General features: G+C 41.8%; 3 protein-coding genes, 1 long non-coding RNA gene and 1 pseudogene across 6 annotated transcripts; 3 read left to right on the top strand and 2 right to left on the bottom strand.

Moving 5' to 3' along the window:
• The first annotated feature begins 4,376 nt into the window (after window positions 1-4,376).
• LOC142141140 (thiol S-methyltransferase TMT1B-like) lies at window positions 4,377-12,508 on the top strand. Its single transcript, XM_075199294.1, has 3 exons — window positions 4,377-5,306; window positions 7,557-7,796; window positions 12,316-12,508. The coding sequence occupies exons 1-2, from the start codon at window positions 4,803-4,805 to the stop codon at window positions 7,791-7,793; spliced, it is 741 nt and encodes a 246-aa protein (XP_075055395.1). The 5' UTR covers window positions 4,377-4,802; the 3' UTR covers window positions 7,794-7,796; window positions 12,316-12,508.
• A 5,149-nt stretch (window positions 12,509-17,657) lies between these two features.
• LOC142141138 (uncharacterized) lies at window positions 17,658-28,875 on the bottom strand. Of its 3 annotated transcripts, none has more exons than XR_012688619.1 (3): window positions 28,769-28,875; window positions 23,877-23,940; window positions 17,658-20,708 (listed from the first exon to the last, which is right to left on the bottom strand). It is a non-coding gene; the product is annotated as an uncharacterized LOC142141138 (long non-coding RNA). The 3 variants fall into 3 exon arrangements; XR_012688618.1 differs by lacking the exon at window positions 28,769-28,875 and adding an exon at window positions 28,047-28,221; XR_012688620.1 differs by lacking the exon at window positions 28,769-28,875 and adding an exon at window positions 27,738-27,783.
• Window positions 28,681-72,243, top strand: TMPRSS12 (transmembrane serine protease 12). The gene is made up of 5 exons (XM_075199291.1): window positions 28,681-28,899; window positions 45,820-46,015; window positions 58,844-59,109; window positions 61,503-61,645; window positions 71,912-72,243. The coding sequence occupies exons 1-5, from the start codon at window positions 28,830-28,832 to the stop codon at window positions 72,191-72,193; spliced, it is 957 nt and encodes a 318-aa protein (XP_075055392.1). The 5' UTR covers window positions 28,681-28,829; the 3' UTR covers window positions 72,194-72,243.
• An 82-nt stretch (window positions 72,244-72,325) lies between these two features.
• Window positions 72,326-114,965, bottom strand: ATF1 (activating transcription factor 1). Its single transcript, XM_075199292.1, has 8 exons — window positions 114,671-114,965; window positions 102,781-102,885; window positions 96,604-96,729; window positions 96,369-96,469; window positions 93,444-93,574; window positions 93,067-93,249; window positions 92,791-92,950; window positions 72,326-73,807 (listed from the first exon to the last, which is right to left on the bottom strand). The coding sequence occupies exons 2-8, from the start codon at window positions 102,877-102,879 to the stop codon at window positions 73,663-73,665; spliced, it is 945 nt and encodes a 314-aa protein (XP_075055393.1). The 5' UTR covers window positions 102,880-102,885; window positions 114,671-114,965; the 3' UTR covers window positions 72,326-73,662.
• On the top strand, window positions 101,760-101,849 carry LOC142142036 (U2 spliceosomal RNA; annotated as a pseudogene).
• Window positions 114,966-122,408: the final 7,443 nt, after the last annotated feature.

Below are 122,408 nucleotides of genomic sequence, written 5' to 3'. Positions count from 1 at the left end.
TTGGTGCAGGGGTGTCCGAATGCAGGCTCAGAACAGGCTCCACGGGTTAAAGTTCTATCCAGCGTACACCAACGGGAGGTGTGACCAGTACCCTAACTCCCCTAAAACTTGTCCAGGATCCAAATGGACCACCTTGCGTTGGTTGCATCCCAATTAGTGCAGACGTGTCCTCCCACAGACCTGGTTTGTTGGACAGGTGACACTCCATCCTGGTCTTTATAGCGTTCTCTTCAGGTGCTCTGTTTGAGTAGTCTCACTGCAGACACACCCTGCCAGCTGCTTTTAGCTCTGGGAAAAGATACCTATAAACCATTTCAAATATGAAAGTTAAATCACACTCTATACTAATATTTTATCACGCATATGTCCTCCACCTGTATATCTTTAAACTAGGTACTCTGCTGTACAAATGTGTAACCCTATCTGCATCCTTGCCATGCAGTCTGTCAGGTGAATACCTTATTCCTCTCTTAAAGACCTGTGGAAAACCACTCCCTTTGTCACATATCCCTCCCCCTAGTTACTAAGTAGGGTGGAGTGCAATTTTACATTTCATCTGCATTTTAGTGCAAAATCCCTGGTCTATGTTCTACTGTAAACTCAGGTTGCAGTGCGAAGAACTTGTATGTTACCTTGGCATTCTGCATCCATAGCAATGGTGCATGATCTGTTATTAATGAGAATTATCTGCCTAAAAGATAATAGCGCAGAACTTCTGTGGTCCATTTTATGGCAAGTTATTCCCTCTCCACAGTTGCATGTTTTGTTCCCTCGGAACTACCTTTCAACTCAGATAGAGGACAGAACTTTGTATTCCATTCTTCTCCAGTGACAGGACTACAGTAAGCCGACACCAGAAGCACCAGTTTAGAGGAAGAACCTCCGGGTAAAGTCAGGTGCTTGCAGTACTGGGAGGAACAAAAAGTTAAGAGAAGATCTGACCAATCAGCCTCTGCAGACTCAGACCAAGCTAACCGGTCTGGACAACTTTTTCGCTACTAGAGTTGTTCCATAAGTGGAGAAGCTCCAATAGCGAAATGACTTATAAATCGCCTGTAGTAACCCACTAGGCATAGGAAGGATCTTAACTGTGATTTCTTTTCCGGTCTTGGCCAGTTTTTGGCTGCTTCCACCTTCTCTAGTTGGGGTTTTACTTGCTTTTGTCTGACAATGTACCCCAAATATTTGGCTTCTCTCATAGCTATGGCACACTTTTCTGGATTAGCTGTCAAGTATGCGGACCTCATTGAAGCTAAGACCGCCCTGACTTTGGCTAGATGTGACTTCCAGTCTGGGTATAAATCACTATGTCATCCAAGTAAGTGGCTGCATAAGCTGTATGGGGCTTGTAGCAATTTATTCATGGTCCTTTGGTAGAACCTTATACTGCGGTGGAAAATTTGGTCTTTAACTTGGCTGAGGAAGTTAGGGGAATTTGCCAATACCCCTTTGTTAAGTCAAGATTAGTCAAATAGTTACTACCAATTACATTTTCTCCCAGTTCGTCCACCCATGCATAGGGTAGGCATCGAACTGGGATACATTGTTTAACCACCTAAAGTCATTACAGAACCAAATACTCCAATTGGGTTTTAGGACAAGCACAACACACAACTCACTAGTGGATTCCTCAATCATGTCCAACTGGACCATAGCCTCAATCTCCTTACTCACCATAGCCAGTCTGGCTCAGAAAGGCAGTACCACTTCTGCTTCACCACAACTCTCGGCAGAGGGACAATGTTGTGTTCAATTAAAGTAGTGCCTCCAGTAATGGGAGAGAAGGCATCACTATTCCGGTGTATCATTTCCTTGGTCTTCTGTTTTTGCCTAACAGATAAAGCTGGCTCTATGGGAACTTCAATCATTTTAATTACTGTACTCACTAACCAGAGGGGTTGGGTACCTTATGCTGAAGCTGAAAATGCAAACATGGAATAGCCTGACATCATGAGACCGAAGGTGTCATGCACGACAGCATGGTAATAGTGAAAGCTTGAAAAGAAGACTTCAAACAGTTCAGACGAATGCACATTCCGGCAGCCTACAATGACATCAGATTCAAGCTTCCCACTCCCATTCGTGCTGTGAAGCTGCTAATTTAAGGAGACAGTGGCTGTACAATGTTCTAGACTTTCTAAAGAACATTGTACAGCTGGCGCCTCCTTTAAATGGCAGCTTAACAGCAAAAATGATAGTGGCCTTGCTGCTCCTACACTTCTTTCAACAGATCTTACAAAAAGGACTAAACACTCTTGAGGACTTGAGATACCACACGGATGGCAAACAACAAATATGGGATTAGAGTTTCCCAATCTTTTTTCTCTTGTGCCACAGTTTTAATGTGCGGTAAAAACGCTCCATCAAGCCATCCGTTTGTGGATGGTACACAGAGGTGTAAAGAGGAGACTCTGCCCGGCATCCTGATGTCCTCGAAGTGTTCAGTAAACCATTTGCAATTGAGGGCACAGTATCGTTCTTTCTTTTAATTTTGAAGAAGTTTCTTATTTAAGTTTCCTGGACAAAACCATGTTACAATGTAAGGGGTGAAAATTAATTTTCTGTTTTGCACATAAGTCAAATACTGACTGTTTTTTTCATGTAGCACACAAATATCAACTTTAAATTTCAGTGTACAAATAAGCTATCGAGTATTTGTTTGCTACATGAAAAAACAGTCAGTATTTAACTTATGTGCAAAACAGAAAACTAATTTTCACCCCTTACATAGTAGGTTTCCCAGCAGAACATTACTATCTCCGCCAGCTTGCCTTCTTCCCATAGTGCATCCCCTGGTAAATGACGTGCACACACCCAGCCATCCACATGAATTAAAAGAAAACCTGATTCATCAGACCAGGCCACCTTCTTCCATTGTTCTATGGTCCAATTGCAGTGCTGACGCGCCCATTATAGACGCTTTTGGTGGTGGACATGGATCAGCATGAGTACTATGAGACCTATCATAGCCAGCATTAACTTTTTTATCAATGTGTGCTATAATAGCTCTTCTGTGGGATTGGACCGGACGAGTTAGACTTCGCTCCCCACGCTCATCAATGAGCCTTGAGCGCCTATGACTCTGTTGCCAGTTCACCTGTTGTTCTTCCTTGGACCATTTTTGGTAGGTACTAACTACTACATACCAGGAACAACCCACAAGACCTGCTCTGACCCAGTTGTCTAGCCATCACAATTTGGATCTTGTCAAAGTCACTCAGATCCTTATGCTTGCCCAATTTTCCTGCTTCCAAGACAACATCTTCAAGAACTGACTGTTCACTTGCTGCCTAATATATCCCACCCCTTGACAGGTGCCATTGTAACGAGATAATCAATGTTATTCACTTCACTTGTCAGCAATTGTAATGTCGTGGCTGATTGGTGTATCAGTACCATCAGTATTCCCTGTTGTAGCGAATGTTTACACATGTGGAGATAGGATTTAAATAGGATTGGTAGAAGTGTATTTTATGAGAACATTTAGAAATTCCTTTGGACTTTTATTTTATTTTTATGTATTTATTTATTTTAGAATCATATAGTCTGTGTTGTTTTGGAAGTGCTTTGCCCACTCCTTCCTTTTATTAGATTTTTTTACATTTTCACAGTTAAATGTGACTATGATAGGTTGGTGTGCAGACAGTATCTTGCGCCATTCACAGTGTAACACCATTTTTTCTTAATTAATTAACTTAGACCAACTATAAGATAGGTCATACTTGCCTACTTTGAAGGATCACTGAAAAGGGGTATGGTGGGAGGGCGGATGGGGGCGAGGCATGGCAAATTACATAAATTTGGCCCCGTCCTGCATCAAAATTTGTATTTTGTTGCGGGAGGTGGGGCCAAAATTACATGATTTTCCACGAATCGTATCATTAAGGCCTGTCGGGGACTTGGCTGCAATCCCGGGGGTCCGGGAGACATACCTGGAATTCGGAAGTTTCCTGGACAGTCTGAGAGAGTAGGCATGTATGAGATAGGTGGGAAGTTTTGGTAGGAAAGCATTTTGCAACAAATAAAGAATTGTTGTAAGTTCAGCACATGTAACTGAATTTCTTTCAATGCAACAACTTTACCTACACAATTATCTTATTTTATACCACCGTATTACTTTGTTACATATATTTTAATTATCATCAGTGAGTAGTTCATTATTAAACAACTATTCTGCTATTGGAAGCTTGGAAAAAAAGAAAACACTGGAAAAAATAAAAAGCTTGTGAAAAAGCACTTGCAAATATTTGCACTGCACCTTTAAGAGCAGGAGTTTCTCTTGTTAGAAAGAGGGGGAGGGCGGGTTATGGCCTTCCTATCTGTGGATTTTTAGCAGCAAGATAAATTGTCTGGTAATGATTCATTACTACATTTCCCAAGCATGTATGTCTGCTGATAGGCTGTTTTATAATAAAATGAAGTATGTAATGCTAGAATCTGCAGAATAATTTGAATTCGGGCCTTAGAAACTGAATGTTATTACCTCCTACAGGAAAGAGTATATAGTTTGCTTCTTTGTGTTGAATTTACTTGACCAAAACAAAAGTAAATGTATTAGACTTCTTAATTACTTACCACATTATGCACATAGCTATTAAACATGTTATGTGCAATAAGATAAAGCTCAATGTTACAACTTGTGTGAGGGCGTTAGTACTTTCTGTCAGGTTTATGCTGTCTGGCCGAGCTGTAACAGAAGGACAACCCACACACTAAACACTCCTTCCCCCCCCTTTGCTCACTGAGCTGCTCCTTACTTCCAAGCTGACAGAGTTGCTTACAGTAATTACATGCTACAGTGAATGAAAATGGCTCTGCACATACTATTCTTCCAGATATGTGTCGGTATCATAGCATTGCCAATACACATCCTCGCTTTGCTGGGTCTGTGGGACCCAATAGCCAAGAAGGCATTCCCTTACCTCCTGGATAGAATTACTAGGACCTTCAACAAATACATGAAAGACCACAAGAAAGAACTTTTCAGCAACATGAGTGATTTTAAAGGCCCCTCTGGAGAGCTAAAAGTCCTGGAGCTTGGCTGTGGCACAGGTGCAAATTTCCAGTTTTATCCTTCAGGATGCAAAGTCACTTGTGTAGATCCAAACCCGAACTTCAAGAGCTTTTTGAGTAAGAGCCTGGCTGAGAGTGATCATGTGCATTTTGAAGAATTCTTGATTGCCCCAGGGGAGAACATGCCTCAAGTAGCAAGTGGTTCCATGGATGTGGTAGTCTGCACTCTGGTCCTGTGCTCGGTTAACAATATTGAAAAGATCCTGGCAGAAATCTATCGAGTGCTGAAGCCTGTGAGTTCAAACACCCATGTAAAGTGCTTTTAAACATGTATACTATATGTGAAAGGTGCCTACATTTTCACAGCAGTCATTGTTGTTGATGATGTAGCAGAGGACTGGTGTTTTAGCGGTACATCCATGACGTTAGTTACCTTACAGACTGAGGGCCCAGGTGAGAATTCTGTGGGTGGAACGTGGCTCACTTTAGACAAAATTGTTTTTATTATTTATGTTGTATATTAATAACTTACTAGTGACCTATTAGAAACATTGGGCTCAATTATTTTCATTTAATTTTATAAATGGCATGAAGTGGGGGTTGGGATAATGAAAGTCTATCGCATTGGGTAGGTTGGTACAGAAAAAGGGACAAAAATGTCAATCTGGGCCTGCTAGTATTAATGATCTTATGTTGCTTCCCCAGAGTGATTCTCTTGTAGAAGACCACGCCTCCTGCGCGGTTGTCATCGCAGGGGACATGCCATAGGAGCGAACGTTTGCTCCGCCACAGTTGGCAAATATATAATTGGGACTTTTTCAAAATATTAAAATACAAGTAATTGGCTTATTAGTTGAAAAATTCAATCGGTTTGCAAATTGAATTTATTAATTTATCAAAAAGCAATGTTGGGAGCTTTCAGTACTTTTTTAACTTGTTGGCGACTAATGGAATAGTGGGAATGCAGTTTGTTCGCATTTATACATGGTGCAAAAAAAATAAAGAGGTTGTATGCTGTAGTTTCGATGCTGTAGTTTTAATCCATTAATATACATTTTTCTATTTATATAGTTAAATGTGATCCTGATAAATGCATGTTTTTCTAGATGTGTTTGTATTTTTGTTATTGTTAAAACATGACATGCATTGGTGTGGATGAGCTATAAAGTACCTTGTCCACCTTTGGACAAATCCTGGTACTAAAATACATGACCTCTAATTTTATATTCATTCAATGGAGGTCCTCCCCCTCACAATACCTCCATTACCACTGATACCTGGCAGAGTTGAGAGCAATGATTTCGCTATTTTTGAAATGTGTTGGCAGATTTTTGTTTTGATAAGCAAACATTTCAGGAGAGACTACTGATTAAATATATTTTCAAAAGACAAGTACATGTATGGGACTGCATAGCATTGCACACTATACCTTATAAATAACCGCTATTTTATACACAGCAAATGACCACCATCATCACCAGACATATATTGTACAGATAACCGTAATGCATTGCAGAGGAATACTCTAAATTTCAAGCGACATATTGCAGATAAATACCCATACTGCAAGCTATAACTTGCACAGATACCTGTCAATTGCAAGTTATATGATGCAGACACCACCCAATTATCATAGATATGTTGCACAGATAGCATCCAATACCAGGCATATATTGCGGAGATATAACCCCTAAATGCCAGTTGCACTGATTACCTACTCTAGTAATTTACCACTTAATTGGACGTCTACTGATTCTCCCGGTACCTTCCCCTTGTTCTCTGTGTCATTTGAGGCTATGTCCTGAATAATCCCTGTACCAACAGGAAAGCGTCAGGAGGAAGTACCGCTGTCAGGTTCATGCAGGCCCATCAGTGCTTATTGCGGTATGGATGACTGTGGTGCAGTGACAGTCTTCCCTGTCACCAGACAGTGACCAGTGTACAGAACCTATGGATCTGTGTGTGTGGGCCCAATCAATGCTGTGCAGTCACAGAACTTAAAGAGAACATTGGTTAAGCGCCGTCAAAACTAGGAGTGATGTTCAGACTCCTTTCAGTAAGTAGATTGGAAATGCAGCTCCTGAATAAACAGGAGAAGGAATTGCAAGACCCCCAGCTGCCCACATAACTTAAGTGGGCAGAGGTCTCTCCTCTCCCACCTATCAAAGCTGCTGAACTTGCAGCTGCATTCCACCAAACGTTTTGGGAAGCAGAAAAAGTGGGGTGTGGACATTTCTCTGAATAGCAGCGGTGACCAACAGTGGGCTCAGGAAGCTTATCTTGACACTGAGTGATATTGTGTGCACTTCCAACTAGAACTAAGGTCACTGTGCAACGGAAGTAACAATCCTTGAAATAGCAGTTTTAATGACTGAAGATGAATTGCTTCTTTAAAGTGAAACCATTACTTTAACACTGTAAAGATGGCCGATTTGTGTGCATTTAACAAAGTAAATAAATAATACTTACCTTATTTTTGTAGAAAACAATAATGATTCTTAATACTGCTCCTGTTTTCTGACGTTTCAAATGTTCCATTGCAGGGGGGAGTGTACTATTTCTTGGAGCACGTTACTGCAGATCCTTCCTCGTGGAATTATTTTTTCCAGATAATTTTGGATCCAACTTGGAAACACATAGGGGATGGATGTCAACTTACAAAAGAAACATGGAAATATTTGGAAAAATCTAAATTTTCGGAAGTGAAGCTTAGACACATCATAGCTCCATTTAAATGGAGCCCAGTTAAACCCCACATCATTGGGTATGCTTTAAAATAAGTGGTACGTAAATCAGATTTACCAATTATTCATGGGACAAAAAAAATCTGGCTAAGATCAAAAAAAAAATTTCAATTTGTGAGCAGTAATGAATGTTTACGTTAGTATGCATGATATATATAAAAGAATAATACACTTTATTTAAAGATGCCATATAATAGACTTACCACACTTTAGTAGCCATTTGGTGTGGGTCCCTCCACTGGGGTCCCTTTCGCCTGCACAGTGGGACCCCTTAATAAATCTGGCAGGAAGTGGAACTTTTACAAGTTATTACCAAGCTGTGGGGATGATATGCTGCCGCCCGCTCTGCAGGTTGGGCATACCTTGTGAATGCTTAGTTTCATCAGGGGGTCCCACAGCAACGGGGGAGGCCACCCACAAAACGACTACTTTAGAGGGGTAAATACATTTTATGAAATTGCTAGAAGTGCAATTGTTCTTTTAGCAAATCTACACGTGTGTTATGAATTCAAGCAGAGAGAAATGGAAGCTTTGAATTTATGAGCAGTTTACTGCAACCAGCTTTATGAAACTAACCACTGTTAGACTGTTGCTAACTGACACAGTAAGAAGCTGAAATGATCAGTGATCCTTAAATATGAATAGATTCAATCTGAAAAGCATACTTGCCTACTCTACCACATTGTCCAGAAGACTCTTGAATCTACACCCCCCCCTGCAATTTCCACTTCAATCTCACCTCCAGGCAGAGCTGGATTAAGGCTTCGGGGGGCCCGGGGCACTTAAGACAGGGGGGCCCCTAAGATCTAAAATTAAGGGCATAGTGACACATCCTGCATTACATCACCTACAGCCCACAGTATGACACTTACAGCTCTCCCAGAGGGCTCGCTTAGGTTGTCTGCATAAGATAAATCATTGCTTCCACAAACTAAAATACTGTACATTAAAACAATCATCAAAACACCACATTAAAATGGGTATTGACACCACACATTAAAACTAGCAATGATATCACACATTAAAAATACCATTGATAACGTACACTAAAACTAGCAATGATACCGCACGCTAAAACTAGCAATGATACCGCAAATTAAAATACCATTGATAATGCATCATTGGGCATGGCCAGGCCACCCTCCTACAGACAAAAAACCTGCATTGTTGTGTACACCATTGAACAGTCACCAAAAATTGGGATTGTCCCACTAGAATAACAATATTTCACAGACTTTGCTGCTCTCTCCTACCTGTTCTTCTCACTTTCTCCACCTGTGCTGCAGGTTTCTTTAGTTGCTGCTTGTCTGGATCCTGGAATGTTAGGGGCCCTATTTGGAAAAAAAAATGGGTACATTTAGAAAATTACAGCCACCCCCAGCATTAAATCAGTACCACCCATGATTAATGATTAGGCCTTCCTCCAGCCCCAACATTAAAATAATAGTATTCACATTTAATAAATAAACCTATTTCGCTCCCTACAAACAGCCCCAGCAATAAATTAATAGTATTTACATCTCAGAAATATACCTATTTCCCGAAACTGTCACTACCATTAAATAATTCATAGGCACATTTAATAAAGGGACCTCATTCTTCCCAAACTCACCCCCACATTCAGTAGCGCCCAAACCACCCCATCTTAAATTAATTGTCCCCACTATTGTGCCTCTCTCCCCCCCCCCTTTTTCCTCATGCTGTGTCTCTCCCTCTTTTTCCTTACTGTGCCTCTCTTCTCCCCCTTTTTTCCTTACTGTGCCTCTCTTCTCCCCCTTTTTTCCTTACTGTGCCTCTCTTCTCCCCCTTTTTCCTTACTGTGCCTCTCTTCTCCCCCTTTTTTCCTTACTGTGCCTCTCTTCTCCCCCTTTTTTTCTTACTGTGCCTCTCTTCTCCCCCTTTTTCCTCCATACTGTGCCTCTCTTCTCCCCCTTTTTTCCTTACTGTGCCTCTCTTCTCCCCCTTTTTTCCTTACTGTGCCTCTCTTCTCCTCCTTTTTTCCTTACTGTGCCTCTCTTCTCCCCCTTTTTCCTCCACTGTGCCTCTCTTCTCCCCCTTTTTTCCTTACTGTGCCTCTCTTCTCTCCCTTTTTCCTCCATACTGTGCCTCTCTTCTCCCCCTTTTTCCTTACTGTGCCTCTCTTCTCACCCTTTTTCCTCCATACTGTGCCTCTCTTCTCCCCCTTTTTTCCTTACTGTGCCTCTCTTCTCCCCCTTTTTCCTCCATACTGTGCCTCTCTTCTCCCTTTTTTTCCTTACTGTGCCTCTCTTCTCCCCCTTTTTCCTCCATACCGTGCCTTTCTTCTCCCCCTTTTTTTTTTTACTTACCTTTCTTTTAGCTTCTTTCTTCTCTTCTGTCTTCTTGTTTATTTTCTGGTCCTCTCCGCGCTGCTCCTCACTGAATGACAGGTGTGACTTGATGACGTCACGCCTGTCATGCAGTGTTAACAGTGCAGAGAGGGAGGGGGAGGGACGCCAGCGCCGCGGTGAGGTGAGTATCTTTTTTTTTTTTTTTTCTTTCTTTTACTATCCTGCTCCCCCCACCAACGAAGGGAGCCCCGAACACGCCAGCCCGCAACCCCCCCCCGCCGCCACCGGGAAGGGGGGGGGGGCGCCATTGAAAAAAAAAAAGAGTATAAAAAAAAAAAAATCAGAGGTTAGGAGCGCGGCGGCGGGGGGCCCTCGGAGAGAGGGGGGCCCGGGGCACGTGCCCCCCCCCTTAATCCGGCTATGCCTCCAGGGTCTTCATTTCTTTTAATGCAAAATAGACCTCTGTAGAGAAATGCAAATTCAAGTGATTAAGACAAATTAAAATTCAACAAGCAATGTAAAAATAAAATAAGAAAAGTATAAATACACAGGGATAAGGGCTAGGATACACAATTTACACTGGGACTGATCACGTGTATCTTCTCATATTTATGTTTTGGAAGAGAGTGCAAAACAGTCCCACGGGAGCCAACTATTATTTATTTATAAAGTATTTTATCAGGAAGAAATACATGGAGTCATCTAATTTTCAAGTATGTCCAGGGGAGGGCTGGCAAATTTTAGCCCGGGGGGGCAAGACTTGACTAAGCAGCCTATTAGGAACATTTTAAAGGAAATAAAATGCAGGTGGCCCAGTGACGTAGCCGAAGGTAGCCCACTATGAGACCGGCCCAGGGGGCAGATGCCCCCTGCCCCCCAGCCTGCCTCTATGACCTGGATACATTATATACAATTGTGAACTGATTATAAACAACATTATAGCCACAATCATGCTTATAGAACCAAGTGGTAGAAGTTCTGAATTATCTTAGACAGGTTGCAGATATAAGTGATTCGCAGGGCCTGATTTAGGGTTCAGTCCGACCTAGGCTAATATGCTTGTAGTGCCCCCTCGCCTTCCATGCCAGGCCCATACACTGTAGGTAAAAACAAACTCATCCTTAATTTAAAATCTGGCTTCCTTCACTCCACACCAATGTTTATGTTCCCGTGAGTTCGCAACTCCGCTCCACTTGGCTTTTCAAAAGGGTCACTGTAATTTTTGTCACCCATTTTATTTTTATTAAAAGAGATCTGTATAGCAGAACGGAGGCATGAACGAGCGCTACTGAGGGTGAAAATGTGAAGGGGGAGGGAGCTGTCACACCTGCATCTGCCACCATCTTTGTCTCTCCTAGTCACTTATCCTCAACACCTGCCCAAGGATGAATCATTGTCTGTAGTCTTTGCTATGGGAATATGTCAAGATCAGAACCTTACTACATTTTTTTTTTCATGTTTTATTTTTCTTTTGGACAACAACTATTCTGTTATATGTTAAAATTAATTTCAGATTATACCTCTTCCTGTCACACTTTTGCATCCCCCAACAGTTTTGCACCGTAGGCTGCAGCCTAGTCAGCCTATTTGATAATCAGGCCCTGGTGACTCAGGTAGGTTGGAATGGGGGATCTGTTGAAGGCAGAGCAGCTAGATACCTTACTGAATTTTAAAACCATTAGCAGGCTGTATGTAGATCTTAGATACATAGTGTGCTGTAAATTGCACAGGTAAGAAATCTGTTCAGGTATTTGGTTAATTTGTCCAGAAAGCTACATCTGGGGGTAAATGTATCAAGCTGTGAGTTTCCAGCGGGTTTGAAAAGAGGTGTTGCCTATAGCAACAAATTAGATTCTCGTTATCATTTATTTAGTATATTCTACAAAATAATAGCTAGAATCTGATTACCTTAGGCAACATCTCCACTTTTCAAAACTGCCAAAAACTTGCAGCTTTATACATTTACCCCCTGGACTCTAGAGACAACTAACCTAGATCTCATAAGATAGTTGCACACCAAAACTAAATGGTAGATTGAGTTGTAAAGTGAGTTTCAGGGGCTGTGCAACAAATTCCAACCCCATAGACTACAATAGGCATTGGCACCATAGGTATTAGCAATACACTCTCCGGCTATAGGAGACAGGATTGTTTATGCAAACTAAATGGAGGGTTGGGATGAAGTTATAAACTCATGAGAGTGATCGAGAAAGTAGTTATTGTGCTGTTTTCTACAATTTGTTCTTTAGGTTTTATGAATTAACAGTAATATTTGGAGAACAATAAGAAAATGAAAGCTGCAATATGAAAAGTAATATACACCGAAAAGCTTCCATCATTTTGAAAATTACAGAAAATATTCAAAACGCTAAGCTTGATTCCTTAAATTTTATCTGTATGTACTATATTTACTACTCCTAATAAAGAATGTGTTTATTAACAAAAAAACACCTTTGTATATTGTTCATTGAGTGAGAAGTGAAGTCTTTTTCAGAACAAAAAATATGGGGGGATTCAATTAGCACGAGGTTCCTGTGCAATGTGTTCCTGCACAGAAATACCGAAATTACTTTACAGGAACTACTGCTCATTTCTATGAGGTGCACGCAGAAATGAGTGATGTATCCTACCTGAAACATCCATATAAAACATATGCTTAATGTGTGGTACATTATATCCAAGATTGATATGCATGTGGCACAGAGATTTTCCCACTCATTTCAATTAGGTATTATAATTGCAATCAAATAAATCATCATCACCATTTATTTATATAGCACCATTTATTCCACTCACTCACATCAGTCCCTGTCCCATTGGGGCTTACAATCTAAATTCCTTAACACACACACACATACTAGGGTCAATTTGTTAGCAGCCAATTAACCTACTAGTATGTTTTTGGAGTGTGGGAGAAAACCGGAGCACCCGGAGGAAACCCACGCAAACACGGGGAGAACATACAAACTCCTCACAGATAAGGCCAGTCGAGAATGGAACTTGTGACCCCAGTGCTGTAAGGCAGAAGTGCTAACCACTGAGCCACCATGTTGCAGAAAATTACAGAAAATTATGTTAATGAGTCTCTAAGATTCCTGCCCATTATAAAAATATAGTAAAGTAAATGAACACACATATGCATATTTCAAATAAAGATGAATTAATTAATACCTTCGTTCACAACTTTATTACACTACCATAATCCAATGAGAATTCTTGCATTTTTTAATCCAATTGCATTACTGCATCTTTAAATCCAGTGGTAAATATCATTCATCTGTAATCCAAAAGGGCAAGCCAAACCAGGTCCAAAAGGGAAATTCCTTACTTTGTAATCCAAAAGCTCAGTTTGGCACCCTGCCGCAGAATGAGAGTGAACTTAATTCACTTAATCAGTACTCCCCTTAACAGCTCAGCCAATCATATTCTTGTTGCAATGTGACTGACTGATGGTACGTAAAGTCTTGGGGACTCCCTGCATAGATCTCACATCAATAGAGGTTAATTGAATCTATTGATGTGTGTGTGTGTGTGTAACAATTACAAGTGTTGTATAGTTCCATAAACTTCATTGTATTACTATATTTGTTATTGTTTTTATTTTAACTTACATCTGTATATTTCTAATCCATATCCTCATTGTGATTATATTAGTCGAATTTATGTTATCCTGTTTTACTGCTTGCTATGGACGTTTTAAGCTGTCACCAGTTTTAATTTGTCTAAAGACTATGGGGTAAATGTTTCAAATGGCGGTTTTGTTAAACCACCAATTTGAGAGGTTTTTCAAGGTGGGATTTAAACCGCCCATTGTACTAAAGGCAAAACTGTCCAAAAACTTTCAACAATCCCTTCCCCATTTTTTTAACCTTGACTGCATACAAACCGTTGAATGCATGAAACCGTGGTTTCACAACCCACCAGCAACACAGCCTAAACAAAAGATGTGGTTGTGAGAGGTGGAATTGTTCAAACAGCAGGGTATCTTGCAATTCATAACATAAGAGGAGGCACCATTGACTTAAGAATTACACTGGTCTACAAAAATAAACTTTTTTTCTTTAATAAGAACTAAATAAACTGAATCTAAATATATTTTTGTGCTGAATTCAAGTACACATTCAGATTTTTTCCATCAGACAGGTCTTTTTTTGTGACATACGATTAATGTTTTATAAAATTAGTACTTGCATAAGTCTAAATGATAAATATACACCTCATTCTGGCTGACCTAAAAAGTTGTAGATGATGATTTTCAGCCATATTTTGCCTTTGGGATGTCTCTCTTCATGGCCCAGCAATAGTCAGCCAGGATACTGGAGCTCCATTTGACTTGGTGTCTCTATTCCATTGTAGAAATCTGTTGATTGGAATGCTTGCCATGCTCTTCACTAACAGTCCCAAGATTTTCTGGGAAGAAGTCTAGGTGGGAGTCCAAGAAGGGAAGCTTTAAAGAGATGTTGCATCCCATAGCTTTGTATGAATTCACTAGATCACTCACTATATCACAATAGTTTTCTGCTTTATGATTTCCAAGAAAACAAGAACAGATATTATTGAATGACAACCAGGCGGCTTTTTCAGGTGGATTTAACAGTTCCTGAAACTTTTCATCATTCATTACTGATCTTACTTGTGGCTCTATAAAAATTCCTTTTTTCAGTTTTGCATCACTTACTTTTGGAAATTTATATTTTAAATGCATAAATGTAGCAGAGTTTTTATCAATTGCCTTTACAAATTGTTTCATCAGTCCTAGTTTAATATGCAGTGTAGGTAAATACACTTTTTCAGGATCCACTAAAGGGGTACTTAACACATTTTTCTGCCCAGAAATAAGAGATTCATGGTTGATTGATTAATGTTGCTAGATTCATGTTTAGGCCATTGTAGTGATTCTTCCTATCCCTGCTGTCCCATTCGCACAAGAAGCCGCAGAATTTAGTGTACCCAAGTTGCAAACCAAGCAATAAAGCAATGACCTTCAAATCACCACAGGTATACCAGTTGTATTTTTCATACTGGATTTTTTTCTAACAGAAAAGTCGTATTTTCATATTTCTCTTTCATATCAGCGGCATGCGCTTCAGGTATTGATGGGAGTTTATTGCCATTATGCAGAAGCACAGCTTTCAAACTAGCTTTTGATGAGTCTATAACCAATCACCACTTATCGGACCAGTGTTGATGTCCAAGAGACTTCATATATTGTTTGTATGCCTTGTCTGTCTGTGTGTATGACAGGCCATAAAGAACACTAAAATATGACAAAAGGAAAGTAACTGCCCCAAACACACTAAGTCTGATGGAAAAAGTTTAATTAAATATTTGAATTCAGAATTTAAAACTGCTCTAGAGTCACTATTCAGTTTTCATGAGAGTCACTATTCAGTTTTCTTCTCATGTTGACCAGTGTTATTTTAGCAATCCTTATTATAGATTATTAAAACAAAATTAGTTATAATAAACTTATGGGTTCAATTTTTATTGTTTGATAATAATTGCCCCCATTAACAATCAAATATTAATGCCCCTTAATATAATTATATATTCATATTGCCCCTTAATATCACGAACAACAAAATTTGCCCCATAAGTTAATTATAAATTAATTTTGGCCCCATAACCGTTAAATAATTCATAAGTCAATGGCGCCTCCTCTTACATTATGAACAAGATAGCTCAAACAGCATGTTTGAGCTAACCAGCCCATCAGAAGCAGGTATTATAATAAGCTGTCTCTTCTTTGGTGGTGGTGTATTCAAGCACTAAACCGCCAGGAATTGATGTCAATGGGTGGCAGATTATACGGCACAAACCACTGTTTGATAATTACCCCTAATTGTGTTTAAACACTGTATTGTAACATGTACACAACAATCATGCTTTTAAAAAAGATAATTTGGAACTAGAAAGGGTTCAGAGAAGGGCGACAAAATTGATAAAGGGTATGGAGTCATTAAGTTATGAGGAAAGGTTAGCCAGTTTAGGCATGTTTACTTTAGAAAAGAGGCGTCTAAGGGGAGATATGATTACTATGTACAAATACATTAGGGGTCAATACAGAGAGCTTTCATGGGAACTTTTTACCCCAAGGACCATACACAGGACACGTGGTCACCCCCTAAGGTTAGAGGAGAGGAAATTTCACAACCAGCAAAGGAAGGGGTTCTTTACAGTAAGGGCAGTCAAAATATGGAATTCACTGCCAGGGAAGGTTGTGATTGCAGATTCAATAGATATGTTTAAGAAAGGGTTAGACAAATTTTTAGCGGAAAGGTGTATCCAGGGATACGACCGTTAATTAAAATGAAGGATGGTAGTGGATATAGGGTAAAAATAGGACTGCAATATTGAGTCTGGGGGGATTTTCACAATTGAAATTCACAATTGAAACAGATTGGCGGTTGCTTACTCTGGATCAATTTCAAATATAAGTGCAGGATCGCAGGAGATCCAAAATAGGTTGAACTTGATGGACTGGTGTCTTTTTTCAACCTCATCAACTATGTTAATTACACACCCCATTCCTCAATCATTTAATTAAGTACCTATATCAAACCGCTCCCCTACACACATTCCAAAGATACAATTTCCCTTGAGGGAGTCAGACATAACAATGAAATGGGTAAGGATAACACACTGAAGGTATTTTGCTGACAGGCAGCCGCCTTTTTGGTCATCACAGGCTTCTGTGGTAACTAAGCTGAACATCGCTGTTTCTCTCACAATATGCTCCACACACCCATTACCTAAAGCCAGGAACCCACCAACCACCGACTCTCCCACCAATGACACATCTACTTATCTATTAAATTTTACTTGTATGTGACTTTGATTTATTACTATGTAAATAAAATTGTTACCTAACACAAACATTTATTTCTTACTAGTATGTATGGCTCACAGGCTGCCTGCACTTCTACTCCACGCACGGAGGGCAAACACCTATAAAAAACTGAATATTTATTTAATTTTTTTTATTATTACTACTGGGTCCTTATTTATTCATTTTAATTTATTACACTATTTATCCCACATTGAAAACTGTAATTTACCCATTGCTGAATGTATTATTACAAATTATTTATAAAGCGTTGACATATTATTCAGTGCTGTACATGGAGACACTCGTGACAGAGATTACACACAAAAACATGAAACAGAACGTAATGAAATGACCTGGCCAAGTGAGCTTACAATCTAAGAGGTGTTAAAAACATTTGATACATAGGTAGTGGAATAACAATTGTACTGCTGGTGGGCGGAATGTGTGTTGCTATTGTAAGACCGCAGCAATATCAGCAGTCAATAATAAAGCAGCTATTGGCATTTCTGTGCAGCTAGCGGTGGTGTGGTACGGTTATAATAAGAGCCTCAATGACAAACTAGTCATTATAGAAATCTTAAAAATGTATAGATCCTTTCAACAGCTATACTACCTTTTGAACTCTCAGCTATTGTTACAGACAAAATATTCTTACCCCAAAAATTCGGCCAAACAACTGTTGTTCTTATTGGCAGAACCTTTGTAAAAGGGTGCTTGTAAAAGGTGTCAGCAGTATTGGATATGGAGGTTAATCCACAGACATTTGAACTTAACCAAGGTGTTGGTTTATTAAAGAACTTGTAACAGCAGTAGCAATGCAGATACTCACAGGGTTAATGGCCGTGCAGCAGAGGCTGGTTATACGAGTCTTATGCAGGTTGTTACAGTTCTGGTATATACTGCACGTCCATGCAGTATCTTTATGGACAGGCTGTTTATATAATAGAGCCTTAGGTCGCTTGTATATGTGACGAGCATACACAGACACGCAGCCACTATTACGGTGTCTTCACCACACATAGAATGGTGCAAAACCCGAACTTCTGGGCCACGCATGCACTGTAGCACCATGTGGATGGCCACTTACTGCTCCACTTCCTCTCCCACTAGACCACCGGGAAACACAGGAGACAGAGTGTACCGCTCCATGCTAACACCCCAGTCACCTAGTGATGTCACTTTATCAAAACATTTCTAAATAAAGTCTTCCCTGTAACCAGAAAACATGGGTTAACAAACAAAACAAGCTATCAGTGAAATATAGCAACATTAATTAATCAATCAAGTATATTTCAGTCTGCTTTTTAACAGGAACACATTTAGCAAGTGTAATGTCAGTTCCTTAGTTAACATATCAGCAGCATTATCCCCGCTTGCTATATAACTCACACTGATAGACCTTTTTTTCCACTAACTTACGTATGAAGTGATTTCTAATGGCAATGTGTTTGGACTGTCCATAGTGGTTTGTACTGGAAGACAAATCGATTGCCCCTCGGTTATTACACTCAATGTTGATGCACAGAGTCTCCTTTACCCATAAAGCTCCTTTTGCAGTTTCTGTGAGTGCCATGTACTCCGCCTCAGTGGTGGATAGGGCATCAGTAGGTTGCTTTCTGCTTGCCCAGCTAACAGTTGCGCCTGCCAAGACAAACAGGCATCCCGTGTAGGAATTACGGTCATCCTCATCTGATCCCCAATCGGCATCACAGAAAGTCTCGAGAGTTGAATTTTTGGACTTTGTAAATCCCAACTTTAAGGAACTCGCACCTTTTAGGAATTTTAGAATTCTTTTGACTGCGATCCAGTGTTGTTTCCCAGGGTTGACTGCAAATTGACAGCATGTGTGATGTCGGGGCGAGTTCCAATAATTGAATACATTAAGCTTCCAACAACACTTTGGTAAGGGACAGGTTTCATCTCCTCTAGCTCTTCGCTGCTTGTTGGTGACATTGCTTTTGTCATTTTTAAGTTTTTATCAATGGGAGTGCTCACTGGCTTTGCATCAAGCATTCCATATTTGGTAAGTATTGCCTCAATGTATGTCTGCTGATCAACTGTAACAGTTCCAGTTCTCAGATTTTGCACAATCCTCATGTCTAACAATTTATTTGCAGTAGTGTTGGATATGGATGTTAAGTCACACATAGTTTTAAACTTAACGAAAGTGTTGGTTTATTGAAGTAACAGCAGTAGCAATGCAGGTACTCACAGGGTTAATGGCTGTGCAGCAGAGGATGGTTATACAACAGTCTTATGCAGGTTGTTAAAGTTCTGGTATACTGCACATCCTGCAGTATCTTTCTGGACAGGCTGTTTATATAATATAGCCTCAGGTCACATGAATATGTGGTGAGCATATGTGTAGACTCGCGGAAAAACATTTGCGGTTTTTCCGCGATTTTATATACATCTATTGTTATTTTTAGTTTATATATTGGGTTTTTTTCCACCGCCTACTATGACATCGGAGTGAGGGCGTAAGTGACGTCATAGTTGGGCAGAAGTAAACAGACCGGCATGTGGAGCTTTCTGTTTTACCGCGAGTCTACTCATACTAATGCCTTCTAGGGATTGGCTGTTTGAACTATTTAACTAAGGACTTCTCACGGTGTTACGTTTACCCTTTTGATAAAGTCAGTTTGACGAAACGCGTCAAGGGATTACATGCAATTCCAGGTCATCTCAGCCTACTGTGGAGTTTGCTTTCCTGGCCAGTGAGCTTCCTCCCGTGGTCATCTGTTTGAGAGACTTGGATCTTAGATAAGCCATCTATTTATGTACGGGCATTATTTTGCTTTATACTGGAATATCTCTAATAAATGTTTTATACATAAGGTTATTTGTTTGAGAAGTACCTGACAGTTACAAATGTATTGCACTATGATACTCCTTATTTTCTTCGAGTTTCAGCATGAAATTAATCTGATTAGCTGCTTATTAATCATCTCTGAGTTGGAACTGGAACTCTGTTGACTTTCCCACCAGATAAGCTCTATAATTTTTATAATTTGGCACGCGGTCATTCACATAAATAATTAATATATATTTTCAATTGATGGTATCACACTATGTTTGGCGTTTCCTTTTAATTCTGTGTTAATTATAGGTTATACATCTACAATTAGATGCTATTGAAATTAAGCAGCCTACTGTATATGATTCTTATTAATATTATTAAGCATGTATGTTCACTTTATTGGTCTCACTAAGCGCTGTTTGTCTATTCAGTTTGTTTATAACAACAGATTCTTGTTTGATGCACTCATAAATATATCTAGGTTTCCCAAAGTTTCCTTCTATACTTCTCACACTATTCTATACATTTATATGTGTCCAATACTTTTTTTTACTTAAATCTATTCTATGTAAGGATAGGACATCATTCAGAATTTTGTGTAGCATTCCAAGGTTTCCTTCCTATTATTTCACTTGAACGCTTATTTTTTTTTCACTTCCCTACCAGCTTCATTGATGTCTATGGTCTATTGATTGCCATAACCTCCATTCATTTCTATAGTCCATTCATTATATTGGTATTTCTGCAAAATGTAAAATCTCCATTAGAAATGAATGGGCTATAGAAATGAATGAAGGCCATAGAAATCAATTAGAAAAATACAGCACAACGCTGGTGAAACCACTTATGTAAACTCCTAGGGTCTGAGTCATCAAGGCATGTATACTGAGCGCGACGTGCGACACCTGAATTCAACAAGTGGATATGAAGATACGTGCGCTGATGAATTTGGGTGTAAGTCTGCTCAGCTCTGCTATACCACATAGGTATTGGAAGCAGGATACGTCCAAAACCTGTATGTGGAAAATAAATGTGCAAATGAACGAACAGAAAAAACAAATAAAATTCAATCAATGTCACCTTTTAATAATATAGGACCTGATTAATTAACGAAAGTTAAGAAAAAAAGTAAGTTTTATTACTCAAGTTTTTGGGAAAAAAACATGTTACAATGCAAGGGGTGCAAGTTAGTTTATTATTTTGCACATAAGGAATACTGGCTGTTCTTTCATGCAGCACACAAATACTTGATAGCTTATTTGTACACTGAAATTTAAAGTTGATCTAGAACATACCTTACCCCAAATATAAATCTGCCATCACATTTTAAATTTACCTCCCTCTCCAATGCAACATGGTTTTGCCTTACTTACTTTTGCTTAACTTTCCTTAAAGAATCAGGCCCATAGGCAATAATAAAAACCAGTAAAAAAAGGGTTTATTTTTATATATTTTTTTTATCCATGAAATACATTTATTAGGATGTTCTTAATGTCTACTGAACATAAATTACATTTTTACAGTTGCTCCTGATTGCAAACACGTTTTGGTATATAAACTATTTCAACTACATGGAAGCACTTTCCTTGACTGTTTGGGCTCGTACAAAAGGTTGTTTTTCTGCCAAAAGAAAGATCGTGGCTGTTTGGCTTTATTGTGAAATTCTAAGAATGCAGCGAGCGGTGAGTTAATTAGCTGCTGCTGGCGGCTAGGTAAACCGATATACATATGCTGGCAACCTAGGTAATTTGTGCGATTAGTGAGAGTCACAGGGATCTGCGGGTGAGAGCCGTAGCTCTCCGTTGACAACACGGTCCCTGACAACAGATAAGAAGGTCTCCTAAGTTATATTATTGACTGAATCACTTACCTAAAGTGGGACATAAGATAGTATTTGAACCAGAGGCTTAACATCTTGCTCATAAATATCTCTAAATAGCCTTATTTTGTTAATATTGGAATCCTTAATCAAACTTGATTTATTTGGTAATTTGCCGGATTTAGACATTTACTATTCATTGTGCAGTTACTAAATTACTAATCCGGGGTGTGCAACTCTGGATCAAAACCAATGGAGTTTTTATATATGTTTCTGTGTTTTTATGATGTTTTATGGCTATTAAATTAAGATTATTTGCCTTATATGAAAGTAATAAAATGTGATGTGGTAATAATTATTATTTGGTTGGTTGATCTTTAACATAGGATAGAAAATAAGCATCTATTTTTCTTTGTAATGTTATAGCAAGTATACGCGACCATCATCACTAGTAATCAGGACCTAGACTAGCAATGTAGCTGGAGCAAGAGATATGGCAAAGAAACAAGTACTTTGAGATGCCCAAAGCTTGAATCAGAGGCTGCTGCGTGTGCTTGAGTTTGACACGCCCTTACTGTACACTGACTATGGCGAACACCCCTTGCATCTGCCCCCCGGATGGTCCCATAGTGGGCTACCAAGGGTAAGAGTAAAATTGTATGATTATTGATTTAATATCTATCATGTGCTAAGATTTAGAAAATAATATGTTATAGCCTTAAAAGAAATTAGCAGATATTTTACTCGGAATGAGAAGAAAAAACAGATTGAAGCCTTGAACCAATGTTACAACAAGATGTTCTCGGAGAACATGAACAAGCCTAGGACGCACAGCTGAACGTAACGTTCTATGTAAAGTAACAAGACTGATGGCAGAATGCCTGAGAAGATAAAAACATAAATAAGAAAGATGCAGAGTACGCATAATTAGCTTGTTGTTGTTTTTAATAATTTACTGTCTTATGATTGGTTGTTAAGCTTCTATACCTCTAATAATTTACTGTCTTATGATTGTATGTTAAGCTTCTATACCCCTAATATTCTACTCTGTACAAAAAGTCTGAAGTAAGCTCTGGTTGAAACAGAATCAGAATTACTCAGCATTATTTCATTATGTTTGGTGTTTTTCTGTTTACCAGTCGACTGCAAATCAAGGAAGACCTGACTGACATTCAAGGTGATTGATAGAAGTATCGGTGAACTCCAACCGTTGTGTCACTGGACCATCTGCATTTTTTAACCTTTAAAATATTCCTAAAAGGCTGCCGAGTCTTGTATAGTCCCCCAGGCTAAAATTTGCCAGCTCTCCCTTGCGCGAGGCGCCAATGAAAATTAACTTGTATGAAATGTTCATAGTTTAAATAATATTAACTTATATATAGAGATTTGTGAGCATGTTATCACATATCCCAGCATAGAGAACAATGTGACACTATGCAGTAAATACACAGAATAATAGCCATGTTTGGCTCAAGAATATGGTTTTTCCCTTCATTTTGGTTTGGTAGTAGACCCTGCTCTATCAGCTGCAAAGCCACCAGGTTTTAGCCCTGGCCCACTTACACCACTACTCAATTGTTTGACTATTTATAGGAAGATTGTGTTAAAAAAATGTAATGTAAATTGTTTCACCAATGTTTCTCTTGAGTCATGTATTTGGTGTACATAATTCTGTAGGAAACCATCCTCAAATAATATCCTCAAATAAGTCAAATAAGTGGATTCTATTTAAAGGAAAATCACATTCCTGCTTTCACTTACCATCCACTTAAAACTGATGTTAAAACTTGTAATTTTAGGACTGGTTTCCTGCATGCAAGTTATGTGTGGCCACAAGATTAATGATATTAAACAATAAAAAGCTCCTGTGGTTAGTACATTTTCTCCAAAAGTGGTACTGTAATATGCATATATACAGGATTTATAAACATGTCTGGTATACTTAAGTTGTCTCCAGGGCCGGACTGGGACTAAATATCAGCCCTGGCATTTAAAACACACAGGCCCACCTGCTGTGGGCTCCATGCGCGATATTGTTGCACCGTGAAATGGCGTTGCTGGTGCAGTCCAACATGTTAAGCAGCAGCACAAACTTGTGTATCACACTTTGTCTTCTGCCCACCCTGATCAATTCCCTTGTTGTGCAAATCAGTTTTCTTGAATTACAAAAGCATACTGTTCCGACTGTGTGTGAAAACATAAAACGACTACAGAAAACCCAGGGATTGATTAAGGGTTTCGGTCACCGTAGACAAATACACCCTACCACCGCCCCCCAATGTATAGAAATACTCCTAAATATAAATATTCCGAAACATTCTCCAGCATTCAAATTTAGATTGATTGCGCCATTCTCTCTTACCTGTTCTTGCTCTTCTCTCTTGCTGCTTTGGTGTCTTCCCGCTGGCTTCTGGAAATTTGGAGCCCTGTATTGAAAATGAAAACATTTTACTATCTTGCAAAATTTTAACAAACCCTGAATGAATAGGCTCTTTAATTTAAAAAAATAACCACTCCATCATGGACAGATAACACTACCCCATTGTACAGGCATATATAAGTAATATCTGAACATTTGTGGTCAATAAAATAATTACCTCTACCAGCCCCATCTCACTGGTATTTAATATTCTAGTGATAGTTGAGACCAGAGAGCAGCTATGTAACTGCCACACAAAAAAGATATCATGCCCCCCAAAGCTACTCTATATTTTAAATACCACGTAAGACATTTCATTAACCCTGTAGGCATTTTCAGCCCCTCTTCCCCCCCCCCACCTACAGACATTTTCAGCACCTCTTTCACCCCCTGCACACATTTTTAGCCCCTCTCCCCCCCCCTGCAGACATTTTCAGCCCCTCTTCCCCTCCCCCTGCAGACATTTTCAGCCCCTCCCCCCCTGCAGACATTTTCAGCCCCTCTCCCCTCCCCCTGCAGACATTTTCAGCCCCTCTCCCCTCCCCCTGCAGACATTTTGAGCCCATCTCCCCTCCCCCTGCACACATTTTCAGCCCCTTTCCCCGTCCTGCACACATTTTCAGCCCCTCTTACCCCCCTGCAGACATTTTCAACCCCTCTTTCCCCCCTGCAGACATTTTCAGCCCCTGTCCTCCCACCCCTGCAGACATTTTCAGCCCCTCTCTTCCCACCCCTGCAGACATTTTCAGCCCCTCTCCTCCCACCCCTGCAGACATTTTCAGCCCCTCTCCTCCCACCCCTGCAGACATTTTCAGCCCCTCTCCCCTCCCCCTGTAGACATTTTCAGCCCCTCTCCCCCCCCCTGTAGACATTTTCAGCCCCTCTCCCCTCCCCCTGCACACATTTTCAGCCCCTCACCCCCACTGCAGACATTTTCAGCCCATCTTCCTCCCCCTGCACACATTTTTGGGTCCTCTCCCCCCCTACACACATTTTTGGGTCCTTTCCCCCACACCTGCACACATTGTCAGGTCCTCTTTCCCCCCCCCCCCTGCACACATTGTCGGGTCCTCTTCCCCCCCCCCTGCACACATTGTCGGGTCCTCTTCTCCCCCCCCCCGCACACATTGTCGGGTCCTCTTCTCCTCCCCCCTCTCTGCACACATTATCGGGTCCTCTTCTCCCCCACCCTCCCCTGTACACATTGTCGGGTACTCTTTCTCTCCCCCCCAGCACCATTTTCCCTGAGAAAATATAAAATACATTTACCATAAGCAGCCTCCGGGAATCCACTGTGCGCCCACTACAGCCAGTCCTACGCGGCCGCGCGATGTGATGACGTCACATCGCGCGGCCGCGTAGGACTGGCTGTAGAGGGCGCACAGTGGATTCCCGGAGGCTGCTTATGGTAAGTGTATTTTTTTATGACAGCGCGGGAGCTGGGCCAGCCCACTGTGCCGTCATGACGTGTGTTGTCATGACGGCTCCACCGGGGCAAAAAAACATAATTTAAAATAATTAAGTGGGGGATCGCAGGGAGCCGGACCGGCCCACACTGCCATCGGCCCTTCTGGCATTTGCCAGAAGTGCCAGTCCGGCCCTGGTTGTCTCCATGGGTCTTCTACACAAACTTTGTTACACATGTAAATCAACAGAGATTATGGTTAAAAAGAGGTCACAGCTTTACTTAAATTTGCAAAATTTGTATGGTGCCAACATAACCAACTGCAGATCCCACCCCACAACCACATGAAGTTGAGGTTGGTACCACTACACTGTCTCCAACAAATAAAGATGGGGGAGGAACCTCTATGCCCACCCTCCTACACTTGGCCCTGCATGTCCTCACTTGTACCCTCCCTGGTGTTGTCCAGGACCACCGATAGGGTTTGTATCACATGGCTTTGCCACATCATGAAGGAGAGTGTCTCACTGCTGGCACCTACCAGTAGGTCTTTGGAATGTGGGTGGAAAACTATTTAGGAAAAGGAAGCTGGGTGGTTCCTGCTGCACATATGCAGTGGCCCATATGTGATTCACATGACACTCAGACACAAGTCACACACATCCCTGTCTTACGGAATTACGAGGCAAATATGCAGTGATGGGACATGATAATGTCACGGAGATGCAGCCCAGGCAGCCATTATTCTTCACAGTATCTGGTAAGTGAAAATGCAGTTTAACTTTATTTGTGAGGGAGGGGCCTGTGATGCATCGAGGCCAAACTTCCGGTTGGCGGCTATGAACAGGTGTGACACATTTTAGCTTTTGTTTTGAATTTCAGATACAAACAGAATAAGCAACTAGGCACTCATCAACTACCTTTCAAAAGGAAAATTAGATAGGAAAAAAATGTACTTGTTAATTATACAGGCACCACTTGAAACATAGACTCAACCAATCTATCATTTGATTGTCAAAAGGAAGTGGTGAGCGAATGCTGCTGAATGACACAAACATTGGCTTCCTATAATCCTCCTGCTAACCAAATTCCCCAGTCAGGGGAGAGGTGGCAAATTTTAGCCCGGGGGGAGGCAAGACTCGACTCAACAGCCGATTTTAAAGGTAAAAAAATGCAGATGCCCCTCTGCCCAGCCTGCCCCCAACCCCACTTCCTGCTCTTGAACATCATGAAAGAGATGGGCATTGTGTGGGTAAATGGAGATTGAGGGAGACCACGGGGAACTGGAGGGATACTGGAGAAGAACAGTGGAGGAGCTCATCCTCCTTTCAAATGGTGCCACCCATAATCAAGATAATCTAATGACAGGAGGGCAGAGTCCATATATAATCAAGTACCAAATCAACTTCAATATGTTCATTAATTTACCAATCTTTACATTTAACAATAAGGCCACAGAGTAGTGCTACAGAGGCCCCTGTATTATTGTGGAGTCTGAGGGACAAGCAAAGTGACATACTTATCTTTCGAATAAATAAAAGAATTTCTATAGCACAAGAGTAACTTTTCTGCGGTGTGTGCTTCACAAAATTTGGTAGGTGAGACCTGTTAAGCAGCATTTCCTTCCGGTTCATTCACTGCTAAACTGAACAACCGTGTTATTTACAGGAGTGTGGGGAGATAAAGGCAGCAGATTCATCCCCCCAGTCAGGTACAGCCTATATTACGTGAGAGGCTCCCTGCACTGTGTACTGTAGTCTAATAGCCAGGGTTACATATGTACCTAGCAGCAGTGGCGCTCATTGGAACAAGGACCAGTAACGTACATTACGTGAGAGGCTCCCCGCACTGGGTACTATAGGCTAATAGCCAGGGTTACATATGTACCTAGCAGCAGTGGCGCTCACTGGAACAAGGACCACTAACGTACATTACGTGAGAGGCTCCCCGCACTGTGTACTGTAGGCTAATAGCCAGGGTTACATATGTACCTAGCAGCAGTGGCGCTCATTGGAACAAGGACCAGTAACGTACATTACGTGAGAGGCTCCCCGCACTGTGTACTGTAGGCTAATAGCCAGGGTTACATATGTACCTAGCAGCAGTGGCGCTCACTGGAACAAGGACCACTAACGTACATTACGTGAGAGGCTCCCCGCACTGTGTACTGTAGGCTAATAGCCAGGGTTACATATGTACCTAGCAGCAGTGGCGCTCATTGGAACAAGGACCAGTAACGTACATTACGTGAGAGGCTCCCCGCACTGTGTACTGTAGGCTAATAGCCAGGGTTACCTATGTACCTAGCAGCAGCGGCGCTCATTGGAACGAGGACCAGTAACGTACATTACGTGGGAGGCTCCCCGCACTGGGTACTGTAGGCTAATAGCCAGGGTTACCTGGTACCTAGCGGCAGTGGCGCTCACTGGAACGCGGACCAGTAACGTACATTACGTGAGAGGCTCCCCGCACTGTGTACTGTAGGCTAATAGCCAGGGTTACCTGGTACCTAGCGGCAGTGGCGCTCACTGGAACGTGGACCAGTAACGTACATTACGTGAGAGGCTCCCCGCACTGTGTACTATAGGCTAATAGCCAGGGTTACCTGGTACCTAGCGGCAGTGGCGCTCACCGGAACAAGGACCAGTAACGTACATTACGTGAGAGGCTCCCCGCACTGGGTACTGTAGGCTAATAGCCAGGGTTACCTGGTACCTAGCGGCAGCGGCGCTCACTGGAACGCGGACCAGTAACGTACATTACGTGAGAGGCTCCCCGCACTGTGTACTATAGGCTAATAGCCAGGGTTACCTGGTACCTAGCGGCAGTGGCGCTCACCGGAACAAGGACCAGTAACGTACATTACGTGAGAGGCTCCCCGCACTGGGTACTGTAGGCTAATAGCCAGGGTTACCTGGTACCTAGCGGCAGCGGCGCTCACTGGAACGCGGACCAGTAACGTACATTACGTGGGAGGCTCCCCGCACTGGGTACTGTAGGCTAATAGCCAGGGTTACCTGGTACCTAGCGGCAGCGGCGCTCACTGGAACGCGGACCAGTAACGTACATTACGTGGGAGGCTCCCCGCACTGTGTACTGTAGGCTAATAGCCAGGGTTACCTGGTACCTAGCGGCAGTGGCGCTCACCGGAACAAGGACCAGTAACGTACATTACGTGAGAGGCTCCCCGCACTGGGTACTGTAGGCTAATAGCCAGGGTTACCTGGTACCTAGCGGCAGCGGCGCTCACTGGAACGCGGACCAGTAACGTACATTACGTGGGAGGCTCCCCGCACTGTGTACTGTAGGCTAATAGCCAGGGTTACCTATGTACCTAGCAGCAGCGGCGCTCACTGGAACGCGGACCAGTAACGTACATTACGTGGGAGGCTCCCCGCACTGGGTACTGTAGGCTAATAGCCAGGGTTACCTGGTACCTAGCGGCAGTGGCGCTCACTGGAACGCGGACCAGTAACGTTCACAGGCAGGAAATGGACGCCGCACTGAGCGGGGCGCTGTTCCTGTGGTGGGTGGAGATGGTACTGCCCGTTAGGATGGAAGGTAGGAGGAGAATGGACTATCGCGAAATCATAAGAAATGACATAATCCTGTATATTGTTATAGTTTTGGACAATGTGTGGCTCTCCAGCACTTGTTACGTACCCAGCGTGCTGGGACTTGTAGTCCCATAACGACTGGCACGTTGGCCTGACTGTGCATGGTGGAGTGACAAGGGTTAATCTCCATGGACGGAATTTGTTGGGACGTTTTGCTTTCGGTTAGACTGAATAATTGCTCTGCTGAGTAACGTGAGGTGTAATATTTATTATTTTAAAAGTAAATCGAGCTGTGGCTATATGTGATTGGAGAGTTGTGCATATGTTTACAGTTTCATTGATAATATTGATGGGGTTATAATTAGGCATAAAGTTACAGGTCTATTTGATAATAAACGAAACATATAAAAGTTAAAAAAAATGTGTAAACATGCAATTGTAGCCCCTTAAACATTTTAGTAAACCACACATATGTGGTACATAAATAAATGGGAGAAACTGTGGACTGCATTATAATATTTCTTTCTAGGTGTGCCAGCCCATAACCCTTCTGCTGCCAACAGTCCATGCAAATATACACCTCAAAAGACAACACATTTATTTGCCTTTTCACCTGGAAATGTTTTTTTTTTGTTTTATACTCTTAAGATCAGATCAGGCTTTATTTTGGTACCATGGTCAAATCTTTTTCATTTATGGATATTGTATGTGGGGGAAAAAATTAAATAAAAAATGTGCTGGTTCATGATTCAAATATATTATTTTTCCCAAGGTATAGACTGGTGAAACTCGGAATGAATTTGATGCCCATCACTGTGCCAATTCTCTTTCAATCATAATTGATTGAAAATAAATAATTGAGAGATATAATAAATTGAATTGAGCTCCAATAAATTCTCACTGTCCCTCTGCACCTACACATCACAGAACAAATGTTTATATTAGACTAGAATGACATCATGTTTGTATGACATGAACTCCCATGTCATATGTAAACAATGCCTTACATCACAGGTAAAAAAAAAAAAATAGGTGTCAGTCCATTTGGTCTGCTTAATAAAGCTGAGAAAATGGGGAGTGTTAAAGTATGTGAGACATAAGAGAGACCTTGTGAACTTGCAGGTTGTGATCAACATATAGGGGCATATTCAATTGGTTTTTTTCCGCGCCGCGGAAAAACTATTACCGTTAATACGGTAATAGTTAGCTGGATTTTAGCTCGCGGCTCAGGGAGCTGCGAGCTGAAATCCAGTGAGAAAATTACTGTATTAACGGTTTTTCCGTGCACGATTGCCGTAATAATGGTAATCGTGCGCGGACCGCGAGATATTCGGCGTTTCCGCCGAGAATTGAATATGCCCCATAAAGACACATTGGTATTCGAGTTCCTGCTGGACATCAGATGAATCCTATATTAAGCAGTCTTTCCCATAGAGTGCTATATACTAACAGGTACTCAGATGCCTACAGGACTTAGGCTTAGGCTAGTAGGGATTTATCTTGAGTGCCAGGTAGCAAAGGGGTATGGAGACATAGGGGGGAATTCAATTGGCTGCATTACGGGTAAAAGTAACGTGGCCTGTGCATTATTACCGTTATTACGGTAATGATGCTATTTATTTCCGTTATTACGGTAATGATGCGCTTTATTACCGTTATTACGGTAATGATGCGCTTTATTACGGTAGTTTCAACGCCGACTTTTTGCGAGCAAAAAGCTCGGTAATGGTTTTAACGCCGCTCAAATTTGGGGGGAATTGAATTCTCCCCTAAGAGTACACAGACGGACTGTGGAACAGAGTAAATGACAAAAGAACCAATAGATCAGCCAATAGTCAGGTCAGGCAGTGATCAGGGAGATCCAAAAGTCAAGCCAGACAGGGCAGGCAGGGAGGTCCGGTAACAAAGCTAAAGGTTGAGACAGACAACAGACAGTGACTTCCAGAGACTAGGTGAAAGGTCAGGAAACAGGAGAGCAAATATAGAACTGGAGGCAAGAATAGCAGGCTTCATGAATACTCACAGCAAAATCTATAACCGGCAGGGAGGCACTACACTCCCTGCTGTTTAAAGTAATGGTAGTTAATCAGAGTGCTCCATTAGGAGAGAGCCCCACATAGCCTATTGCTGCAATTGCATAAGGTATTTAATTTGTCATATGTTATGTTTATGTAATAAACTTTATTAGAACTATTGATTTTTTAACTTAGGCATTTTAGAGGATACCTAATTTAACTTTTTGATCTTTTTTCCTTTTTTTCCTTTAGAGCTGCTTTTTTATTCTTTGATAGTTGGGATTTTATCCCAGCTAAAGTATTAAAGCACCCTTTCTGTGAACAGATTGGCTCTTTTATAATCTGTTATTTATTCTGCAGCTCAACTCATATACATTTTTTCCTGTGTCTCAAGTGTTTCTCCTCTTTTGACTGTATATTATGTACATGATGTAGTTCAGAATGCTAGTCTTAACCTATAAATCCCTCAGCTATGAAGCTATGCACCTCCCAACATATAATATTAAGCTATTTTAAATGGAAACATTGAATTGCTGAGTTGAATTAAAAATATATATATTGCTGTAATGAAGCTTCTATCAATTTTTCGTAACTGATCTTTAAGGGGTTATTAAGACAAGTTTAAGAGGTATATTTACTAAACTGAAGGTTTGAAAAAGTGGAGATGTTGCCTATAGCAACCAATCAAATTGTAGCTGTCATTTTGTAGAATACTAAATAAATGATAGCAACCAATCAGATTCTAGTTATCATTTATTTAGTACATTCTAGAAAATGACAGCTAGAATTTGATTGGTTGCTATAGGCAACATCTCCACTTTTTCAAACCCGCAGTTTAGTAAATATACCCCTAAGTATTAGATATATCACTGGGAGCTGGTCTTCTTTAACTGATACGCAAGGGGTAGTTGCTTATCAGGCATCAGCCAATTACCTCTCTGGTGATAAGGTACTTTATTCCCATTTGTTCCTAACTTGTACCACTTATTTGTCGTGAAAACGGGTATTCAATTATACACTGATGAAGCATAGATCCTTAAGGCAGTGGTTCCCAAACTTTTGCAGTTTGCGGCACCCTTAGAGTCTCCAAATTTTTTCAAGGCACCCCTCCAAAATAATTATTGAGCAGTCCTGTTTTAGAAGTAGTTGGGTCAAAAAAAATGTAATAAGTATTTAGGTCAGGACAGAAATACTTATTTAGTTGTATGCAAAAATGCCCCCTCTGCATCCAGACACTCTGTCCTCAGGCACTGTGCCCCCTCTGCATCCAGACACACTGCCCTCTCTGCATCCAGACACACTGCCCCCTCTGCATCTAGACACACTGCCCCCATTGCATCCAGACACACTGCCCTCTGTCACGCTGTCCCCCCTCCTCTGCCCTCTCTCACGCTGTCCCCCCTCCTCTGCCCTCTCTCACGATGTCCCCCCTCCTCTGCCCTCTCTCACGATGTCCCCCCTCCTCTGCCCTCTCTCACGATGTGTCCCCCCCTCCTCTGCACTGTCGCGCTGTCACACTCCTCTGCCTGCCCCACTGTCACACTCCTCTACCCCTCTGTCTGCCCCGCTGTCACACTCCTCTGCCCCTCTGTCTGCCCCGCTGTCACACTCCTCTGCCCCTCTGTCTGCCCGCTGTCACACTCCTCTGCCCCTCTGTCTGCCCGCTGTCTGCCCCGCTGTCACACTCCTCTGCCCCGCTGTCTGCCCCGCTGTCACACTCCTCTGCCCCGCTGTCTGCCCTGCTGTCACACTCCTCTGCCCCTCTGTCTGCCCCGCTGTCACACTCCTCTGCCCCTCTGTCTGCCCCACAGTCTGCCCCGCTGACACACTCCTCTGCCCCTCTGTCTGCCCCGCTGTCACACTCCCTCTCACTTCTCTGCCCCGCTGTCACACTCCCTCTCACTCCTCTGCCCCGCTGTCTGCCCTGCTGTCTGCCCCGCTGTCACACTCCCTCTCACTCCACTGCCGCGAGCCAGCCATAGAAAAAAACAAAGAGCACATAAACTTACCAATCCGCGCAGCGCCGGGACCCAGCAGCCTCCTCTCTCCCACAGCTGTCACTGAATATCGACGTCAGTGACAGCTGCGGGAGAGAGGAGTCTGCTGGGTCCCGGCGCCGCGCGGATTGGTAAGTTTATGTGCTCTTTGTTTTTTTCTATCGCTGGCTCGCGGCACCCCAGTGGTGCCGCGGCGCACACTTTGGGAACTGCCACCTTAAGGCCTTGTTTTTGTGAAACCGTTAACAAAAAAGTTCAAGTGATAGAAACATAAATTGTACAGCACTTGCAATTTTTGAAGTTCTGTTGTAAGCTGCGGTAACCTGTTCCTCTTTTCTTTTAAATAATATGTAAATTGTCAAAATGTGCGAATCTTTTAGAAAACTATAGAAGCACAATGACATATTTTTCTTTGTCCAATCATTATCTTACTTTAGATTCAAAATCTAACTTGCAAAGCAAAACATCACTGGCGTAAATATCGCACCTCTAATGATTTCCTCACATACACTGCTCTGGACACTTCTAAACAAACATACACTATATGGACAAAAGTATTTGGCCACACCTGTTAATTATTGCATTCAGGTGTTTCAATCAGACTCGTTGCCAGAGGTGTATAAAATCAAGCACCTAACCATGTAGTCTCCATGTGCAAACATTTGTGATACAAAATGAGTCGTTCTGAAGAGCTCAGTGACTTCAAGGGTGGTACTGTGATAGAATGCCACCTTTGCATTAAGACAGTGTGCGAAATTTCATCCCTGCTGGATATTGCACGGACAACTGTAAGTATTATTAGAAAGTGGAAGCGATTAGGAATATCGTGAACAGAGAGAACTTACCGTTATTTCTAAGGGTTAACCCATCACATAATTTTGGGGAATAAGGCCTAAATCATAACTGCAGTGTAAATATGGTATATCAAATGAATCCATTGATAAGTTGAGCTACTAAAGTGTAAAATGTGAAGCCAGAGAGTTTGTGTGTGTGTGTATACGGTGGCTCTGCACATCCCAGTGTTAGAAGATAGCAGTGTCACCTGTGGCAGCTTCATAGGCCCCTGTGGTGAGCTCTATCCTGGCCTGGGATGGAGTTTTAACACCTGAATAGACTTTTAGGAACCGCTCAGCATGGTGTCTGGCTCAAAGAGACCATGTGCTGACTTGGCAATAGTATATAGACAAGAATAATTCAGTTTTAAAATATGCCACTTAAAATCAATAAAAGTAGTGATCAACCACAAATTCCTTAATAGCATGATGAAGGGCAGCTCATATGTCAAATTAAGAATTCTGCCACACAGAAAGGTTGAGGAAATGCTAATACACTGAATATAGGCCTGTTTGGTATCAAATGATGGACAAATTCATAGGGATTTATTAATAATAAAATTGGGTCTGGGTGACGCTCCACAGAAAAGATAGGTCACATAGTAGAATTGGGTAGTAAATCAGACAACATGCAAATGGTGATTAAAAAAAGTGTCACAGACCACAACCCCCAGGAGGTAGGGACAGGTATGGAAGTGTCTTTAAAAATCTGAGACCAGTTACCACAAATTGTCAGTCTTTTGGGAAAATCAATCCACATTGATAAGCTGTCCATCTTCCTAGCCAATTTCCCATGGCACAGATTATGCAACTCATGTAAGTTATACTCTGAATGTAACCCCTTTTATTTTAAACTGGTTTGCTTGTGTATGTTATGTCAATAGTTTTTTTTTTTTATATATTTGAATGCCCTGTACCTTTTGTATGTTAAATCTATAAATTTAATAAGTGGCCTCCTTGATACTCTAATGAATCCATTAGCCTGTTAAGAAGAATATAGCTCCACCAAGTTAACTCTTTGAATGCCGGTGTGTGATTTGTTGAAACATTTGACTAACAAGCCTAGTGAGTGCTTGCATTTACATCTGTGTAACAGTCTGGGGGTGTGAAGAGTTAACCCTTTGTTTGCTGGTGTGAGCATTGCTAGCCTGTGGGTAGCCAGAAGCCTTGTGTGGAACAGTATATTGGGGTCCTATTGCCCGTATTCAATAGGTGGTGGAAAACCTGAAGTGTGTGGAGGGTGTGATAGTGAAGTGTGGGGGCGATTCAGTAGGTCTATAAACTGTGTGATAGTGTTATGGCCACCAGTGCAGCATAAACACCTAGAACAGGTAGACGAGGTCTTCACCTTTAGCAGCCGCCTTTCCCGTAGAGACTGGTTGTGCTCACAGGTACTCAGATGCCCCCAGGTCTTATGCTCAGAGTAGTATGTGTTTATGCTTACACGGTAGCGCACAGGTATAGGAGGCTGCACACAGAGTAGTGACAGGCCAGATGTCAGCGGACTGGGCTGGGCACCAGAGGATATGTCAGGTATAGGCAGAAAGGTCAAGCTCACAGGCACAGGTTCAGGATCCAGGGACAGGCGTAAGATCAGGGTCACTAGCAGAGGTTCAGAATCCAGGTTCAGGCAATAGATCAGGGTCAGAAGCACAGGTTCAGAATCCAGGAACAGGCAAAGGTCATACACGGGTAATCAATCTCAGGTTAAACATCAAACACAGGAACAAATAGCAGGCAGCAGTACTGGAACAGAACGCTATAACCGGCAGTGAGACTCAGACCTGACTGCCTTAAATAGTACTAAGAGCCAATCAGGACAGAGGAGGACAGGGCTGACAATCAGCATCAGGAGGCAGCTAAATAATTACTAGCTAGAACTAGCATAGGTAATAACAAAAACCAATTACCTGTTTATGAAAACCTGCATGTTCCTGGAACTGAATCCTTGCTTATATATTTTGCTGGAATAAAGACATTTGAATTATACTTCCGTGGCTGTTTGCTGAGTTTACTAGGAATCATAACATGATGAACTGCCTTACAATCTAGGCCTGCTGATTGCACGCCCTCTGTTTAGTCCTGGGATTCCTAGTATTTTTGTATTTGAACCAGGACAATATAACCAGCCCACAAAACAGCTTTGGAGTCAGGTGAAAGTTTTGTTTTATTCTGGGACCTTTTTCTGCAATCAAGTTTTCATTTGTGTTTGCAACATGACTGTTTCACCAGTTTTGGAATTGCCACTGCTACAAACTTTACAGATGGACATTATATTGCTATGTTCCCAGCTGGCTAAATTTTCCACTTTGCTTTTGGACCCGCTCAGGAGACTGTCAGATTCTGTCTCACCTAATTCAGAAGCTGCTGATCTGTGTAAATCCACCTTCTCCGCTGATGAACCTGTGCAAACAGCACCTCTTAAAAATACTTCTACAAATTTGCTGTTTTCTATGAACTATGGGGTAACAAATTCCCAGTACACAGGTGGTCCACACCCCCATCTGACCGAAGAGGAACGGCGGCGCAGGATAACATACAAGTTGTGTCTCTACTGTGCCAGCAATGCACATTTCTTGCAGGACTGTCCTGTCCGTAGACCACGTCAGCTTACTGAACCATCTCCTGTTATTTCCTCTCCGCATTCCAAAATTATTTATACTCCACCATTTCTGTTCTCTGGGAAGAGACCCAATCTGCCAGCTCCAGCCGCCTGTGACGAGGTGCCAGCCTCTCTCTCCTGTGCCGAGGTGCCAGCCTCTGTCTCCAGCTCTGAGGTCACATCATCTGCCTCTAGCTCTGAGGTCACATCATCTGCCTCCAGCTCTGAGGTCACATCATCTGCCTCCAGCCCTGAGGTCACATCATCTGCCTCCAGCTCTGAGGTCACATCATCTGCCTCCAGCTCTGAGGTCACATCATCTGCCTCCAGCTCTGAGGTCACATCATCTGCCTCCAGCTCTGAGGTCACATCATCTGCCTCCAGCTTGGAGCCTGCTGCCACTGTGTCCGGTCCTGAGTCTCCTGCCACTGTGTCCGGTCCTGAGTCTCCTGCCACTGTGTCCGGTCCTGAGTCTCCTGCCACTGTGTCCGGTCCTGAGTCTCCTGCCACTGTGTCCGGTCCTGAGTCTCCTGACACTGTGTCCGGTCCTGAGTCCGCTGTGTCCGGTCCTGAGTCCGCTGCCTCTACTCCCGAGTCTTCAGCCGCTGCCTCTACTCCCGAGTCTTCAGCCGCTGCCTCTACTCCCGAGTCTTCAGCCGCTGCCTCTACTCCCGAGTCTTCAGCCGCTGCCTCTACTCCCGAGTCTTCAGCCGCTGCCTCTACTCCCGAGTCTTCAGCACCAGAGGGGGCGCTGCCCTTACAGTCTGCTCCAGCTCTGAGGTCACATCATCTGCCTCCAGCTTGGAGCCTGCTGCCACTGTGTCCGGTCCTGAGTCTCCTGCCACTGTGTCCGGTCCTGAGTCTCCTGCCACTGTGTCCGGTCCTGAGTCTCCTGCCACTGTGTCCGGTCCTGAGTCTCCTGCCACTGTGTCCGGTCCTGAGTCTCCTGCCACTGTGTGTCCGGTCCTGAGTCTCCTGCCACTGTGTGTCCGGTCCTGAGTCTCCTGCCACTGTGTGTCCGGTCCTGAGTCTCCTGCCACTGTGTGTCCGGTCCTGAGTCTCCTGCCACTGTGTCCGGTCCTGAGTCTCCTGCCACTGTGTCCGGTCCTGAGTCTCCTGCCACTGTGTCCGGTCCTGAGTCCGCTGTGTCCGGTCCTGAGTCCGCTGCCTCTACTCCCGAGTCTTCAGCCGCTGCCACTACTCCCGAGTCTTCAGCCGCTGCCTCTACTCCCGAGTCTTCAGCAGCTGCCTCTACTCCCGAGTCTTCAGCCGCTGCCTCTACTCCCGAGTCTTCAGCCGCTGCCTCTACTCCCGAGTCTACAGCACCAGAGGGGGCGCTGCCCTTACAGTCCGCTCCAGAGGGGGCGCTGCCCTTACAGTCCGCTCCAGAGGGGGCGCTGCCCTTACAGTCCGCTCCAGAGGGGGCGTTGCCTTTACAGTCCGCTCCAGAGGGGGCGCTGCCCTTACAGTCCGCTCCAGAGGGGGCGCTGCCCTTACAGTCCGCTCCAGAGGGGGCGCTGTTCATGCGGTTCAGCCCGGGTTGCCTGTCCATGCGCTTCAGCCCGAGTTGCCTGTCCATGCGCTTCAGCCCGAGTTGCCTGTCCATGCGCTTCAGCCCGAGTTGCCTGTCCATGCGCTTCAGCCCGAGTTGCCTGTCCATGCGCTTCAGCCCGAGTTGCCTGTCCATGCGCTTCAGCCCGAGTTGCCACTCTATGCGCTTCAGCCCGAGTTGCCACTCTATGCGCTTCAGCCCGAGTTGCCACTCTATGCGGTTCAGCCCGGGTTACCACTTGGTGCTGTCTGCTCTGAGGCATCTCACAGTGCTGTCTGCTCTGAGGCATCTCACAGTGCTGTCTGCTCTGAGGCATCTCACAGTGCTGTCTGCTCTGAGGCATCTCACAGTGCTGTCTGCTCTGAGGCATCTCACAGTGCTATCCAGTTGGAGTGCTGTGCCCAATCCAGGCTTCCCGTCAAGTGTACTCAGCTTGCCGTCTCAGCCGGGGACCCCTGCCGTCCCAGCTGGGGACTCTCCAGAGTCTACCATTGAGCCTGAACGCCCAAAAGCTGCTTCTGAATCTTCAGACCCTCCTCCAGTCTTCTTTGATGGAGATGTCAAACAGTTTGTTACAGTACTCGAACTTTCCATGAAACAGTTTCAAGAATGTCCAGATTATTTTGTTGACCAATTTAACCAAGTGGGTTCAATCATTATGTGTTTTAGAGGGGAGTCACAAACCTGGGCCTTCTCATTACTAAATTCCGATGACCCCATTATTCATAATACCATTGACTTTGTTAATGCTGTTTGTCAGAAGTACACTCCATCCACAGTCAAGTCATCTGATCACGATTTTTCTGTGCCCATTCCAGCCTGTGCGTCAGTTCCTGCTCTTGTCCATAAGACTTCTATGAATGTGTCTTCTATCAGACAGTCTAGGTCACCTAGTGAGAAGGTTAGCAAGAATGGGAAAAACCTTGCTTTGCCACTTCAGTCACAACAAACACCAACCTTGGTGACTGGCTTTTTGGGCATATCGCCATCTTCTAATAGAATAAAAGGTCCTATCCCGACCCTTGGCTGGGACTCAGACTCTGAAAGTGAGTTCTTTGAAGATGCTAGAGACTTAGTGGACGAACTTGGCAATTCTTCTTTTGCTTTTGAGGAATTGGGTCTTCTCTACTCCTTTGGAGAAGAGCCCAATTGTGTCTTCAGGAAGATCCCAGAAAAAGAAAAAGAAGAGGAGGAAAACCTGAAGGGAGCTTGTTTGGAGCGTCTGGAATCCGCTCCTTAAAGGGGGGGCTATGTTACGACTCTTCCTGTGTTTTGTATTTGGCAGCAGTACCTTGTTCCACCAGAGGTGCTGCTGTTCTGTCCTAGACTCTTCTGCATGCCTGAAGAAGTTAATCTCCTTACCTGAGACCTAATTGGAACTGCACCTGTGGCACTGCTTTAAGTACTTGCCTCAAGCTGTGCTCTGAGCAGTTCATCCTTGTATACCTGGCTGCTGCTTGTGTTCCCCCTGTTCCTGTTTTATTCTGCTGATATTTGATCTCCCGTTGTGACCTTGGCCTGTTTACCGTTTATGCTTGTCTGCTCGTGACCCCGAACCTTGCCTGGATACTGCTGGACTTCTCGTTACCTTAGACCTTGGCCTGATTACCGGACTATGCACGTTTGCTTGTGACATTTACTTTGCCTGGACTCTTTTTGCTTCCTGGACTAAACTTTTGCATACTGGAATTGGGTAACTCACCCTTATTATCCCTGCATTCAAACTATATTAGTTTTCTGTGGAACCATTCATTTCTGTGTACCTTCCTGCCATACCTGTTCATTATTACCTGTTTATGAAAACCTGCATGTTCCTGGAACTGAATCCTTGCTTATATATTTTGCTGGAATAAAGACATTTGAATTATACTTCCGTGGCTGCTTGCTGAGTTTACTAGGAATCATAACACACACTGGGAGGGAAAAAAATGAATTTAGAGACCCATGTACCAATTCGCTTTGCACTGCCTAAGCTGCCCACCCTCCCGTGTGTACTCTGAAAGAGTTTTTATCACAGCCGGGAACTTGTCAGCGATCGGCGTAGGAGGCTACTTCCTCAAAATGTGGAAAAGATGATGTTCATAAAATTGATCTTCAAGTTCCACGAGAAAGGCCTTTCTCACCAATTACATCAAAATACTGAGACTTCTGTAACGGTGGATGCCAGCGGTGATGAATTAATAATGTGTGAGGATGATGTACACACTGATGAGGGTGAGGATGAGGCTGAGGATGATGACAAAAACATCTTGCCACAGTGGAGTTAATTAACAGCACTGTTACCTTATCTGGCTTAAGGCCATTGTTACCTTGTTTTGTGGGAGCCCAAACAAACCAAGCATTTCAGCCACAAGGAGTGGCACTTTTGTGGCTGAAGTGCTTGGTTTGTTAAAGTGTGCATGTCGTTTTTAAGATCCAATATAAGGGTGGGTGGGAGGGCCCAAGGACAATTCCATCTTGAACAACTTTTCTTTTCTGCCACTGCTGTGTGCTAATGTGTCCTAGATGTGGTAGGAACTGCCGTGTGTTTGAGTCATTGCTCTGTCGCTTAGCATCCAGCCAGGTCGCTGCAGTATTTGTCCAAAAGTGTATGAAAATAATAAACTAAATAATATTGTGACCTGTGAGGTGGTCAAAATTGACTGCAAGTGACTTGAAATTAGTGTTATTGAGGTTAATAATAATGTAGGATCAAAAAAAGAGCAACATTATGTGATTTTTAGCATATTTTAGCAATATTTCTAAAAAAATACAGATCCAAAACCAAAACACACGATGGTGGTTTTGCCAAAACCAAAACACAAAGCTAATCCAGATCCAAAACCACTTCACTGGGGTCAGTGAGCATCTTTTATATATATATATATATATATATATATATATATATATATATATATATATATATATATATATATATATATATATATATATATATATATATATATATTAAAAATATGTTAGGAACCCCTCTAGCCGGTACAGCACAACCCGGTGTCTGCTCTGCCAGTCAGGTGTTCACTGGAGCCCCTAGTAGTGGGGACAGACTTGGCCACAGATTAGCAGAGGGTCGTGAAGTGTGTACCGACTAGGGAGAACCCGGGAAAGCGGAGTGAAGTCCAGGCAAGGGTCGAGGGCTGGCAGCAGACAGGGAATCCAATACACGTCAAGGGTCACAAGCACGGTAGCTAGGTCCAGATACAGGCAAGAAGGTCAGGGTCACAGGATACACAGGCAGGGTCAAAATCCAGGCAAGGGGTCATACACAGGCAATCAGTCCAAACAGGTTTTCACCAATACTAAACAGGAGCAGGAGCAGGTTAGCTGACAGGCAGACTGGACGCTATAACCGGCAGGGAGGCTAAGCCCTCCTTGCCTTATATACAGACTTTGGCCAATCAGGGCTTAGCCCTGCAACACATCACAGCCCATGCCCCTGACATTAATTAGCCCGCAGGCTATCCTAGCGCATGCGTCCGGCTGCCTCACTTACCGGGACGCACCGCTTGTTACACTCGGCGTCCGGCCGTTGCCTTGGCAACGGTCGGGTCCGAGAACCGGAAGTGACGCCCCGGTCGTCATGGAGACGGCCGGGACGTTCACTAGGAACAGGAAGTGAGCCGCCGCGGCTCCTGACAGTACCCCCCCCCTTGAGGAGGGGTTAAGGAACCCCGACACCCATGTTTTTTAGGGAATTTTTGGAAAAAGTCTCTTAAAAGTTTTGTAGCATTAAGTTTTCTCCGTGGAACCCAGGACCGCTCTTCCAAGCCGCGATTCCTCCACTGTACCAGGAAGTGCACCTGGCCATGCACGTTCTTAGAATCGAGAATCTTCTGAATTATGTATTATTGGGGCTTATTCCAATTCTGTACATGTGGACTTGGAAGCTGGGATTGACTTGGGTATAGCACAGGCTTAAGCAAAGAGCAATGAAATGTGTTTGGTATCCTTAGTGACCCAGGAATTTGCAACCTAAATGCCACAGCATTGATCTGCTTAACAATGAGAAACGGACCGATGAATTTAGGACCCAATTTCCTGCAAGGCTGTCTGAGCCTAATATTTCGTGTAGAAAGCCACACTTTCTGGCCCACTTTAAGGGAGCAGGTGGTACGGTGGTGATCAGAATTTTTTTTCGCAGAAAATGAGGCCCGTCTTAAAGCGAATTGCACTTTTTTCCAAATGACCTGGAGGTCAGCAGCTGTGGAACGAATCTCCGGAATACCAGCGGATCTGAGGGAATACAAGGAATTGGATCTGGGATGGAAACCAAAGTTGCAATAGAATGGCGAGATTTGCTTAGATGAATGATATGAATTGTTATAGGCGAATTCTGCCCAGGGAAATAAGGACGACCAGTTGTCGTGAAATACGGAAGTGTAGCATCGTAAGAACTGCTCCAAGGACTGATTAACCCTTTCAGTCTGCCCATTAGACTGAGGGTGGTATGCAGACGACAGGCTAATCTTGATTCCAAGCAGGGTACAAAAGGATTTCCAAAATTGTGCAATAAATTGTGACCCACTATCAGAAACAATGTCAACAGGAAGTCCATGGAGGCGGAATATGTGCTGGATGAACAGCACAGCCAGATTTCGAGCACTAGGGAGCCTGGTTAGTGGTATGAAGTGAGACATCTTGCTGAATCGATCTACTACAACCCATGTGGTGTTGTGTCCTGCAGAGAGTGGCAGATTGACTATAAAGTCCATGGACAAATGAGTCCATGGTTTTGCAGGAACGGGCAATGGAATCAATTGACCTACCGGACGATTCCTGGGAACTTTATTCCTGGCACAACCCTCGCAAGAGAGAACATAACTCCTGACATCAGTAGGTAACGATGGCCACCATACAGTACGGGATAAGATTTCCAATGTTTTCCGGATTCCAGGATGTCCAGCAGTCTTACTATTGTGAGCTTCTGCAAGAACCGCCTTCCTTAAATGAACCGGCACAAATAAACATCCGTCCTGGGTATTATCAGGGGCTATCCTTTGAAACCTTTGGAGTGTAATGTTCAGGTCTTGGGTCAGCCCAGCGTGGATTATGGAAGGGGGAATGATAGGTTCCGGATTCATAATTGGAACATGATTTGCCAGAAAGCTTCTGGACAGAGCGTCTGCTCGGACATTCTTAGAACCTGGTCGGTAGGTGATTATAAAATCGAATCGAGTGAAGAATAGCGACCAACGGGCCTGTCTGGGGTTCAGACGTTTGGCCGACTGAATATATTGTAGGTTTTTATGATCCGTAATAACGGAAATCTGATGCGTAGCACCCTCCAGCCAATGACGCCACTCCTCAAAGGCCCACTTAATTGCCAATAGTTCTCGGTTCCCCACATCATAGTTGGCTTCCGCCAAAGAGAATTTCCGAGAAAAGTAGGCACATGGGTGCAGACGGTAAGTATGAGAGTCCTTCTGAGACAATAAAGTACCAGCATCGACATCGGCTCCTGACAGAATAGTTGTGCCATACTTAGGAGATGTGTGAGACTTATAAACGCTACACACATCTTAGAGAGTATATCTGTGTAGCAGAGCCGAATGGACTATACCGCTAGAGAAAATGCAGCGATCTTCACTCTCCCTTTGCCAACAGAAGTTACCTACCTGATATTTCTAGATGTCTTTTAACAAAATGACAATAAATCTCACTCTACACATTCGCTGTCTAGGTGTCATCCTTGACGCAGAACTATCCTGTCTTCTCCACATCGACTCTAAATCATGTTACATACATGTGAAAAACATTTCCAGAAATTAACATATCTCACACAAGATACTGCAAAAGCTTTAATTCATGCACTTATCTCACGTGTTGACTGTTGCAATTCCCTGCTTACTGGTCTTCCCCGAATCATACTCTCACCCCTACAATCTATTTTGCATGCAGCTTCTAGATTGATTTTCCTTGCAAATCTTTCTACCACTGCTTATCCACTCTCCACTCTGTCAGTCCCTACATTGGTTACCTCTTTTTTACCGAATCCAATATTTACACACTTCACAAAAGACAACAACCCTTTGACCAACATTGCTGTGTGATTTAGATCATGTAGCTCACTAAGTACTTTTTACCTTTGCAATTTGACTGGACCACTATGCAATATGAAGACCTTAACCTCATGTATCAAATTCCCATTGTCCCATAGATTGTAAGCTTGCAAGCAAGGCCCTCTTATCTCTGTCTGTCTATAGTACCCAGTATTGTTTTATTTCTGTTTTTGTTCCCAGTTGTAAAGCGCTATGCTCTATAAATAAATGTTGATGATTATGATGATATAAACTATATCCTGTAACAATACTTATATAGTCTATCTGATATTTGATTATGAGAGAGACACCTTTTCAGTAAATACAGTCACTTTTAATAGCTGTTCCAACAATTTCTGGGTTAAAGAAAGTAAAGATGCATCTGAGCATTTACCACATATCATGTCCAGTCTTGATTGCACCACAACAAATATTTAATAAATAGCATAGCATATGGCATTAATACCCACACAATAGCCCTCACATAAAATTAAAACCACCCACACATAACATTAATACCCCCCACATAACATTAATTCCCCCAAGGCCCTTACAAATTTTTGAAAGCTGACTAGTCATGTGTGCAGAGTGGAGGAGTTGGGAGGGCAGGAGAGGGATCGCAGTAATGCTAGAATACGCCTTTTTCTTACCAAAGATGCAACCAAAACTCATCCATTTACTCTCCACCTCCAACATTTACTATTACAACCTCCACTTAACTGGCATTGACCTCACCCATCTGTTCTTGCTTCAATCGATGCTAAATGTTGCAGGATGATCTTCCTTTTTTCCACATGTGCTGCACCATTCTGCAAATCCGTACAGTCATTCCCCATATTATCCATAATCCAATAAAATGTACTTGCTGTCACCAACAAAGCGGCTAGAAACATCACCTCATCATACATTTTAAATGTCATCTCAAAATATTCTCCCTTAAATTTACCTCTGACTTGCGTCTCTCTGTCGTTGATAATCACCTAGTACTTACTAAACTACCCACTTATGGAATTACCTACCACACCTAATCAGATTCTCCCCAGCCTTCAAACGTTTAAACACTCTCTGAAAGCTGCCCTCTTTATTAGAACTTTACTTAACCTTACTCCCACCTGTACCTCTCATAGTGGTACATACTCACAATTTCCCAAACTCTACCCTGAGCCACACTCCTCTTGTCTCAAATGAGCCTTTTCCCCACTAAATTATAAGCTCTCTCATGTACATGGCCCTCCCTACCCTTTGTTTTCACTGCATTTATTTTAACTACCTTGTATGTCCCTGTTTTGTATATGCTACGTTTTTCCAGAGCACAGTGATGCCTTACAAAGCAATGACAACAATAATCGTAAATTTTATTTATTTCCTATGATATATCATCCTAACATTACAGCATTTTTAGATGGAGCACAATATTCAAATCAGACATGCATTTGTAAAAATAATAATAGAATGTTAAGCCTAAAATTGTGACATTGGGACCTCATTCACATTTAAATAATGTGACTTTTATTTTTCTGCTTCATAGTTCAATTATTTTAATATGTCTGTCTTGGTTGTTTGATGATGATTGTTGCTATATTATTTTATTCATTTTACTAAAAGTTTATATTTTGGTTCTTTATAAGTGGTTTCTGACAATTTGTATTATACATACATGTATTTGTAAGAGTGCTGGGGTTTTAACTGGTAGCATAATTTAACTGGTGGCGGATGAGAAACCTATCAACTAGCTGCTATCCTAGTATTTTGGTTGTTTTAATTCGCTTAAAATGTCTTTCTTGTTCTTTCTTATATTTTATGTCATAGTTGCCCTTAGTAATTTGTTATCATGGTATAAATATTATAGTCTGCTCATACTCATGTGGTATTTCCTTTCCCATTTTTCAGTTTGTGGTCAACGTCCACTCATAGATACACTTGGATCCCGTATTATAGGTGGTCATGAATCACTTCCAGGAGCATGGCCATGGCAGGTCAGCCTTCAATTTTTCAGTTCAGGATATAGATATACACATTTGTGTGGTGGATCACTTATTCACAACATATGGGTAATTACCGCTGCTCACTGTGTTGTAAAAAGGAGGTATGTATTGTAAAAATATTAACATTATTGATGTTAAACAACAGTAAAAAACTTTGTTTTCTTATGACCCATCTCAGTTATATTAACCAGATGCAGCCAACTATTCTTACACATGGTGATCTGTGTATTGATATGTATTTATTGTATGAACAGCTGTGAAAGAAATCCTTATCTTTGTATATTTGCCACGCTGTTAATTCACTAAATGAAAACCAGTAAGAGTCAGGCACCACAAATAACATAATGAGTGGGTGGGCACACAGTAGGCTTTAAAAATAACATGCATTACATTATAATTAGGAAAGGGATGAAGATCCCCCAATATCACTCTAATTAAAGAGAATTAGCTGTAATTGAATGAAACCTGCTTCTATAAATATTAATAATAATAATAATAATAATAAATAATATTATTATTATTATTATTATTATTAAATATTTGCCACTGTGGACATAAATATACTAAATACACTGCCTGAAACATCTCAAGAGAGATTGTGGAACAAGTCAAGAGCCAAATGCTTCTATAAAGTGAGAATGACCAGAGGCATATTTAATTAGACCTCACACAGTGTTCTCCCCAGAAAAATTTGCTAGCCGGGTGGCATTAAGAAGCAGCCGGGTAGGGGCAGTTGTAATACTTTGCAATAATAATGAAAAATGTTGGAGGTTATTGCTCACACCTGCCAGGACTATTCAGACTGGTGGTCAGTGGTCTAACACTCACTGCTGGCTGTTGTGCCCACATAGTGCCTGTTCTAATAGGAGAAACAATGGTTTATTCTACTATAAATGGACTCTATTGGGCTCCAAGGGGGGTATTTAATTGTTAGCGTTAACGGGGAAAAACGAGCGCTCAAAAAATATTACCGTTTATACGGCAATATTGCGTGAGAAAAGCGTTAATACGGTAGTTTACTCGCGGAATTTCAGCTCGCCGCTCAGGGAGCTGAAATTCCGCGAGTAATTACCGTATTAACGCTAAGATTTTTTGAGCGCTCGTTTTTCCCCGTTAACGCTAACAATTGAATACCCCCCCCAAGAGTCGGGTGGGAAGTAAAAACACCCGGGTGGAGCACCCGGGAAATAGGTGCTGGGGAGAACACTGGATACACATCTGGAGAATATTTAAACTATCATATATTGACCATGCAAATTACAAGACAATTTTCAGTACACATTTCTTTCTTCTTGGTAATTACAGACGTCTCATATAGTTAAAACTTAGCCATCTTGAATATTATGACCTATACTTTTCTACATAGTACTGATGTTATCACATCTACAGAAATCCCTTTAACTCATTTATATTATAAGTAATGTAAATGACTTTAATGTGAATTATGTTTATAAAAATACGTATAGCAGTGATGGGCAACCTGACTCATATCAAAAGCAAAAGAGAGATGGGATTAGCCACGTTATTGGAGTAGATAGAAGGGGATGGCAGGATCAAGAATGTCTCAGGAGGCACTTTGATTACAGAATAAACTTAGCTATTGGCTATTAGTCATGTGCAGCCACGTTATTGGAGGAAAGTGAAAGGGGAGAGGCAGGTAAACCATTTTATTGGCAGAGGGAAGGGGAATACAAGGTCAGCCATGTTATAGGAAGAGCAGGAAGGGGGTGGAAGGGTCATCTATGTTATATGTGGAGAGGGAAGGGAGAGGCAGTGTCATCCATTTTATTTGAGGTGAGGGAAGGGGCGGCAAGGTCCAGCACTTTTCTGGAGTCACTTTGCTATACAAAATATACTTAGAAAAGTGCCTGCAGTGAAATGCCTGGCCTGTCTGCACTTTTACATTTAAAAGGAGACCTAAAGCAGAGAATCTGCAGAGAAATGGCAAGCACCTCCGTTCTCTTGGGATCCTATGTCTTCTGTAAAAAGTGAAAAAAAAACTTTACTGAAACTGTTGTTTTAACTGTATTCATTCTATGAAACAAAAATGACAACTACTAACTGTTTATTAATTTATGGTTGCTTTAATAGGTTGCAATAACTGATAACCACAAATTAATAGTAAAATTAAAATTTGCATTTTGAGAGGGGAAAAGGTATGTTGAAAGAAGAAAATGTAAACATATCTGTCAGAGATGTTGATAGCAAAGAGTAATACCTATACAACATGTGATTACATGCCAAGTTCCTTTTCTAAGGTTCTGGCTGTATATTGATGGCTCATTCATACATGGTAGCTCCACTTTACTTTATACGTCACTGATAACTTTTTTTCTCTGAAAAAGAAGAGGAAATTTCTGGCGCACAGATTGGGGAATAACCCTCTAATGCTTTTATCCTAAGAGAATTCTTATCTCACGCAAAGGGGTGCTACCAATAACATATTCAATATAATTCAAAGAAAAAAGAGGCTAGAAGTTGTTTTAAAAAATTACTTCTAGCCTCTTTTTTCTTTGAACTTCTTTTCTCTGTAAAGAATTGTGACCCAAGACAGTATGTGGCAGTAGAACTATAGCTACATACAATTATCTAGAAAAAATACAATTAAACAATGGATAAGTAAAGGTTATAAGACCAATAAATTCACATAACAATACATAGTTTTTGGTGCTTAGTCATTATCTATGTATTCAAGATTTAGTATGAACCATCACCTTAAATTTTATGTTTTTTATTTTGTATCAGTAATAAATAACATAAGTAACAAATGATTAGCAGTAATTACTTGGTCCACCCAGGTATTATCAACATTCTTTAAAACATAGTATAGTTAAAAGTTATGGAAGCGCTCATGCATAGACCAACTAATAACCAGTGAGAGCAGCTGATGTGGGGCAATCCACCTCCCCTAAAAATCAATTAAGCCTCTGCGGTGTGATTAGTGATTGAGCGCTGTGTATTGTTTCTTTGTATTGATTCAGTAGAACATAAGATCATTGGTCTATAGAAACAGATAGAATGTAACATTCAGTAAGAAACTTTTTTTTTTTTTTTTTTTTTAAATATACCAATGTAATGAAAACACAGGCATAGACATAATGCATATATAGATATATATATTCAGGTAAAATAAGTATTGAACACATCAACATTCATCTCAGTAATTATATATTTAATGTGGCTATTGTAATGAAATTGACCGTATTTTTCGCTCCATAAGACGCACCTGACTATAAGACGCACCTAGTTTTTAGAGGAGGAAAACATACACTGGCCCCTTCACTCACACAAAATACACTGGCCCCCACTCTCACTCACCAACATACACACACTATATTTTGCAGATGTATATGTCTACAAAATAGCTTGCACATGGCAATATACATTTCTCATCTCTCCCTCCTCTGTATATTCATTGCTCTTCTCTCCCTCCTCTGTATACTCATTGCTCTCCTCTCCCTCCTCTGTATATTCATTGCTCTTCTCTCCCTCCTCTGTATATTCATTGCTCTTCTCTCCCTCCTCTGTATATTCATTGCTCTTCTCTCTCTCTCCTACTCCAGCGCACACACACACAATATTGATAACTTACCTTATTCCCTCTGCGCGCGATGTCTTCAGCACTTTGGATCTTCCTGATCGTCCGTCCCTCCGCCTATCTGTGAGGACCTAGCTATCACATGGGACGTGCACCACATGACAGGTGCCGTCCCATGTGATAGCTAGGTCCTCACAGATAGGCGGAGGGACGGACGAACAGGAGGATCTGCAGCCTGGCCGGGACCCGCTTCTCCACGCTGGAAATGTAAGTTTTTTTCTTTCTTGCTTGCAGTATTCGCTCCATAAGACGCACACACTTTTCCCCCCACTTTTTTTGGGGGAAAAAGTGCGTCTTATGGAGCGAAAAATACGGTACGCCAAATGTCAGCAACCACCCTTGCAATTCACACCATAGATGTCCATAATTTAAGTTTTGTGTAATAATGTGAAATGACACAGGGAAAAAGTATTGAAAATGCTATTTAATGCTTTGTACAAAAGACTTTGTTGGTAATGACCGCTTAAAGACACCTCCTGTATGGAGAAACTAGTTGCATGCATTGCTCAGGTGTGATTTTGCCCCATTTTGCAACACAAATGGTCTTCAAATCTTGATTGCTCCGTGGGCTTCTTCTATGAACTCTGATCTTTAGTTCTTTCCATAGATTTTCAATTAGATTCAAGTCAGGTGATTTGCTGGGCCATTCTAGCAGCTTCATTTTCTTTCTCTGAAACCAATTTAGAGTGTCCTTGGCTGTGTGTTTGGGATTATTGTCTTGCTGAAATGTCCACCCTCGTTTCATCTTCAGCATCCGGGTAGATGGCAGCAGATTTTTATCAAGAATGTATCTGTACATTTTTCCATTCATCCTTCCTTCAATTATATGCAGTATGCCAGTACCATGTGCAGAAAAACAGCCCCACGCCATGATGTTCCCACTCCCAAATTTCACTGTTGGTATGCTTCAACGTGTTTTTTCTTGAGCAAAGGAGTCTTGCGTGGTGAGCGTGCATACAGGCCTTGGTGGTTGAGTGCATTACTTATTTTTTCTTTGAATCAATTGTACCTGCTAATTCCAGGTCTTTTTGAAGCTCTTCAGAAGTGGCCCTTGGTTCTTGGACAACTCTTCTGATAATTTTTTTCACTCCTCTGTCAGAAAGCTTGCAAGGTGCACCTGGTAGTGGCCAGTTTATGGTGAAATTATGTTCTTTGCACATCCAGATTATGGCCCCAACAGTGCTCACTGGAACATTCAGCAGTTTAGAGAACCTTCTGTAACCAATGCCATCAGTATGTTTTGCAACAATAAGGTAGAGAAGGTCTTGAAAGAGCTCTTTGCTTTTACGCATCATGATATGTTTCTTGTGTGACACCTTTGTAATGAGACATTTTTCTAAAGGTCATCAGTTGTGGCTGCACCAGCTGGAAGGATTGCATTCTAATTACTGATAGATTTTAGCTGGTGTCTTGACTTTCCATGCCTTTTTGCACCTCCCCTTTCTTCATGTGTTCAATACTTTTTTTCCTGTGTCATCACATTATTACACAAAACTTAAATTATGGGGGAATTGCCTCGACGCCATCGTGGCTAGTTGCATTTTTCACAAGCTCTGTGCACTACTCTACCCTAAGTGCTATTTCCAGATCTCTCACAGCCGGCTTTGTTTATAGATCATTGGGGATAGTGACTGTGATCTGCGGGACCCGTGCCCAGCCCAGTTCTAGCCCGAACATAAAGCGCTAATTGGCACTTCAGGTCTCGGACCCATTTTATCGCCAATCCCCGGGGCCGACGCTACTTCAGTGGGACTTGGAGGTGAGGGATTGAGCAGTGAAGGGAGGGTACCAGATCCTGTACTTACCTGGATTGCAGCACACTGGTGGCTTGTGCCCTCCCTGGTAACACCTCTCCCCCTGCGGGAGCTGAAGTTCTCTCCCGCCCTACCGCCGACAGAAAGAACTCGGGCGCCATTTTGTTTGTCTCCGTGGGACAGTGATCCCTGCAGCACAAGGTGAGGGGGTAGCAACCAGGCAATCCTGAAGCAGCGGTCCTGAACATCTTGCTGGAGCTCGCAGATCACTGTTTGGGGGTGCTGTGCTATCAGCACTGGAGTGCCGTTGGTTACTGGAGGGGCTCTGGATGCCTGTTTCTACTGTGAGCTGTGAGATCATTTAATAATATCATATCTGTATAATCCTCTGGCATGGACTGCCTTGTTTTGTAATCACAACTTCATGCTCTTGGAACTTCATATTTCTCTCCCATTTTAAACAACTTCTATGCCATCTTGTGGTTGTCTGAGAAATCGCATACAGAAAATATTTCTCTTACTCTCTCATCAACACATAGTGCTGCGTATAATGTGTAGTGATGATGTTCTTAACCTAGTGTGAATGGCGACCTAGGCAACTATGACGAGAAGTGGCCAGCGAAGATCACCAAGCTTGCAGTACCTTTCAGTATCACTCTGAGTTCTTATCATAACCTAACTTGGTGAGCACCCCGATTTGTAGATGGGCAAAGATAGGAGAGGTTCTTCCAAAAAAAGGATCAACAAGCCTTTCTAGCTCTTCTCAGCGTTCTGATATACGGCAATTCTTGAAATCTCCCAGCTCCTCGACAATGTCTGAAAATCAGCAATCATCTTCTCCGGCAGCGTCAGTTAACTCTAGCTCACCATCCCTAAATGCTGGTCAGCTTTCTAATCTTCCAACAGGTTCTCATGATACTAGTGAGATTCTACAGCTGCTCAAATATCTACCCACTAAGCAAGAATTACTGACCACGGCGGACTTTGAGAAATTGGAAATTAAGCTACAAGATATTGTGCGTAAAGAAGTGGCAAACATTCAGGCTGATCTCTCCCGCATCACCCTTAAGACTATCGGTTCTGGAAGGAAGCAGGGAGGAAGCAGTTGAGAACCATAATAGTCTTCAAGATGTGGTTTCTCGCCAAGCCACAGAGTTGAAGCTGCTACAAACAAGGATGGATGATCTTGATAACAGGGGGCCGCAGGAACAACTTAAGGATATGTGGCATTCCAGAGGATATCCCGACTTAAGGTCTAGTTGATGTACTGACTAAAATCTTCAATGAGATTCTAGAACAAGATCCATATGAGGTTATTATGTTCGATAGAGCTCATAGAGCCCTTCGTCCGAGAGGGGTAGCATCAGAAAGAAATATGCAGACTTCACTACTTTACCCAGAAGGAGGAGATTTTAAACAAAGTCAGACATTTGGAGAAGGTGGAATTCGATGGGAGCATTATACAAATTTTCCAAGATTTATCGTGGTACACTTTGCAAATACGCAGGATACTAAGACCTCTTACATCTGAGCTACATAAGAGCAATATCCGATATCTATATATTCTATATGTTAATGACACTCTTCTTGAGAAACAAACAAATACTGCTTCCTATTTAGCTGATATTGGGTTTCCCACTCTCTCAGATCCAGAGAAGGCTATGTTTGATGCCCCTTTTACCTTTTTGGAATTAGTGGAGGCCATCAAATCCACGCCATCTGGAAAAAGCCCAGGTCTGGACGGATTCACTATTACATATTACAAAACTTTTAAAGATATCCTAGTTCCTCTAATGCTTCAGGCCTTTAACACGGTCTCTGAAAAGGTAAAAGTTACGACTCATGATTTAGAAGCCCATATCTCGGTTATTCCTAAAGATGGGAAAGACCCGTCCAGATGTCCAAGTTATAGACCAATCTCGCTCCTTAATGTAAATGTCAAGCTTTATGCTAAACTCATTGCCAATAGGTTGAAATCCATATTACCAAGAATCATTCATTCCGATCAAGTAGGTTTTGTGCCTGGCCGTGAGGCTAGGGACAACACCACCAAAGTTCTTGATCGAATTCACTTGGCATCCAATTCCTCCACCCAGTCTCTGCTGCTGTCAACTGATGCTGAAAAAGCATTTGACAGAATAGACTGGACTTTTTTAAGAGGTGTTCTTACCCATATGGGCCTAGGTCAAACGAGTCTCCACAGAATACTTGCGCTTTATCACCAACCCACGGCTAGAATAAAGATAAATGGTGATCTCTCTAACCCTCTTATTATATCCAACGGCACGAGACAAGGCTGCCCTTTATTATCACTCGTTTTTGTTCTATGCATGGAAGCACTGGCAAGGGCAATCAGATTAAACCCTGATATTTCCGGAATCTGATTGGGTAACTGATTGTTAGCAATTATTACTAACCCAGTAATCTCAGTTCCTAATCTGGTTTTAGAGTTCCATAGATTTGGAGTTTTATCTAACTTTAAGATTAACTATTAAAAATCTGTTTCACTTAATCTTACTACTACCCCAGAGGTAGTTGAAGGACTTCAAAGTGTGTTTGCTTTTACTTGGCCCCCGAACCACATTAAGTATTTGGGAGTAAACATCACCAAAGACCCTTCCCAACTACTTGAGGTTAATTTTCAACCCATATATAATGGACTTCGAAAAGATCTGAGAGAGTGGCAGGGGAAGAAGTTTTCATGGATAGGTAGAATTAATATTGTCAAGATGAACATTCTTCCACGTGTCTTGTACCTTTTGCAGACCCTGCCGATACACATACCACACAAATGGTTCTCAAATCTGAACTGTTTAATCAAGAATTTTGTGAGGGGGGGGGGGGGTGGAAACCCCGCTTTAAGCACGATATTTTATTCAGGCGGAAACAACTTGACGGGCTCCCTAATTTTGAGACTTATTACGATGCTCTTATGCTCAGTAGAATACTTGATTGGGCAAGAGCCAAAGCAGACAAACAATGGGTCTCAATAGAGGAATGGTCTCTCAGACACTGTTCGAGCACCTGTCCCTGGTGTGTCCGTTTGGTGTGCATACCTTTGAGTATCTACATGCCAAATGGAGCCTGCCTAATTCTGAATTTTGGCATTACTTGCAACTTAAACACTTTTTAAGCACCAAAAAGGTGCGCTTGGGTGTTAATAGGGAATTTACATCATTTGAAACTATGTGCATCTCCCCTTCAAGTCCTACGCATATCCTTTCCGGGATCTATATAATCCTGGTAGAGAACCGTTTCTCCTCTATGCTAAGATTTACGAAAGATTGGGAAAAAGACTTGGGGAACCAGATACAAGAGAGACATTGGAATAATATCTTTCAGGCTACCATGGCTAGCTCTCTTAGGGCTAGATTTACTAAGCTGCGGGTTTGAAAAAGTGGGGATGTTGCCTATAGCAACCAATCAGATTCTAGTTTTCATTTATTTAGTACCTTCTACAAAATGATAGCTAGAATCTGATTGGTTGCTATAGGCAACATCCCCACTTTTTCAAACCCGCAGCTTAGTAAATCTAGCCCTTAGTGTAACATTGTTTGAGACACAGTATAAGGCCCTCTCCATTTGGTACCGTTGTCATAATGTCCTTGTTAAAATGTACCCTGGGACCTCTAATTTATGTTGGAGATGTGGCTCGGGTTTTGGGACACCGTTGCATATCTGGTGGGAGTGTCCATCCTTGAGCCCCTTCTGGGAAGGTGTCATTGCAATCTCAAAAGAAATCTTGAAAGCTGAAGTTCAAGATGACCCGGGTTTTTGGTTATTAAACCAGACAAAGACTCCAATATCACTATACAAAAAATCCTTGCTAAAAAACTTAAATAGTGCTGCAAAAGCAGTAATCCCCGTTCACTGGAGATCCTCTTCTCCTCCAACCCTGAAAGAGTGGCTCATTCGCATCGAATCTTATAGATATATGGATGACCTGATTCTTAGTTCATCCGATAAGTTTAATGACTATTGTACTATATGACTTGATTGGTTAGAATTTCAAGGGGGGTATTCAATTGTTAGCGTTAACGGGGAAAAACGAGCGCTCAAAAAATCTTAGCGTTAATACGGTAATTACTTGCGGAATTTCAGCTCGCCGCTCCCTGAGTGCGAGCTGAAATTCCGCGAGTAAACTACCGTATTAACGCTTTTCTCGCGCAATATTACCGTATAAACGGTAATATTTTTGAGCGCTCGTTTTTCCCCGTTAACGCTAACAATTGAATACCCCCCCAAGAGTCAGGAAAATATGCTGCCTTGAATGTTAACTAGTTTTCATCTATGACTGGATCTTTGCTCTTAGGTCCCTTCCCCTCCCCCCCCCTCCTTTCCCTCTCTTCCTTTCCCTTCCATCCTGGGTTTTTGTTTTTTTTAAATCAATTTTCTTATGTAATACTAACGTTTAACTTACAAGGGCATTTACTCATGCAAATGCGAGACTTTGTAATTTTGGTAGTCTCATACTTGACAACATAACTTTACTACTGGCTATATCTAATGTGGTTTTGATTTCCATGCACTTTGGTAAATGTCATCTTATATGATTGCCCTTGGTCTTTACGACTTTACGATTGTACTCTCTGAAACTATTCAATAAAAAGTTATTGTATATAAAAAAAAAAAGTTAAATTATGGAAAACTGTGGTTTGATTTCTTTGCATGTGTGGATTGCAAGGGTTGTTTCTGACATTTCAATTAATTACAATAGATATATATATATATATATATATATATATATATATATATATATATATATATATATTTTATGACTCCTGTGGGAGTCTGCATGCTCACACACAGATCACAGGTGGAGCACCTGGGTGCGATTTAGCTAGTTAGTGCTGGGGAGAAAGCTTAAATAGCTGGAACTGTCTTGTGGGCGGTGCGACCGACGCCAGCCAGTGGCCGGTGACTAGTGAAGGGACTGTGTCTAGCTAGCAGCAGGGTCGCATGGAACTGTAAATATTTTGGTTTGTTTGTGTGAATTGCTGGAACTATAAGAGTTGCTGTTTTCTACCATCCTGACATTCCTAAATAAAGTACAGCAAAGTGGTTCAGCATAACTGTGTCAGCGCCGTTTGTTTGGCGTGCTTTTCACTTATAAGAGAATATAAGAAAAAAAAGGGCGGAATTACTAGAATACTTTGATGACCCTAGGAAGTTTGGTATCTTTCATTTATTTGATCACAAACTTACAAAATTTGAAATGAAACTACTCAGTCGAGGATTATCTTTTGCTCCCACAAATAAATCAAATGATTTTCTACTTTTCATTGATTTGAATAAATATATAAGCAGACTAAAGTTGAAATGTCATTTTAAAAAAAATCAAAATGTAGTTGGAGATAATGAACCTAAATGATCTAAATCAGATTTGAAGTTATCCTCAAAAGTTTTTTTCCCATAGAATCTAAGGTGGTAATCTTGAGGTTTTTTAGCAACTTGTTTAGAAAGATATTTGTAATGAGAGAACTGATATTAAATATAAGAAGAATATTTGAATACATGAGAAACAAGCTCTTGATTCTCTTATGAAGAGAAGATTGTTGTTCAGCAAGCTGATAAGGGGGGGAGATATGATTATGTTCTGGTGGCTTAAAGATTATTGAGTGATAAAGAATATTATAAAGTCTTAGAAGGAGACCCAACTACATCCTTTGTCTTTGATTTAAAAATTATTTTGCAAAAGGTTCTATAGGATAGTATTCTTAATCAAGATGAATATTTATATCTATTACTAGAATCCCAGACTATTCCGATGTTTTTGATTATCTCCCCAAGGTGCATAAATGTTTAAAAAAGCATCCTGGTACACCTATAATAGCAGGGATTGATTCCCTTACATCATGAGCTTTACAATATTTTGAAATTTTTCTCAAAAAATATGTTGTAGATTTATCTGCTTTTCTGAAGGACACACATTCCTCGCTACAGTTATTAGAAATAGTTGAATGAAAAGAAGGATATAAATGGTTTACTATAGACGTACAGGCACTATATACCTCTATAAATCATGACAAAGGACTAGATTTTGTTAGATATTTTTTAGAATTGGATAGTGTTTTAGAAGATAGTCATAAATTATTTATTTATAACCTGGTTATTTTTATACTCTCACATAATTATTTTATATTTTTATATATATATTCACCTCCAAAACTGTGGGATGGCAATGGGTACTATTTTTGCACCGTCCTTTGGTAATTTATGTATGAGCAAATGGGAAGCAGATAATATTTTTTATCAGTAATCCCTTTTTAGAGCATATTACTTTATTTCATATATTCATTGACCATATTTTAACTATTTGAAATGGGTCCACGGATAGTTTAAAAAATGTCATTAATTATATAATAGATAACCAGTATAACCTCAAACTTACTTTCAATATGGAGGAGACAAGTGTTGCATTTTTAGGGGGGTATTCAATTGTTGCCGTTAACGCTCTCAAACGAGCGCTCTAAAAATATTAGCGTTAATACGGTAATTACTCGCTAAATTTCATCTCGCTGAAATTCAGCGAGTAAACTACCGTATTAACGGTATTTACGCGCATATTACCGTATAAACTGTAATATTTTTCGAGCGCTCGTTTTTTTTTGTTTTAGCGCGTTAAAAGCAACAATTGAATACCCCCCTTAGATTTGATTTTGGAAATTAAGGAAGGTGAAATTGAGACAAAGACATTTATTAAAAATGTGGATATTAATAGTTATTTACATTACAGTAGAAATCATTTAACCAAATGAAAAGATAACATTCCCATTTCACAATTTAGCAGGATAAAACGCAATTGCTCAAATGCTGATACATGTATTGAGCAACTTAAAGTTTACGCTGATAGATTTAGGGAGAGAAAGTACCCTGAACCTATTATATCTGGAACTCTGAAGAAAACTAATGAATTGAAGAGATCTCCTGATTTATAAGACAAAGGATAGTAAGAGGAATATGATTCAATTCATTACTGAGTATAGTGGAGATGAGAGAAGGACTAAACATTGGAACATCATTCATTTGGATCCCATTGTAGGCCCTGTAGTCTCAGAGAGACCAGATATTATTTTTAAAAGGGCAAGAAATCTGAAAGATCTATTGACTCCAAGTAATTTACCACTTATTTACCATCCAGCCCAGCTTGCTCCTGCTATTAGGGTATGTTGGCACTTGGGGAATCACAGGCCCACTGGGACCTGTAGTGTAGTGTAGTGTAAAAATTATTTCTACACACAACTGTGTCAACCTTTTGACTGTAGACATTTTCACTGACAATTATATTTTCAACTATATCCTGGATTTCACAGTGTTGGGCTCCAAAAGTTTTGAAAAGGAGAAGTTTTGAGCCTTATCTGATTGGTTATGAGACACCCATTCTGCCTGGTATGCATAAAACCGCATTAAGTCTGTTGTTTTCCCCTCCCTCTTCTTTGCATTAAATGCCACTGGTATTAGAAAGGGTCTGCAAACAAAGTAGAGGGATACATTGAGAAATTGTAAATCTTAAATAATAATTTCAGATGACATGCATATGAAGATTTCAATGTTTTCTCTCTCTGTCCCTCTATCAGAAATCCTAGGTACTGGAGAGCAGTTTTTGGAATAAATAGTATCTTACATGCAGCCAAAACAAGGAGAATATCAGGAATTAGACAAATCAGTGTTCATGCAAATTTTGATGTTACGACAATGGATAATGATGTTGCATTATTGGAATTATCAAGTTCAATATCATATACTGATTATATCCAACCAGTCTGTTTAGCTACAAGGGCGCTACCTGTAGACCCATTGACGCAATGCTTTATAACTGGCTGGGGCACAACTACACCAGGAGGTAATCTTTTATGGTTTTATGTATAAAATGTAAAGGAAAATATTCATTACAGGTTCAAATTTAGATATGAGGTTGAATGTGGTTCTTCAATATTCTGCTTGATTAAGATATGATTCAAAGTAAAAACATATTATTAAAATAAAACTCTCTCACTAAATAATCATGATTATACGGATCTTCTATTGTAGCTAGGGTAAATAATGATGAAATATCTCCAAGAAGCTAGGGGAAACATATTGTTGCCCTGCCATAAACTCATTTGATGGCGTATGTGACACATTTGTGCAATAATGTAGATAAGAGGGCATAAGGCTAAATCAACAGCATTTGTCCAGGTGATTGTGGTGGTGGTGGGGGTCAAATGAAAATTACCAAGTAAACAATAAAAACTGGATGGCCATTTTATTGAGTACACCTCATGTGACCATGTAATTGACTTTCCAATCACCATTCTATGTGCAGACAATTCTGTTTGAAGCAGGAATGCAAGTACCATTAAATAATATATGTTCAGTTCAGAGAATCGATTATTTAGTGTCTATGAATGCAACATGGTGATGGGCAGCAGATATGATTATCATCCACCATGCAGATAAAATAAGAAGACTTGGGCTTTTCAAACAGACTGTTGATGAAAGAGGATGAATGTAAAAACAGTCAGTCAATTAAAACCAGTACAACAGTTGTGTCAAAGAGTTATATCAAAATGCAACTCATTGCTACTGACAAGCAGACAATTTCAGGAGTGGAAGTTGTTACCAATGAAAAATGCTGCAATTACTATGGACTAAGGAACTCAAACACTGAATGATGGATTAACATGTCTGATTAATCCTCGCTCCTGTTGTTTCTAGTTTACTAGAGGATCAGGGTAACCTGAAAATTGGGACAGCTGTGAGGGTGTGCCATTCTGAGTAGTATATGTGAGCGTAGAGTAAGCTCTAATAAGGAGTTGTGAGAGAGTGATTGGACTTGGTAGTGTATGTGGAGTGGTGAGTGAGAAAGATGAGTCTTGTCACAGCATTTAAGATGGATTGAAGTGGGGATAGATGAATGAGAGGAATGCCAGATAGACGGAGATTGCTGTAGTTGAGGCGGGAGATGAGAATGGACAAGAGTTTTGGTTGCACCTTGGGTAAGAAAAGGGTGTTTTCTAGTAATATTTTGAAGGTGTAGGTGACCAGCATGGAAGAGAGATGAGATGTGAGAAATAATGCAGAGGGTGGAGTCAAGTGTGACACCAAGGCAATCACTTTGAAGACTGAGGAAATTGTAGTGTTGCTGGCAGTGAAGGAGATTTGAGGGGATGTAATGAATCTAGAAAGAGTTAACCTTATAATCTCTGCTCTGGACATATTAAGCTTTAGGTAGTGTTGGCACATCCATATGAAAATAGCAGAGAGACTGTCGATTACATGGGATAGTACAGAAGGGGATAGGTCAGAGAAGGTAGATTTGGTAGTCAGCCAAAGAGGTCGACTGGAGGTCAAATGAGCAAATTAGCTCACCAGGCGAAAAGTGTACAGTGAGAAAAGCAGAGGGCAGGGACCCCAAGAGATAGTGGAGTGGAGGTCATGTGCCCGAGGTAAAAACACTGAGGAAGCGGTTTGATAGGTAGGAAGTGAACCAGTAAAGGATAGTGTCACAAAGGCCAATGAAGTGAAGTTTGTGTAGCAGAAAGCAACATAGAGGTCCAGGAGGATGAGTATGGAGAAGTGACCTTTACACTTTACTATAAGTATATCATTAATCACTTTTATGAGGGCCGTCTCACTGGAATGATGGGGACATAAACCTGAGTGCCAAGAGTCGAGGAGGGTGTGACAGAAGAAAAAGTGAGATAGATAACTCCCTCAAGTAATTTGTAGGAAAAGGAGAAGAAAGTAATAGGGAGGTAGTTAGACAGAGAAGCTAGGTTGAGAGGTGGTTTCTTTAGGATTGGTGAGATGAATGCACATTTAAAAGAGGATGGAGATATGGCAATGGAGAGAGACAGGTTAAAGATGAGCTAGATAAGGGTATGCAGTGCAATAGAGAGAGGAGAAGTTGGGAGAGAGTAGGGTTGAGGGGGCTGGTTGTAGATTGAGATGTTTAAACAAATTCAAATTAGCCTGTAATCAGACAGACATTGCTCCTTGTTAGAAATAGAATTATGGCTTTGTAAGATTTACTGGTATGAGTGCAATTGGTAATATATATAAATAGTGACACCAATTTTTAGGGGGATTGTGCCCCTGTTCTAAGCTACCCACTGTGTTGTGATTGTTTCTCATTGTCAGTTGGTGGTCCCAAGGTAAATGGCTCTTTAATTACAAGAGCGGAGCATTCATTATCAAGGCTGTTTTAATAAAGTGGAATAATGTTGTTTTCCATTTTGTGTAACTTTATTTCAGGTGAAATATCAGTTATTTTGCAGGAAGCACAAATATATGTCATTCCCACTTCAATTTGCAACAGTCCTGGATGGTACAATGGTATTATTACTGGAAACATGCTTTGTGCTGGATATGAGAGTGGAGGAATTGACACATGCCAGGTAAAAAGAATGCTATGGTATAAAATAATAATAATAGATCTTTATGATAAATGTGAGAAAAACATTACAAAAATATGCAATGAATTAAACAACAAACAGTTTAGAATTTTATAATTTTCAAAGGTTATACATAGAAAGATAACTTTACAGTGGGAGAAGAAAAACACAGTATTGATCTATAAGGTGGGGTGATGGAAAGAAGGGTATAAGGCTGGGTACTACAGAAATTTCTCCAAATTCGATATAGTTAATAATTTTACCAATGAATGAAAGTCTCGATCAGCATGCCATTCATGTGTACACACTATATACGTTTTACACAATTTACCCTCAGATCTGTGCTTTTCATCTGTCATAATCACTGTCTGAAAAGATCATGACACTCTAAACTCTATTTAGATCTCTCTACACTACTGGTCGTGAGTGCATACCCACTTCAGAGTTTGTCCGACATTGTTCCATCGTTTAAAGAGATTTTTAGTTCATTTATAAACTCAAACGATAAGATTTGCTTTGTAACTATAATTGCGTCCTATCTAACCATAGATTCATAATTGTAAAGATAAAAATGTAACCCTTAGTCATATAAAAAGTTAGAACAACAAATTTTATGATTGTAGAATCTAAGGTCCTGAGAGGTCATTTAATTTGTATAAAAGTTTCAGGTCTTATTAAGGGTCACAACCTTCCCTAAAATAATAGGTTCAGACTAATCTAAATTTGTTTTCTTTATCCTGTATATAATAATCTTTTCCATGCATGTGATGTGCCAGGCAATGTTTTAATTAAGAGCCAAAACAGAAGAAGGGTTTCCAGTTTTTTAGCAATCAGACATGTTGCTGCAGCCAAAAGGTGGGAGGTTAGTAGTTTGGAGTTATTGCTCAGATCATTGGGTGGATAGACTAGAAGAAAAATCCAGGGGTCTTTAGGAACAGGTGCCTGAAGCATTGCATTAAGGTTATTGTGTACTTTTGTCCTAAAAGGGTTTAATTCATAGACAACTCCATCATCTTTCTAAATCATATGCCTGTGGACCCAGTTCTTCTAGCATGCAGAGCTAGCCATCCTTTACTTCTAAGATAACTTTTCTTTGTAAAAGCACCATCTATTATATAGTTTATATGCAGTTTAATCAGGGCAACAATTGAGCTATATACTATTAAAAATCTTACCACCTCCCAGCAATCTTCTTTAAAAGGGTGGACCTTGATGCCTTTTCATAACGTCCTTGAAAAGCATATGATGTATCTATAAAGATGTTGCATATAGAGTATATCGTTCCTTTGCGTGTAGGATTTTAGAAAAATCTGTTCAAAGGATGTTTGGTGACGTAGGGCATCTGATGGAGGAAGCGATAGAAAGTGTCTTATCTTGGAAATACTCAAAAAGCTGAGGCTGCAGTGAGGGGACCATCTGTTTTATGGTGGGAAAGACTGTACAACATATCTATGCTTTGAGATCTGCTCCAAATCTAATCTTAACTCAGAGCCATGGGTTAAGATTGGTAGGATAGAGATGAGGAGGGAAGTCTAGATTATCCTATATATGGGCGATAGGGGAGCTTGGGGATGAAATGGGTCACAGATTTTGTACTGCACATTAAATTGTTGATCGAGATTTTCAAACTGACTTGAAAATCTGCTTCAGTAATAGAACAGTGTCGTTCCAATTCTGCAGTGTGTATGCACTCACGCTGAGGATCTCCATTGAGTCATGACAGATGAAGAGCACAGCTCTGAAAGTAAATTTTGTAAAATGTGTATGGTGTGTACAAATGAATCGGCATGCTGATAGGGACTTGGTTTTTTTTATCAGTCGTTTTTAAATCATTATAGATAACATATCAGGAAACAAATGTTGTATAGTGTACCTAGTCTTATTCACCAGTTCTCTAAGTTTCCTGGTGCTGTATAAGAGATGAAATTTAAGGCACTTTGGATTTTTGAAAGTCTGACCTGTGCGTCAAGCAGGAGAAATTCTATCCAAGTTACAATTTAATATTGTGTTGAAGCCACATGCTACAACAACTTCTGCCTTTCTAACTTGAATTAAAACATCACCATACTTAACAAAGATATATTTAGCTGGTCTTGGTTAGGTGCATAAATAAATATTTACCAATGTACCAGTTTACCTATGAGAATCGGGTATCTGTCTTCCTTATCTTTATGGAGATCTATGAGCTCAAAGGTAATGTATTTATCAAACAATATTTCTACTCCTCGTTTTGTTTCTCTCACATCATATGCAGGGTACATAATTTAGCAGCTTCAGGTGTAAACCGGAGCCCCTTAACATTACATGAAGATAATCTCAGAACCATAGGTATTAGAGAGAGAGGACCTTTGGAATGTCACCACTGAGATTAAGTTTGTGTTAGTTGTGTCTGTAGAGTAGGCAGATTATAGAAAGGAGAGCAGTAAGGCTTGGCTTAGTTTACTACCAAAAAACAGGGGTAGACGGCAAATGCCAGCTGAGGACTTAGAACCCAAAGTGGGCGTGACAATCCTACAAAGGACATCAGATGTAGGTTTGCAAAGAAAAAACTATCCTTTGACGCACCAAGATCGAATAGTTTGTAAGAATGTAATATATTATCAGGACCTGAGAAAGAAGGCCCAGATTGGGAAGGAGTATACAGGCTTCCTTCAATGATTTGGCCATGAGGAATTTATTTTAATGGTTAATCTAATCTATATTTGATATTATTGTATTGTTATTGTATAGAAGTAAACTGTTCACTTTTGTTAGGGTTATAAGGGAGATATTTTCAAATATTTGGAGTGCTCAATTCTCAAATGTAAGAGTTTTTTTTTATAATTTTCTGGATTCTCAAAGGGTAGCTTCTTTTGCCATGCCGTGAAATAGTGTAGCCCTAGCACAACATCTCTTGATAAAGTGCTAAAACTGCTCTTGAAATCCCTTTCAGTGAGCAGTTTAGTAAAAGATGGTCTTGTGGAGTATCTGGGGACAACTGGGAGAAAAGTCTATTAAGATAGGAGTTCAGTGTAGGGAGCTTAATCTTTTCCAGGATCCCAATTCTTGGTCCTTAGTTTTTTTTTTCATCATGCCGTGTCGGCCTGAAGAGTGACAATATCTTGTCCCATTTCTACTGCTTGTTGGTAGAACACATCCTCCTCCATGCTCCCTTCAACTTGGTCCGTTCTTTCAGCTTTAGAGGACAATTGTGTTTTTAGTCTGTGAATGGCCTTTTGGACTTCCACCAGTACTATTGTAAGTATCTCTCTTATTTATTTCCAATGAGAAAGAGAGTCTTTATGGGTGACTGGAGATGTGTCTTCCGCTTCAGGAGCCGTTTTTTCTGAAGCATTGGAAAATCTTTCCAGAAAATAGCACATATATTTATTTTCTCTGTGTCTTAAGGATACATTTTCCAATATGTGCAGGTAGTGTCCTTGTTTGGGTGATGAATGTAAGGATTATGGATCTGTGGCAAGGATATTAATAGATTAACATGGGAATTGTAACGGAACTTGGGATGTATATGCTTACATATACATGAGGAGAATTATTTATAAAACTAGCAAAGAATTCAGCATAATGGAAACGTGATGTACAGTATCATCTATGCTAAACTGTATTAGATTATATGTGTAAGATTGTTATTGAGAATTATGTTATTAAGAATAAACATCTGCATGCAATCTTTCCTGATATAAGTAGAATTGTCTCTGCAATGTGTCATGTGCATCTAAGCTTATATTGGTGCATATTCCTAATGTGTAAATTTATAGCAGACAGTGGTCAAAGTGGAAATTGAGAAGTGGTGGTATGGAAAATGTAAGTGAATGGAATTTGATAGATTTACAATCAAAGCAGTAGTAGATAAAGTGGTATGGCATACCATCGTATACCAGACCACTCACAAAGATTCTGTGTGTTAGTGGCTGGAAGTAAATTATATGTACCGTGTATATAACTGTAAGTCCCAAGTCTAGCATATCTGCTATAGTGTGCCTGGGAATAGTATATAGTGATACATAGACACACAGTTAACTCAGAGCAGAAAATTAACTGTTTTCTAGGTAAACTGGAAATTGCCTTTGTGCGTGGTTATCTATATTTATCTTACATGTTGAACTGTACTATGTTATATAAGGCTTTAAACATGCTGCTTATATTATTGAGACATTATCTGGTAGAGATATTTATTTGTGATAACTGAAAAAAAGATGATTGAATAGTGTTCACAGTGATTGACACAAAATGGTGAGTTACTTGATGGATTTATCAAGAGATGTGTGATATTTGGACCTTTTTCACCCAGTCAGAATATGAAAGCTTTGTGAGTAGCTTTCACGGACTTCTCATTGAGTTGCATTAGTGTAACAGAGGGTATTCCCTACCCATGTTTATCGTTCTACAAGTTGAACTTTTAGGAAAGTTGCATAGGTGTTAGGAACTCCTCCAGCCGGCACAACACAACCCGGAGTCTACTCTGCCAGTCAGGTGTTCACTGGAGCCCCTGATGGTGGGGACAGGCTGGGCTGCAGACTGACAGAAGGTCGTGAAGTGTGTACCGGCTGGGGAGAACCCAGGCAAGCGGAGTGGAGTCCAAGCAGAGGTCAAGGGCCGGCAGCAGATAGCAGATCCGATAAACAAGCCGAGGTCAGGGGTCACAAGCAGACAGGGTGGTCGGTATTCAAGCCAGAGGCCAAGGTCACGAGAGACACAGGCAGGGTCCAAATCCAGGCAAGGGGTCATACACGGGTAGTCAATAGAATTTCCAAGACACAGGAACAAGGCACAGAGCAGGTCAGCAGACTGGCAAACAGAAGCTATAACCGGCAATGAGGCAGCAGACCTCATTGCCTTAAATACAGCCAACAGCCAATCAGAACCTGCCCCCTAGACAGAGCACACTTGCAGCCTAATTGCTAGATATTAAAACCACAAATCAGGGCTTAGCCCTGGAGTCATACTTGCAGGCTAATGCCTGCTAATTCAGCCACAGGCTGAATCTAATTACCTGCCCCCATGCACGTGCGCGCCCGGCTGCCGGGACACGGCGCTGAAGAGGTGTCCGGCCGTTGCCTTGGCAATGGTCGGGAGTTGAGGGGAAATGACGTCCCGGTCGTCATGGTGACGACCGGGACTCTGGAGCGGACAGGAAGCGAGCCGCCGCGGCTGTGAGTACCACCGCGGCTCGTGACGATAGGAGAACGTCTTTTAGAACACCAAAAAATAAGCAACTTATATTATGCCACAATTATTAATCTAGTGTATTTTTTATTAATGGTCATGAGGATTTTGCTTTAATATTAGCTTTTCCTATTTTATGATTTGTGGCTTTAAAAAATAAAAATAAAAAAAAGCCACAAATGTACTTCACCTCCTCCCACTAAATGCACTTTGTGAATGCCCAGATGTCAAACTCTAAGGGGTAAATTTTCTTCTTGACATTAATTCCTTTCCCTCAAAATACTCCAATGGGAAGAATTTATTTCCAGTTTAGGTAGAGACACGTTAGAAAATTCCTCCCAGCCCACCTCCAGTATATAAGGAAACTCCTCTTTTTCCCATATGTCTTTGAGTGACTTCCCAAGCACTCTGAAAAATATTAGCATAACAAGCATGGGTGGACACTGGGCTGCCATGGAGTATTTCAATGGAAAATAATTAACTATAAATATAATTTGCATTTATCCTCATTGATCCTGTATGGCAGCAATGGGATGTTACACCTCAGCAATACAGACACAAAAAGTAAACTAGACACATTTGTTGCAAAATCATGAATTTATTTAGTGGCTGCGTGTCTTCCAAACTGAGAGTCATTGGGCGAGAAGATAATAATGGTATGGATTAAATGTCCATTCAGCTGCTTTGCAAAACTCTGTCGACGAAGCCTGAGTCTTTCTTGCCCAAGATATTAATATTGCCCGTGTTTAGTGGGCCTTCAGGATCTTTAACACCTTACGTCCATTCCTCTTGTATGTCTGTACAATTCCCTGGTCCTACTTGTTTAGAAGGAAACACGTACAGTCATTATTGGTTTGCACAAAAAGGGCTTCACAGGCAACGATATTGCTGCTAGTAAGATTACACCTAAATCAACCATTTATTGGATCATCAAGGAGAGAGGTTCAATAGTTGTGAAGAAGGCGAGCTCAGGGACAGAAACCTTCCGTGAAACCGAGAAAAGAGCAGAAGGGAACGTCTAACAAGTGACCTTCTGCTCCACGGGAGGTTTCTGTCTTCCCTGAGCTCGCCTTAGGACACCTGCGTTAGGTTTGACAGGTGTACTGCCTAGTCAAACTCCCAAGAATGCCCAAGAACATCCAGCAAGCACCAGGACAGTCTCCTTAAGTTGATTCAGCTGTGGGATCAGGGAACCACCAGTGCAAAGCTTGCTCAGGAATGGCAGCAGGCAGGTGTGAGTGCATCTGTACGCACAGTGAGGCAAAGATTTTTGGAGGATGGCCTGATGTCAAGAAGGCCAGCAAAGGAGCCGCTTCTCTCCAGAAACAGACTAATATTCTGCAAAAGGTACAGGGATTGGACTGCTGAGGACTGGGGTAAAGTGATTTTCTCTAATGAATCCCCTTTTAGATTGTTTGGGGCATCTGGAAAAACGCTTGTCCGTAGAAGGAAAGGTGAGCGCTACCATCAGACCTGTGTCATGCCAACAGTAAAGCATCCTGAGACCATTCATGTGTAGGGTTGCTTCTCAGCCAAGGGAGTGGGCTCACTCACAATTTTGCCTAAGAACACAGCCATGAATAAAGAATGGCACCAAAACATCCCCCAAGAGCAACTTCTCCAAACCATCCAAGAACAGTTTGGTGACAAACTATGCCTTTTCCAGCATGATGGAGCAACTTGCAGGCAAAAGTGATAACTAAGTGGCTCTGGGATCAAAACACAAAATTTTGGATCCATGGACAGGAAACTCTCCAGACCTTAATCCCATTGAGAACTTGTGGTCAATTCTCAAGAGGCAGGTGGACACACAAAAACCCACAATTTCTGACAAACTCCAAGCATTGATTAGGCAAGAATTGGTGGCCATAAGTTAGTATGTGGGCCAGAAAGAAGGGTCAACACTGCAAATATTGACTCGTTGCATAAACTTAATGTAATTGTCAATAAATCTTGCCTTCTCAAAACAATCTTGCTTTGTGCCATATGTCCCTGAAGGAGGGCTTCCCAGCCTGTAACACTGGAGTCCCTTTGAGTATTATCCATTCTGGCTGAAACAGTGGTACTCCTCTTGTCTTCACCATTGCCACCACCTGAGAGTTTTCTTGGGGGCTTTTGATAGGCTCCTGCTTTTCTGACATCACCCTTTCTCTGAATCATGCGGAGTCTGAAATAGAGCCCTGTGCCTTGTTGATCTGTAGTAAAGAGAGAAATTGCATAAGTCTTTAAGGTCTTGCAAGGCTACAAACTCTATTAGGGTTGATGGAGTCCTTTATTGGTCAAAGAAGTTGTCCCCTGGGACACTGATGTAACTGTATCTTGTAACCATTTCCTATAATGTCCAATACCTATTGATTTGTGATAGAGTGGATCCATATTTCTACATACTGTGCAATTATGCCCCCTACTAGTGTTATTGGGGTCTGATTCCCGACAATAGTTATTGTGGAATCTTCCATTTGACCCCCCTTTAAGTCTGAATGCCCGAATGGACTATTTGGATGTAACAAGCATATTCTGAATCAAATATAGTGTTATGGTCTTCCCTAAATTATAACTTCTCATCTCTTTGACGTGCTGATAAGCCAAGGAAGCACTTAGATTTACACCCAGAAGACTTTTGAATTTGTCTCCAAGAGCAGACTGAAATCTGGGGTTAGTATGACATCTGTCCCCAGCTCTCAGGTTGCGGCATTCAGACAAAGTGGTTCCAGAAATATGAAGCTTCTTAAATCAGTGGATCCCAAACTTTTTCAGTTCAAGGCACCCTTAGGGTCTCCAAAATTTTTTCAAGGCACCCCTAAGACAAAACAATTTACCAAGTAGTACCCTGCTTTGCTTACCACTGGCCCTGGCCGAGACACCCCTGTGAGATCTCCAAGGCACCCCAGGGAGCCTAGGGGCACAGTTTGGGAACCATTGTCTTAAATCAATTCTCCATTTTGCTATCCATGGCATCCATTAGGAGACCCCCATCTGCAATAGGGATAGTAGTTCTAGATGGCATACTAGCTATAAGTGCATCATCGCCTATTGGGCAGCATGGTGGCTTAGTGGTTAGCACTTCTGCCTTACAGCACTGGGGTCAGGAGTTCAATTCCCGATCATGGCCTTATCTGTGAGGAGTTTGTATGTTCTCCCCGTGTTTGCGTGGGTTTCCTCCCACTCAAAAAAACCCAAAAAACATACTGATAGGTTAATTGGCTGCTAACAAATTGACCCTAGTCTGTCTGTGTGTGTTAGGGAATTTAGATTGTAAGCCCCAATGGGGCAGGGACTGATGTGAGTGAGTAGAGAACTCGCTCACATCAGCGCTGTACAGAGAGTACAGCGCTGCGTAATTAGTGGCGCTATATATATGATGATGATGGATACATACAGTACAATCTGTTTAAGTTATGTTTTCCGGCGCTCATTCCTTATGAATAAGTTCTTTCACTGCCTAATGTATAAGAAAAACTTTGCTTTTTTTATTGTGATTTTTAAAAAGGGATTTATGGGTATCTGCTGCAGTTGGTTCCTCATCCATAGCTATGGATTTTTGTGTATCTATACACACATACACTCTTAAGCACCATCTCCACATTTTCTAAAATTAAGGATCATGGCCGTCTGTTTAAACTCCCCAGTTTCATCAATAGAGAAATCTTCAAAATTTCCTAGGGAATCACATTCTGGGCCTGATTCATTGAGGCATGCAAAACTTACATATTGCAAGTTGTTTTGTTTTTTTAAATAAAAAAAAAAAATGCACATAAATCGGGCATGCACACATCCGTATTCAACAAGAAGCAGATGTAAACATAGGTCTGTTGATGAATACAGGTCTAGATACACTCTGCTCTAACAGACAATACACGGCAGGATATGGTCCAATACATATGTGGAATGTAAAGTCAAATGTAATGCACGGAATCAGTGATTTGCCTGGAAGAATTCCTTTACAACGAAACATGCGTCATCATTTATGCTGTGTATTACTGATCTATAAATATTACTGAAGTTCTATTATCATGTGGAACAGAACCTGAACGTATCAGTGATTGTCACCCGTTAATAGTCATGTCAAAAACATTAAAAGTTTTTTTATTTCCATGAAATAAAAAAAAAAAAACATACATGGACTACGCACATACGCTCAGTCCCCCTACCTGCTCCACCCATGAAATTGTAGGCTGTAGTAAATCTCAATGTTTCAGTTTTAAAAATAAAACAAAGCATCCTCTGGCTGCATATATTGTCCTCAAGAATGTGTATGCTAGTCTGTGGCAATCTCTTTACGGTCCTTCACAACACGCATCATTTTTAAAGGCACTCCCATTTTTACTGTTCACTAATTTTATTTAAGTCAAAGATGAAGCGGATGTTCCTGTGTTCTCTGACATATCGTTTGTTTCTGGGCATGCGCAGAACGATTTTACACAATATACAACATGATATTAATGTGCCTTAATGAATTAGGCCCTCTGAGTCTCTCTCCTCTAAATTCATTCCTGTCTGAAAGCTTGCACTTTAGTCCTTGTATAACACACATCTTCCATAGTCTCATCCAAGCTGTAAAACCCCTTATACTGCTTAGGGGGCTGACTTTTTCCTGAGTTGAGAACTACATATTGTACGAAGGACCCCTTCAGACTCAATCTCAGATGCCATCAACAGTCCTGTCCGCTCTGTTTTATTATTGTTATTTAACAATAATATAATTGTTTTGTATATTAGTGGATATTTTTATGTTCTTTTATTGACTAAAGTGAATGCACTCATATGAATTATATTACCTACATACATACACTCAAGATCGGGATTTTTATATGCAAGTGTTGCTTTCCAAGCTTCCTCAGTATTCTCAGATTAATGGCAGGACTACATGTATACAAATCAATCATCAGAAATGTTTGGTACAAAGTTTTTCAGATAAGGGATTTTCCAAAATGTGGATCACTATACATAAAATACAGTAAATCTGAAAGTTGTCCCTTCCAATATTTTTTGTTTTCTTTTGAACCTATATGTCCTTTAATACTGACATCATTCAACTTGAATACATCGCTGAAATGTTCAGGTACACAACTAATTATTGGTTCTAATGAATGTCATGTCTAGGGAGATAGCGGAGGACCCTTTGTATGCTATATGCCAGAAAAAGACAGATTCTACCAGTTAGGTATAACCAGTTTTGGATATAATTGTGCTAAAGCTCATTACCCTGGAGTCTACACACTAATGGAAAACTATGCAAACTGGATTGGTATACGAACAGCAAATGCCACAGATTATTTTGAGGACAGAATTTATGATACATCAGGATCAAACAAAGCTATTGCCATAAAGTTATACTTCATAAATGCACTTGGAACAATGACCTGGTTACTGAATGTTATGTAAAACTGATTATTATGGTAATTTGGAAATGTTAATTAAACATATGGGGAAGATTTGTGTGTGCTTTTATTTTGAATTAACTCAGCCACAAATAAAGCAGTCACTTCTGGAATATATGACTAAACAAAAAACACATTAGCTGTATTATATTGTTTTTATTTTTAAAGTGCTAATGCATATCCTTAGATACAGCGCACACAGTTTACTTTTTAATTCATAAGTGCCTTAGATTTTTATTTTTTTTTAAAAAAGTATTTTCAGAACTCCACACACAAAGCAAAAAAAAAACCAATGGCAAAGCATAGGAAAATATTTTGAAAATATTTGACATTAGATGACTTATTTTCATCTTGGATCATTTTCGCCAAACCAGTTACTAAAAGTAAAGTTGTAAAAATGAAAAACTGATTGAAATATACTCTGGAAAATATGATTCAAAGTGACCAATTCCAATTTATTGCTTTCTTCTCACACCCACTGGTTCAATAAAATGTCAGGCTTATAGCTTGCATTGAAACTTACTTTTCTTTTTCACAAATGAACCTTTGAGTAGAACCAACTGACATAAGCAATTACACATTAAGTAAATAATCACACATCATTTATTTATAGAAATCACACCTAGTAGCCCAAAATCAGAATACATTTCAAAACTTTTGCTCAACTCAACCTAACCAAGTCTTCAGTAAACTGGATGAATTAAGAGCAAGTTCTGGCTATTGAATTAGGCTACTGAAATAAAAGTCAAAGCTTCCCCTTTAAAACCATGATGGATATTTCATATAATAAACACTACAAAACAACATAATTACAATATTGCCTGCTGAAATGAGCAAACATTTTACTGTAAAAGTGATACTTTTATTTTTTATAGCAAAGTAAGCCTTAACCTGAAATTGGGAGTAACGAAACGAGGTAAAGTATGTACATACAATTACATAAAAATATACCTGGAATAAAAAAAACAAACAAAAAAAACAAAACCTAACAACTTACATAGGACAATATGTTCCACTATGTTCCATTTTTGTGTTATCTAAAAACATTAAAGCATTGTGTTATTACTAGCAGACATTGGTCTACTCATGGCTCTCCAGCTGTTTTACTATAAGTCCCAACATGATCTGCCAGCGATTGGCTCAGACGTATTTCAACTAGTTAGAGAGCCAGGGTCAAAGCCTGAGTTAGACCATAGGTGATTCCTATCTGCAACACACAACTCAAATTACTGTTCTACTGAACCACCGCCATTTTAATGTATTTTTATTTTGCCTAGAAATAACATTCATCAAATGTTTACACAATTAACATATGGTGGCAAGTTGTGTTTCATTATTCTAATAGTTTGTGAAGACTAGGTAAAAAAAGGGCTTCATCTGTGGCCTCACGTAAAATTTAGAAAATTTTGGTATAAAAGAAAAAAAAAACTCATTTAAAATATAGAGTTGACAAAAAACGAAAAAAAAAAAAGTTTAAACTGTTTTATGACAGTACAAGTCTTTTAAAGTCTTTAGCTCTTCAATTAATGTTTTGTTTTGATTTTCAAGCACTGCAACCCTGTTTTCCAAGCATTTAACATACTCTTTCTTCTTTCTTCGACATTCTCGGGCTGCCTCCCTAAAACCAGAGAACACAAATAGATAATACATTTGTTTGTATAATTAGAGTCAATAAAACATGACATGGCACAAAAGGCAACAAGAACATATACGATATACTCTGTTAACAAGTAAGTTTTATTTTCCTTTAAATGTGCAGTGTGATGTCCATAGAAAAACTATCTACAATTTTGCATTTGGTGCACATTAGCTACATACTGGATGATGACAGCAAGGTTGTTAACTGAATTAAGTGTGATAAAATGAAAGTGGAAAAAGCAAAAACATTCTATTAGCACATTTGGATAACTACCTTAATTATTTACAACATGTCCATTTTTCTCCCTAAGTATTGGCTGTTCAAGCCTCATTCATGTTTTAATACAGTGCTTCTGATAGTTGAAAACCTGTCCCTTTTGAAGTATAGACCAATGCTAGATCTCGGCTACCAATGAAGCCATGTAAAAATCTGAGCATTGTACAGGGGTAAAAAGGCTCTATAATCATCTGCTAAATCAGAGGTGCCCAAAGCCAGTCATCAAAAGCTACCAACAGTTCATGTTTTCAGGATTTTTCTTTAATCATACACAGGCGAGTTAATTTGGCTGGGTCAGTAATTAACCCACTTGTTTAAGCAGACAGACATCCTGAAAACATGACCTTTTGGTAGCTGACTGTGCTTGAGTGCCTCTGTGCACATTTGGAGGAATGTTTATCATTTAGCAATCTCCACTCCTTGAAACACATTTAAATATATATATATTCCCACAATATAAAATTAAAATTTTTACACGCAGGTGTAATTGGTGCTTTGTACCAATCAAAATCAGCAGAATGTTGCACTGTATACGCCACCTTTTGTACAAATATAGGATCACATCACCACAAAATGGCATTTGCACCACCAACTAACAGTTGTCCAGCTTTATGACCCTTAAATCTTGAACACACCACTTCATAGAATGAGTACAATTGAACACCATGAACAATTAGTCAACTTTATCATACTGCACAATATGGCATAAAAAGAATAAAAAAACAAAAACGAAAAAGACTGCAAAGTCCACCCGCCTCCACCTACCCCTAAACAACTTCCACTTTGAAGGGTCATTAATATAAAAAAAATAGGGGCTAAATTCACATTCAGAGGTTATCCAACATACATTAGTCACCAGCTGTGCTCTTTTTTTTGTAGATCCCATCACTAAGGCTAGGTACACATTGAAATGTTTTCGTCCAATAATCGGACAAATCAGCCGACAGTCAGGTTAGTGTGTATAGTGACACAATGGTCAAAATCGTCAGTTGTTGGCTCAATTGACTGGTCGTACTGTTTAATATTTTCCAACCAATCCACCTAATGATCATGTAGTGTGTATAATTTTCCGATCGATTCACGACCAAGTACCAAAAGTTCCTCGAACTGCAACTCCTTTGAGGGCATGGATGTTCAATTCTGATGCCTGCACCAGTCCTGTACTCAGGAAATTCCTGAAGTCATCAGGGTTGTTGTCCCGTATCTCATGCAGCAGCAGGACTGCCATTAGAATTTGTGGGGTCCAGTACTAATCAATCCGCCCCTCCCTCCCTGGGTCCAATACTAATTAATCTGACGGGGCCCCCCTCCCCATACATGCGTCTCCTATCCCTCATCACAGTAAATGTCCCCCTCTCCTCTCCCCGCAATCACAGTAAATGTCCCCCTCTCCCCCCCCAATCACCGTTAATGTCCCCTTCTCCCTCTCCCCCCCTCCACAGATCAAGTCCCCCTCTTCCCCCCTCCCTCCACAGATCAGGTACCCCTCTTCCCCCCCCTCCCTCCAAATATAAGGTCCCCCTCTTCCCACCCCCCCTCCACAATTATGCTCCCCAAGGATCTCCCTCCTCCCTCCACAGTTATGGTCCCCCGGGCTCTCCCTATCCACCCTCAAAAAAAAAATAGTAGCTCATTAACTAACCTTCTAAACGATGCTGCAACTCTGCCTCCTGTTCACTGATACACTGGGAGTGCGGCTCACGGTGATGACGTCACCGCGCCGGCCACGCTCTCAGCCTATCAGAGTCTACGAGGCAGAGCTGCAGCATCGCGGAGAAGGTAAGAAAAAAAAAAGGTAAGGCACGGTCTGTGAATGCGGGGCCCGGACAGTCCAGGGAGTCCGGACAGATGGAGAGGTCTGTCCAGGCCCCCTAGTCTATCCGGGCCAGCAGTACTGGTCATACCCCCCTGATGCCGGCCCTGTGCAGCAGAGACATATGAGAGAATGAGTCTCTCCTCTTGAGCCACTCTTTGGTCAAACAAGAGCTATTCTTTCTCCTCTTTTCCCTTCGGGTCTGTACTTGCAGTCTTCCCACAGTGAGCAGAAAAAGAGCAGTTGCTTGTAGTTCTTCAAAAGTATCCATATTAGTAAAATTAACTTTTTATGTACGGTTGAGAATGAACTTACAATGTACACGTGCTAGTGGATGTATGAAGAAAACATGTTGCCTTTGCTTTTTTATGAGGTTTGGGGTGCTTAGTATTGAACATTCTCTGCCCCTTATTTTAATTTCTTAGGGATATAGTTACAGAGTTGTTTAAGTGTGTACCAATTTCTAATCTTAGCTCACGACAATATGGCGGCGAAAAGTAAATTACCGGACAGTCGGTCTTCCGTTAATTGTCTAAAACATGACTACCGGGAGAGACGTTGTAGATAACACGTCTGTCTGAAAATTCTTCAGTGTGTACCTAGCCTAAAGCTCACATTTCTCAATTATCCAATTGGGGGACACTGGTATCATGGAGATATAGAGCCTCCTTCAAGATATTGGCACCTTAAATAAAATAAAACTTCTGAAGCTTCTCCCTCCTCTGTATCCCCATCTTGCATGGACTCTGCCCAACAGGACAGGATATTTAAACTTGCAGCCTGCTGAAGCAGCCCAGCATTACTTTTATTTTCTATGTTTAAATTTCCTGCACCGATGGTCAGCGAGAACTGACAGACGCACTGGGCTGTATGCAAACTGGAACAGCCTCAGGAGATGCCCCTTCCTACTTGGGGCAGTACCATGGGAGTAACCCCTGTATTACTGGTGCAGATAGTGACCAGGGGACCCTGAACTGCCATCATACAGGTGTTTCAGCACCAGATCGCATGTCGTAGAAAAGGGCCAGGTAAATGAGGGGGGAGGTAGTCTTAGCCAGTGTCAGCATCAAAGGACTAGAGCAGAGACCTGATTAGGAGTCTCGGACAGCCAAGATGTCAGCAGCCATCCAAAGCACAATTAAAGTATTTTTATTGAAGATTTTCAGTTGTAACATACACTTAACATCCTACCTATCTAAACCTGTATGCTATCTATGTCGCAATAAACATTTGCCGTGATAACATGTGAATTGTCAGGACAAGGAGATCAACAACACACTTTCAATCAATAATGTATTTAGAAAATTAAATTATAATATTACATTAGATTGTTTCCAACCATACAAGAAAAGATAAATTACACTTCAGCTCAGACCTAAAGAGGCCGCGAAGGGCTGGGAGTTAACCATCAACCCAGTGGTGCCCCACATCCCACCATGTCATCTTGATGAGGGTGAGCAACAAATCTTGAGTCATACCAGTGATGCTATACCTTATGAAATTTATGCATGGCCTTTCTACTTTCCATACATGAGTCGCTCATGTCTCCATACTTCAGTGACTAAAGTGGTCCACTGACGTACACTAGGTGACTCAGCCGCTATCCACCCCCTGGCAATAATAACCTTATCGAGAGAAGCCAAACTATATATATATATATATTTAAACAGTGGGTTTCCCAGTCCCTCCGCCAATGTATTGCCAAACAGGCAAGTCTTGGGGCACAACTGATGGGTCACAGGTATGGTGGAGGAGATGCATTCCCAAATCCTGATCCAGAAGGACTGGACAACTGGACATGTCCAGAGAAGGTGCCAAACAGTGCCCTCAGGGTCACCGCATTTAGGGCACTCCGTGGAGGTAAGTCTTCCCATTCCGTGCAGTATAACAGAGGTCAAATATACTCTGTGCAACCTACAAAAGTGGACTTGCTGGAATCTAAAACAAAAGGTGGCATGTCTAGTACCCCCCATTATCAAACTTCACTCCTCATCGGAGAGAATCCTCAGATCAGCCTCACATTTTATTCTGATCCAGTCTGCCCGGAGGCACCCAAGGCAGCAATTAAGGCATAAAGCACAGATATAGTCTTAGAAGACCCTACAGACCATAACACCTTTTTAACCGGAGAATTCGCTAACTGAGGCAGACCCCCAGGAAACTGGGCACATAGGGTGTGTCTCGGCTGCAGGTACCGGAAGAACTCTCTCTATTGCTTATATGTTAGTAGTTGACTGTCTATATATATTTGACCAATTCTATGGAATCCAGCTCTTCATCACATCACTGATCCTTCCAACCCCACCAACTTTTTAGAACCAGTATTTGACAACATGCGAGTGTCCCAGTCCAGCCCCTCACCTCCCAGTAGAGTATGTGATATTGTCCAGACCATTGCTGCCTGTTGAATTATAGGAGCCACCTCACTAGGTCACTGCCTTAAATTGCAAAACTCCAAGGGAGGTGTCCTTCTGCTTGCTCAGACAGTGCCTGAGAGAAGTGTTCTGGATATGGCCCAACCACGTGACCAAATGTGTAAGCTGGGAAGCAAGGTAATATATATGAAGATTGGGTAGGGCCAGACCTCATGAGTTCTTTGTTCTACACAGCATGTTATATCGTACTCTTGCTCTCCTACCACCCCAGACCACCGAAATGATATATTTATTAATTTATTAATATTTTCAAACACATAACCCGATATGTATACCGGGGAGTGCTGAAAGGGGTATAAGTACTTAGGCTGAACTATCATTTTAAGTTTTATCCTACCGGTGACTGTAAGAGGAAGTTTGCACCATGTTTGGCTTTTGGATTTTAAATATTCTGTTATTGGGTCAGTATTAAGTGCAGCGTATTCCAAAGCCCGGGCTGACACCCATATACCCAAGTACTTGAACTTAGTGGTCCAGAGAAGTGACTGACAGCAATCAGCATCAACCGGAAGTTACCACCCTAACAGGAAAAAAACACAAAAACAGATTTGCTCCAGTTAATCTTGAGTCCTGAATAGATTCCAAATTCCTCAACCACCTGCAAGAGGTTAGTCAAGGAATCATCAGGGTCCCTGAGGAAGATCAGCATGTCATCAGCATAGAGTGCTATGCTGTAAGTGGCTTCTCCCACCTCTATGCCTCTAATGTTAACATGGGAGCGAATCACACATGCCAGCAGTTCAATTGTTAGAGCTGGGGATAGTGGGCAACCCCGACTAGTTCCTCGACCCAGACCAAAAGGAGCCGACGTGAAACAGTTAACATCATTCTGGCCGCTGGTGCAGAATAGAGTAACCTCACCAAGCTGATAAACCTGGGGCCTACACCAAAGCTCTCAAGTATCTGCCAAAGGTAACCACACTCAACCGATTAAAAAGCCTTGGCCACATCCAAAGACACGACCACTACCCTCGCCCCAGCCGAGCGGGGCTTCTGAATCTGCGTAAATAATCTTCTGACATTAGTAATCGTGGACTTGCCAGGCATAACCCCCGTCTGGTTCGGGTGGATAATCTTGTGGATAACCTTATTTAGTGTTATGGATAAGATCTTTGTCAAAATCCGTAGTGATCAGAGAGGGCGGTATGCGTTCGGATACAAAGCATCCTTACCAGGTTTAAGAATAAGGACGACTATAGCCTCAGACATAGAGGGGGGGGGGGGGGGGCATTGTGTACCACACTCCAGCAATTGGGAATACACCTCCAACAGTTTGGGGACAAGAAATTGTCTATATTGCTTGTATACCTGTATTGGGATACCATCAATACCCATGGCTTTATGGATGGGAAAGGACAAGATGGCAGCTGCAATCTCCTACTCAGTGAAGGGGGAGTTCAAAAAGTCAGCCGCCTCTTGGGACAGTTTCGAGAGACTAACTCCGCTAAGGTAGGATGTAAGCTGGGAGGGTGTGTATCTAGCTTGCGTAGAATATAAATGCTTATAGTACTCAAAAACACCTCGGCTATTTTGGGCCCAGTATACTGTGTTTGTCTAGAATGGCTGGTATTGTCCTGTTGGACATTTTAGCTCTTGCTAGACGCGCCAGGTAGCCTTGGAAATACTGGCTGTGTCTGGAAAAGAGAAGCCTTTGACTCAGATTGTCATAAGAAATTAGTCCAATCCCACTGTGCCTGAATTCAGTACTTGAGCCGATATATAAAACTTCTAAGTCCTCACATCTCTGCTCCAGCTCTCCCTCCTGTCCATTAAGTTTCTTTATACTCGCTCTTTGCTCTGTAAAAGTACCCCACTGAAAAGCCTTAAACGAGTCCCAGACCACCACAGGGTCAACCACAACCTCATTATCCTTAAAGTATTCCTCCCAGAGGCATGCCAGGCCAGTACCCCCGCCAAATCTGGACAGCCAGTACGGATTCAGTTTCCAAAACCGCATACCCCGCACAGCTTTAAAGTCAAAGACAGCCAAGATAGGGGAGTGTCAAAAATGCCCCAAGGAAGGTATTCCACATCCGAGACCAAGGGAACCAGGACGTGTAAGGCAAGGGGACCATATCTATTCTCGACAGAGTATGGGAAAGACAAGAAAAGTGCCTAACCTCCTGTTTTCTAAATCTCCAGGCATCCTCATTGAGGACATCCAGGTCATCGATAAGTTCACCAAAATTTGTAGGCCTACTGGGTATCAACCGTAGGTCCTCATGCCATCTGTCCTTGGATACATCTATTACATTACTGAAGTCCCCCAAACACAGCACCGGAGTGTCCGGAGCTGTAGCAACAAAGGCTGCTGCTTTATACATTATATCCCCATTGTATATGGGGAGCACTTGGCACAATTCCGTTGGAAGGGGGCCACCCCTTACAGGATAGTGGCTGATGGTGTGCTGAGCCCTGGGAAAAATTGCCTCTTGGGCAGTATTGCACCTCCTCCTTGGCAGGCTTTGGTTCACTAAATGAAGTCCATAAAAACAGATACATAGTACTTCTACTCAGACTACGTCTCCTGTATCCTACTGCTGCAGAAGTATTTTGACCGTAATGGTTCTTTCCGCGTGGATCTCTGATTTTCACTTGACTTGCTGTGTTTCTGTGTCTACAACCTACAGAGTTCATATCTTGTGTACTCTGCAGTTGCCTTCTTTCTCCTACTAATCTCTTTTCTTAGAAAGGGTGTAAGTCCAGATTTAAATCTGGAGGGGTTTCATTAGTAACCATTACACTTGTATGACATGCCAGTCTAAATTGCGCAGTACTGATGCTTCAGCTGTTGATTCTATGCATCTGGGTGCTCTTGGTCAAGGGTATTCTGGCGCCTCAGTGGTGCCACTAGATGACCCAGTTTGGAAGCAAACACTAGGCTAATGTTTTCTCCTTGTTAAAGAGGATCCTGGAGAACTCTTAAAGGGGCTAGGCCACAGAAGTCGCAGAGTTCTGCTTTACTCCCATCCTGTGGAGATTCTGATTCTGAATATTCCTCCCAGAGATAGGGTAAAGTAGCAAGGAGTCAGACATTGATGACTTCTCATGCTTCAACAAGGAGTCTTATGGGTGGATAATTAAGTGTGGGCGGTTCAACATGCACTTCACATCTAGGACAGAGGGACAGCGGAGCCTGACAATATGCTGTTTAAGAAGAATTGTTTGATTCTTTGCTCTGTGAAATATGGACCAAACCTGAAAGGAAGTTTTGTGTTATCCACATACTGCTGACCCTTTATCCTCTGCCCAAGGTGAATATGGATAAATGAGGGAATTCACTTAAGGTGGATGACCGTATGGACAAACGCGCCAAGGCAACCACTATGCTAATCCTGAATGACGAAGCGAGTGCTTCCCTGATTTCATCTTCTGCTTAGGTTAACAAGGCAGTAGAAAAGAGGTCAGAGGAACAGCTGGAGTAATTGCAATCAGGAAGGAATTTCAGCTTCTGTGGTTTCTGCTTGCCAAACACTCCAGCTTAAGGCTTAGGAGGTGGATTCAGTCTCTATGCCTTTCTCTAGTCTTGTTTTTCCCAAAGTTGTGAAAAATGGAAAAGCCAGCAAATGTTTCTGCATTTTGTTCATTTCATGTTGCCAGCAGATGAAAATCTCAGGTGCTAAGAAAACAGTCATCTATCCCTAAGAGGAATACAGTGGATAAGTTCTAGATGATGGCATCGTTAAGATCGGTCACAAACAGTATGGAATGGGAAGAATTTATGGTGTCCATGGACATCAAGGATGTTTAATTGCATGTCCGAAACTTGAAGGGCGATTAAGGTCTTCTCAGATTTGTGTTTCGTTCTCACCATTTCCAGTTTTGGGCCCTTCCTCTTGGGCTGGCGACAACCCCTTGGCCATTCGCCAAGATTAAGGCCATCATGACTACAATTCTGAGGTCCAGGGTGAGAATGATCATCCGTTACTAGGATGATGTATTGGTTAAGTTTGAGTCCTCGACACTACAGAGAAATGACACATGTATTTGAGTCCCACTGCTGGATTATTACTTATTACTACCCAAGTCTAACCTGGTCTATACCCAGAGTCTCTTGTTTCTGGGAAGTAATAACCCAGCAGGTTGTTACTTCCCGGAGACAAGAGGCTCGTTTTACAAACTGGTAAGAGGTCTACTGGTCTACTCTGTTCTGTTTGAAGGTCATGGGTAAGATGGTCTCAACTTTCGAGGCCATGCAAATTGCAGTTTCATTCAATGTCCTTGCAGAACAAACTCCTCTTCAAATGGGACAAATTTCATTCTCATCTGAACACTCAGATATCAATCATTCAGAAAACTGGACCTATGATAAGAGAAGGAGAATGATAAAGAATAGTAAAGAGGACATCCAAGGATTTTGTTAAAGGTTTTGGAGGAATTGCGCATATTGCTAGCCATGTATTCCATATGGCGAGTTTGCCATATCCTGGTAATCACAGCAAGGAGAGAGGGGGGAGCGACCTGCTTCTAATCAGTGGTAATTTGGCAAGTGGCGGCAGATATAATGTGGCAGGCCAGTTTATATTGAGGTTTAGCGGCCAAGGGGAATCAAAGGGGTAGGATAAAAAATTGGATCAAAGGGAAGGGAAATTTGAATCACAGACTATCAGGGATTTAACCTCGTGCCAAAAACGGATCAATTTTGGACAATCCCGCCATATGTGTAGAAATGGGCCTACACCAGAGCATAAACGCCAACATCTGTCAAAGAAGTCAGGCAACTAGAATTTGGTTATAAAAGGTTGTTAGGTGTGGAATGTGGTCCGCAGCAAACTTTTTATAGTATTTTCCCGAAAAGTCATCCGGACCTGGGGCTAAGGAGAGCTTGAGAGATTTTATCACTATTTTTACTTCGTCTGCATTTAAGCAAGACAGCGGAGGTTGGGAAAGTCGCTAAATACGACTCCAAAGCACCTGACAGAAGGCCCTCCCGGGGCTGAAGATTAGGAAAGTGATATAAGGAGGTATCTAAATTTCTAAATTTATTGACAATGTCTAGAGGATCGTACATTACAGAATTGGTGGATTCCTTGTGGAGTTTGTTGATAAAGCCTTGGGCATACTTCTGGTGAAGCTTACGGACAAGTAGGAACTCCGCCTTATCTGGCTCATCATAGAAGCGTTGGAGTTTCAGTAAAAGGGGAGGCCGCTCTCCAGGACAAAAAGTAATAAGCTGACCCTTCAAAAAGTCAATTTGTGATAGCAAGGATGAATCTGGGACCTGATTGTGCTGGGTCAGGAGGATAAAAATACGTTGCTCTAAGGAGGAGACCTCTAGAGCAGCCTACCATTTTGCCTGTGAGGCAGTGCTGAGTCTGCTACGGATGGTGGCTTTGTGAGCTTCACAGATGACACCTGAAGCAACCTCCTATGAGGTATTTTTGTGCAAGTATTCAGAGATTATTGTTAAACACTTCTACTTTTATTGACTTCAAAACAGCTGAGAGACATCAAGGCGCTATCTAAAGGCAGGTGGATTCTGGTGTAGGTAATCAAGAAAGGCAAATTATAGTTTGCAGTGTGACTCATTTTAGACCAGTGTTTCTTAAGCCTGGTCCTCAGGACCACTAACAGTGCATGTTTTCCATATCTTCTTGCTTTAGCACAAGTGTATTCATTACTGACTGACACATTGTAACAGATCCACAGGTGGTATAATTATTTCCCTTTTCACCTGGAAAACATGCACTGTTAAGGGTCCTGAGGACTGAATTTGATAATGGCCGTCTAAAACAGTGTTTAAGTCCTCCTTTAGTCTTTTGGGACTTGATTGAAGGCATTACAAGCAGCTGCATTTGAATCACTGTACTAGGTGGATTTCATGTAGGTCACATAGAAGACGGTTTTCCTTCTGGCCATTTCCTTGGCCCGGAAATGGTCACAACTGGGGACTGGCTTGTAGATCACCCTATGTGTTTTTTTCATGAGAATATGGATGGTTCTCCGTACATAACAATCCTTTTGGCCTGAGATGGTTTCTAAATTCCACTCAATTTTGGACATTGCAATTTCAAACGAGTCAGAATCGGTTCTAAGAGGAAGAGGAATATCTTCACTTACTGGATGTTGCTAGGGCATAAGATATAGGTCAGAAGAACCCTAGACTGTGGGAAGACAGATCATCTACTGGTCCTCTACAATGCTTCTAAAAGAGGTTGACCTGCTTCTAAGCAGACTACAGCCAGATGGATCATTTTGGTGATTTGTCACACTGGTGTTCCATAAAACATGAAAGCTCATTCTACTAGATCAGCGAGTGCTTCGTATGTGACACGTACTTTCGGCTAACAGCTGTTTCAGATGCCCACATGGTTCTCGGTACATTTTTTCAGGCTCGTGTATTTTCTTTTTTTTTTTTTTTTTTTTTTATAATTCTTTATTTTGAATGGTCAAACAAAAATACACAAGAAGCATGATACTGGAATTGGAGTATAAAAATAGAATACAACAAAAATACAATGGAGTCATCTTCTAGCATCCAGTTGGAACATAAAATGGGGATTAACGAAGTTTTACATTTTACAAATGGTATTGAAAAAAGTGAAGAGAAAACAAACATGTGGGGTGGGGGATTGAGGAGACCACAAAGGGGAGTAGTATGTATGTTTGGGGGTGAGAAGTGTGTAGGTGATTGAAAAAAAAGTACTGGCGTGTGTGAGAAACATCAGACTCGCCGCATATGGGTCATTGTGAGAGAACTATGGGCCAGAAGGGAGCACACGTTTCACGAACTGCCACAGGGCCCAAACCTGTGTAAAACCATGGCCTCTGTCACGGTGGCTAAGTGGTTAGCACTTCTGCCTTACAGCACTGGGGGGGTCATGCGTTCAGTTCCCGACCATGGCCTTATCTGTTAGGAGTTTGTATGTTCTCCCTGTTTTTGCGTGGGTTTCCTCCGGGTGCTCCAGTTTCCTCACACACTCCAAAGACATCGTGGTAGATCAATTGGCTACTATCAAAACTGACCCTAATCTGTGTGGGTGTTAGGGAATTTAGTCTGCAAGCGCCAATGGGGCAGGGACTGATGTGAATGAGTTCTCTGTACAGCACTGCGGAATTAGTGGCGCTATATAAATAGATGGTGATGATGGAGATAATAGGTAATCTTTTCCATGGTTGCAAGATGCCAGATCTGTTTCCTAAGGGCATAGAGAGATAGAGAGAGAGAGAGACAGGGGGGGGGGTTCCAGGTAAGGGCTATGAGACACTTGGCAGCTGATAAATTATCCGCACATATTCTATCAAGATCTGGGAGAGGGTAACATAGTAGGAAAACCCAGGTATCCTTTTGCAACGGGAGCTTCAAACAAATGATTGAAAAAAACCCATGGACTGTGTCCCAGAAGGAAGAGAAAACCGGGCACGTCCACCAAATATGGAGCAGAGAGCCCCTGAGGCCACAACCATGCCAACAGTTGGATGAAGAGGAGGGGAACATCTTATGAAGTCGGGAGGGAGTATAATACCAATGGAAGTAAATTTTGTAAGAGGTCTCGATATGGAGCTTTTGGCTATCTCCAGTCTCATGTCCTCTGAAGCTTCCCTCGGGTCCAAAGAGGACGTCTCCTGGCGGAGGGTCTGGGGGGGTGGGGGGAAGAGATACAGGTTTGTATTGAATGGGTGCCAGGGGGGATAGGGCTGTGGTGAGTATCAGTTTTGAAAGAGTGGGGATCCAAAATATTAGTGTCAAATTTAATGGTGGAAAGTAGTGTGGAAGGAGGGGGATGTAAAGGGGACAGGCCCCATAAAGAAAAAAGAGGTCGGGCAAGGTGCAGTGGGCCAACTATATTGAGCCAGGTTGCGGAACTCGCAGGGGCATAAGAAGTGACAATTTTGGAAAAATGGGAGGCCAGATAGTATAGTTTAATATCGGGGAGGTCCCTACCACCTCCAGGGATGGGTCTTTTCAGGGCATGGAGTGAGACTCTAGGGGGTCTGTGGTTCCAAATTAACGGCTTGAGGACTTTCTGGACATTAGCAAGGAGGGAAGCGGGTACAGCGATCGGTAGTGTTTGGAAAAGATAAAGTCACTTAGGTTTTATATTCATTTTGACAGCAATGATCCTGCTCAGCCAAGAGATAATAAGGTGGTTCCAGGTTAGATCAGATCAAATCCTAGAGAAGACGGGAGGTAAATTTTCCTGAAAGAGGAGGTCATATCGGGAGGCGAGGAAGACTCCTAGATATTTGATTTTCCTAGACTGCCTCTTGAAGCTGAAGGTGGAGAAGATCAGTTTCCCGAGGGGAGACGTTGAGCAGCATGGCCTCTAATTTTGTATAGTTTACTTTGTAGCCGGAGGCAGCACCATAGACCTGGAGGACGTTGTAGAGATAAGGGAGAGTGAAAAGAAACGACGTCATCCGCAAAGAGTTGGAGTTGATGTCACCCACCTGCACTCCTCGGATGCTGGGGTTAGACCTAATTTGAGAGGCCAGGGGTTCGATCACCATTGCAAATATGAGGGGAGATAAAGAGCAGCCCTGCCTCGTGCCGTTTTGGAGAGATACTGGATTTGAAGGGGTGCCATTGAACAGTACTTTGGCTGAAGGGGTAGTGTATATAGTGCCAGGACGCCAGCGAGGAAGTCACCATTATTGCCAAAGGCCTCAAGAACGGCTAAAATGAATCCCTAGGAGATCCTATCAAATGCTTTTTCAGCATCTAGGGAGAGCATGATATTCGAGGATCTCCTGGAATTTGCGATGTGGATGTTGTCAATGGCACTTCGTGTTGTCCCTTACCTGGCGCCCCGGGATAAACCCCACCTGGTCGTAGTGAATCACAGAGGGGAGGAATACGTTCAGGCAGGTCGTCAGGATTTTAGCTTATATTTTAAGGTCTAAATTGAGAAAGATGATAGGCCTATAGCTTGCCAAGTGAGGAGGGGTTTTTCCTTTGGGGATCACTACAATTCTGGCTTCGAGCACTTCAGGTGGAAAGGGGTCTGCTCAAAGAACGTCATTATAAAGGGAGTGCAGGTGGGGGGCAAGCAACCAGAATTTCTTATAAGAGGCGTCAGTAAAGCCATCAGGGCCAGGGGACTTGCCTTTTTTGGTTTTGGTAGTTTGTTGGATCTCGGCTAATGAAATTTCCTCATTGAGAAGTTCAAGGGCCTGTGGGGACAGTTTGCGAAGTCTAGATTTAGCTAGAAATTCAGAGAACAGTGTAGTATTAGAGTGTTGCATGGGGGAGGTAGGGTCGGGAGATTGTAAAGTGCGGTGTACTATTATTGGAATGCTTCTTTAATAGCAGTGGGATCGCGGATGAGCAGTTTGTGGGAAATGCGAATCGAGATAATATTCTTATTTGTCAAGGCAAAGCGAAGGTGTGATGCGAGGATTTTATCTGCCTTGTCCCCCCTCTCATAGAGGGTCTGCCGAAGCCACTTAAGGCATTTGGCTACTTGCGTAGAGAGAAGGAGGTCAAGTTAGGTTTTAGTCTCACGGAGGGTTATGAGAGTTGCAGGGTCCGAGGTCTTTTGTGTTGGGCGTCTAAGATTGGGAGTTTGAGCGATAAATCGTTACCCTTGACGAGAGTTTTTTTTTTTCTTTATGGAGGCCATGCTGAGCAGGTGTCCCCTCAGGACCGGTTTATGCGCCGTCCACAGTATGGAGCTAGAAACATCCAAGTGATCATTTAGCTTGACGTATTCCTCAAATCGCGTTCCGAGCTTGGATAGTATGTCCGGATTGTGGAGTATAGTCGTTAAGTCGCCAAGTCATAGGGCGGAGACGGGGAGAGAGGCCAGAAAGGTCGATGGAAATAGGGGCATGGTCAGACCAGATCAGTGGATGGATCCGAGCCGCTTGGAGGTTTAAAGCAAAATCATGACTAAGCAGGAATATGTCAATATGAGAATAAGAGTAATGAGGTGAAGAGTAAAATGTGTAGTTGCAAGTGGACGACTCCTTCACCCTCCAAGATTCTTAGAGAAGTTGGGATTACATGAGACTGAGGAGGGATTTAGAAGGTCGTGGTTCAGGCGGGGTTGGTGTTGCAGCCACAGGGATAGATAGGTCTAGAGAGTTATTTAGGACTGTGTTGAAGATTCCAGCTACATTAAGGTCTCCCTGGCGAAGTCGGGTCAGTAAAGCATTTCATTTTGAGAAAAAATGGAGTTGGTAAGGAGCGTATATATTAACCAGGGTACAAAATTTATGATTAAGTTTGCCTAAAAATGAGGTAGCGGCCGTCTGTCCGCAAGGGAGTCAATGGGTTCAAAAGTGAGGTGGCGTGCAAATAAAATCGCAACTATGCGTTTTTTGGCTGACTGGTCACAGGCGTGATTGTGTGTTGGGATACTGTTTAGAACGGAGCTCAGGGTGGGAATTGTGTAGGAGGCGTGTCTCTTGTAGAAAGATTAGATAGCATGTATGAAGTTTGAGGGTGGTGAAGAGTTTACCATGTTTGTGGGGACTATTCAGTCATTTTACATTGAAGGAGAGGACTTCAAGACCCATGTGCAGAGAGGAGGAAGGAGATAGAAAGAAAACCTGACAGTGTGGTCGATTAAGGGAAATTTGGAAAGGGGATCGGGAGAAGGAGTGGGAAAGTAGTCACGCGGCAGTGTAGGCCGGGACTTATGGCGCAGACATTGGGAAGGGATACTGTGTGCCGGAAGGGCACATGGGTCAGCAGGGGAGCTGTACGCTCCTAGAGGGCGCGGAGGGGAATCCAGAAGATGCATCAAGGGTAACAGAGGTATTGAGTGTGTACCCTCGGGGGCTACCTAAAGTAATGTGCAAGCAGAGAAAATGGTAGTAGGGAGTGAGCGGAGCAACTGAGGGGGGTGGTGGCGCGGAGTAGGATGTGATATGGGTGGGAGATAGGGAGTAGAAGAAAGGGGGAAGTGAGTGTGAGAGAGAAGAGAGTGATAGGGAATAGGTGTGTACATCAGAATATGGCAATGCTGCAAAACAAGGTAGAGTGCTTAGATGAACGTAACGTAACAGGGTGCTTCCACATGACAGCTCACGTACGATATAAAGTAGTTAAATGCGTAGTACCAAGGGGCCAGGCGAGTGCCAAAATGGCTACCCGGGCGGCGAATGTAGTCAGGGAGTGTGATCCTAGAGCACCTGGAGGAAAGGTGAGGTAGTAGAAGTTAACATAATAGAGCTTGGGGCACCCAGGGCCCAGAGAATGGCACCCACACCGAGGGGAACAGCCAGCCAGACCCGAGAGACAGCCTTAGATAGTGATAACATAGTACTATGGGAAAAAAAAAAAAAAAAAAAAAAAACATTGTGCAGAACAAATATCAACAATAAACAAAGTAAAATGTTATATAATTGAGCTCCTGTACGGTGCATCTAAACAGTATATAGAGTGCTGTCAGGGTGCAGTAGTAGTACTTGAGCGCCACTAAGGAAACGCAAGTTAAGGTATCCAGCAACCAGATGTCGGCCCACCAAATGCAGGGGACAGCCACCAGGGCCCAAAACTAGAAAGGAATCATTATACAAGAGCAGCAAAACAACATAGTGCAAATGTATAAAACATGTATAAAAACGGTAATTTAACTAGAACAGGGTGTACTGTAGCGGTCTTGGGATACGTCTCAGGAATACTAAAGAGACTGCAAATGTGTGAATGCCGCCCCGCAGGCGCTAAGTAGACAACCCAGGGAAGTTGGTGTAGGGAGGTGTGAGGCAGAGAGCACACCAGTACAAGCATATCATGTACACAAGGGGCGAGGGCCCAGGGTGGTGCATGGGTTCTTGCTAGACAGCGGCACTAGGGCCAGTCAATAGCGAAAAAGAAGGAAAAGAAAAAATTTGATTTCTCGTTGTCGGAGGAGAGTGGGAACAGGTTTAAGGTTCCTCCGCTTGGCTAGGGTGAGTGGGAAAAGGTCTTGGAAGATTTGCAGGCTGGTGTTGTCGAAGGTGACCGTTTGAAGGCGGCAAACCTCCTTCATGATAACTTTCTTTGTTGTGAAGTAGTGCATTCTGAGAATAACATACCTCGATTGGGATGGGGTGCTGGGAACGTAGTCTTAGCGACCGGTGGGCTCAGTCTAGAAGATGGTCCTTAGGGGTCAAAGGGGAGAGTTGAGTGAAAAGTCTCTTGAGGTAGAGTTTGGGGCGGGCTGGTTCAATTTGTTCAGGTATCCCCCGGATTCTCAGATTGTTGCGTCGTGCCAGATTGTCTTGGTCTTCCTGACCATCTTGTAGCTGGGTGATATATTGGCACATTTCATGAAGGTCTGTTTCAAGAGATTTTTGGTACGTCACCACCTCTTCCACTCTGTGTTCCAGGTGGTTCATTCTGTCCCCAATTTCAGCGATGTCCGCTTTCAAGGAATGAAGTGCCTGTACTGAGGCTTTGACGTCTTTCATCTCCTTGAGGAGGGACAAGAAGTCCCAAAGGTTTATAGGAGAGTGCACTTCAGTGTCAGGTTCTGAATCAGAGTGTTCGCTAGGTCTAGCTGGTGTTTATTGTTTGGAGAGGTAGGGAAGAAGGTCGCCTTCTGACGTATTTTTACCCCTTAGGCACCGTGGTAACAGGGTCAGGAAACAAGATGAGGGGTTGAAGTGGATGGGAGAGTTCGGTTGCTCCACAGTACGGTTCTCGGGGCCCGGAGTGACAAAAAACAAACATACAAAAAAAGAAACCAAAAAAAAAAAAAAAAACCTGTTTAGACTCAAGCCATCTGAAGTCCGTGGGTCATAGTGGCGACGGGAAAGTGTGGAGGTCCCAGAAAAGTGTGCAACTTAGTGGGAGAGTCCACCACAAGTGGGTGGAACCACAGCCCAAACTGTGTAGCCATCGATTGAGTGCGAATTCTTCGTTCTTTGGTGTTGTGGAGTAGTTGGGCAGCGTTAGGTACCCAAATATGTTGGCTCAGCAATCTGTTGATGATGGTAGAAGCCGTTTTAAAGCATATACTAGGAGTGTGCTTACAGAAAGTGGGAATGAGAGAGCAGCTGCTGAGAGGTGAGGTCCGTCCAGACTCACACCGGGTCACAAGATGGAGGTAGTGAGCTCTGGGCTTGGAAGTCTATCCCTGAGATAACACAGCAGGGAACACAAACAGCATTATCTCAGGGGCAGTCTGGTTGGGGACATGGAGGGGTTGTAGAGAGGTGTGGCTGTTTAAATTATCTTTGGGTAAGTGTCACCCGGCAGGGTCAGTGTGCTAGGCAGTCCCAAATAAGCATGGATGTGTGTGCTAGGTGGGGTAGCTGATTTGGGCAAAGTGCAGCTTCTTACCCTGAGGAAAGGTGTCCAGGCTGGTCCGCCTCCTGAGAGTGTGAGACAAGTTGGAGGTGGGAGCGATCAGGTGTTTGCTGCCAAATGGGGTCCGCAGGCCTAATGCTGGGGACGAGATTACCAGTGTCAGTGAGGGCTGTGTAGCCTGTTGGTTAGGGATGTCGCCTGGAGTAGGGCCTGCGATGCAAGGGCTGTAGCTGGGGGTGTAGGAAGCGATAGCCCTGGCCTGGCCAGAGCCGACCGGAATCGAGGGTTTTGGAGTTCCGGTGCCAGGCGGTGAGACAACAATCTTGGGACACTGGCTTCGGAGCCCTGTAGGTGAGCACAGGTGTTCCCACAGACAGTTAATTGGTGGTCCGGAGCCTGTGTAGGGGATCGCTGGCCCGTGGTAAGGAGAGTCAGACACCAGGTGCAGCTTGCGCCAAGATGGTGACCGGACAAGAGTCCCACCACAGCGTTGCTGGTACGGGCTTGTGAGGGAGCATATACCCCTAGGCCGTAGTACCTATGTTTCCCCGTCTTGTGGGAACGGGTTGGCAGTGAAAAACTGTCAGTTAATATAGGCAGTCTCAGCTGGGTATTCGGGCCCCACGGAGCTCTCAGAAAGTGCGTGTGGCCATCTTAGGTGTCAGGCCACGCCCCCTAGGCTCATGTTTTTTGCGACCAAGCATGCTAACTTCAGTCAGATGGTGCTGTGCACCGTAACTAGGCGTGTACTCACACAAAGCGGCAGCTTTAGGACTTCCCCAGGATATCAGTATTAATGTAGATGAATGAGAAAATAAGATTTTTTTTTATTTATTTTTTTATTTCTTTTGAGGGTGTTTCACTCTCTTGGTTTTGTCTTCTTCTGGTTCTGTCCTGTGGGGCATTGTTAGAATAATAAAAGTTTCCTGTAGGATAGGTGTACAGAGAAGGGAGGAGCTTAAGAAGTTTGACTTTATTTAAAAGTGCCAATGTCCTGAAAGTGGCCCTATATCCCCATGGTACCGCTGTCCCCCAATGAATACAGAGAAAAGGATTTAACATACAAGTATAAAAATTCTATCTGACTGAAGATCTCCAAATAACTTTGTATATACACATGCATTGCTTGAGACAACTGATGACTTCTCAGAACAGCTGGTGGAGATCATTTGTGGACAAGTTTCAGAAGCTAGTCAAAATTAGTGTAGAAGCTAGCATATCATTTTAAGTATTATTGACAACGGGCATTTTACCTTACCTATTTTTCATTAATCTTATTTCACGCTTTAGCTGTGGGTCATCTGTCTTTGTTGGAGGACAGGACAGTGTAACAGGTGAAGTCATAACCACAGTTTGTGGAAGGGAGGTGGTGGTCGACGTGGTCCGGATCTGATAAGTCTGCATGTCTCCTGAAGCAGCTAAAGCATACAGAGACACAGCATTAACGGATACAGGAAGTAGAAAGTAGACAAAAAAAAAAGTACATATTGTACACAATTCAGGTGTAGACCAAACTAGATATTTAAATACATACTCTGTACAACCACTTGATTGCTAGGTACAAGAATCTGCTGGCCATCTGATGTTTGGGCATACTGTAGTATAGTTGTACCAGATTGGTTGCTGCCAGTGTTGGCCATTGCCAATGCCTGCAACCCTTGCACGCCATCTGTCCCAGAAGTGGCAAGCTGTAGGGTTCCATTAGGACCAATGGTTACTAAAGAAAAAAAATGCATATAACATTACTAACACTTATGGCTGACATCAAACCAATTAAATACCCAAGTTATTCTTTAGATGCAAAAAGTTTGACTTGACAGTGTAGTGAGTATTCTAAAGATAGACACTTTATATCCTATAGTAGACAGTATTAGCACAAAAAGAAAATGGATGCATCATGTCGGTACTCACCATACTGTCCAGTGCTTGTCTGGTATATAGTGGTAGCGGCAGACATAGGTGTAACAGTGGACACACCTGCAGCGTCTTCGTTTCGTTTTCTATCCCCAGTGTCTTCGGAAGACAGATCTTTCAAGATTTGCCTTCAGGAAATAAAAATTCAGCAATTTGTTACATGTATAGATCCTTATTAATAAAGCATCAAGACTACTGTTGAAATCTCATCCAGACTGCAGGCAAAGAGAACATTCAAAAAACTATTTATATATTTTCGATGAAAAGAAACACTGCATATTGTTAAAGTGAAAAAATACCCAAATTATAAGAAGGGATTAAGTTTTTAGGTAATCTGTGATCATCCACCTGTTCTGGAACTACAGGTCCCAGGGAATGCATAATCATAAATTACTCTGCATAGTGAACATAATTACATTAGTAAGACCTAAATACTGTACTGCTTGTTCAGCCACTGTAAAGTCAATTGTGAACCATAGACTGTTTTTCAAACTATACATATTGAACAGGTGTGAAATATGGGAGCTCTACAAAACATGTAGTGAACTTTTGTGAAAACTGGTGCACAGAAAAAAACAAAGCTGATATTAGACCCATAGAAAGTCTAACACTTGAACAGTTTAGGAAATGAAAACAAACATCCGATGGGCCTTGTCTTTAATAAAATTGCAATTTTAAAAAATGACAGCAAGCCACCGAAAAACTATGTTTTTGTTTTTTTCTGGAATAGTCACTTGAAAAATATACCCCAAGAAAAGAAAGATGGACAAATCCCAGGCACTTGGCAACAATGGCCTATGAAATGTTACTGCTGGCACATAATGTTTTAGAGGACTTTAAATATTAAATATTAGGTTTAGGAAAGCTAATATTTAATGGATTCTGAAAAAGTCTCTATAGTGTATTTAAGATATTTTATTTTCTATTTTCTTAAAGCAATTTCACTGGTCATTCTTCTCAACCACAGTGCATGTTAACCACTACCTAATTCCATATCATGTCCCTCACTCTGTTTTGATTTATTGAAGGAGATAATTTAGAACACATCAAAACTTATTTGGATTGTGTCCAGTAGTTATGTTGGGAAGTTCAGCATGCCATTTCCATATACAAGTCCATTATCTGATATTCAGGGCTTTTTTTTCCTCATAGACCGCTCTGAACGGTGTTCCGGCACATTTTTTCAAGGTTTTTTTTTCTTTTTCTCTGCGGTGCTGCTACAGTACAGACGCTGTCAGTGGAAGGAGCCGCAATAAAGTAAAGAAGCGAGAAAAGAGGCATAGAAGGTAAGTGCAGACTACAGAAAGCGGGAGAGAGGGCTACCAAAAAATAAGGGGGGGCAGAAAGAGGGCTTCCCAAAAACTAGGGGGGCAGAAAGAGAGGGCTACAAAAAAAAATGAGGTGGGGGGGGGCAGAAAGAGAGGGCTATATAAAAATGAGGGTGGCAGAATAGGGGTGAGAATAGTTAGTAGGCATATGTGAAAAACGTTGGTAGGTGGCAGGGGACATGTCAGTGTGTAACAGGTGAGTGATGTCCAGTTGTTTTGTATTATTAAATCTAACACATTTGGGGCCTCCCCTCTGCGTTTGCTCCTGGGCAGCAGTGAAGACTGGACAGCATTCTGCTTTAGACATCAGTGCATCTGGACTGCAGCCTTACCAGCCAGCCAGGAGGAGGTAAGAATTACTATTTTAATTTTACAATTGTCAAGCGTGTGAGGGGCAAGGAGGTGAGTAAATTGTTCCAGCATCTTTTTTTTTTTTTTAACAAAAACAGCACTGCTGCTATTTCTAACCAAACATTGACCATGATGATGATGAAAGGTAGGGGAGAAATGTAGTGTATATAAAGCAGAGGCAGATCAAAGTATCCCAAATTAAGGCATTCTTGTATATCAAGTTAATTATTCAATCAAATCCAATACAAAGGGGTTATTGGGGGCAAAATTAATTTTCTTCAGTAAAGTTTCACAGCTAAGTCATCTGTTACCTACTACTATATTTTGTATCCATCTCCATATATTGCTCTTTAAAGGACACCAACCAGCTTAGTCCTACATTTAAAAATCAAGGTGCATTATATTCGTACAATACACAGTTTCAATGGGCATTTGTGAAACAGAGTCTGAACCTTTCTTGTATTTGCCATAATCTGTGCTCCTGGTGCCATAATGCAATTAAAGTTTGTCAATTTTACAATAAATAATGATCAAGTGCCAGTCCCTGCTCATGTACCTGACCATGCCCATCTTCTCCATCATTACTGTCTGTAGACTTTTTTTTGTAGACTTTTGTATACTGCCAGAGAGACAAGTTTTGTATTTACAAAAAATTAAATACAACCCATCCTTCTGCTTTAACTTACATCCCCCTGACCTGCAGCATTTACAGTAGCTGATGTTACTGATTCAGTGATCCCACTGCCCGCCAAGTAGAGTATGATGCACTCTCCCAAGTCTTGCCAGGTATGCAGGTGAGATAGCAGCAGGAGTGACAGCTATTGATCTACTGTGGGGAGGAGGTGAGCAGCATGTAGAATGTGCACACTGACATCAGAATAAATATTATTTAAATATTATTTAAGAAACATCAATGGGAAAATATCCTGTGTGTTATTATATTACTATATATGCCAAATAGCAGAATGTAAATTTTATATCTGCAGCAGCTTCAAATATGCAAATTAAGTGAAGATCTTTCCTAAACAAAAATGAAATTTCAGGCTTAAGTGATTTACCCATCTCCCCCCACCACCTTTGCATGCAGAGGAGGGGGCAGACAAATGCACTCTACCAATCTAACAAGAAAGGCACTGCCACTTTAATAGGAAAGCAATGACATTATAAAACCTCATTTCTGTCAACTAGACGACTGCCCATCTTATAGAAGTATAACAAATATGTACCAGATACCTTCACTTACCTATATGATGGTCGACGAGCTAAAATGCCACGTGCCTTCCTGGAGGAATCAATACTATCCGAAGAATCCTGCGAATCCTCACTGTCCGATAGTGAAGAGGCCTAGAACAGACGAAATAAAGTGTAAAATATAAATAAGTGTCTTCAAGAGTATAACTTTGATCCTTCTTCCTTTGCATCTACGATATACTACACACATACAATGGTTTGCAAATTATCCAGGTAGTATCAGTTACCTGTGATGGAGGGACCTGAGGAGAATGTATTACAGAGGACTGGGCAGTCTGGATTACACCTTGCACTTGGACTTGCTGATCCCCAGAAAGTACAACGGTCAGGGGAGTTGTGCCTCTTAGAGACATCTGAAACAAAATATTTAGAAATAAGGTAAAACAACTATGTGGCAACAACTGATAAACTAATTAATTCTTGGCAATTTCTACTGGTTTGAATTGAAAATTGTAATGATCAACTAGACCCAAAAATGTAAATGCTTATATATGAAAATAAAAGAATAAATGTGCTGTTCAATTTTTCCCCTAACAAATGGAGTATTTCCTCCCTCTCACTGTCTAGGAACATTGGCATTTCTTTTTTTCAAAGTATAAGGGATATATTTATCAAGACATCTAAAAAGGAAGAGTGAAGGTGTTGCCCATAGCAACCAATTAGATTCTAGCTAGCATTTATCTAGCGCATTCTAGAAAATGATAGCTACAATCCGATTGGTTGCTATGGTCAACACCTCCACCTTTTCTTTTTAGAAGTTTTGAAAAATGTACCCCCAAGTGCTTAAATTTCAAAGCCTGGTAGAATTGTATTGATGTCACTGGAGGTTCAAAGGAAATGACTGACCAAAGTATTCTTGTTATCCAAGCCTTGGCTGTGCAGCCAATTGGTCATTACCCCAGCTGGGGCCCTCAATATATGAAGAGGAATTAGGGGACTGGACACACAACCCCAAAGCAGTTGGTTCTGTGCAGTTTTAATTCAAAGCAAAGAAAATGAAATCAAAGAAATCATTTTTAATGTGGTATGAATCAGGTAACAGAAAGAAAGTCTACCTAAAATATAGGAGATGGTCAACAGATGGCAAATTTAACATTCTATGGGCTTTTGTCAATGCTATAAGGTGAGCATTTTATAAAATAATTTGAGTAAACAGAGCAAACCATTTCTGTCAAATATCTCGACTGTCTGTTGATTTTTCAATGTATTAAACTATTTACTAATCACAACTTATTTAATTCAGTTTATTTGAAGTATCACGCGTCAGGGGCGCACGCAGGATTGTCAGGGAAAAAAAACAAACAAAAAACCACTAGAGGGAGCTGCTGCTGCGCAGCTCAGTTTTGGCAGCGCTGTCCTATACAGCAGCCGCGGCGCTGTCGAAGAAGCGTCCGCGGCGGTGCTGTAAGCTTCTGTGACAGCGCCGCGGCTGCTGTATAGGACAGTGCCACTATGGTGGCCACTTAGTTAGCGCAGGGGGAGTTTCTGGAGACTCAGAAACCCCCCCTGCGTGCGCCACTGCGCTTGTTTAATAAGGAATCACCGCTAAAATTGGACCCCTAAGGTAACTTTTGCTCCCAAATCAAAATTACTGTATCTGCCTTACGTTTCAAGTTACAGCAAAAATGAAAGCTTTTGGAACAGAATTAAAAATGCTAGGTTAAGTCAACATTCGATATCCCAATTTTTTAGCTGCTTAACAAAAAGCTATACATTACTACCACAAAAAAAAAAAAAAAAAAAAAAAAAAAAAAAATCAGCAAGGTACTCTTTCGTGGTGGAGAAAAAATAATAATGAAGTTGACGTTCGATTACGGTTGTACCCCATACGTAATTTACACAAGAAACCATGAAATTTAAAAACTTAAAACATAACTGAAGTTGAATCAACAATCACATTATTTTCCTTTGTTTGGAACCTGTTGTAACAGTCTGTACTTTTCCTTAAAGTGTCAACAGACAGTGTATACTGCCTTCCAGTACTCTCTTGAATAATAGGCACTTCCGTTACAGAGAGGACGTGAATAAAAGGAACAAAACACACTAATCTCTTGAAGGCCAGGGCAACACATGTTGATTGGTTTTGTATCATGAAGTGTACCAGCACATCTTGTTCCTTCTCATTACATTGAATAATATACCCAATGTACCAGATGTTATCGTACACTGCTGCTATGTATGTTCCAGGTTGCAGATCACTTTTGTCTACATTTTTTGGGACTGTGGTGGTAGTAACACCAACTCTGGTTCCTGCTGTCTTCATGTCATCTGATGACAAGTGGTATATGTGTAGCTCATCATTTCGTAATGATGAGCAAAAATCTGTGATTAGTACCTGCCACAGTCTTTGCAAAACCAAGCTGCATAGCAGTCTAGAAACAGCAGGTCTTACATTTCACTTTGCGATACGTATTTGCCCAGATATACAGGTCCAAAAGGTGTCAAGATGTAATGTTTCCACTGCTTGCAGACTGGTGCGGGTGGCTAGACGTTTAGCTGTCCCTCCAATGCAGTCACACAGACTTGCCATGAGATGTGGCAAAAAAATTCCATTCTGCCTGAATTTTGAAGTCATCCTTATGGAAGCATAAGTTCAAAAAGTTTTTGCAGTTCTTGTATTGTGCACTATCACTAAAGTAGTGAGAACATATTCCAATTTTGGTAATCGTTCCAATAAGTGTTTCATAACTACCATAATGAAAGCATGCAGTTATGGCTACATATAGTCATGGGTATCCTTTATAATGCACACACTCACACAGTTTAAAGTGTCACAATCATCTTGTATAAAATATACAGCAAATGGAGTGTTGCTTGTGAAGTGTCCCAATGGAATGCTTGAATTGCATCCTGACACACGAAGGAATCATTCTCTGCAAAATCTAGTAACACAATAGCTTTCTGGTCGAATGGTTTCTTTCAACTGGCGTAGGTATTCAGCCTGGGACTTTGCTGTGTACTCATAGGCTGTTCCATCACTAACAGCAGTACAAATAACTTCACGGAATTGTTCTACAGTACTAATTATTGTAACCAATTTACTTTGGTCAGTGTGGACCCACTGCTTATAAACAATTGCGTCGTCATCATCCATGTCACCATCATGAAAAAATGTTCAACTATTTTCTGAAGTGCTTCCAGACTTGGTCTTTTGTCACATCTATGAAGTATACAAGTTTTTGAGACTAAAGAACAAATAAGGATTTCAGTTATGGGGTTTGTACTCCATCTTTAGTGACCGAGCAGGAACCAATAATTTTGAGTTATGGCGATTCTTGTAAACACAGACAGAATGCATACATCTTGCAGCAACGCTAAACACACCATGGAGGTTGAAAGGAACAAAACTTAGACAATACAACTCGATTGTCTGGAAAACTATCTTTGAAAGCAAGATAAAGCTCTTTCAAGATTACTAGGAGCAGCCTTTTCGGTTTGTGAATTCTTTTTCCTCCTGGAACTTTTACAGAAACAAACTCTTTCTTTCCATGACACATCATCTTCTTGGTAAAACGGTTGTACCTGATGAACGATTTGTACAGGAAGGGCCTTCCTTCTATATTTCTCAGATCGTACCAGTAAGCCATGGGTCTCCTCAACCTGTTCCTGAACAATTTTTGCAGTGATGGAGGGCGCATTATCCTGCTGAAAGAGGCCTCTGCCATCAGGGAATATCGTTGCCCTGAAGGGGTGTACTTGGTCTGCAACAAAGTTTAGGTAGGTGATATGTGTCAAAATAACATCCAGACTAATGCCAGGACACAAGCTTTCCCAGCAGAACATTGCAGACTTTCTTTCTTCCCATAGTTCATTCCGGTGCCATCTCTTCCCCAGGTAAACGACGCACGCGCACCAACATGATGCAAAAGACAACATGATTCATCAGACCAGGCCACCTTCTTCCATTGCTCCATGGTCTTTTTCTTGTGCTCATGTGTCCATTGCAGATGCTTTCAGCAGTAGACAGTGGTCAGCATGGGCACTCTGACCGGTTTGTGGCTAAGCAGCCCTATATGCTGCAAGGTGGACAATATTAACTGTTTCAGCAATTTGTGCTACAGTAGCTCTTCTGTGGGATTGGACCAGCCCATATAGCCTTTACTCCTCATGCGCATCATTGAGCCTTGGGGACACGCCGGTTCATCGGTTGTACTTCCTTGGACCACTTTTGGTAGGTACTAACTACTGCATACTAAGAACACCCCACATGACCTGCCGCTTTGAGATGCTCTGACCCAGTCGTCTAGCTATCATAATTTGGCGCTCAGATCCTTACACTTGCCCATTTTTCCTGCTTCCAGCACATCAACTTCAAGAACTGACTGTTCACTTGCTGCCCAATTCCTTGACAGGTGCCATTGTAACGAGATAACCAATGTTATTCACTTCACTTGTCAGTGGTTATATAATGTTGTGTCTGATCGGTGTATATATTAAACTTCCTAATGACTGGATAGTTTTTACCGCTTGATGATCAGGCCGTTTTTTTATGTTTTAGAGATGTAGCTGTTTCAGCTGGAATAGGTCTTTTTGGGAGAAAATTGGAATATATATTTTGCTATAAACCAAACAGTGTAAAGCTTGTGGCGCTACAGTGATAACCCAAGTGAAATGGTGATTTAATAAGCAGTAAAAAAAAAAAAAAACACCATATACAATACCTAAAATAAACCACCCAAAAAAACTGTGTAGTAAATATAAATCAAATGAATTCCAAAAGTGACAACTTGTAGCAGCATACTGAAGTTAAATGAAAGAGCTTATCTGAAGAACATGTGGAGATTCAGGGTAAGGACAGCCTCTTTAATAGGCAATGTAACCATATGTGAAGCCTGATTGTTCAGAGGATCAAAGTAATTCAATAAACACATCAAGGCTTAGCTGCAGTTCTTAGTGAAGAAGGGAAGGTCTATGGCCAGGAGAGGAATCAAAAAACACTAAAGACAGAGTTCAGACTCCAAATTAAGGCAAGTCCCAGATGCAGCCCCTACTTGTTTTGTGCCATGGACAGTCCTCCTCACTACAGATAAGCCTTGAGGTTTTAATTTAATCACTTTAATTTATCCTCTGTACACAGCTACAAGTTGCACCACTTTTTGGAATTTATTTGCTTTATATGTACTGTAACTAGACTATGCTAGGCACTTTTGTTTATTTGTAAATTGAGTATATATATTTTCATTTAATACATTTCATATGGAGAAAATTGGAAAACAGTACACTATTTCACCTTTAAGCAACAATCCAGGATTTAACTGGCAGTAAGTGGGGGATAAGACCGGGAATGGGCGGACAAAAATTAGGGTGATTGAGTCTTCTTTGTAGGTTTTGGAATGCATGTATTCTCCATGACATAACCAGCTTTTGCTACATTCTCTCCATCATCACTTCTTGGTCTTTTGGCAAAGATCAAGTGTAGTATCTGTTCTTATCAAGGGGTAAGCAGAGCCACTTTATTTTAGACAGACTACCTTGGTCCTCTGGCCAGAAGGCTAGGGCTGCGAAGAAAGGTCAGAGCTGTGGAGAAAGCCCGGGACAAGATATGCCCCAAGGCCGCATGGAATCCAAGGGCACGTCTCAAGCGACCCAGGGGTGCCAGATGCACTGGCACGTGATTTTTAATGACACTTCAGCACATTTTTACAACTTTCTTTTCACAACAGCCTCCTTTTACCCTGGGCATTTGGCTGGGAGGGAGAACGTTTTACAATTAGCTGGCCATTAGGCTGGGGCCATATTCACACATACTATTTATTTCACTGCTTGTTGGTCATTATCACTTTTTCTAGTTTTTTCCCCCCCACACAGGATCTAGGGGGTGCAGTACCCCCTGAAGATCTCACCCCCAGAAAACCTTCCATGTCCTCTCTTCCGGAGGAGGGCAAGTTTCCAAACCCTGGGTGAAGCCTAAGTGGATCTCAACGTAAAGGGTCTGAAGACTCTAGCGCCCTAGGGAAACTTTGTTCTGACAGGTCAGGGATAGAGAGGTCCTTCAACCTTGAAGTTGGCACACCCTTTTGCATTTGGTGCACAAAAGCACCAATTCAGGGTTTTAAATAAATAAAAATCAAAAGAAGAATCCCCTAAAAAAAAAACAACGACTGTGCTAGTGCGTGAACTGTTGATGAAAAATTTGGTGGGCTGAGAAGGGATCATTTGTAAGTCAACTTCCCCTTTCCTAACATCGCCACCCCATGACCCACTTCCACATTGGGATAATCACTGTCTCATTTATTTACAGCAGGCAGTTGTAACTGCTGAATCACAAAGGCCTTTTAAATTACAGAACATCTGCTGCAATTTTAGAAACAGTGAAATCAAATCCTAAACCTGAAAACAAATACTAAAAAGAGAGAGATAGAGAGAATAGAAATTGTGCATTATAATTTTGATTGATCCTGTACCTGTTGAGCGATGTGTGATCCTTGGAAAGCTGAAGCTGGGAAGGTAATGGTCTGTATGATTTCTGAATTATCGTTGCTTTTTTTAGAAACCTCTTCCATACTAAACTGTAAAGCAAAGAAAAACAACACAATCTAAAGGTTATAAGTCATATGTCATCAATAAAACCATTTAATATTATCCTAATTAAGCACTAGGTTATATTTAAAGCAGTTTATATAATGCACAAACAAAAAAAGTCTTGTCTGATCTAGAAAATAAATTATACATTAGGGAAAAACAAACATATCAATTACTACATCTGCTGCTCATCAAACTAAAGGGAAACAATGGACAGGAACAACTGTTTAAGTGTTATTTTTATATTGGATCTGCTGGCTTTGCTTTTGTACAGTAATGTTTAGCAGTATTAGTATTCAAATGTTTTGCTCAAGAACATTTTTCTGTAACTGTTTCAGTGCTGTAGGATTTATAACTCCCCCCCCCCCCCATTGTATTCTAATGAAGAGACTCTCCTGTTCTCAGATAAGAAGGGGCTTGGGGGAATTTAGTCAACTTACAACCCCAGAGCAGAATGGGGAACAACATTACTTTCTGTTACAAACCAGTGTTCTCCCCGGCACCTATTTCCCGGGTGCTCCACCCAGCTGGTTTTACTTGCCACCCGGCTCTCGGAGCTCAACAGAGTCCTATTATCATAGAATAATCCATTGTTTTTCCTATTAGAAAAGGTAGCATGTGAGCACTACAGCCAGCAGTGTGTTAGACCACTGACCACCGGTCTGACCAGTCCTGGCAGGTGTGGGCATTAACCTCCAACATTTTTCATTATTGCAACTGCCCCCACCCAGCTGCTTCTTAATGCCACCAGGCTGGCAAAATTTTCTGGGGAGAGCACTGCAAACTAAAATATTTTGATGACATGGATGCTCTACGATTATGAATGTTCTTGAGCCCAGTAAAATGGGTCCTACTTAACATGGTTTATTTTTATTTTTAGCAATTTGTCTCGAAGTTGGTAAAAAAAAAAAAAAAAAAAAGTTTGTTACAAAGTTTCATTATAATCATCACTAATTGAGGAATACTATTTTTATTTGTAAGATGTTTTACCAGCAAAAAACAAATTCACAGTTAGATCTCATTTTCAAGTACGTTCTGGGTGCATCATACAGAAGGCTGTATAATACTGCTGATGCCTGAAAACGATGATGTAATAGTTGGGTGCATTAAAAGATATAACTTTAAATATTAAGGGGGGAATTAAATTGCCGGCGATGTGGCGGGAAAACATTGCGCCACGAATATTTGTGGCATTTTCGGTAGAAATCTACGCTCATTTTTACTCACACCCCTACGGAACACTTCGCGGGTAATTGAATCTCCCAACTATGTGCTTACATACAATTCCCCAGGAGCCTGAAAAGGCATTTCAAAACAAATCTGAGCGGTAGTTTTGAATAATCTGGCAATTCAGTAATTGCTAAACACTGGAATTTACTTTGTTGTTTGATACTTGATGGCAATGTCTCACCAATTTAACCAGCCATCAACAACTAGTGCTTGAACATGTAAATATTTCATTCTACTGCTCATACTACAAAGTAGCATTTGCAAACCTAGCACCCTCTCTATTTTAATTTCTGAAATGTATTGTGGCCCGTGGAGTCACCTGTGGGGTTGCTAGTAGGTGAGAAGAGACAGAATGCTTTTCTGTGTTCAAGTAAATACCTTCAGTTTATTGATACTGCATCCCTCAATCCAACCAGGTTCGGTCATAACTTATCAAAGGCAACGCTACAATATATTTTATGGCACCAATTTAAGCCAACAGGCTCAAGTTCAACTTGGAAATTAATGCCATTTTGAATGTGCAGTAATGATGGCATCTGAGTGATGGGTTTTATTCCCCATTAGTAAACCTATCCATTTGTCAGTACATAACCTTCATAGACAAAAGTATGTGGACACCCAAACATCACACCCATGTTTAATTGTTGAATATCTCATTACAAAACCATGTGAATTAATACGGCGTTGGGTCCCATTTGCTGATATAACAGCCTCCACTCCTGGGGACGCTACTAGATTTTGGAACATGGCTGCAGGGATGTGCATCATTCAGCCATAAGAGCATTAGCGAGGTCGGGCGCGGATGTTGGACGATAAGGCCTGGCTCCAATTCAACCCAAAGTTGTACAATGGGGTTGGGGGTCAGGGCTCTATGCAGGCCACTAAAGTTCTTCCGCATCATACATGGAAACCATTTCTTGAAGACTTTCATTTGTGTCATTGTATACTGTACCAGTAAGGGTTCCCCTCACCGGAACTAAAGGACCCAGGCCAAACCATGAAAAACAGTGCCAAACCATTATTCCTCCATCACCAAATGTTAGTTAGCAGTACGTATTTGAATAGGAAGCGTCCAGACTGTGAAGCGTGATTTATCACTACAGAGAATGCATTTCCATTGCTTTAGAGTTCAATGGTTGTGTATTTTACGCCACATCATACAACATTCTGCATTGCATGTGATCCAAGTATTGCGTGTCGCTGCTTGGTCATGGCCACAAATCCATAAAACTTCAAATAAACAGTTCTTGCACCGACATTGCTTCCAGACTACAACACTGTAGTGAGTGTTGTAACCAAGGACAGGCGATTTTTATGTGTGGGGCGCTTCAGCACACTGCAGCCCTGTTCTGTGAGCTTGTGTGGCCTAACACTTTGCAGCTGAGCTGTTGTTGCACCTGGATGTTTAAACTTTCCAATATAGTTGACTGAGCAGCTCTAGCAGGACAGAAATTTGACAAACTGACTTGTTGGAAAGATGGCATCCTATGACAGTGTCACGCTTAAAGTTGCTGAGCTTTTCAGTATGGCTATAATGTTTGGATATTACATGGGTGTATACTTGCCTTTATGTACCGGTTAGCAATGGGTGTGGCTGAAATGGTCAAACACATTAATTAGAAGGGTTATCCATATACTTTAAGCCATGTAGTGGATCACCCTCAAAAACTACTAAATGATGCCCCATGGTTACCAATTATGCTAAATTGTCATTAACAAAAACATGGTATGGGATTCAAATCCGCTATTGATCTGTTTATGGGGGGCAGATGAGCTTGAAATGACACACAATGTTCCAAATACATAAAGAGCAATTAAGAGGGGCAAACTGATACTGTCATCTATTTCTTCTACAGTTTCATTAAGACACAACTAGTGGTATGACCGCAGCTGGCAAAGCCATCTGCTGTCATACCACTAGTTGCCATCTACTTTTTCATTAGGAATCAAGGATGGTGACCCTGATTTATGTCGGAGGACTTCTCCTTAATTTGGATGAAGATGGTGATCTTGACAGATCATTCCCTGTAATGTCTATATATTAAGAGACCAGCAAACTGACCTTATATTATGTCAAAGATGATCAAGATAGTGTTCATAGCCTACGTGATTTTATTTGATACTACACAGTAAAGAAACAAAACAAAGTATAACAACGTAAGTTGCGCACACATGATGCAATATTACCCCCTAGAATGAAAAACCATTTTTATACAAAACCATAACCTGTATTTTGCTATGAGCTGTTTAGCAATGCAATGTAAAAGGTGATGCTGTGTACGATAGGTAATCTACAAAATATATTAAAGTGAAAATTCAACTACTTGAAAATAAATGTAAGTAAACTGTGTAAAGGGGTGGTAATTGGGTAAAATAACCTAGGGGGTTAAGAGGGTGGTTCAGGAATTGAATAAGCTTGCTTGAAGTGGATATTTCAGGGAATATTTGAGGCTAAGGGAAAGTCTTGTTGTATGATGGAGAAAATTCCAGAGTAGGTGCAAAAAAAAAAAAAAAAAAAAAAGGCTTATAACCATAAATGGGAGCAGGTAATAAGTGTCAATGACATACACAGATCTTGGACATTGAGGGGCTGATTTGGAATTAATTTTGAAAGAAAAGGAAAAGATGTTGGTGTAGTTTTGATAATGGCTTTGTATGTCAGTAGAAGTATTTTATAGTGGACTCAGTAAATTACAGGCAACCCCATGTAGGAAGTAACGGCAGTAGATGAAAATTTTGTAAGTGAACTCCGCTGCATTAAAAATAGACTGTAAGGGGGAAAGACCAGTAGGGAACTGTAATAATCAATGCGAGAGCAGAGTGCATGAATTCAAGTTTTTGCAGTGTCTTGTGTGAGATATGAACACTTTCTGGAAATGTTTATTAAATGAATGTGAAAGGATTTAGATACAGGTTTGGTGTGGGGACCAAAGGACAGTCCTGAGTGAAGGATGACACCTAGGCAAAGCTTGAGTGGTAGGGTTTAATGTAGAGATGTAGAGTGTTCAGAGATTCCCAGAGAACCGAGCACTCCCGAACTTAGCAGATCCAAGTACCGAGCCGGCTCGGTACTTTCGCTCTCCCTCAGAATTGAAAACGTGGCAAAAGGTCATTGTTACGTCGTCGGATCTCGCAAGTTTTGGATTCTATAAGTACTTAGCCCTCCACGGCGATCCAGCGCCATTTTCAAGAGGGACACAGAAGGGGTAGCACGGTTCTGGGTAGTCTCTAGTGCAGTTGGGCAGGGTCATAGCTAAAAAAGAAAGAGGAGGGGTAGCAATAATAGGGCTGACAATCTTGGTCTAGATCTGCAGTCACATTGTACTGTGTTATATAGCTAACACACCAACAGGACAGCTCCATTGCCAATTGTCGTTGCCGAAATAGAAATAGGGCTGGCAGTCTTGGTCTAGATCTGCAGTCACATTGTACTGTGTTATATAGCCAACACACAAACAGGGCAGCTCCATTGTTAATGGTCATTGCTGAATTAGAAATAATAGGGTTGGCAGTGTTATTAAAAGTCTCCAGTCACATTTTACTGTGCCATAGCTCATACAGAAACAGGAGGGGTGGCAGCGTCCTTGTCACTCTCCAGTCTCAGTCATGACGATACTAATCCCTCTTACCTTATGTGCTAAAGCCTATGTTCAAGTGCATAGTGGTTTTAAGTCAGGGAAACAAATGTAAATAAAAAGCTGGTACCTTTTTAAAGAAAAAAAACACCTCTAGTAAAGGTGAAAGTTTACTGTAGAACAACTTAAAATTGCCAACATGCCATTCTACCCAAAATATTTACAAACATACCAGCATCAGCTAGATCTCAGCACCTGCAATCTACAACATCATTATATTCACAATCAGTATGTACATCATACTGAAGAACGGTCACGATTTTTGGACAATTTTTTTTAGACCAGACCAAATGTTAAAATGTTGTGCAGACCCATCTGCATCACCACTGGGTGTCTTGGGAAAGACATGTTTTTCCTAGCAACTATTTCCAGAGAAACTGAAGGAGACGTCATTGTGTCATATACCACTTGAGCTGTCCGCTTGTTGACCAGGAGCTCATTGCATCTCTTGAGATCTGTGTCAGATGGAAAGAAAGAACAGACATAGCTCTTAAAACTAGGATCAAGCACAGTTGCCAAATGTAATGATCTGATTTCAAGATGTTGATAACTCTTGGATCCTAGCGAAGTGAATAAAGTACTTAGTCTACAAGTCCAACATAACTAGCGGAATTGCTTTGTTTCATTTCCTCCTTCAATTTCTCTGGCTGCTTTTCAAAAAGTCTAATTAGGGAAATCCCTTGATTCAAGCGAACAGTGTCTGCACTCTTTTCACAGGTGACTACTTTGAGTGGTTTCAGCACCTTGCACAACGCGGAAAGAATTCTCCACTGCGCTGGACAAAAGTACATTCCCCCTAAATTCTATTATTTTTGCAGCTCCTGCATTCTACTACATGCTGTTGCAGAATCCCGAAAATGACCCTAAATATTTCGGGACACAGACAGCATCTCCTGCATGTCATTTTTTAAAAAAAAGTTCTGTACCACCAAGTTGACTGTGGGAGCAAAACAGGGAATGTGATGGAATTCCCCCCGCTGTAGTACTCTAACAATATTGGTGGCGTTATCAGAAATTACATATCCTAAGGAGAGTCCAAGCGGGATAAGCCATGTTGCAATGACATCCCTTAGTTTTTCAAACAGGTTGTCAGCGTTATTACATCTGACCTGCGCCTTGTCTCGTCTCTGATAACCACCTCTCACTCCCGCCTTCAAGAATTCTCCCGTGCTGCTCCCCACTTATGGAATTCCCTACCACGCTAAATCAGACTTTCCCACAGCCTTCAAATCTTTAGATGCTCTTTGAAAACCCATCTCTTTTTTAGAGATGACGTTATCCTCGATAACACTAGTCACATAATGCACCCTCACAACTAGCCCAATCTCCATTCTGAGCCACATTTGTTCCTCTTGTTTCAGCTGTGCCCTCTTCCCTTTAGACTGTAAGCTCTCTAATGAGCAGGGTCCTCCATACCCTTTGTTTTCATGTCTCCATTCATTTTGTCTACCTTGTCTGTTCTTGTTTTGCGTATGTCCTGTTTGATGTTGTCTTCCCTACTGTACGGCGCTGTGGAGCACTGTGGTGCCTTACAAATCTACAATAATAATAATAATATGCCTCTTAGTGAAGCAGATGATACACAGAGTAGCCTGCCTCTGAAAAATGTGACGATCTTGGGTACATGCTGCTGCTGTCCCTGCTGGTGAAGGCGAATCACCAACCCAGTGAGCTGTCAATCATATAATCTTTAGTTTGCCCAGTTCCACTTGTCCACATATCTGTGGTTAAATGTACAGTGGGTAGAATGGCATTTTGCCCAATAATTACATTTTTACGAACCTTCTGGTAGAGGTGAAGAATAGCTTTTCAAGTAAAATGGTGCTGTCACGGAATTTGGTAACAGGGACAGAAGACCTCAAGTAGCTGTCAAAAATCAGCTGCATTAATAGTGGATATTGGATGCAGATCTAATACTAGCATAGTCGCCATGGCGTCTGTGATCCGTTTTGTGACTGCAAGAGGAAGCAAGTTTGAAAGCTGTCACCCAAAGTATTATTTAACAGTCAATTGTTGTAAATTACTAGTAGTCTTCTTGGTCTGCTTCTGGGTTGAAGATCCACCCCCAACAGCAGGAGCAGCAGCAGTGGACCTAACGCTCAAGAGTTCTTCTGAGGAGTCCTGGATGGAGGAGTATGGCCGGGTCCCCAAGTACCGGCTGCCGCGTCGGGAGGGTTAATACCCGGTGCCGGAGGGGTTAAATCACCAGCGCTAGGCGCAGCGTGAAAAGTGGTTAAATAAAAATGTTTTAAAATAAATATAAAATATATTTTAAATGTGCGCTGCAGCTCCGGATGAGTAGCAGGGAAGGGGTTAAACCCCGGAGCTAGGAAACGGGGAGTGTAAAAATGTATTTTAACTAAATGTGAAGTATTTGTCTAGGTGCTGCAGCGCCGGTTCTTTACCGGCGCTGCAGCACTTCTTTCATCTGACCTGATCACTGGTACCTTTAACCAGTAAAAGAGCAAATAAACATCACTTGCTTCAAAGACCTGCTTGGAAACTTCTCTATCCTGTGACCCAACTATAATCCATTCCCGGCTGTTCTGAGGTTTGGACGCAGCACCCAGTACCACCGATCTGCCCGCTACCCAGCAGCTCTGGCCAGTGTGATAGGCCAGGGGGGATCCATCAACAGCAACCCTGATCTATAGGCCAAGGTCAGGGGTACCAGCCAGGGTATACCAGTAACAGGGTACGCTAGCAGCTTCAGTCACCCTGAAGAAACCCGGTTCGGGATGCCGGTAAGGAGTCCAGTGGTGGCAGCACGTGTAAGCCCCTCCTACTGCTGCATGAGGGTGCATTTGGGATAACGAAAGGGAACGGTGGCAAAGTAAGCCCAACCGGTTCCAAGCAACAGCAGACAGGGTGGAATAGCCAGTCCATCCTGTCACAGGGAGGAGCCATCTCGCCTTAGAAACTTGGATGCAGGACTAACTCCGATCACTTGTGAGGATATTGATGATGAAGGTGTCGGGGGTGTAGATTGCAGGTGCTGGGATCTAGCTGATATAAGGGAGGTAGCTGAAGCTGGACTATTTGTTATTTTTTAGCATAAGTTTCTAATTTTCACAAAATCTTTCCATAAACTAGCTTCAAATGGCGTAACATGGATGAGGTTCTTGGATTGTTAAATTAAATGACTAGACAACTGTTGTCAGGATTTGTGTAAAATAATTTGACACATAAGAGGTGGATTTTTTGGTCTTATGCCCAACAATGGCCTTCTTATCACGTGCAAGAGCTGCTTCCACTGGTGCAGGACTTACGCAAACATCATCATCATCCTCATTTGCGCCCTTGTCAGCTACACAAATATCCCCCTCATCCTGTTGCAATTCCAAAGTGGCATCCTCAATTTGTGTATCACCGGCTACACTTAGGCTGTTCATGCACACATCTGCAGAAATGCTGAAAGGGGCCTTCTTTATGGGTACACTAACAAAAAGGTCAGGCTTACACATAGCACTCGTGGATAGACTCTCCTCAGGGATTTGTGTCATTTCTGAATCTGAACATTTTCCTCTAATGCCTTACTGTTTTCTTACAGCTCGGCTTTTACACATGAAAGTATTTAAGCACCACTTTTTGAGTCAGAATGACAAGGTCTTGCTTGTTCATGACTGACCTTACAAGAAGATGCCTCAGTGACCTTTGCAGAACTAGCCTAATTCTTTCCTTGCCACTGCGTGTGTAGAATGGCATGTTGGCAATTTTATTTTTTCTGCAGATAAATTTGCCTGGATTACAGGTCTTTTTCTTTACCAAGGTAAAAGGTGTTTTTTTACATTTTGTTTCCCTGAATTAAAAACACTATGCACTTTAACATAGGATTTAGCAGATGACGTAGAGGGATTACCATCATGACTGGTGCCAGCAGCTGCTTGGTGCTCCTGGTCTTCTGTGTAATGCTGCGAATCCATTTTGATAACACAGTACAGATTAAGAACAACATTGCCAGCCCTATTATTTCTATTTTAGCAATGACAATTTGCAATGGAGCTCTCATGAATGTCACTGGAGACTTTGAAGAACACTGCTACCCCTCCTCTTTCTTTTCTATCTATGACACTGTCCAACTGCACTAGAGACTGCCAAGAACCGTGCTACCCCTTCTGTGACCCTCTATGAAATGGCGCTGGATCGCCATGGAGGGCAGTACTTATAGAATCCACAACTCGCGAGATCAGACGACGTAACAACGTTTTGCCTCGTTTTCAATTCCGAGGGAGTGCGAAAGTACCGAGACGGCTCGGTACTCGGATCGGCGAAGTTCAGGCGTGCTCGGTTCTCGGAAAAACAAGCCTGAGCATCTCTAGTTAGCACACAGATGGAGGGCAGAAAGGATTATCACTGTAGATAAACAACTTATTAATTATGTATTTTTCCCAAGGCTTGTTGTTTAGAGTACCAGAACCAGGCTTTATTTTACTTTCCAGAACATGAGTAATCTGTACAGCCTTGTACACAGCCAATCACAAAGCTTTTCTCATTGGAAGTACTATTTAGATCAGCACTATGACTGGTTCATTCTACAAACAGTGCTGATTTGTAGTTCGTAAGCAGGTAGGTGGGGATATCCACAGTCAAGGAAATGTAGAGGAGGGAGTTCCATGCTAGAATGAGTACTTGGTCCCCTGAACGCAAGCAGGGTCTTTAGGATGTTACAATGTATGGACTCAGATCTGTTCAGTATCTACAGGAGGAAGTGACGCCTAATTAGTTTGGCGGCATGTTCCTTTGCAGAAAGGTTGTAAAGAATAGATTAGGTATCCCCCTGTAATACCACAGTAAATGAAAGTTAGACATACTGCCTTACCATCACTTTCTATTATTGCAGGACTAGTATACTGCACACCAATATCACTAGAACAGTCATGCAATACGCAAATTGATAGAGGAAGCAGAGACGAGGTTACTCCTGAGGAAAAAAAAAAACACTGAAGGAGCAATTTGTTAAGTAGGATGGAAACCAGGAACACCTAGGGAATGTAGAATTTGTAATAGGGTAAAAAGTGCAGCAACGACGTTAGAAGCAAGTACTGTCCTAAAGATTTAGTACTGATCAAATCATTCACCACTTTAATCATTACAGGCGTTGTGTAGTATTTGGTCTGAAATACGTATTGAAAAGGATCCAAGAGGTTGTATGAGGAAGGGTGTAAAGGCAGTTCTGGGTCACAATTGCTTCTCCAGAATAGGCGTAATAACCGTATGCTTGAATAATGATGGAAAGATACCAGTGCAGAGAGATAGATTACAATTTTAGTTAAGGCTAGGCTGAGCACATGAGACAGCAAACTGACTGATTTGTGAGGGTATAGTGTCAGATGGACTAGTAGTAGAATGGGAGCAAAAGGTAGATAATTTACCTTCATTTGTGGGATCAAATGAAGAGAAGGTGCAGGAAAGCAATTTAGCAGGGTGTGGCTTGGTGAAGTGGATTATATTTCATGTCATATTATCCTTGACTTATGAAGGAAAGTTTTGGGCATGGATGGTAGGTTTTGTTTGGGAGGATTCAGAAGAGATTTAAAATTTATTAGAGATACAAAAGCCCAAGCAGGGATGAGGTGTGTATGTATCTGTACATAAAGTGCAAATAAAATGTGTACATTATATATAAAGAACAAGGAACAACTCAAATTTTGTGGCGTTTCATTTTTTTCCTTGAAACAGTCCTAATTCATATTACATGGCAGTCTAACTGCCGCAACAATGCTTCAGCAGAAGGACAAGTATTATTGCACTTGCTTGTGGCTATCTTCTTAACTTAGATGGCCAAACTGGACCAATCAAGAAACATAAATAAATTGATACTAGAGTAAAAAAGCTAAAAACGAAACAAACAAAAAAAACAAACCAAAAAAAACACACACACACTGAACAAACGATTGGGAGTGAAAATTGGGAACAGAACTTGTGGATCTTTTATCAGTTTCTCTATAAAGTGTACATGTACAGTGTAAGCCTGGGTCTGTGCTGTCCAGTAAATTGACGCATGAAGCACAATGTGTCCCTAGTCAATTGATAGGCTGAATTCTCATTAATAGTGGTCCAAGCTCACAAAAAACCATAGCTTATTCCTAATGGAAGCACACTAACAAATGACAAAATGCTGTGTGTGAAAATGTAAACAGTAACACATGGTCATTGGAACTGTTTACCTACAATCAATATTAAACAGACATGACATGTATTTATCAACTGATAAGCAATGAGATTTCAAAACCGAAGTATAGACAGATCATCTGGGGAACATATCTGGAACATAAGTGTATAGATTTACTTATTTTAATCTTACAAATTTAGCTGGATATTTGGTAACCTATTTCCACAACAAAGAGAATGAATAATGCTAATATAAAAGTAACTGTTCCTAGCTGGTCCACTTTCACATTGTTCCCTACACATAATCAGGGACGCTGCACTCATTCATATAAACAGCAATCACATGCCCTAAAGATTATATGAGTGATGTTTTTATTTTGTTAAAACCGTGTTCCCACAGGCCAGATAGTAACACCATGTTTCACAACAGACCGTGCACAAGGTGTGAGGGAAGCCAGACAAAAGCCCGGGGGGTGAGCACATACAGCCCCCGCTTTGTCCTGCAGAAACAAGACGGGGGATTATGCTGCACTGTGTTGTCTAGTAACACCGAGCATCTGACACACCGGGAAATCACATCCATTGAAATTGAGCTCCAACAGCGCAGGGGAGAGGTGCACAAACTTAGCAAGGGAGAGCCTGTAATCCCCCTTGGGCTGTTACATAGGAGGGCGGCCATGCAGGTAGATCGATGCAGGTAGATCGCAGAGCACTGGCAGCACCGGGGAGTAATGTGCACTCTCCCGGCCAGGTGCGCTCCGCTCCTCCTACACACAGGCTGGTTTGCTTTAATTACCTGCGTCCTCTGAACTCACAGCTCAGGGATCCGCTCCAGCCAATCACCGGGGTGAACGTCTCGGGTCCCCCGGGGAGCCGCCTCCTATCCGGACCCCGTCACAGGAAGAAGCTCACAGCCTCACACACGGAACCGAGCAGCTGCCAATCCCAGCAGGGCCGAGTCCAAACAGGCCAGAGCGCCCTCATCAGCGCAGGGGGGTAAACCTCACACGACGTCCGGTAGGCCTCTGCCTGACGTCAGCGTGGTCAGTGACGTAACTGTCATGGTGACGTCCTGTTACAGAAAGGCGGGAGTAAGTTCCTCTTCCGCTTAGGTGCCCGGATGAAAGGTGGGGGGGAGATGTCCAGGTAACCCACCCCACCCCCCTCCCCCTCATAATATTAACAACGACAATGGTACATTCCCAAGTATGATTTGGAGTCAGCGGTGATCTCATTATTCAGGTGGGAGGGGGGCCCATGGCCTGATAAATACGTGATTGGTTATTTCTAGACATACTGCATAGAGTCAGTCACAGCATACAGCGTGACGTAGTCCATTGCTCACAACATGTTTCCATTCAAATCCACAAAACACTTTGTTTTCCCTGCCCAGAAAACGGTTATATTGTTGTATTTTCATACACTACCATCTGCTATACATGCCGCTTTCACAATAGGTTTAGAGGAAATCTATTGAACAATTTTTAAAACAAATCTAATTTTTTTTATTTTTGTGTTTTTTGTAGTGATATTATAATGTCTTTATCAAAGCGATTTTAAAATTGCCCAAAAATAAAAAGTTACAGAAAATCACCATTTTAGTTAAATCACCTATTTCCTATGGGAAGTTATTAATGCAGAAATCAAATCACCATTGACATTGCAGAAATTGTTTTACCTGTTTCAAACAAGTGAGATCAGACATAAAGGTAACAATGGAAATGTTTATTTTCCCATTAATATATCTCCACCATATTTGGCAGTGAATATGAATGAATAGCCGACAAAAGTGGTTCTGTAGAGTTGTCCATAAGTCACAAAATATTATATAGAGATGCAATTTGTCTTCTGTTTTGAAAGACAAGGTGATACATAGGTGCCATCTAAACATGGTGCTATTTTATCACTATATAATAAGATGAATGATTAATTGGAACCCATGATTGCAGCAAGCACTAACACTATTCTGGAACTTGTATCATTACTTGGCCATCTGTATTTGTTTGCCACAGATTCTTTTGCAGTTATTAATTCCACAGTCATGGGCATGGTGCAGAATATCTTTTATGTGCATCTACTTTCTATTCTGAAATCACTGTGTAAGGTTGGGTACACAATGCAGGGTTTTCAGCCGACAATCACACAATAAACGACAGTTCCACCCAATGTTGCACTAGTGTGTAAACTCCAATGATCAACAATTATCGCTCCAAAACACATCGGTTTAAAAATCAAATGAAACGATACAAACTAAAAATCGAGCTCAATGATGGAACAATGTTGTTCCAATCCTGCAGTGTGTAAGTACTCCCGGTAGGCAGTGTCCATAGATCTCTATGGAGTGTGCAGAGTCACAATCTTTTCAGCCAGTGGTTATGACAGATAAACGGCATGCTGCTCTGGACTTTTTTTTTTTGGGCCAATCTGTAAAATCGTTAACAATGGCACAGCTTACCTGAGTATTGTTGCTGACCATGTGCATCTCTGTAAGAGATTCACAGCATGATGCCATTATGTCAACATGGGTCAGAATCTCTAAGGAATGTTTCCAGCACTATATTGAATTATTTCTACAAATAATTCAGCCTGTTCTGGGGGTCCTAGCCATTTCTGTAATTGTTACATTAACAGGGTCTCTGGTCCCCCCAGGAGGCTAAATTATCAGCTTCCCCGATACTGCTCAAAGTCTCGGGACCCTCAAGCAGAGTTTGTAGATGTCTAGACAGTCTCAAGGCACTTTCAGCTAGTGTACCTGTTCCTGCCGATACCCATGCTCTTGCGGATGCTAAAAAAATTGAAAAGAGAACGAGTGCCCGCAATTTTAGCGGCCCCTCATTGGCATGGGGGGCAGCATCCCCCCTTCCATCTGCCAATGCAACCAGATATTTTCGCTCAGGGCCCTCTTCTCTGCCTATTGTCTAGCTTTGACAGTGTGGCTATTGAAACCCTATTTCTCAAGGCTAGGGGTTTTTCACAAGAAGTCATTGGTACCCTAGTTAGGCCCAGAAAGGCGTCCTCCTCTGCCATATATCATCGAGTCTGGAAGGCATACATCTTTTGGTGCGAGTCCCACAGGCTACACAATTCCAGGTTTAGCATCCCTCGGCTACTGGCTTTTCTGCAGGTGGGCCTCTATAAGGAGCTCCATCTGAGATTCCTCAAGGTTCAGGTGTCAGCGCTGTCCATCTATTTTCAACGCAAACTAGCAACATTCAGGGTCGTTCAGACCTTCTTTCAGGGGGTTCTTCATGTGCAGTTCCCCTTCGTTCACCCAGTGGAGCTGTGGGATCTCAATTTGGTGCTCACCGCACTTACCCATACTCCATTTGAACCGCTGGAGTCAGTTGATGTACGCCATCTCACTTGGAAAACTGTGTTCTCGTCAGCTCATAGAGTTTTCAAATTGGCAGCGCTCTGCTGTAATTCTCCCTTCTTAATTTTTCACGAGGATAGAGTGGTCCTTCGACACAAAGCCTTCTTTTGTTCCGAAAGTGGTATCTAGGTTAAGATGCGTGTGCTGGTGTGCTCCACTTAAAATCAGGAGATTGTGGTTCCGGCATTCCTCCTGTCATCCTCGACTTCTAATGACGAGTTTCTGGCGCTGGATGTGGTTCGGTCTCTCCGATACTATGTTGACCGCACAACCTCTGTCCGCAAGACAAGGGACCTTTTTGTTCTTTATGATGCACAAAAACGGGGTTGGCCAGCTTCTAAGCAGTCTCTTGTCCGCTGGATAAGGTCTACTATTTCACTGGCTTATGTCAGAGCGTCTCAACCTGTCCCAGTATCCTTAAAGGCTCATTCTACCAGAGCTGTTGGTGCATCTTGGACAGTCACTCATGGAGCTTCGGCGGAGCAGCTCTGCAGAGCGGCATCCTGGTCATTTGTCCACACCTTTGCGAAAATCTACAGGTTGCAGGGTTGCATCAGTGCATGCAAGTTTTGGACGCAGTGCTGCGCGCAGCCAGCTTTGGTATGTCCTCAATGTCTCACAGTGTCCCCCAATGGTAGGAAAGAGAAAAGAAGATTTTTACTCACTGTAAAATCGATTTCTCTTACTCCATTGGGGGACAGTGCGCTTCCTCCCTTGATCTGTAAATAGTTGTTGTGTGAATTATATATATATATATATATATATATATATATATATATATAATACAAAATATATCATTTTTTTGCGCCTCTCTTCCTTATATTCTTGGTTAAACAAGTGTGAGGCTACAGGAGAGGAGGGGCATAGTAAGGGAGGGAAAAACTCCTAGTCCCAACTACTACACCCCCAATGTCTTGCAGTGTTCCCCAATGGAGTAAGAGAAATGGGTTTTACGGTGATTAAAAATCTTCTTATTTCACATTGACCTGCAGTAAGGGCAGGCTTATCCTCTTCCCTGTCTCACAGCCACCAAATCTCAAATAGGTGGGTGAATATCTCTTCTGTATCATTTGAATGCTGTCATCAGGATATACTGTGTTATTATTGGGATTATATGTACCTTTTCATCACATGATTAACAATAGATATTACATACTGATTAGGAGTTGTATAACCTCATAACATTTAATATAATTATATATTCTGTTACTGAACACTCATGCTTAGGGCCAGAACGAGGACCTAGAACTATGAAGAAAAGCGCCCGGCTCCTTGCTCACTTAACATCGCTGATGATCTCACGGTGCTGGCAGAGGAGAGAAGCCAGCAACGAGGGAAGCAAAGAATAGACCTAAGTGCAAAGAGCGGAGGAGGGGATGAGTGGGGGAGCAGGGCAAGGGGATTTCATTACTTTCTGCACTCAAAATATGTATATTTATTAACTGTGAATGCTATTCAATCAATTTTAGGACTTATTGGGGGCAGGGTGGCCTCAAGTGTTCACTCACTAATTAATAAATGTGGGTGCTATTGAATTAATATCAGGACTCCCTGCATGAAATAGGCACACACACATATATATATATATATATATATATATATATATATATATATATATATATATAGTAAATACTATTAATTAAATTTTAGGACTGCTTGGGGATAGGGTTGGCTCAAGTTTTCACTTACTGCCCAGCTTTCCAGGAGGTGAATATTAACTGTATCTTTCCAAACAGGACCCCAACACTCCAGGATCCAGCCAAACTTTTTTCTTTCAGCATCTGACCCTGTCTATTCGAATTCTGGAGCAACACGGTTGGCTAATCAATTATTCCAGATCCAAGTTGATGCCCTCACGGAGAATGAGGTTTCTAGGATTAATAATGGACACCACTTTTCAGAAGACCTGTTTACAGAACCTTCTATACAGATCCCTACAACTCTCTGAATGGTTGGTTAATCTGGAGTCACCCTTCTCCTTACATGCGCTTGGACAAAGGGATTCTAGGGTTGATGGTATCAACGTTTGAAACCCTACCATCCAGTCGTTTCCACTCTCGTACATTCCAGTGGAATCTACTAAGACAATGGTCGGCTCCCCCCTTTTTTTTTCCATCTGGAGACCCAACGAATCAGACTCTCCAGGGACACTTGTCAACCTCTGAAATGGTAGCTAGTTCAAGAGCTTCTGATGATGGGCCGATCTCTTGTCCTGTGGTGTTGGATTCTGGTGACCACAGATGCCAGTCTGAAGGGATGGGGGAGCTGTTGTTCTCCAGCTTTGTCTCCAGGGTCTTTGGACAGACAGGAAGGTGCTTCGGCCCATAGATGTTCTCAAGCCAAGAGGCATGCTATTAGCCCTCCAGGGAGCTCAGTCTATCCTTAAAGGAAAAAAAGTCCAACTACAATTCGTCAATGTCACTGTAGTGGCATATGTAAATTGCCAAGGGGGAACAAGAAGCGCAAGAGCTATGCAGGTAGCGGAACAGATTTTCTTGTGGGCGGAGAAATTCGTTCCAGCGATTTCAGCAGGGTTTCCCGGTGTAAACAACTAGAAGCAGATTATCTCAGCAGGCAGATTTTTCAGGCGTTAGTCTGGAAATGGGGCCTGCCAGATCTGGATCTGATGGCATCCAGAAACAATCACTAGGTTCCAAGATTCTGGCAAGAACCAGAGTTTCTAGGCTGTGGTGGTGGATGTACTTGTTTAGGATATCACTTTCCACCAATTCCAATGATCCCGCGGGCTCTAAGGCGAGTACTGGTGGAAGGTCTTCTTCAGGATGGGTTAGAGATGGGATAAAGACTGAGTTCTTTGAAAGTTCAGGTCTCTGTGCTTTCTATTTTCTTTCAGCACCGGTTGGCTTTCCTCCCTGACGTTTGTACTTTGCTTCAGGGGGTGATTCATGTTCAGCCTCCCAACGTTCCTCCGTTGGCCCCGTGGGATTTGAACCTAATTATTGAGGTTCTTCAGCGCCCTCAATTCGAACCCCTGGAGTCAGCTGATCTGCGTTTCTTGACTTGGAAGGTGGTGTTTTTGCTGGCCATTGCATCTACTCAACGGGTGTCGGAGCTTGGACTCTTGTCCTATAGGGTTCCTTATCTGGTGTTCAAGGAGGATAGGGCATTTCATAGGACCGCGCATAGTTTCTTGCCTAGGGTGGTTCCGGCCTTTAGAGAAGGGATTGCTCATTCTGGACCTTCTTCCTCTGTTAGTCTGGACGTGGTCCGGGCTTTACGGGTTTAGCTGGACAGGACTTCTGCAGGTTCATTGCGATTCTCATAGGAGAGATTGGCCGGCCACTAAGCAGACCATTGCTCGTCGGATTAGGTCTTTGATTAAGCTTATGTGTGTAGAAATCGGCCTGTGCCTCAGGTTCTCATGGCACTCTCCCCCCATGCGGTGGGGGCTTCCTGGGCTGCTCGCCATGGAGTATCTGCAGAGCAGTTGTATAGGGCGGCGACCAGGTCCTCAGTTCATACCTTTACAAGGTTTTGCCAGTTCAACATTTTTGCGTCTGTGGATGCCAGTTTCGGCCTCAGTGTTTTGCGGGCTAGTAGACCAGAGCATTCCCTCCCTTAGAGCCTACCCTATGGTAGCAGTGTTCCCCAGAGTGGATAAATAAGAAAAGAAGATTTTTGTATTTCCGTTAAATCTTTCTCCAATTCCATTTGGGGACACTGCATTCCCTCCCTTTTGCTGTTATAGGATTAATTGTGTTGTTAAGCTCTTTTCTTGGGACTTTAGTATTACTGAGGTCTGTGAAGTTGCAGAAGGGAGGAATCAGCAGCAAACTTAGTTGTTAGCTATTTAAGTGCCAACTCCAAGCACCCTCATACAACCCCATGGTAGCAGTGTCCCCCAGATGGAATCGGAGAAAAAGATTTAACTTAAGTAGAAAAATCTTTTTTCCATACAAGCTCAGAAAGGGTACCAAAAAGAGACTAACTAATTTTGCAATAGGTAATCCCCTAGTTAGGGGTGCTATTTTTCTAAGATCAGTGCTCTTCAGTTTTTTGGGGGCAGGTTCTAATTTCATGGTCACTGGCTATGCAACACTGTGTACTGCTATGCACAAAACAAGCCACCATTGCTGTTTGTAATCCACTTTGCACATCAATAAAGGCATCAACTGACCCCAAAGTAAAATCAGTGTGGCCAGGGGCGGACTCCAATATATTTGTCTGAGTGGCCGAGACTTGGCTCAGCAGCATATTAAGAACATTTTAAAGGACAAAAAAATTTAAGGTAGCCCAGTGACCCAGCCCAAGGTAGCCCACTATGGGACCAGCCCCCGAGTGTGTGAAACTGCTCATGAAGTAACATAATCTGTGCCCTGACACCATGCACTGTTTGAAAACTGTAATTGAATAACCCATACATTGTATGGCAATAACAGCCCAGTTAGCTATTCGTTCAAGGCTAGCATTCCTCCAGGGCGAGACAATGGGACCCTCCACATCCATACGGTTTTTCAGGTAAGCCTCCCATCATAAAAATAAAAAAAAAATACTTCTCTACATACTGACTGTAAAAGTACAAAACTGATGTTCAGTGCATGAAAATAATATTTCCAGATTTAGTATTTAATAAATAAACATTGGACACACATCCATTTGGTGAAAATTATGTTTTTATGGTATAAACTTTATTTTGGCCAGTTGTAACAAGATTCATCTGTAGGCCTTGGCTACCCCCAGTTCAAAACTGGGCAGCTTTGGGTTGACCATGGCAAATATTAGTATTTCTATCAATTGGTTACCTGGGGCAAAACAAATACTCATTAAAAGCGAAGCTCTAATGGAGATTTTTAATTGCTTAATTGTAAGTGATTAATATCAACAAATTCACATCCCCTTTTAAATCACCATTTTTTTTATTTTATTGTTTTTATAAGAGCTCCACAGGTAATTTTTAATCATGCTCAATTGTAGCGTTCCATAATCAAATTGTTGAAGTCGTATAATTGGATGAACGAAAGTATATTGGTTTAATATTGGTTTGCCGTGCGTATTGCGAAGCGTACGCCACGTGTTACGTGACGTGGTGCATTCGCACGGTAAAATACGCACGCACACACTCGCATTACAACAGTTAGTTATTTATATCATTTCATATTGGTTCTGTTACACTGTAATTCAGGAGCAGATAGTATTCGGT

Source organism: Mixophyes fleayi, chromosome 2 (assembly GCF_038048845.1).
Source record: "Mixophyes fleayi isolate aMixFle1 chromosome 2, aMixFle1.hap1, whole genome shotgun sequence".
Classification (NCBI taxonomy): Eukaryota; Metazoa; Chordata; class Amphibia; order Anura; family Limnodynastidae; genus Mixophyes; species Mixophyes fleayi.
The sequence above is the reverse complement of the archived record's forward strand: the minus strand, read 5'-3'. Positions and strand labels throughout refer to the sequence as shown.

Excerpts from the sequence above, each read along its gene's own strand:
- LOC142141140 (XM_075199294.1), top strand. The coding sequence starts at position 4,803 with ATGAAAATGGCTCTGCACATACTATTCTTCCAGATATGTGTCGGTATC. Across the intron at positions 5,307-7,556 it reads TCTATCGAGTGCTGAAGCCT|GGGGGAGTGTACTATTTCTT; the intron begins GTGAGTTCAAAC and ends GTTCCATTGCAG.
- TMPRSS12 (XM_075199291.1), top strand. The coding sequence starts at position 28,830 with ATGGACGCCGCACTGAGCGGGGCGCTGTTCCTGTGGTGGGTGGAGATG. Across the intron at positions 46,016-58,843 it reads CACTGTGTTGTAAAAAGGAG|AAATCCTAGGTACTGGAGAG; the intron begins GTATGTATTGTA and ends TCCCTCTATCAG. Across the intron at positions 59,110-61,502 it reads GGGCACAACTACACCAGGAG|GTGAAATATCAGTTATTTTG; the intron begins GTAATCTTTTAT and ends ACTTTATTTCAG.
- ATF1 (XM_075199292.1), bottom strand. The coding sequence starts at position 102,879 with ATGGAAGAGGTTTCTAAAAAAAGCAACGATAATTCAGAAATCATACAG. Across the intron at positions 93,250-93,443 it reads GACAAGCACTGGACAGTATG|TAACCATTGGTCCTAATGGA; the intron begins GTGAGTACCGAC and ends TTTTTTCTTTAG. Across the intron at positions 92,951-93,066 it reads CAATCAAGTGGTTGTACAGA|CTGCTTCAGGAGACATGCAG; the intron begins GTATGTATTTAA and ends TGTATGCTTTAG.